The 144179-nt window shown below is 37.3% G+C and overlaps 3 protein-coding genes across 12 annotated transcripts in view; 1 reads left to right on the top strand and 2 right to left on the bottom strand.

Moving 5' to 3' along the window:
- Positions 1 to 27712: 27712 nt before the first annotated feature.
- Positions 27713 to 57659, bottom strand: DYNC2LI1 (dynein cytoplasmic 2 light intermediate chain 1). The gene is made up of 13 exons (XM_083348377.1): positions 57597 to 57659; positions 53579 to 53696; positions 52309 to 52343; positions 51350 to 51419; positions 49587 to 49675; positions 48824 to 49010; positions 46940 to 47008; positions 44291 to 44368; positions 42098 to 42174; positions 41577 to 41647; positions 39585 to 39682; positions 36645 to 36737; positions 27713 to 29292 (listed from the first exon to the last, which is right to left on the bottom strand). Exons 1-13 carry the CDS (start codon positions 57608 to 57610, stop codon positions 29230 to 29232), a joined length of 1062 nt encoding a protein of 353 aa, XP_083204503.1. The 5' UTR covers positions 57611 to 57659; the 3' UTR covers positions 27713 to 29229.
- Positions 57660 to 58898: 1239 nt separating this feature from the next.
- Positions 58899 to 129686, bottom strand: PLEKHH2 (pleckstrin homology, MyTH4 and FERM domain containing H2). Of its 5 annotated transcripts, XM_083348554.1 has the most exons (31): positions 129539 to 129678; positions 128390 to 128516; positions 125427 to 125556; positions 110603 to 110665; positions 104644 to 104793; positions 103967 to 104050; positions 102955 to 103036; positions 101352 to 101534; positions 98879 to 99843; positions 97924 to 97999; positions 94616 to 94710; positions 93350 to 93491; positions 91562 to 91698; positions 89686 to 89796; positions 88555 to 88641; positions 86740 to 86898; positions 84714 to 84794; positions 83343 to 83522; positions 82069 to 82177; positions 79767 to 79879; positions 78400 to 78579; positions 77550 to 77647; positions 74726 to 74903; positions 73526 to 73681; positions 73006 to 73103; positions 71971 to 72112; positions 70354 to 70499; positions 67386 to 67515; positions 65365 to 65451; positions 64028 to 64165; positions 58899 to 63200 (listed from the first exon to the last, which is right to left on the bottom strand). In XM_083348554.1, the coding sequence occupies exons 3-31, from the start codon at positions 125547 to 125549 to the stop codon at positions 63030 to 63032; spliced, it is 4464 nt and encodes a 1487-aa protein (XP_083204680.1). In that variant the 5' UTR covers positions 125550 to 125556; positions 128390 to 128516; positions 129539 to 129678; the 3' UTR covers positions 58899 to 63029. The 5 variants fall into 5 exon arrangements, 4 of the variants coding, with proteins under 4 accessions (XP_083204680.1, XP_083204679.1, XP_083204681.1 ...); XM_083348553.1 differs by lacking the exon at positions 128390 to 128516 and having other exon boundaries at positions 129539 to 129686; XM_083348555.1 differs by lacking the exon at positions 128390 to 128516 and having other exon boundaries at positions 103967 to 104047; positions 129539 to 129686.
- Positions 129687 to 136814: 7128 nt separating this feature from the next.
- Positions 136815 to 144179, top strand: part of THADA (THADA armadillo repeat containing) — a 149234-nt gene continuing 141869 nt past the window's right edge. For 2 of the 6 annotated variants that reach the window (XM_083348552.1, XM_083348547.1), the window contains exons 1-4: positions 136831 to 136875; positions 141987 to 142059; positions 142167 to 142263; positions 142998 to 143092. In XM_083348552.1, the coding sequence (XP_083204678.1) occupies positions 142188 to 142263; positions 142998 to 143092 (171 nt within the window). In that variant the 5' untranslated portion in view covers positions 136831 to 136875; positions 141987 to 142059; positions 142167 to 142187. Of the gene's footprint in view, positions 136876 to 136909; positions 137134 to 138235; positions 138255 to 141986; positions 142060 to 142166; positions 142264 to 142997; positions 143093 to 144179 lie in introns of those variants that run through there. The other 4 variants (XM_083348548.1, XM_083348550.1, XM_083348549.1 and 1 more) reach the window with 4 other exon arrangements.

The raw sequence follows: 144179 nt of genomic DNA, 5'->3' as shown, positions 1-144179 counted from the left end.
TACATCGTGAATGATTGGCAAATCTATTAACTGCGTCAATTCTCACTACACTCTGTTCTGGAAATCTGGGGTGGGGAAGGGTTTCTGCACAGGTTCCTCCCATTTATCCCTTTTTCAGTAAGGCTGTGAGCAGAAAGTTAATGGAATATTTAGGCCTATTTTCCATATTCAGCTCCAGACAAACCTGCTGTCCAAGAATATTTAAGGAAAATATTCCTCAATTTGGTGTCCTCCATCTGGTGATCTATCACGTTCAGCCAACAATGGTGCACACCGTCTTATTAAAATCTAATTCTTGTAATGCTGAGTAATAGAAATTTTTCATGCTATCTATGAAACAAATTACTTGAAATTCAGCTGCACCTTGTTGCAAATTTTGACTTTAGGGGGGGAAAAAATCAGCCTAAATCAGGGGTGTCAAACTTGCAACGTGACATGACGTGTCACAACATATCGCGACTTTTCCCCCATTGCCGGCAATGGGGTGGGCGCAGTTTTGGTGTGATGCATACGGCCCACGGGCTGGCAGTTTGACACTCCTGGCCTAAATAAACAGCTTTTCCTTGTTGTCACAAGCACTCTATGTTCAAATACCAAGCCAAGCTGCCATTTCAAAGTAGCCCCTGCTCAAATGGCTGTATTTAATAGCTCTATGAGAAGAGCATACTTCTTTCTCTCAGTTGCCTATGAAAGCAAGCTCTAGAAAGAGTTAAATGCCTTTTTAAAAATATCTCAATCTTCCATTTAAATGTTGCCTCCTTAATTAATAGTTGTTAACACTCTGTGAACTGTTGTTGTTCGTCTTTGGTTCATGGGGGATTTTTCAAGCCACATGTCAAAGGAAGGCATGCACATTTATTGCTTCTCACCCGCCCTGGAATTTAAAAAAGAACTGCCTCAAATAAGTTATTCTCTCTAGTTTTAGAGAGAAGAATTTCCAAGTTTTTTTCTTTGTTGTATCAGCCAAACAAACTATAAAAAAATTTTTAACACCTACTGAAGACTTTTTTCCTTCCTTCTCTGGCTGATGTATTATGACATTCTCATAAACAAATAGCATCTCCTCTTCTAACAGCAAAAGTCCAAGTCACATGCTGAGATCACTTCTGACTCTTTTAAAAATCTTTGTTGAAGGTACCAAAGATTCCACTTAGGACAACCTAAATCAAAACAAGCAGATATTATGTATATAATTTTAACAATAGGTACTAAAATTTAGCCCAAAACAGGTAGAAATCTTGATCTTAATACCTCATCTTAGAAGTGTTGTGGCACTATAGAATTATTTCACAGGGTGGAACTGATCCAGTTAATGAGACCCTTATAAATGATATGGTTACCACATGATTTATGGCAAAAGCCATTCTTCATTTATTTCCTATTAAGCAAAGAGCAAATTCAGCCTTAGGCTTTCCTCAAATTTAATCAAGTCTGTCGGTCCAAATCTCAGATGACAGTGTTCGTACTCACAATAATATGACATCTCTTGCAAATGACCCTGAAATAATCAGGTATCCCTCACCCACATCTATGGACCCTTTCAGAATTCTTCCCCAATATGGTGCTTTAAAATGTGTGGGATTATAATATCCATCATGTGTTCAGGATATTATGTAAATTGAAGTCCCAACATGTCTATAAAGAACATGTTAGAGAAGACTGGTCTGATTAGTAAACTAAAGATCAAATCATATTGGACTAGAAAATATAAAATCTGACTTACCTTACACTACTTTCTTACATTAAAATAATCTATTTACGTAAATCTGCCAGCATGCTCTAATTTCATATATGTCTGCGTAAATCTAATATTAGATATTTTTTAAGCATTAATTAAAATAAACACTTTCTGGATTGCATATTTTCTATATAAAATTGTAAATAAGTTTCTTAAGCTTATCTTTTTGAATCTCTTTTGGCTATTAATGATTTTTTCTGCTCCTTCCTCTTTTAACTTCTCTTCATATTATGATTCTTCCTTTTACTATAGCCTTTTTCTCTTCAACTGTGCTTGTTCCCTTGGTTATTCTTGTTCTTTCTTTAGACTTCTGTTTTGTGCTTCTCAGATTCTTTTTGGCCTGGTTCCCACTTCATGAAACTGTGGCCATCTCATGGGGCATGAGTTTACTGATATTTTCTGTGGTCAATACCTACATTTGAATGGCTGCTTAAGAACCATCTTATCTGTGAAGGAGACTCTCATTTAAGGGTAATTTCCAGCAGTGGCGTAGCATGGGTTGTCAGCACCCGGGGCAAGGCAAGTAATTTGCGCCCCTTAACCCGTGGATTTTAGCACTCGAGTCTCTTCCACTAGCTCAGGAATTCTGGGAGTTGAAGTCCATGAGTCATAAAAGAGCCAAGGTTGCCTACCCCTGAGTTAGGTTCAAGGCAAAAAAGGGTCTCTGGAGAAGAGGGAAAATGCTAGTTTAAAACTGAAACAAGGCAACTTTAAGGTGCCTCAGCTGTGATTTAGGATGAGACAAAGAGAGGACATGGCGTTGAAAATGGTTAATGGGGCATGTTTGTTCCACTCTTAGTGGATGTCAAGATAAACCCCACGAGAGAATGACCTTACAACAGATGTGAATAGGCTTGGACTACGTTTGTAGATTGAGTTCATACATCACATGGAGCGATGATGGGCTTCATCAAGATTTATGATCCCACAATTGGCTAGTTTTCTCCATCTTGTCCTAAACCCTGGATACCAACCACGGTTTATGGCTTACCATGTGGTGTGGGGTGACCCAACATGTTAGGCAACAAACAATGACTTCCAACTTACAATGCCTCAGCTTCCCAAGGTTATTCCAAAGCCGGAAAAGCCAACCAACCCACCCTGCAGCTTTGCCTGCTTAGGCTGAACCCCAGGAGTTCATACTTGCTGTGGCGCCTGACCTATTTTCTGCCCAGACGCTGCTTATCCAAGCCAAGCCGCCTCCTTCTCTTTGGCACCTTGCCCCAAAGATTCGCCAGACTGGCTGGAAACTCTCGCTGCTGGCGACGTGTGTCGGGGGGGCGTCCCGATCGCCTCCTGCAGGGGGAACCGAGTGGCCACAGAGAGTCAATACGGCAGGAGGAGGAGGAGAAGGAGGAGGAGGAGGAGCAGCAAGCAGCCGCAGGTGCGGCGGCTGCAGTTGTTACCTTTACCTCTGGGAAAGGAGGAGACGGGGGCGGGAGCTGGGTCGGGGGGGCGGGCTTGCAGGTTGAGAGCCAAGCGGAGGAGAGCCACGGCGGGAGAAAGAGAGGGAGGCGAGATGCCGCCAAGCCTCCCCACCCCCACCCGAGAAAGGAGGCGATCCGTAGCCGCGAGAGGACGGGATCCCGCTCTGGCTGGACGCAGCAAATGCGGTTGCTTTCTACGCTCCGCCCACTCGCTCACTCCTCCGACCCTCGGCGAAGCAGAATCGTCCCCCTCCGGCGAGCTTAATGGGCGCCCCCCCAGATGTTGCGCCCGGTGCGGCCGGCCCCCCCTGCACCCCCCACGCTACGCCACTGATTTCCAGAACAGAGTCAGAAATAGCTCTGTGTCCCTGAGGTTGCTTTTTTAGATAGTAGAAACAATTTTACCCAATCTCAGACTTCTCCATTATAGTGAGAAGTACATTCCGAAGATTATCTACAATGTGAACATTAATTTATGCTGAGTTAAATGCCAATCAGTAATGTTTTTATTTTTTTAATAGTTTCATAGCACTGGAAGCCACCACTTAAGCCTGAGTCTCACACCTGGTTCAAAATTATAATCCAAATTCAAGCATCCTGTCCAGATCATTGACCAGCTCAGCTTTCTCTTGATCACATCCAAAGAAGGAGAACAAATTAGTTCCCTGTGTGATTATTCGGACAACAGAAGTTTCTTTCAGCTGGAAATTTTCTGATATTCAGCAGAAATTTGTTATTTTCTGAAGTGGTACAGGACTGAGGGCATAATGCTGTTTACACATTATGTGGTATCCTTAGACACTTGGGTTTAGCCTTCTTTTAAAAGAGCACAGACTATTCTCAAATGTGGGTTTAACACTCTTCTGGAAATCTGCTGCACAGATTTATTTGAACTAAGGAAGAAAAAAGTATCTATAATACCAAATGAGTATATTCATTTCTCATAGTTTGTATTGACAAGTTTTTTTGTATCATCACACTTTTTATTGTTTCTGTTCCTGAGGGAGGGGACACCATTCATCAATTCTTATGCTCTTTATGCTATTTCCTATGTTGTTGGGCATTGCCAGGCATACCATGCATGGAAGAAGCCTCTTCTACACTTTTTGGCTTACTATTTGGAATGATAGGTTTATTATTTTCCATGTCAAACTGTAGATCCCATTGTGACTAATTGTAATCTGAGAGCATATACCGGTCCGGTGTCTGATTATTTTAAGATAAACAGTTCTGCATTTCAATGGTTAGATGGCCTAGAGACATTGATATTTGAACATAGATCTTTTCGACATTTATATTTCATTGGGTTCTACTAATCTAGCTCAAATATTAATTTATATTGCTAGTCCATGTACGTTATGCCATATGCTAAATAAATAAATATTTTCCCTTTGTGGCAATCAATCTAATTAGCTAAAGTATGATTTCAAGAGATTTTTGAGTTTCCCAAAAGCTCTTTTTTTAACTGTAATTTCAAAAGAGTGAAAGAAAGAGAACCATACCATGAGAAACATTGAGAAGAAAAGGGGTGTGGGCAGCTGCTAACCTGCCTGTTAGTTATGTTTGCAATATACTCAGCCGGTATTGTTAAAGATTAACCTGTGTGAGAATTCTGGACATTGTATTTAGGGGCATCTGTGCTATGCGTGTATCAAAAAAGTGAAAACGGTAACCGCCACCCCTTGACTGTACTCTTTTAACATGCACGTAAGTGCTTGTATTGCATGAAAAAGGGTGAGATTTTGCCCAGCTGCAACTGGCATCTTGATCTTTTTCATCTTGACCTTCCTCTGCGGATATCCCAGGATGCAATTCAATGTACAGGAAAGTTTATGAATATTGTTGCATTATTAGTTATATGATAATGAGTCTTAGTTTTACAGATTGACCATGACCACAAATATTGCTGCACATCCCTAATTCTTGACTGATAAAAGAGAATCTATGTATCTTTTGTGCACATCAGGATGGGCAAGGAAATAAAGTATGATCTGACAGATGTTTTTTTTAACTTGACAGCATGCGCACACTTGCTTTCTGCAAGACTTTTCGGCTTTCAAATGCCAAAATAGCTGTTGTAGCCTTGCTCTCCCCCAAATTCTATTGTACGTGTATCTCCTCTTGTCATAACACCACTTCTGAGCACCCATCCTGCTTAGTTCCTTTCGCAGAACATTTAGAGGGTGGAATTTTAAAATATTAAAAACCTTGTTTAAGCAATGTCAAGTCTTGATTCATTTCACAAAAGAAGAACTAAAGGGGGAGATAAAGGAGGCATTTTTACATCTTTCGTCCTCTAAATTCAGAATTTTCCGTGTGGTGTGAGATTTCCCCAATTATCTCTCTTCCTTTCTGTTTGCTCCCCCTTTTTCTAAAAAAAGGAGAAAAAACCCCATCACCTTGCATTCACAACAGAGAGTCAGCCTAGAATTTAATCCTTAAAAATAGAGGGTTTTTTTAAAAAAAAGAAAGAACTGACTTGCCAATATAATCTGGAAACTAGCAAATTAGAAAAGAGATCCTAATCATAACAGAACATTATGCAAAAGAAAAAAAATTCTTTTTTTTAAAAAAAAAGTCTTAAATACAATAAAAAGGAATAATTAAGAATCAGAGAGACCACCATCTAGACAGTTTAATGATGCCACGTGAGACTGAAAATGTCTAGGTCTATCTCTTTTAATTTTCATCTTTTTAAAGAGAAAGTTGGGTAATTTCAAAATTATTGAAATGCTAGTTCACTTTTTAATATCACTTTTTACCTTTATGTTAAATATAATATAACTAAATGTACAGTAAGTAAGTAAGTAAGTCTGTGTCTAGAGGGGGATTCGCTTTCATTCCATAGCAGCCAAGCTTTCTGTGCTGGGAATTTCTAAAGCATATTGGGGTGGGGGTGGGAGGAACAAGGTTGCCAAATTGCTAAAGAGAAAATAACAAGACAAAACTGATGAAGCTGCTTTCTGCACACGTGCACACATGCATATGGAGCAACTCCTAGGAAACTTTCTATCCACTTCCTCTTATTTTTACCTCTTTTTTCCAATCAGGTGGAAATACTGTAAAAAAAAAACAACCTGGGCTGCAGCCTTCCATCCTTTCAGTTGTGTAAACTATGCTTAAGAGCCTTGGGAAATGAAAATTATGCTAGAGCATATCAGCTTCCTGTTTGTTTTTTAGTAGAACAACTGTAAAATAAATTAGAATCTGTTTTAATTGGTTGATGTCAAAGGTGACCTCTAAGGACACATTGGTGCTTTTAAGCATAACATTACTTAATGTAAGTTGTCTATGATTGTACTCTGCTTTCTTGGAAGCCCATAATAAATGAAAATACCGCGGCGGCTGCCATCCCAACTACTGTTCTGTTTCCGATTATCCCTACAGCATTCCAAAACAATTTTTCCTGTTTGCAGGAATAATATCTTCTGAGTAAGCAATGTCCTTTCCATGCCCTGTGTCTCATTACCAATCTAGATGTTCATACATCATCATCACAATATGGACTTTCCTTATGTTTCAAATCCAACTTCTCATGGCTTTGGGGTTGCCCTTTAATAGTGTTTAGAAAATGACAGGCAATGCCAATTGTTTGATTCATTTAATTTTGGCTTAGTGTATTGTGTGTGAACCTAACTTTGCAACTTATAAGCATTAGCTTGGTGTGTTGTTCAAATCCAGCCAGGTGCAATTGCTGCAAAACAGACATGCTATGGCTTGTTTTATGAACCAAGCCTATGTTTATATTGGGATAACACAGTCAAATTAAATTAATGGGATGGGGTCAGATGGGGAGATGATCAGAAATTAGGTTTTACTTATAATGAACTTAAGAAAGTAAATAAAAAGATGAGGACAAAATGTGGACAAAGAACATATAAAACTATACCTTAGTACTGATAACCAACACATAAATGTTGAGGAGTTTGCCACCATGGTGTCTGCATATATCCAAAAGTGCATAGAGGATGTCTGAGGGCGAATGAAAGCATTGTCGTGAGGGCAAATGAAAAACCATGGCTGTCTTATGAGGTCCGCAAGATACTGAATTCATGGAATGTAGTTTTTAAATCTGGTGATATGCTGGCACTTAGAACAGCCAGAGCAAATTTAAAAAGTGCCATAAAAGGTACAAAGCAAGCCCATTGCCAGAAAATTCAGAACTTTTTTCAGGATCCAACAAACACCAGGCAAATGTGGCAAGAAATCCAAGCCATTAAGGACTATAAGGTGACTCCATCGAGATGCAAGGATGACACAGACTTCCTAAACAAGCTGAATACATTCTTTGGAAGAGTTAAGGTATCAAATAGCACTCTTGTTAGAAAAATTGTGCCCCATCCTGAGGAGCAAGTGCTTAGCTTTGATGTCACCTATATCCGGAAAACACTGTGGAAAGTTAACATTTGGAAAGCAGCAGGCCCAGATAACATTCCTGGACGTGTCCTTAGGGAATGCGCAGAAGAGCTGGCTTGTGTTCTCACAGATATTTTCAATCGCTCATTGCAGCAGGCAGTGGTCCCATCGTGTTTTAAGATGGCCATCATCTTGCCAGTGCCAAATAGGTCCACAATTATACACCTAAATGATGACTGTCCGGTTGCACTGACATCCACCATTATGAAATGCTTTGAGAAGCTGATAAAGGACATTATTGTATCTAGCCTCCCGCTAGCATTTGACCCGCTTCAGTTTGCTTACCAACCAAATCGATCTATGGAGGATGCTATTTCTTCCGTTTTCCATTTGAGCTTGAAGCACTTAGAGGAAAGAAATACTCATGTATGTTTGTTGTTTGTCGACTTCAGTTTGGCATTTAACACAATCATTCCACAGCATCTAGTAGATAAACTGGACCTTTTAGGCTTAAACACTCCTTTGTGCAACTGGATTCTTGATTTTCTTACCAACAGGCCCCAATATGTGCAAGTTGGAACAAATACCTCTAATACCATTTTCTTGAGCACAGGTTCTCCTCAAGGCTTCATCCTAAGTCCGCTGCTTTTCACCCTCTTGGCCCATGACTCTTGTGCTAGGTTTGCCACCAACCATATTGTGAAGTTCGCAGATGATACAACAGTAGTGGGCCTTATTCATGATGACAATGAGGGTGCTTACTGCAAGGAGATTGAGGGGTTGGTGAACTGATGTAAGGAGAATAGCCTAGTATTAAATACCAGAAAAACCAAAGAGATCTTTGTTGATTTCAGAAAACGCAGCCACAGCCACACTTCTCTGTGCATTAATGATTCACCTGTAAAAATGGTTACCAGCATCAAATTCCTGGGTGTGCAGTTTACAAGTAGGCTGGCTTGGTCTCTCAACAGCGAGACACTGGTGAAGCGGGCACAGCAGCGCCTATATTTTCTGCGTCGCATGAGAAAAGCACATCTTCCTTTCCCTGTCCTTTCCCACTTTTTACAGGGGGACGATTGAAAGCATCGTCATACAGCATCACAGTCTGGTTTGGAAGCATCACTGCTTCGGACAGGAAGGTGGTGCAGAGAGTGGTGAGGATGGCTGAAAAGATCATCGGCAGTTCCCTCCCCCCCATCCAGGACATAGCACAGAAGTGTTGCTTGAGCAGGGTCCGTAAGATTGTCTGGGACACTACCTATCCTCTTCACAACCTGTTTTCCTTGTTACCTTCTGGCAGGAGGCTCTGTGGTATCCGAAGCAGAACATCCAGATTCAGCCACAGACTTGTTCCACACAGTATAAACCTAGTGAACTCTCAAGCTTCCTTCTTCTGTTATATATTCAAGATGGACAGTGTTTAATATTCATATGTTATGTATATGTAGGGTATAGGTCTATACATATATTGTATATAGTATGTATATGTTTGTTTTCTGAGGTTTCCGCGGGTGTTCGTATGTGGATCTTTGGTTATTCGGGGTTTTTCCCGCATAGAACTAAAGGTGTAGGGGCGACGTTTCGACGGAATCCCATCCGTCATCATCAGGCTGGAGGCTTCTGCTTCCTTCTTCTGGGAGAATGTATATGTTGTATATAGTGTGTTTTAGGTCTGTGTCATGTATATGTTCACTTTGAGAGCAGGCAACTAAATTTCATTTTTGATGTGTGTCGTTGTGCCCATAGTAAAAAATGACAATAAAGGTTATCTTATCTTAGTTTATTTTTCAAAAAATCTATTATGAATGCTTATTATAATTTGCTTTAAGCTTTTAAGAGGAACTGTGCTATTCTACATCCAGATGGTCCTTGTTTTATGCTTACCGGGATGATCTTCTAATAGATTGTACTTGATTTTCTTTTGCAATACCATAATTCAGAAATTTTTATAATCATGCTTGAGAAAAAAAGGAATGTCCTTTAACAGAGAAATATTGTAGAGATTGTTAGCATGCAAAAATGGTAAGTTAATGTTTGTATAATGGAATCAGGAACATTTGATTTTGAAGAGACCTTATACTGTATGTAATTTAGATCAACCCTTTCTTTCCTCAGTGCCGAAATCCACTAAAGCATCACCAAGTCACCATCCAATGTCTGAAAACATTCAGAAATGGTTTCCCCACCAACTAACTCCAGCATGACAAGATTGCTCTTTCCTAAAATGCCTGACATCTTCAGTCCATCAAACAGTTCTTGTTGGGTATCCAAAGTTAGATCCAGAATAACTTGATAACCTTGTTTCTTCTTCTTTCTTCTGAAAACTGCAGCTATCAGCAAAAGAATAATCAACAGTCAACACCCTTCTCTTTTAGGAAACAAACCTATATATTTACAAATCTAAGATCCATGGTGGATCTCATATGTGAGTAGGGTAACATCTGTCACAACCAACTGGAACTCTGTGACTCCAGTACCACACGTGACCACGAGACAACTTGTTGTTGTGTATGCTTTGGGGATATGTAAGTCAAGAACTGAAAATGTGTTCTTTCTTTGATCTTTCTGGTTGTCTACTTAAACCCTGCTCTATACAGTTTTAGTAGCATAGTTTCTCCAATAGATATTTCATATCTTAGCATGAGAAAATTGCTCAGCTTGGATCAGCTTCTTAAATTATATCACTGGTGTTTGATTTCTTCAGTATGTTATACTCTGATATGCAAATAGAACATTTGAAAGTTTATGATTCAGTATATTTATTTTCTCCAGGTATTGCTCTTAAAGCACTCTTGAAAACTTAAACAAACCTTTCATCCATTCCATTTGCTGATGTAATGTACTGATTCCATGGTGCTGATGCAATATATCTGGTTCTTTTTTGGAAATTTCTGAAACTGTTCAGCTACAAAACATTATCCATAATTGCTCAGTGTTAGTTAAAGAAAACTTGCTAAGAACTTATCAATACATCTGTGCAGGTCTAGGTTATAGATTTCTTGGTTGTTTGTTGTGTTCTAGCACTGTGGTTTGTCATGACATGAATAAACAGGAAGAATAAACTTTGGTCATTCTTCCACCAAGTCCTTGATATGGAACGAAAGCAAGCTTTCTGCTTGCTTCTGTCCAACAGCAGCACTCAGCTATTTACGAAGCATCAGTATCTCCCTATAATAGCCCATAATAGCTCTTTTAATTTTTCTATTACTGAAAAATAAAGCAAATAATCCTTTCAAATAAAAGTACAACAAATAATCATTGTCAGGCCCTCTGCTGTATTTGATTTTATTTTGGACATGTATTTGTTAAGATAAAATTTGATGACACAATAACAATTTTCTGAAGTAAATCTAGGTTTGTATGGCTCCAACCATGACCAAATGCAGGAATATGGCTTTCTACAGGTGGTGACTTGCTGCCATCTAGTGGCTGATTCAAATCATAAAAACAATGAATTTAATACAGTATTTATCTTTGTTAAAGGTAGACTCTCTTGACACTTGATAGCTCCATAGATTGTCTTGGCAACAGTATGGAAGTGGCTTGGCTTTCTGTTTTCCCAGAGATTTTTTTCTGACTTCTCTTGTCTAGTGTAGAATTTATGGATGAACCAGGTCCAAACTTGCAGCCTTGTTGAGATCTGCCATGGCTAGCTAGGTGATGTCATCTGCCATTACATTTCTTACCTTGTTACATTTTCAGAAACAGTAATCAGAGTTTTTTAAACATTTTAAAGAGAGTTTTATGGTGAGGATTAGATGACCTTTAATCTGTCAGTGCACAAGTTTGTCTTTTTCAACATCACAGGATACCAGTTGTGAACATACCATATGTTATGATATTACCTGGCATTCATAAGATTGACAGCTGTTTCTCAGAGAGGAATTATATCATCTCCCTGTTTCAAGCAAGAGTTGTGTGGAAAGATGCCCCCACCTCTCCTTGGCCAAGTGGAAGGTTTTTAGGCAGAAGGTAGACATATTGAGGCAGATTAGGATTAGGGAGGAAGAACGCCCTAAGGTCTTCTAATCTCAGGCCAAATTTTACAAAAAAGGAATTTTCCCCTTAACAAAGGTTGCTTCTGGGTCCAGTTCAATGTGTTGGTTATTACCTTTTAAGCTCCATATGGCATGAGTCCTGTATCTGAGGAGCCGTCTCACCCCAATGGAAGTAGCGTGCCCCATTTGCACCAGCAGAAGAGGGCGGCCACTGACCCCATCTGGTAAGGAATTCAGCAGGCAGGGTCAAGGACAAGAACCTTTTCTGCTATGGCCCTGATCCTACCACCAGAGGTGAGAACTGCCCCCACACTTTTGGCCTTCTGGAAGGATATGAAAACGTGGTTCTGCTACTTAGCTCTGGGCCATGAGGGAGGCACACACCTCTGGAGTGGTTGACAGGGTAAGAAGACCTCATCCCTATATCGTCTGTCTCTTGGTTCCTGTTTTTTTCTGTTTTTCTTTTGCATAATTTTAACATTTCAATGTCCATAGTTTTAAATTTTTAACTACTTATTTATTTAATTGATTGTTTATATTCATATATCAAGCTTCTTAACCACCATCTAGACTGCTTATGAAAATGTTGACAAGTACTAGGCCCAAAACAAAACCTTGAGATACTTTATTGCATGATTCTCTCCATGTAGAACAGCGTTGGGACTCAACCAGTTTGCACCAGTTTGGCAGGACCGGTAGCTAATTTTTTGTTGCCCAGGCCCAGGATGGACTTCCGGAAGCGGCATCCATACAGAGAACCGGTTGTTCACATATTTGAATCCCACCACTGCATAGAGGTAACATCAGTTTTGCAATGGTCTGTGGGAATGACCTTGGGAGACAGAAGGAAAAGCCTAGACAACCATATCTCAGCCCACAGAAGCCAAAGGAATGTGAGAAGCATCTCAAGGGGGCTCTCCCTAATTTCCTGGGAAATAAAAATAAAGGAGGGGAGAAGTGCTATCAGACTTGCAAAATTCCATTTCTGTAACTTTACAGCAAATGTAGGGCTAGTACTCATGGTTTGTGCTTCTTGCACAATAAATGTAGGGCTAACACATTTCTAGCATTGTCTGTTCTGTAGAGAAATAATAAAAAAAGGTTAGCCAAAAGGTCAGGTAATTTCTCCCCCCCCCATTTCTTGCTTCTGATTATTATTGTGTACAAGTGTAGAAATGTTACTGTGTATAAATGTAGTCCCTGTATGTTTTATGTAAATTCATTACATCAGAACTGTTTCAAAACAGAAGCAGATAACATCTTAAGGTCTGATCCTGAACATGTATTTTTAAAAATGGTTTGTTCTTCTAAAATAGTATCTGTGATCTGTGATAGTAGAAATATATGCCCCGAATGGAAACCAAGAACAGTTTTTTAAAACGTTACATAACAACATAAGTGATATAGATTATGACGCGATCTCTGTGTTAGGAGACACCAATGCTATTATCGATAATAATTTGGATTACAAGGATAACAAGACCAGGAAAAGGAAAAGAAAAATACTACCAAGATCGTTCTTTAAATTGGCCAAGGACTAAGCATTCAGGACATATGGAGAAAAAGGAACCGTGAGGCAAGACAATTCACATATTACTCAAATAGGCACAGCTCGTGGTCTAGGATCGACATGGCGTGGATGTCAAGGGAAATTAACTCTTAAGTTGAAGATGTGTGTATAGAGACAAGCATCTGGGCAGACCACAAACCTGTGAAATTTAGCTGGAAAGGGTCCAAAAAATCATCTAGATCAGACATGTCAAACACAAGGCCCGGGGGCCGGATCCGGCCCGCGAAGTGGTTTCATGTGGCCCGCGAAGCCGTCCTGGAAACACTGAGGGAATGGCCCCCGCTGCCTTGGCCCTGGCCCAGAGACCCTCCTCCTGCCAGAGACCCTCAGATCTGTCCCACTCCTGCCCAGGCCCCCATAGGCACCCTTGATGCAAACAATGTAGAGCTGGCCATGCCCACCCAGTAGGCCATACGCACTCTAGCCACGCCCATCCAGTAGGCCACGCCCACCCAGGCCATACCCACCCGGCCCCCTGAGGGCAACCACAAAGCTGATGCGGCCCTCAATGAAATTGAGTTTGACACCCCTGATCTAGATGGACAATACCTTGGTGGAGCAGTGGGCTAATGCCTTCTTAAGTAACACCAGCTGCCTGCAATTAGTGCAGGTTCGCATCCCACCAGGCTCAAGGTTGACTCAGCCTTCCATCCTTCCGAGGTAGGTAAAATGAGGACCCAGATTGTTGGGGGCAATAAGCTGACTTTGTAATAATGCCGCTTGGGGGTGTGTGTGAAAGCCCTAATAAGCAGGCATATACATAGAATGAAGGCTACTGCTAAGTTTGTAAGCCGCCCTGAGTCTTCGGAGAAGGGCGGGATATAAATGGAATTAAAATAAAATAAAAAATAAAAAAATACAAAGGTCAATATTAAAAGACGATGACTTCAGACTAAAGATGGAGAGTGAACTGGACTTCTTCTTCAAAGAAAATAAAAAAGAAGATACCTCTGTCCAAAATCTTTGGGACACAGCTAAGGAGGAGTAGCTATAGCATATATGGCGAAAAAGAATAAAGAGAAAAAACAACAGAAAATGTTAGAAGGGGAATACAAAAGATTAGAAACAATACTCCAACAAGAACCACAAAAAAAGAATGTAAAACAACAAATGGACTTAATTAAACACAAACTTAACATCTTAGAAAAAGAAAATTTAGCACAACAGAATTTCTTTGAAAATGCAAATAAACCAGGTCGATGGCTTGCACATAAATTGAAAAAACAAAGAGAAAAGTTGGATTAGTAGATTATGAGATGACAAAGGGAGCATACATTATCAAGAACAGGAGAAAAAAATTATAGCCCAGGAATTCTATGAGAAATTATACAAGGAAGATAACCAGGAAATTGAGGAGAAAGCGGAGGAATGTTTCAAAAAAGCAACACTACCAAAAGTTAAAGATGAAATTAAAAATATCTTGAATGAAGAAATTAGGATGACAGAGGTGATTACAGCCATTAACAAACAAAAATAATAATAAAACATTGGGTCCTAATGGCCTTCCGATAGAAATCTAAGGTACAACAAAATATTTTAGGACAATAAATGTGTTTAACGCAGTCCTGGATGAAGCAAAAATCCCAAAGTCATGGTCAGAGGCGAATATTGTTCTGATCCCAAAAGACAATACGGATCATACATCAATCCAAAACTATAGACCAATATCTTTACTTAACTCTGATTATAAGATATTTACAACAATTATAGCTGAGCGATTAAAAAGGTTTTTAAATGACTTTATACACGTGGATCAGAATGGATTTCTAGCCAAAGGACAAACTAAACATAACATTAGGATAATATTGGATACTTTAGAATACTACGAAATACATAGTGGACAACAAATGGCGTTACTATTTTTAGATGCTCAGAAGGCTTTTGATAATGTTAAGTAGTCATTTATACGACAACTCAGGTATATGGATATGGGTGAAAAATTTATAAATATAATAAGGGCAATATACACTAATCAGGAAGCTATAATAATAATAAATGGGGAAGCAACCAGGAAATTTCAAATACAAAAAGGAACATGACAAGGATGCCCTTTATTTTTTATTTTTTTATTTTATTTTTTATTTTAATTCCATTTATATCCCGCCCTTCTCCGAAGACTCAGGGCGGCTTACAAGCTTAGCAGTAGCCTTCAATCTATGTATATGCCTGCTTATTAGGGCTTTCACACAAACCCCAAGTGGCATTATTACAAAGTCAGCTTATTGCCCCCAACAATCTGGGTCCTCATTTTACCTACCTCAGAAGGATGGAAGGATGAGTCAACCTTGAGCCTGGTGGGATGCGAACCTGCACTAATTGCAGGCAGCTGGTGTTACTTAAGGAGGCATTAGCCCACTGCTCCACCAAGGCTCTTTATCCCCATTACTATTTATTCTGACGCTAGAGGTTCTAACGAGGATAATTAGAAATGAACCGCATATAAAAGGATTGGAAATTAAAAAAGAAATATTTAAACTCCAAGCATTCGCGAATGATTTGGTCTTTATTATGGAGGAACCACAACAATCGGGACCGAAATTGTTGGAAGAACTAGATAAATATGGAGAAGTCACTGGGCTGAAAATAAGGATAAAACTAAAAGGATTGTTAATAATATGACGAATAAACAGAAAGAAAACTTGGCTAGGATTATGAACATACAAATAGTTAAGAAGATAAAATACCTGGGAATTACTATTACGGCCAGATGCACCTCAATCAAAGAAGACAATTACGACAAAATAGTGAAACAAATAAAAAAAGACCTGGAAAGATGGGGAAACTTGAGCCTTTCATTGCTAGGGAGAATTGCTGTCATAAAAATGAATGTACTACCTAAAATTCTATTTCTGTTCCAAAATATTCCTATACAACTAGATCAAATTGTTTTCAGAAACCTGAACAAACTGACACTAAATTTTATATGGCAAGGGCAAAAACCAAGGATTAAAATGAAACTCTTGCAGGATGCTAAAGAAAATGGGGGGGGGGGTTGGACTACCAGACTGGGAAACATATTATCATGCAGCGGCGTTAACCTGGATTAGAGAGGTGATAATCTTAAGGAATAAAAGAGTATTAATTTGCAATTAGGCTGGCACGCATTCCTATGGAATGATAAACAAGGACTATATCAACATTTCCAAAACCATCGAATTAGACAAGTGCTACTCAAAATTTGGAATAAAATTAGAAAACAAAATTATATTAAAGTACCAGTTTGGTTGTCCACCCTGGAGGCGATAGTTTACCCAAATTTGTTCAATTTGGAGAATAGCACTACGTATAAAGATATTATGAATGATGTGGGAGAATTGAAATCGAGAGAGGAACTAGACCAACAAAGGATAAAATTGGAATGGTGGGCTTACTTACAGATGCAAACATGATATGGAAAAGATAAGAAAGAGTGGGGGATAAATATTCAAGAAACTGCATTGGATAAAATCTTATTGGGGGCAGATGAGAAACAAATAAGAAAATTGTATAAATTGTTATTGGGGTATAAAATGATTGAAGAACAAGTCAAAGAAACGATGTTGATATGGGCTAAGAATGTTGGACATGGTATTGATCTTGATGTATGGCAAATACTTTGGGATAGAAATAAAAAGATAACGCTAGCCACAGCTTACAAAGAAAAACTTTATAAGATGTTTTACCGGTGGCATCTCCCTCCAACATGGCTAGCTAAAATATATAAAACAATATCCCCCAATTGCTGGAAATGTTCCCAAGAATTAGGCACCTATTTTCATGTATGGTGGACCTGCAATAAATTGCAAAGGTATTGGCAAAAGATACGGACATGGCTAGAGGAAATATTAGGACAGAGAGTAGAATGTAGACCAGAATTTTTCCTGCTTGGCATAACAAAAGAGAAACATAGCAAAGAAGAGTTATATTTAATAATACATATCATCACAGCACCGCAGTGGCGTAGCGTGGGGGGTGCAGGGGGGGCCGGCCGCACCGGGCGCAACATCTGGGGGGGCGCCCAATGCCGGAGTTTTCTGCAACTCAGACAGCGAGCAAGCTTCGGCTGGGGGGGGAAGGAGTGGGGGGGGCGTGGGGGCTGCCGTAAACTCTGACCGCCACGCTTGCAGAGCAGAAGAGCGCTTTCTCTTCTTTCCCCCCCCCGCCCTGGCTCGCCCCGTCCGGAAGCCCCTTTTGTCTTTTGATTATCTAATTAAAGACGGACGACAACCAAACCAACAAACCCACTCTCTCTCTCTCTCTCTCACCCCCCCCCCTCAGCAAAGGGTTTCCATTATGGAGGAGGAGGAGGAGGAGGAAGGGGTGGGGAGGAAGGGCGGGCGCAGGTCCTTTCATATTTTGCAGCAGTGAATTCTTCCCTCTCGGAGAGTCTCTAATTTTGGCTGGCGGGCTCTTCGGCTTTGAAAACAGCCAGGCAGCCACAGAAAGCAGAGATAATAGTGGCTTTTAGGTCAAAGAGGAGCGAAGAGCGCGCCTCGAGATGGCGCGGCGAAAACGTGCTGTGCTCGGTCTCCCGAAGAGGACCCCCACGGAGTTCAATCGGAGCTTCTTTCTCGTAAGAAGAGGCGTAGGATAGCAGCGTCGAAAAGTGAAACAGGAATTAGTCGTTCGAGAATAAACCTTTGTTAAGGGAAGGGGTGAATTTTTGTTTAATTATTATTATTATTATTATTCCTGCAGAGACCCCACGCGCACTTCACCACCCGGGGAATTTATATTCCAGTTGGAAAAAATGGGGTGGGTGGGTTTGTAAACATCCCCGTAACACGTTCCGACGTGGTTAAGTGAATCCTGATTTATTAAGTAACCCAGATGCCAGGGCTCAGGAAACAAATCCCATTAAGCTCGCCGGGGGGGGGACGATTCTGCTTCACCGAGGGTCGGAGGAGCGAGCGAGTGGGCGGAGCATAGAAAGCAACGGCAGAAAATAGGTCAGGCGCCACAGCAAGTATGAACTCCTGGGGTTCAGCCTAAGCAGGCAAAGCTGCAGGGTGGGTTGGTTGGCTTTTCCGGCTTTGGAATAACCTTGGGAAGCTGAGGCATTGTAAGTTGGAAGTCATTGTTTGTTGCCTAACATGTTGGGTCACCCCACACCACATGCTAAGCCATAAACCGTGGTTGGTATCCAGGGTTTAGGACAAGATGGAGAAAACTAGCCAATTGTGGGATCATAAATCTTGATGAAGCCCATCATCGCTCCATGTGATGTATGCACTCAATCTACAAACGTAGTCCAAGCCTATTCACATCTGTTGTAAGGTCATTCTCTCGTGGGGTTTATCCTGACGTCCACTAAGAGTGGAACAAACATGCCCCATTAACCATTTTCAACGCCATGTCCTCTCTTTGTCTCATCCTAAATCACAGCTGAGGCACCTTAAAGTTGCCTTGTTTCAGTTTTAAACTAGCATTTTCCCTCTTCTCCAGAGACCCTTTTTTGCCTTGAACCTAACTCAGGGGTAGGCAATCTTGGCTCTTTTATGACTCATGGACTTCAACTCCCAGAATTCCTGAGCTAGTGGAAGAGACTCGAGTGCTAAAATCCACGGGTTAGGGGGCGCAAATTACTTGCCTTGCCCCGGGTGCTGACAACCCACGCTACGCCACTGCAGCAGCGAGAATGATGTTCGCCCAGAAATGGAAAGATAGTGAAACACCTGACGAGAGTGAGGTGATAAACAAAATATGGGATTGCGCAGAAATGGACAAGTTAACTTTGGAAATAAAAAATAAAGATCAGTCAGAGTATTATAAAATTTGGAACAAGTTTTACCTATGGTGGGAACAGAAAGGAAGGACTTAATAGAGATATACAAGATGTTGAACTTAAATAATATTAGAATAAAGTGGATGATAAGATTGAATATTGTATAATTGTATATAAATGATATGTAAAATGTATATAACATACAAAAAATGATGTAAGACAAGGTTTGTTAGACCGATTACACCATGTCCAAAGTTTTTAAATATTTTAAATAATAAAATTTGTATTAAAAAATAAAATAAAAAAGTATGTGATCTGAGCAGCAATATATATTTTATTTCTTTTGCTATTGAATTACTGTAATTACCTACAGTTATAAATAATTTATTTTTACTTTATCTCCTTTCATTAATAAAATGGGGTTCTACTTATCTCATGTGAGGCTGGTTTTTGCCCCTTCAGAAAAGGATGGGGAAGAATGGCTGCTTTCCCTAGACCAGGGGTAGGCAACCTAGGCTCTTTTATGACTCGTGGACTTCAACTCCCAGAATTCCTGAGTCAGCATGGCTCAGCTTGGAAACCTTTCCCATTCCCCTCAGCATGGCTGGCTCAGGAATTCTGGGAGCTGAAGTCCATGAGTCATAAAAGAGCCAAGGTTGCCTACCCCTGCCCCAGACATAGACCTCAGCCTTTTAGGGCCAGCAGCTGGAGCTATATAATTTATTGCATTCCTATCTTTATGTTTGCCAAAAAAATCCCTCAGACTGTCCATTCCTTGTGGAGATTAGGGAGTAGGCGGCCAGGCAAAGGTATCTCCTGAAAGAAAAATAAAAGGGGGGGAATCATCTGGGTCGCTGCACAATTAATCTCTACAAGATGAGTTCAAATCACCAGGACCAGATGGTTTGCATCCCACGGTTCTGAAGGAGCTTGGCAGACATGATCTCAAACCACTGAACAAAATATTTCACAGCTCCTGGAGCATGGGGGAAGTGCCAGAGGAATGAAAAAAGGCTGATGTGGTTCCAATTGTCAAAAAAGGAGGGGAAAGTAGAAACATGAAACTACAGACCAAAATTAGTTTAATATTACCTGGGAAAATTCTAGAAAAGATAAGCAGTGGATTTGAGTACCTACATGCTGAACAAACCTTATAGCCTTCTTTGATAAAATGACTAAATTAGTGGATCAAAGAAATGCTGTTATAACGTACTTGGACTTTAGCAGAGCATTTGACAAAATAGTCTACTTCTTGATAAGATGGAACAATGGGATAGACAGTACCATCACCAGATGAATTTGCAATTGGCTGACCAACTGCACTCAGTGTGTAGCCCTCAATAGAACTACTTCTACATCAGTGGTGGGATTCAAATATGTGAACAACTGGTTTTCTGTGTGGATGCCGCTTCTGGAAGTCCATCCTGGGCCTGGACAACAAAAAATTAGCTACTGGTTCTGCCAAACTGGTGCAAACTGGTTGAATCCCACCACTGTTCTACATGGAGAAAAGCATGCAGTAAAGTATCTTAAGGTTTTGTTTTGGGCCTAGTACTCGTCAACTTTTTCATAAACAGTCTAGATGAAATGATAGAAGAGGAGTTCGTCAAATTTGCAGACAATATCAAGCTGGGGGAAATTGCTAAGACTTTGGAAGATGGACTCAAGATTCAGAAAGATCATGACAGAATGGAGGACTGTGGTGAGAAAAGTAAGGTCCTGCACTTAGACAGGAAAAAAACGAAATGCACAAGTATGAGCCAGCAGTGTGCTACAGCTGCCAAAAAAGCCAATGCAGTGCTGGACTGCATCACCAGAAAGATAGCATAAACATCAGAAGTAATAGTATTGATTTATGCTGCACTGGTGATGCCACACCTGCAATACTGCATCCAGTTCTGATTGTCACAGTACTAAAAAATGCTGAGACTCTAGGAAGAGTGCAGAGAAGAGCAACAAATATGATATGGGGTCTGGAGACTAAATTGTTCGATGAAGGATTAAGGGAACTAGGAATATCTACACCAAGGAAAAGAAGAAGTAGGGATGACATATCTGTTTTCCAGTACTTGAGCAGCAGTAATAGAGATGAGGTGGTTGACTTATTCTCAAAAGCACCCGACTGCAGAACAAGAAGCAACAGGTGGCAGCTCATTAAAGAGAGACCTGTCTGGAACTAAGGAGAAATTTCCTGACAGTGAGAACAATTAACTAATGGAGCAGCTTCTCTCCCAGAGTTGTGGGTGTTCCATCGCTGCAGGTTTTCAAGAAAAAAGTGGATATTTGTCTGGCATGATATAAGGACTCCAGCCTTGGCTGGGGATTGGACTAAAAGACCTTCAAGGTCCCTTCCAGCCCTATGATTCTATAGGCAGTTTCACTTTCAAAAGAAAGATTTGGTAAAAGAGCTGATGTTCTTACCAACTCTCTGGTCCATTGAAATAGCCTGGGAATGGAAGGAATACTGACAGTGAATGATTGGCAGATTTGTTACCTGGGGCCCTCTTGGAAATTATGTACTGGATAGAAGTTTATCCTGCCTTTGCTTCTGGAAGTCAAATATCTCAGTGAAGCTGCAGGGGATGGGTTGCATGTCACAAAGACTGGAAAAAAGGGCTTAGCTAAAACATGGCAATGTTGATCAAAAGAGCTCTGATCTGAATCCTGGATGCAGGATAAGACTGGTGCTACTGTCTTGGCATTTCTAGACATATCCTGTAGACACCCCTGATTCGTACAATCAGAGAGATTCCTACAGCAGCTTGGAGCACCATCAGACCACCTGCAACCAGCACTTCAAGAAAGCAATCGTTCTTACTATTTTCTTAAATAATCTGCTTTGAAGGACAAATGATGTAAATTGGGGTGGGGGAGATGTATTCTGCAAAGGGACGGTGCTTGGTGAGAAACTTTACAACAGAATTTGGAGTTGCAGCGCTTTCCAAAGGCTGATTTGGCCAAAAGTTTTTATGAACGTCTTATAAAATATCTATGTAAATATATACACACCTATAGAGCTTAAGCATATTGTTGGGAGGAAGTGCTATTGCTAAAGTTCAGATTGCTTTTTTCATAGGATGTAAAATACAAAATTGCATCCAGACCAGTTCTGCCTCCTGTTATAAACTTCTATTTTTCTGACAAGGGTCTATATTACATCTAGTCCATCTATGAGATAGGAAGGAAAAAGGCACAGGAGCATCCTGTATTTGCTGGCCATCAGTAAAGAAAGCCATTAAGAGCTTATAGCCTATGATTTAGTTTCCATGACAACATGTCACCTGTAATTTATCTAACAATAGATGTGCATTGACAGACTTATCTAGTAGGATTCAAGCCCATTAAACACTTTTAGAATTTCTGAGCAAGATGGGGTTCCCAAATGTCATTTAGTCCAACTCCAAATCTTATAATATTGTTATTAAACTTCATTCATAAGGTAGTTTATCACTGTGCTTAAAAGTACGTTTATTTGGAAGTTAATCTTGTTGAATGTCCTAAGAGTTGTATAGGAATGCAGCATCAGCCAGATAGGTTAGTATAAAATGTGTCACCATATTTCTTAAATGTATAACTTACAATTTACGGTAGCTAAGATATTAGGGGAAGGGACAAGGGGAGGCACATATGTAAGATCTCATCCTGCTGTTTGCAGCTTACTGAATTGTGTAAGAGAAGTACTGTACCTGAACATGGCATTTGTGTGCTGATTTCATTGCAGTCGTATAGTTATTGTCATGGTATCACAGTTTATTATAGATGCCACTGAAGATGTGGCTTTACATGTTGCCAAAGGATTGCCAGAAATCTATGCTCTAAATCTGTGCTAATCTTTCAAACCACAGTTGAATTAGAAATCCACACTGGAACAGGATAGGCAAAACTAGACAATGCATACAAACCATAAACTTTAGGTCAGGGATGTCTATTTTCAGTGGTAATACTGAAGATCCTCTCAGGTGACTGCAGAAAAACATAACTACAGAGAATATCATGAACCAAATCAAGGCTGGAAAATACTTGGTTATACAAGAGCTAATGAAATGGCACGATGGAGCATAGGTTCTTCTTAAATGTATTATAATGTACTGTAGCTGAATCAAGAAAGAATGTTCTTCAGAGATATCATCAATCTGATTTATAAAAACAGTGAAACCCTAATAGGAACAATTAGTTGCTGACAGGGAGCTGCAGTTATGTTGGCAACACTCATCCTCTGGTCTCCAACCATATCTACAGTTTTATGGACATATTTTCTGGGACAGTTATTAACTAATCAGGGGGCATTGCATTCATATCCTAGAAACCCTGAAGAGTTAACTCTAAATGTGTCCCCTTTGAAAGGAAGGATTTTTCATTGAAAATGTAGGCCTTTGAACTAACAGGGCTTACAATATTTACGAGTAAATATGATAAAAGAATCTTGGTCATAGAAGTGCATTGTTGGATAATATTGTAATAGTAATAGCAGTAATAGTAATAAAGTTGGAAGGGACCTTGGAGGTCATCTAGTACAACCCCCTGCTCAGGCAAGAAACCCTATACCATTTCAGAAAAATGGCTGTCCAGTCACTTCTTAAAAACTTCCAGTGTTGGAGCATTCACTGCTTCTGGAGGTAGGTTGTTCCAGATTAATTGTTCTAATTGTCAGGAAATTTCTCCTTAGTTCTAGGTTGTTTCTCTCCTTGATTAGTTTCCATCTGTTGCTTCTTGTCCTGCCTTTGGGCGCTTTGGAGAATAGCTTGACTCCCTCTTCTTTGTGGCAGCCCCTGAGATATTGGAACACTGCTATCATGTCCCCCCTCGCCCTTCTCTTCATTAAACTAGACATACCCAATTCCAGCAACCGTTCCTTGTATGTTTTAGCCTCCAGTCCCCTGATCATCTTTGTTGCTCTTCTCTGCACTCTTTCTAGAGTCTCAACTTCTTTTTTACAACATAGTGACCAAAACTGGATGCAGTATTCCAAGTGTGGCTTTACCAAGGCATTGTAAAGTGGTATTAACACTTCACGTGATCTTGATTCTATCCCTCTGTTAATGCAGCCTAGCACATAGTACCCTATGGAAACATTATTTAATAGATCAGGAGTTTGGGAGTGTACTGGATGTGCTGATTTATACATATAGGTACAAACTTAGAAATTATGTTCAGTGTAGAATCCAGGTGTTAATAAGTAAGGGCAAACAAGGACACTGAATGTCCTTATCTTTGAACTGGAATTAGACTAATAATGTTTAAAATATTAGATGACTTCAAATAGAAGACTATGGATTCTGAGGATGGGAAACTATCCAATCATTTAAATAGTGAGCATCAATAGTTGGGATCAGTTATCATTATGCTGACAAATCCTATGATTATGCTTAATTGTGTAAATCACTTCTCAGATATTATTGATATGAACGTCATTACATGTGTAGGTGACAAGCTAAGGAAGGATTTATCTGAAAATTTATTGTAGTAAATTTATAGCCAAACTGAGGTGTAAATTGTGCCTTCATCACTCCAGAAAACCAAACGATCTGATAATGCTAATATTGCTTATAGTTTAGTAATTTACTGAATGATGGATTCAGTGATGAACTAGTAAGTGTACACTGAAAAATGTCTAAATAGCAAGCTGCTTCATTTTGAAATGTACAAAAATTGTAGATTTCCAGGACTACTCCTCTTCTCCAGTACATAACTGGGCAAGCAGTCTTTACTAAGGGTTGAGATTCAACCATGTAACTAAAGTGAAATTGGACTCTGTATTTGAGGGGGATTTCTGATGTGGAGAGATGCTGTGATTTCAATCACAACAGATATTACAAGATCTGGGGGACTACAGTGACTACCTTTCCAGCACAAATTAAATACTCTGTCCTTTTTTATTAGACTGCCACCTGCTACACATACCTACCACCTACCTCTAGCCAACATTTTTCAATCATACTTTTCATCTGTCACAAGAGGTGCAATCTAACAAGCTTCATTAATTTCAAGAGGAGCTCAACATGCCCTCCCCCACCCGGCAGAAATTTAGCAAAGGCCTCATTGGAGCTCAGCTTGGGTTTGATGGGATTTGAAATTACAGCCTCCCCATTCCCCCCCACTCCAGTTTAGGTTAGGCGTTACGTACAATAGCCCATATCTCTACATAGCATGGGACCCTGCTACTGAATGTAAGAAGCGGCTTTACATCTCAGTGAGATTTCAGGCTGGGTTCAAACTGATAGATGAGAGAAATGGATTGAAACTGGCAGAAGGGAATTTAGGAGAATTATGGAAGTTCTTCACTTACAAAAATAAAAAACACAAGTATAGAGGGGAAAAATATCTGTTCTGGCCATAAGTAGTAACAAAAAGGATGCCCAACTGAATTTTTCCCTTACGTGCTGGAGTGCCTTAGCGGGTTGCATATCACGTAGCATGCACGGATGATGGTGCTGATGTTTCAGCTGTTCTTCCCAAATATGAACCACTACAGAAGAACTTCCATCAATGCCCTCATGGTTATTGGCTCTGGTCTTGTGGATGCCACTAAAACACATATCTTCCCAACAGCATATTCAACATCCAGCACGTCCAGCATGCAGTCAGCAGGCACCCCATTTCACTAGCCCTTAGAGTAGATTTCAAAGAATGGGAAATCAGGAGTTACAAAATATCAGATATTTTTTTAAAAACTTGCCAGATGAAGCTTTTAAAGAGGATACATCTGGAAAAATTGTGATAACCCTCTTTTAATATCCAGACAGAAATGAGTCTTTTTGTAGTATTCCTTCTACTTGAAGCTCACTTAGCTTTTAGTTCTCAGCTGTAAGATGAAGAAATGTTCCAGCATTTGTTGAATTTATGATAGGATCCAATTTTTTAAAAAAATATATACAATACTTTTTTTCTTGTGTATTATAACGTGTGGATTTATTTTTTATTTTATAGAATAGAGCTGGAAGGGACCTTGGAGGTCTTCTAGTCCAGCCCCCTGCTCGAGCAGGAGAACCTATACCATTTCAGACAAGTGACTGTCTACTCTCTTCTTAAAAAACTCCAGCCGGTGAATACCACTCCACTCAGCAATTAACGTTTAGCTGAGAAAGACAAGCCTTATCTATATATAACTTTCTCAGCAGCATGTTAATTGTAAGTCATGAAAGTCACCCAGCTAAAGCAAGCAGGAGCCTATATCACACTGTAGTGCTTTGGAAGATGCTGAAGATGCAAGACATCAGTTGACACTGTGGGGGAGAAGGCAATGGTTAATCAGTCTTGTATTTTACTAAAAAAAAAAAAGCACATGGTTAGACAAGATAAAGTGATGATGTTGTGTTAGGAGATGTGTTCTTCAGGTCAGATAGCACTTAATATGCAAGTGAGGAAGAGCTGAAAATCTTCTGGAGTATTAAACATCTTTATATTGTGGCTAAATTAACCCATTCAGGACATTTAGTTGCTGATGCTGCCAGGCAAGAAGAAACGTAACAAAGGGACCCGTTAGAATAGCAAGATGCAGCATTATAATATTGATGATGAAACTGGCTGGAAAAACAAAACTTTTTTTTCAAAAAGACCACAGAACTCAGAAGATTCCAACCTCAAATGTATTAGAGCAGACATGTCAAACACAAGGCCCGGGGGCCGGATCCGGCCCGCGAAGTGGTTTCATGTGGCCCGCGAAGCCATCCTGGAAACAGTGAGGGAACGGCCCCCACTGCCTTGACCCTGGCCCAGAGACCCTCCTTCTGCCAGAGACCCTCAGATCTGTCCCACTTCTGCCCAGGCCCCCATAGGCACCCTTGATGTGAACGATGTAGAGCTGGCCACGCCTACCCAGTAGGCCATACGCACTCTAGCCACGCCCACCCAGCAGGCCACGCCCACCCAGGCCACACCCACCCGGCCCCCTGAGGGCAACCACAATGCTGATGCGGCCCTCAATGAAATTGAGTTTGACACCCCTGTATTAGAGGATGAAGTTTGATTGGTCGTCTAGTCATTACCAAATCTCAAGGTTATGAGAACTGATGAATATCTCAAGAAATAGTAACAAAAGAAAAATCTGTAAAGATTCTAACTAAACTATGTCAGTCAATCTGGAAAACAACACAGAGATAACAGAGGTCAGTCTACATACAATAGCAAAGAAAGGAGACTTAAGAGACTGCCAATTACATTATACCGTTAAGTTACATACTAGCAAAATAATGTTTAGGATCATTCAATACAGATTAGATCCCTAAATGGAAAGGGAGATGCCAGATATTGAAGCTGGATTTTCAGAATAGGTTGAGAAACAGGAAAGCTTTTTGATGTAGACTGGATATATGTCAAATACTTGTTAACTATTTAGATTACCTTGCTAGGCCCCAAACATGGGGCAAATCTTTATTTCCTGTTTCAGCCTATCTTGAAGGCCATCGAACAGGCAGTAGTCACACCGGACAGCTCATATATTTATGTAAATTACTAACAAAGAATTAAGGGAGACTGAAATGCATTTCAAACTTATTAGTTTTCATCAGTCAGCCATACCCTTCTGAGATTCGAACCTGGGCTGATTGCACATTAGGCAGTTGTTTTTACCTCTTGAGCCACAGGATCTCTCTCGCTTTGTTAGCTTCTGCAAGGGGAGATATGTGTCAAATACTTGTTAACTTCAAGATAGGCTGAAACAGGAAATAAAGATTTGCCCCATGTTTGGGGCCTAGCAAGGTAATCTAAATAGTTAACAAGTATTTGACACATATCTCCCCTTGCAGAAGCTAACAAAGCGAGAGAGATCCTGTGGCTCAAGAGGTAAAAACAACTGCCTAATGTGCAATCAGCCCAGGTTCAAATCTCAGAAGGGTATGGCTGACTGATGAAAACTAATAACTTTGAAATGCATTTCAGTCTCCCTTAAAATAGATTGGTTCCAAGCCAGGAAAGGAATAAGACAAGGCTTTATTAGAATTAATATATTCTGGAAATTACATATTTATTTGATTTTGAAACAAAGTTTAATATTTTTAGATGTACACATACTTTTGAACGACATCCCCCCAAACTGGAAACTGCACCTGGACAATAGAAACAGATTCCCCATGCTCTTATTATTACCCTTATTATTGCTAAGATATTAATTCTTCAATAGTTAGCCCTTGGTTAACAAAGGTAATTGGGATTGGGATCTCTGTTCTAAACAATGTCGTTGTGAGTGCACTCACTTTTAACAACAGTTCCACTGAGGTCGTTAAGCAAATCCTGTGTGGTCCTTAGGTGTGATGTCATGTGATTACTATTTGTGACCTCCTGCTGGCTTTCTCATTGACTTTGCTTGTTGAAAGCTGGGAGGGAAGGTCATAAATAGTTATCATGTGACTGCAAGATGCTGCAACCGTCATAACTGTGAGCTAGTTACCAAGTGCCTGAGTTGTGATCATGCGACCACGGGGATGCTATGATGATCTCAATTTTGAGGACAAGCTGTAAGTCTCTTCCTTCAGCACTGTCATAACTTTGAATGGTAGCTGAACAAATAGTCACTAAACGAGGACTACTTGTATCGAAAAGACACATTTATGTTCTCAGTTAACTAGTGGATCGATGCAATTGATGTTAGTTGTATCTTACAAACCAGTTAGGCATAGACATGAATTATGCATGGACAATTACCTTTTATTGAAATTATTACAATATATATATATTTATATAAATATATATATATGTATTTCTATATGCATGAGAAATCTTTAGATATACAATTTATCTTGACCTGAAAACTTTCTTTAAAATGTGCATACTTTTCAATGGAGTTTAATTGGTTTAAGTTATTAATGTGTGAAAACTTACACATGAATTTTCTTATTTTCAAGAATACTTTTGCTAAGATCAGTAAAATCGGTGCACTCCTCAATTTAAACAAAAACAGTCTGCAAGAAACAGAACTAAATGTGTTAGCACTGTCCAATAGTTTAAAACATAACATTTATTGCATGTGCTGATTTGTGGAAAATTTATGGATGTTTATAGCTCAGCTGGTAAACAACATACCACAGTGTTATACAATTACAGGAATTATTTACTCAAACCTTTACTTCAATGTGGTTAACAGATAATCGATACATACACTAAGTTTGAATATAATGGCTCGCTACGCTAGCCGCCTATAGGACATCAACTTGCTCTTGGATGATCTTTTAGGTACCCTTTCAGTTCTCTAGACAACTGATCTCATGTCACATACATATTTGCATTTATTTCTCAAGCAGTTTTGCAATCGTGTCTCCTTTTAATGACACTACATACATATATATATATATAAAATCATATATATAAAATCCATAAAATCATCACTAACAACAATAAGTACAATATTTTTAATTCATTCATATATTAAACAGCTGTTACAAACCTTACTTGGATCCACTTAAAGGAATGAAATATAGGTTTAAATTGAAAGCTGGATTCAGTCAAGAATCAAATTCTATTTCTTTCCAGGTTTTAGCAGCATTTCTTTTGTACTGTTCTAATTCCTGAAAGGGAAATGAGAGAGTGAAACATTAAATCTCAAGATCTCAACAACTGCATTGCACTTTTCAGCTTGCGAATATTATGAATCCAACTATTCATCTCATCTTACATTCTACTGTACATATTGAATTAGACCCAAGCCTTTCCCTTTGTATCCTACAAGTATCTATATACTACTAAAATTCGAGTTTGTAACCTTCATTGGGCAAACTGGTGCACATCATAGGGCAACAATGATTGAATCAATGTACTGTACTTCAAATGGCTAACTTAAAGAATGCACCCCAAACCCAGGAACCCATGACTCCCACAAGTATTGAACTTGGGCAGTTGTGGCTGCTTCAGGGCTGTTGTGCCACCATGATCACATAACTATCATTTCCAGTGCTCCTTGCTAGCTTCCTACAAGGAAAATCAATGGGGAAGCCAGCAGGAAGTTGGAAGTTGCTCCCAATCTCACTACTTTTTTTTGCCCACCTATGGTCATTCTGTTTCTCTACTTAAGTAAGAAAAATATCTTTGAAAGGATAACCCAACAGATTACGAGTTGTCTAGTACACATAAACTTGTGAGTGTAGCTCTCTGTATATATGACAGGTGCTCAAGGGGACTGGCCTTAGTGGTGGGAAGAGCTTATTCTTAGAAGTGGCACAGGGCAAGGAGTAACAGATGCTTCAGGAATAGTTAAAAATTCCAATATTGTCTATTTAGCTCAAATCATAGATTGGATATCTTCCACATAAAAAATACCCAAACCTGGATTCTTTTATATAGATCTGAAATAAGTTTGAAAAAAGCCACAAAAAGAATGCCTCTAAACAGCGATAACTATAATGATTATCTCCCTCACATAGTTTATTGACCAGTTTAATCACTAACTTCGTGTTTCTGACAAAAGTGATGGCATGTACATATTAAAAATATATCAGAAACCTTTAAAAATTAGTATATCACTATTTTAGTATTTGAAATGCCCGTTATATCACTACATCAATTTTATATGAACTGTTGGATACTGAAAGGATGAATCTTATATCAATAATATAATGAGTGATAATACAATGCAGAACCCAGCACACCCACCTGATATCAATAAAGATGTATTTTAATGTTTTATTAATTTTATTCAACTGTTGTGAGCCACCCAGTATAATTGAGTCATGTGGCATACAGGTTTAATAAATTAAATTAAAATTAAATCAGTGTAATAACAAAATAATACATAAATGTAAGTTTTAAAATAGAAACATAAACAAATGACATAACATATGAAAGATAAGTCTGAACACCTGGAAGAAAAGAAGCCTTGCACTGAAAATATCAGGGAGAACCAATTTGGCATAGTGGTTAAGGTGCTGGACCAGAAAAAAGGAGGTTGTGAGTAATAATAATAATAATAATAATAATAATAATAATAATAATAATAATAATAATAATAATAATAATAAAAAATTTAATTTCTATACCACCCTTCTCCCAAAGGACTCAGGGCGGTGTACAGGGCAATAAATACAATAAAAATACAATGTACAAAAGTTAAGAAAGAATTAAATAATGTAGCCCAATTACAATAAAAAATTAATAAAATTAATATTAAAATACCCCACACCCATCAGACCAGGCTGGCTTGTTCAAATAAGTAAGTTTTTAGGCCTTTCTTAGGTATGAAAGTCTGCTGGTGACTTGGGGCCAATCACTTTTTCACAGCTCAACAAGGTTGCTGTGTTGGGGGAAAAAAGGCAAAACCAAATATTAGAAGAATAAAAAAGTGAAATACAAATCTGTTAATAATAAAGAATAATAATAGTAATAATAATAATAATAATAATAATAATAGTAATAATAATATACTGTAGTGATATATTCATACATTTTAATCATAAACATGATGAAAAAGAAATTCCCAGAATAAGCCATGTTTAAAGACGTTTTCAGGTACATTTTTTACATTAAGCAAACTGTAGTTTTATTTTTTAATTTCATACTGTTTCTGAATGCCATTCCCATGCCAAGATTTGCTAGAAAATTACTGAAGTTTATTACTATAAGAGCACTTATATCAACCACTTGCAGTTTCAAAGAGCCCTTACCTAGGACTTACTGAGGTATGGAAATAGCTTTTTATTTAGTAAGTCAACAGTTAAAAAGTGAATTGATTTTGAATTTTCAAAATGGAAAAATATAAATGCGGACTTGACCATTTGGCATTATAATAAAATGAAAACATTTTTTATAATTATGGGCATTTCATAAATTATGATTTAGTTTGTGACATATCTTTCTGTAATTTTTGCACTATGTTAATTAACTTCTCAAATTGAGTGCATACCTTTTCAGTCCCTTCTTGTTCTCCAGATGCATATTTACTTATCTGATCAGACAAAGTGGAAGGTGACTTGAATACTAACAACTGTGCAAACAACTTGAAAAATATCAACAATTGTGCTAAGTACTAAACAACTGAGCTATAATTGGTTTTTAAAGTAGCTAGAAATTAAATCTAGTGTCATCCATTTCAGGATGTAGCACTAAGATTAGTTTGAATTGTTTTTCAAATGGAAAAGGATTATATTGCAGCTGTGATCTCCGCTAATCAAATAAGTCTTAATTCTGAGTTAACTGATTGTAAACCATTCTGAGTTAGGATTAGGAATGGGGAATTTCATTATTTTAAGTAAAGCTTACCAAAATTTACTTTTTAGTATCACAGTCTGATAATGATATAAATAAACAATATTAATTATTGCACAATACCTCTGAAGTGCATTACATTGACAATATAGGTTTATTCTATCAAATTATTTGTATTAAGAAGATCTGAAGTAAACAAAATCTCAAGACCTGCTGCCCATAACACTGGATCCACTGCAGTTTGCAGACCGCTAACAAATAGTTCCACCGATGACGCCATCTCTACTACACTCCATCTAGCTCTCACTCATTTAGAAAACAAGGAGTCATATGTACGTATGCTGTTCATAGACTTTAGTTCAGCATTCAACACTATTATTCCCCAACACCTGATGGGGAAGCTGGCCCTGTTGGGCCTGAACACCTCCCTCTGTAACTGGATCCTGGACTTTTTGACTGGAAGACCTGTCAGTTCGGATCGCGAATAACATTTCTAACATCATCATACTGAACACTGGGGCCCCTCAGGGCTGTGTGCTCAGTCCCCTGTTGTTCACTCTGCAAGACACACGACTGTGTAGCAATGCACAGTTTGAGCCACATCATTAAGTTCACTGATGACACGACCGTAGTGGGTCTCATCAGCAAGAACGATGAGTCAGTATATAAAGAGGAGGTGGAGAAGCTAATAGACTGCTGCAAAGCCAACAACCTGTCTCTGAATGTAGACAAAACAAAAGAGATGGTTGTTGACTTCAGGAAGACAAAATACGACCGCTCTCCGCTGAACATCGATGGCTCCTTCGTGGAGATCGTAAGGAGCACCAAATTTCTTGGTGTTCATTTGGCGGAGAATCTCACTTGGTCCCTCAACACCTGTTCCATAACAAGGAAGGCCCACCAACGTCTTTACTTTCTGAGGAAACTGAGGAAGGCACAGCTTCCACCACACATCCTCACAATCTTCTACAGAGGGACTATTGAGAGCACCCTGAGCAGTTGCATTACTGCCTGGTTTGGAAACTGCACCGTTTTGGATCGCAAAACCCTACAGCAAATAGTGAGGATGGCAGAGAAGATCATCGGGGTTTCTCTCCCCTCTGTCATGGATATTTACATCACACATTGCATCCGTAAAGCCAGAAACATTGTGGCTGATTACACACACCTCTCATATACACTCTTCACTCTTTTGCCATCTGGAAAGAGGTACAGGAGTATTCGGGCTTGGACATCCAGATTGTGTAAGAGTGTCTTCCTACAAGCCATTAGAATTCTCAACACGAAGAAACTGGAACTATAAATACTTGTATTTGTAGTTTTTAAGTTTTTAGTTTAGAGTTATGTGTAGTTTGTTGTTCTGTTCTTCTTTTGATTCGTGTCGTCTGATGTAGCACCTTGGTCCTGGGGAAACGTTGTTTCATTTCACTGTGTACTGTACTGTGTATTGTTGAAATGACAATAAAGTCTACTACTACTACTACTACTACTACTTAAATCCTGTGATTTTAAGTATCTTCTGATAGCTGAGCCTCTTCACTGTCACTACAAGGTAACTTCATTGAAATTCAATGCCAGTCTTATTATCATCAAGAATTGAAAAAAACATATGTGCTGAATGAAAAAGTTGTAAGAAAGTAGAAAAGTGATATATATGGACATGTGGTGTATTCCAGAATAATGGTAGGCATTTTCCATGGCAGTTGAGCATCAATGCAAAGAAAATTCAAACAGTTTCATTCTAGGAGTTTTTTTCTTTGACTTTGAGAAAGATTTGGTTAGAAATAGAGGTCCCTGGTACTTCTTCCAGTACATGGTCCCTAATGTCAGCAGCAATATGAGAAGTATATAAAACTCTATAGATACACATTCTGAGTCCAAAGAGCAACATGAAATGATATGGAAAAATGCACGAACTAAAATGCTACCATGCATGAATACCTCCAAGAAACAGAATACAAAGCATTGTATTTGACAATATACCTTTAGTATAAATGCTCTTCTCTCTATAAATGCTTTATCTTTAAAAGAATGTATGGAACAAAGGACTACAAAAAGGAGGGAAAAGATTAGCTTTCTGAAGCATTTAATACTTATTCTTAAGATAACAGCCATTTCACTCTCAATTTTCATATAATTATGGGAAATCCTAAAGCATTTAAAAACTGTATGTAGCTAGGGAATAGTTTTCTTACAGATGTATTCAGGGTTATCTGGCAGCTTTTAAAATCAAATGAAATATAAAAATCCCAAAATGTTTTCATAAAAGCCAGTTCAAATGTTACAATAATCTTATAATAACTGAACTTCAGATGGAAATTTTAGGGAAATAACAGCAGATAATTTTCTTTTGACAGAAACTTGTCTATTACCATATTTTTCCTGCAATAACACCAGCAACAAAAGCTGTAGCAACATTCAATGGCATCAATAACGATAACAATCTTTCTAAAAGAAAAGAACACTGCAACTAAGAAACTCCTGGAAAAAGATTAAATCATACTGAAAATTAATGTTACTGCTACCCTATTTTTCCTATTTTGTTAATAAAAGCACCAAATCACATTTTGAATGAATGAGAAGCAAGAATGTATATGACAAGCAATTAAACTGAATGCTCTATTCTAAGTGATAAAATAAATTCAGTAACATATCTGAGCTCTATGAAAGTCATAATCCAGTGGAATGTACACATATTCATACACAAATCAGGATCACAAGTAATGACCTAAATCTGTCGTTCCAAATTTATTTGTCATCTAGTGGAAGTACCCTAGAGTATGTATTTAATTGCAGATCATTTCAGCTCCATAAATAAACATTATATCATTAAGATAATAATTTAGTTCACTACTAATGATGTGATCCCTAAGATGCTTTTATATTAAACTAGGTCTTTAAATATAGTGTGGAAATTCAGAATTCTGAAAGTTGTATAGAAAATATGCAGTTTATTATTTTAAAATATGTTATATGGACCTATTTTTACAAAACTAGCTTTTTCAGGGACTGTTGTAATTATTTTTAATTGTTTTTAACTTTTGTATTTCTTGTTTTAAATTACCCTGTAAACCGCCCTGAGTCCTTCGGGAAAGGGCGGTATATAAATCCAATTAAATTAAATTAAATTAAATTAATGCTAATGTGGTCCAGGATTTAGGAAGTCAAATCAAGGTTAGGAGACTATAATAGTCCCTCTGCAACACTGAATTCAAATCTGACATTCGTTCATACAAATAGATAATCATACATTGTTATTTCATACAAATAAGCAAACACCTTTAAAACAATTGTTCATTGTAGAGGCTCCTTAACAACGTTGAAGAAACATATACTATATACATTGATGAAAACGTCTCAGATTGATAAAGAGAAAATTTAGATCTTGATATGGAGTTCAACAGAAGATGAAAAGCAATTTGTGAGCTGGCTAACTGGCATTACCTTTACTGCTAAAAAAAAGGCTAAATATTTAACAATTCAAGAATTATTATTTTCCAGTTTGGAAACATAATACTTGATAGTTGAAGATAGAAGAAATAAAATTTGTCTTGGTTAGGAAGAGCTACTATAGCAGTTAAAGTGAATATTTTACCAAGACTAAAATTTCTATTTCAAATTATTTTAATCCCTATTGAGAATAAGATACTGAATGAATGGCACAAACAAATAATGGAACGCTATTAAAACACCAAGAAAGAAATTCAAGAATTTGCAAGATTTGCAATTCTAAATGTCAGATTGTACTATCATGCCAGTTACTCAATGTGGATTTCAGAATGGATTGTTCTTATTTATGGTTCTATCACCTTAATGGAAGGGACAGATTTTTCACAGAGATTGTATAGATGTATTTGGGTTAATATATACTGTATATATATATATATATAAGGTAAAGGTAAAGGTTCCCCCGCACATGCGTGCTAGTCGTTTCCGACTCTAGGGGCTGGTGCTCATCTCCGTTTCAAAGCCGAAGAGCCAGCGCTTGTCCGAGGACGTCTCCGTGGTCATGTGGCCGGCATGACTAGACGCCAAAGGCGCACGGAACGCTGTTACCTTCCCACCGTAGTGGTCCCTATTTTTCTACTTGCATTTTTACGTGCTTTCAAACTGCTAGGTTAGCAGAAGCTGGGCCGAGTAACAGGCGCTCACTCTGTTACGCGGCACTCGGGATTCGACCTGCCAAACTGCCGACCATCTGATCGACAAGCTCAGCGTCTTAACCCACGGGTCTTCAAACTTGGCCCTTTTATGACTTGAGGACTTCAACTCCCAGAATTCCTCAGCCAGTGTGCCTGGCTGAGGAATTCTGGGAGTTGAAGTCCACAAGTCATAAAAGGGCCAAGTTTGAAAACCCCTGTATTAAGCTATCCAAGGATAAATGTACCAGATTTCACAGGACCTGTCTCCTTGCTGGTCCTTCAGTTGTGACACTGAAGTTTTCACCGCTCCTTTGGAGAAATGCTAGCTGACTATTCCTCACCCCAGAAGTCCTTATATGCTTTCTTTCTATAGTAACTCAAATTGTTATATGCTATGTTAGGACATTATTATTTACAGGGATTTGGAAAAAATATCTCTTTTGTGATTAAAAGAGGATTTCTGAGCAGGAAAGCTCAACTTCATTGATTTTGGGCATATTTATAGCAGCTGTGAAATACCATATAAATTATCCAGGTTTTATTATAGAAAATATGGCCACAATAATAGCATAACAACATACCTCATTTTTTTGACTTCGCATGGCATCAACTTCATATTCAGCATATTGTGGATCCTGAGCTGGGTCCCTAGCTTCTTTGAAAATGCCTACTTTCTAAAAATATAAAATAAAAAGTACAAAAAGTAATGTTATTTACTTGCTTAACAAGTGTGCCTTGAAATGTCCCTGTAACAAGTATAGAGAAACATTTTCAGCCCAAGTATCCCTAATTATTTGTTGTGGACCTTTTAGTTGAAAGGCTCTTTATTTGATATTATATTATGATTAATTACTGTATAATGTATTATTGTTTTCATTATTATTATATTATTTTATTCTGGGTCTGTACTAACTTAAGTGTAAGTACATAATAAACTACTGTTTGTATATAATAAATGCTATAATCCATACATATATGAATTTAAACAGAATTGCTTTATTGTCACTTTAAATGTACACTAATCAGCATTCATTAAAATGAAATTTCATTGCATTCAGCTCTCAAAGGGTAACCACCCCAATATACATTAAACATGACAAAAACTATGCATATACCCACACACACATATGACAGAGAGAAACAACACAGTTCAGTTCGGTTGTATACATATACATGATGAGAAAAAAGAATCTTGAGAATTTACAAGACAGATGGCACAAGAACAAAGCTGTTACAGAATCTAGTAGTCCTGCTAGAAATATTCTGAAACCTCCTCCCAGAGGGGAGCAACAGAAACAGATCGTGAAGTCAGTGTGTGGGGTCTCTAACAATGCTTCAAGCTCTAAGCTTGTAAGAAGTATCCTGAATAATGCGAAGCGAGTTTCCTATAATCTTCTCAGCTGTCCTTACCACTCTCTGTATGGACCTTCTATTTGAGGCTCTGCTACCACCAAGCCAAACAGTGATGCAGTTTGTTAAAATATCTGCAGCAATGATGGCTCACCATCTCAATAACCTTTTCCAGAAATATTTTAGACTGTACTAATAAAGTAGATTTGCAGCTCAAGGTTGAAATGAGGGGTCCTTAGTGCTTTCTGAACTTGGTTGTATTGTTGTAGACATGATGAAAACTCTTAAATTTCACAACATATGTACAGACTTAACCCTAATTTTAACTGGGAAACTGTGACTATGCTAGACCAAGCCAAGTCGAAAAACACTAGAAAATTCCTAGAAACATAGCACTCTTGACAAATTGGCCATCAATAGAAACATAAAGGTAAAGGTAAAGTTTCCCCCGCACATGCGTGCTAGTCATTTCCGACTCTAGGGGCCGGTGCTCATCTCCGACATAGACATATACAATATCTACATACTGTGCAAAACAATCAACAAGCCAAAAAGGGAATAAAAAGACCAAAACACCTCCTCTCCCAGCAATCAAGACCCAGATGAGCATAGATTAACCCCAAGATTAACATCAGACCAACAATCGAGAAGTAAACAATACCCCAATCAAGGAACTGCCAAACAGCCCAACCAAAGAACTCCAAGATCACTCCCAGCAACGCTAAGAGGGCAAACTACTAGAATATGAACTGAAAGCAAACCCTAGCACTGACGATGTTACTTAGTTTGAGTCTGAAAGGAAACAACCAAGTTCAGAGAGCACCAGGGAGCCCTCATTTGAGACTGTCTTATAATTTCACAGATGTTCCAGTTTAATGAAAAGTTTCTTCCACAGCTGCCTCCTTTAGACAAGGGGAACTACAGCATGATAAGAATCTGGTCTAATAGGACACCCTAATTTTGAGCTTTATTTATTTATTAAACACATTTATATATATTGGAAGTCTCAGGAGCTATTGAAAGGGTGCCCATCCTTATCGAGTCTGGTACTCCAAAGAGGACTACAAATAGGCAAAAGCCATACATTCCAGCTAAGGTCTGGAATCTCCTCATCAATAACTCATAGGTAATAGTTTCAAAGCTCTTGATAGATCTACTACAAGCAAGATGAACAAATAACTTTATTTGCCAAAAAAATTAATCACAGACAGTGGTGAAAAACATTCTCCATATTGTTACAGGTCTAAATTTACACTAATATTGATTGGAAAAAAATCAGACCAAGAGAGATGGATATGAGAGCTTATCAAACATCACCTTCTAAACGTCCTAAAATTAGGAAGCTAGAGACTGACTGATAATTAAAAAGAAATATAAGAATCTAGAGCTTGGTTTCAGAACAATGGTTGTTGCATGGCAACAGATTTCCTAAAGGCAGCATTCATCACTGTCCTGAATAGTAGAACAATTGCCTACCTGGTTGGCTGAAGCAGCTAAAATGGGGCGTGGGGAGGGGGAATCCATAACTCACTTGTGGTGCAACTGAGCCACCTTCTAGCTCTACTAATGAGAGTTGCCTGAAACAACCCAGAGGTGTTGGTGTCCTTGTTGGACAAATCAGAGGTGGAGGGAAGGGGCAGCAGACTCTAATTTGATTATTTTAGCAGCAAAAAATGATAACTTCCTTCACAGCTTTAGATAGTTCTGATTAGGATATCACATAGATTGGTTTATTAGATTGCACAGAATTCAAAGCAGGATGGGCTTTTCGCCATGTCAATAAGTAATAGGTAGAAAAGCAGCTTGATCTCTGCAATATTTCAAGCAAAATGCAAGAAGGCACTCAGTCAACAGTGAAGTTAATACTCCTATAGGAGTATCTGTTTTTTTCCTTTGCAGCTCATTTATATACATGGCAACTTATGATGAAGGCCCTAGGTTGTGATCATCTAGGCAGCACTGACTGCTAGTAGAACATCATCTGAAAGGCTGGGTCTCCATAGGGCTTCTTATGCTCCTCTGTTCTTAATAGGATTCAGTCATATTTTATTGGCCCAAGCTGTGGTGAATGGAACTAATGATTTGGATTAATTAGAGATAACTTAATACATCATTAATAATTAATAATAAAAATCAATAAATTCTAATATAGAAATTAGAAATATCCCTACCTTTGGGGGAAATATCTTTGCAAAAACTTTTTTCCATAAATCCAAAGGTGTTTGTGCATGCAACTTTCCAATGTCACAATCAGCAGCAGGAGGGGGTCCTAACAATTGTTAAAAATATTTGTAATAATATTCACTCAACAGTTTAAAAGAGAAGTAAGCCATCTGCTATCTGTTGCATCTTTCCATCTTCTCTAGATTCCTGTAAGATAGGCTGGGCTTACAGAACGTAACTGATTCAAATCATCCAGTGAACATTCAGATGGCTGAGGCAATTCAGAACACTGAAACTGTTGTACCACTGCTAACATCTGAGCGTAATTTTTACTGAACTCAGTACCGTACTACTGACTAAGATATATGTAGGATCACATTGTAATTTACATAATTAGAATAGTATTGAAGAAAATGTTTGAATCTTTCAAAAATTTTGCAATCTACTTCAATGATATTATACATAAATGCATTCTTTGATGTTTCAGAATCACTTTTATTTTGTCTGTTTCATCCCTGTATTCTCTACATTCTTAAATCTGCATGGGCAATAACTACCGTATTTTCCGGCGTATAAGACGACTGGGCGTATAAGACGACCCCCTACATTTCCTGTTAAATTATAAGGTTTGGGCTATACACGCCGTATAAGACTACTCCTCTTCCAACGCACACCAAATAAAAATTAAAAAACATCAGATTTGATTTTAATATGGTAATTTTAATTCAAATGCTTATGACATGCAGGTACTTAGTAGGAAAACTGTCACTTATAAACATAAGGCTATTTGTCATCAAACATGTAAACATAAAACAGTGCAAGTGGATTAAACTTAATAATAATAATAATAATAAGTTGGAAGGGACCTTGGAGGTCATCTAGTCCAACCCCCTGCTAAGGCAGGAAACCCTATACCATTTCAGACAAATGGCTGTCCAGTCTCTTCTTAAAAACTTCCAGTGTTGGAGCATTCACCACTTCTGGAGGCAGGTTGTTCCACTGGTTAATTGTTCTAACTGTCAGGAAGTTTCTCCTTAGTTCTAGGTTGCTTCTCTCCTTGACTAGTTTCCATCCATTGCTTCTTGTCCTGCTTTCAGGTGCTTTGGAGAATAGCTTGGCTCCCTCTTCTTTGTGGCAGCCCCTGAGATATTGGATCACTGCTATCGTGTCACCCCTCACCCTTCTCTTCATTAAACTACACGTACCCAATTCCAGCAACCCTTTTCCTATTTTCCTAATTCACTTTTTCACTTTTCCTAATTCACTCTAAAGCTTTCCCTGTGCAGAGCCTTAAGTAACCCCAGCTGCCTGCAATTAGTGCAGGTTCTCATCCCACCAGGCTCAAGGTTGAGTCAGCGGTCCATCATTCCGAGGTAGGTAAAATGAGGACTCAGATTGTTGGGAGCAATAAGCTGACTTTGTAATAATGCTGCTTGTGGGGTGTGTGTGTGAAAGCTCTAATAGGCAGGCATATACATAGAATAAAGGCTATTGCTAAGCACATTGATTTGTGCTTTAAATTGTAAGCCGCCCTGAGTCTTCGGAGAAGGGTGGGATATAAATGGGATTTTAAAAAAAGACCGAATGGGAGATCCGCTCCAGGTTTTCCAGCCAGCCCGCCCAGTTCCTGAGTCAAATGTGTCCTTAGAGCTAAGCTGCTGCTCTGGCTATGCATTCCCCACCTGCCTTTCAAGTTGCTCTTGCATTCCCCACCTGCCTACAGCTGCTCTTCAACTTTAGAAGGAAAAAAGCCCAGACCCCAGCCTGTAAAAAATAACAGACTGCAGCTTCTACTCCAATTGGTCCCGTTTTCCCTGCGCAGACTAAATGGAAGATCCGCTCCAGGTTTTCCAGCCAGCCCTGTCCCTAAAGTTTCAGCACCTGGCGTATAAGACGACCCCTGACTTTTGAGAAGATTTTCATGGGTTAAAAAGTAGTCTTATACGCCGGAATCTACGGTATACTATAGTCAACCAAATTTTTAAAAAAAGATTACTAACCTATTTGACTAAGGGAGTCCATTCCTGCTGGAATAAAAAGCGGTTTACTTGGATCCACTGACATGGATTTGCTTTAAAAATACGAACAGAATAAATTAGTCATAAACATTGTCCAAGAGTCTAATTTGCAGCCTATATGAGCAGGACTATGCAATTTTTCATATTCAGTTCCAAAAAGTACTTTGAAGTGTGTGAAGGCATAAATATAACTTCTGTCTGCAGCTCTTTAAAGAAATGGTGGTTTTCCTGGGATTGCACAGTGCTACTTGTTTAACAAATACCCACTTGTTACAAATACTTTGCTCATTTAAAGCAGGAAAATATTCTCTAAACTAAGGTCTTATTTTAAAACATTTTCAACACTTGCAACTTTGCTTATTTCATAAACCTTAATTGGGTGGCCAGTATTTGAAGGCAAGAATCCTTGGATCAAATGGAAGAGTTGCCTTAAAAATCTGTTTACATTTACTTACTGAACATTTTGGACAGGATTGCCATTTGTATAAAATCATGTAACTTACCTTCTCTCAAAACCAAAGGCCAAATGGTTAATAAGTGCACGTGTTTTCAACCACAGAGCTTCTGATTTGCTAGTAAACTGAGAAAAGAACATAACAATCTAAGTTATATTCTTCACAGCAAACATAGTAAAATGCCATTCCCAGCTCATTCAAAACTTGCCCCCTTTTTAACATGAGTGAACATACACTGATTTCTATGACCCGTACATGTACTCCTTGACTTAGAAAAGTTCATTTTCTGACCATTTGAAGTTACAACAGCACTGAAAAAAGTGAGTTATTTTTCACACTTATGACCATTGTAACGTCCACATGGTCATGTGATTTACATTCAGATGCTTGTTAACTGGTTTATACTTACCACATCTGCAGTGTCCTGGGGTCATGTGATCACCTTTTGTGACCTTCTGACAAGCAAATTCAATGGCGAAGCCAGATTCACTTAACAATTGTGTTATTAACTTAACAACTACAGTAATTCACTTAACAAATATGGCAAGAAAAGTCGTAAAATGGGACAAAACTCACTTAACAAATTTCTCAGCAACATAAATTCTGGGCTAAATTGTGGTCGTAAAAATTCTGGGCTAAATTGTGGTCGTAAGTCGAGGTTTACATGTACTTTGATGCAGACAGAGTATTTCTATGATTTTAAGAACTCATTTATTCTTAACACAAATAAGATTTAAAGACTGGTTCATGTCTATCTCCTTTAAAGAGTTAAATATTATCCCCTTTTAAAGATATGTATTGATTTTTAAAATCATTATTATCCTAATGTTAATATTTTAAACTAATATAGCAAATGTGACAGGTTCCCTTAAAACGCACAGAAAATATATGGGAAGAGGATTTGGGATGTCAACTCTATAAATGAGCTTGTACTTCTTTATAGCGTACATTTGCCATCAAATTTATTTTGGTGAGCAATGAAGAATTGATCATAAAATCATTTATGATATTATATTTCTAGATAAGGGGAGTTATTATTTAGAAGTACAGGAAATGTACTTTTGCAATGGCTAAAAAAATAACACGGTGGTAAAATATTTTGAAGAATAATTGCAGCTTGCTTTAATGAAATCTATCTTCCATTTTTAACTATATTTTCCAATATACTTAAACATATGTTCTAATGTCTTCATTTATATAAAATCATTTTGAGTAAACAGCCGAGTATGGAAGAATCCCAATTTGAATCTTTTTAGTAGAAAACTAGGGCATACTATAACCATTTTAAATGAATATATTTATAATTTTTGTACTTCTTAATATTACATAATCATTTATTTACATACAAATACACAATGGTATCAAGTTGCCAAATGTATACAATTGTTGTTTCTTTTTATTTGTTTTTCCTTTTCTACTCTTGCAGTTTATTATTAATATGTGTCTGTTGCAATAGTATCTTTTAAAAGGCCTGGCCTTGAAGGGACCTCTGAAATACACCTAAAGGTGATTATCAGAGAGAAGGTAATCATACTAAGGATTTGCTGGGAGAATATTGGTTCTGAAACATGTCATAAATAAAGTATCTGTGCCAACAGATTTATATACTTCATTGAGATTGGTTGGTCAATTAAATGTCAATTAGATCCATATACAATAATGTAATAACTACAATACAGTAATTTAATTAATTAAATAGTAATTTAGTTCAGAAGCTATCAAGTGTTTACAAACACAAAAAACTAATTGCAACATAAAAATAATGTTTTTTAAAAAAAATACGTTAGAATTTTCTTTATTGAAGAATATTTAAGATAACCATAACCTTTCTACACGTCTAGATTTAGACCTTTACTATCCATACTACCCATTTACACCTACTATCCATTTCATTATCCATAGTGTTACAAACTTATTTTCATATTTCCTTTGGTTGTATTTTATTTTGTAAATAAAATGTGCCAATTTTTTCCATCTGGCAAATAACTGAATTGCTCATTCATGTTCCCTTACGGCATATCTTTTTTAAACCAGGCAGGCTCAATATTAAGTAGCATTCTATACTGTATGTAATTGTATCTGACATTTATAGGACTGTTTTTAAAATATATATTTTGTAAGATGAGATTTACTTTTTGCATTCCTGCTACAACACAAAGTTTATATTTTCAGTGAAACCAATAGACTCAAAAAGGATTTAGGATAAGTTGGATTGTACTTCGGAAATATAATCATACATACCGCTAAAGATGCACCATAATAATGAGCAACAAATCGAAGTGTCTTGTATATTATTTTTTTCATCTCAGAATCAAATTCCTAAAAAAATAAATAATATCCTAGGTATTTTACAGAATATAATAGTGTTACATTACATATTTTAAACTAAGACATAACTATTTAAGTTAGGTCAAATACTACTTTCATCTCAGTATCAACAAAACTATATTATTATCGCAAGTAACCATGGTGGTGTTATTAAATTATCCACATATCTGAAAGCAGAATTATAGAGATGGGTTATTTATATTAAATTTGGTATAATAAGTTGAACATGTTTTTATCTTACTTTTTATTTTTATTGATCCTAAGCATATGCCAATGTATATGGTGAACTTTTCCAGTAAAGGTCAACTGTTCAAACTACTATAGATAAAAAATAGTGCCAGTTTTCAAGCATTAACTAAGACATGATCTAGATATAATTGTTCTAGTCCAATAAGTCTTGATTTATTGGGCTAAGAATAAATATCTGTACATGAAATCAGGAAATTGTAGTTTAATTATGGAGTACAAACCAATATTTGAAACCCAAACAATTGCTTGGTGTATTACAAATAAATTGGAATTATCTAACTTAAAACAACAGGAAAATATGATTTAATAAATCAAGAGCTGTTCTATTACAGTGCAGGTAACCATTGAGTTACAATGGCAATTGGGACAGGGATTCCCATCATGAAGTGAAACAATTGTGAAGTACGATGTCATGTGACCACATTACTTACTGACAGCAATTCAGCCAGTCTCAGTTGTTGTCATAATAAAAGATGTATTATTGTTTGCTAAGTGGGTAGGACTCCCAAGCAAGCAGTATAGGAGTGCTGCAGGAAGGTGGAAGGCCTCATGCAGGCCATGCACAAGTTGGGGGAGGAAATGCTGTGACATGAGCACAGGGAGGCTGGGATGAAGGGCATGGGGTACATGTGAGAGTAGAAAGATGAGGGAAGGAGGACGCAGTTGTGTGCATGTATACAGATGCCAGGGAAGGAAGGTAGGAATTGTGTAAGTAACTAAAAGCTTGGGAAAGAGGGTGTGGGGTGCATGCTATTTGGAAAACAGTGAGCGGCCCTGGGAAGAAGGCCTGGCATGGCCAGTAGCTGCCTCACGTAAGGCCAGGCTGGGCAAGCTTCATTGCAGTGGAAGATGGTAAAGGTCAGGTGGATGTGGCAGAGCCTGCAGAGTGCAGGGTGGTGGGGGTGGCTGGGGCTTTGTGCTGCAATGCTGGGTAGTTTGCTGCGGTGTGAGGCTTAAGGTGCAAAGGATTGCTGTTATATAAAGCAGCCAAAAAGGTAGAGGTGGGGGGGCAGATAGACAGGTGGGGAGATTTGAAGTACCCCTGTGGTTGTGTGGTTGGGCTGCCAAAGCACCTGGATTTTAATTATGTAACTGCAGGGTACTGCAATGGCCATAACTTTGGGGTCCATGTGTAAATACCATTTGTTCTGTGTTGCTGTAACCTTGGTTGCTGAACGAATGGTTATAACTCAGAGACTACCAGTATTAGTTAAGACAGATAAGAATAAAAGAGGGATATTATGGCTTCAAAATGATTGTGCTTTAACTGGGCTTATTTAAATAATTATTCTTTTTTACTATACTTTGGGTATAATTTAAGTTGGTAAGTTATGGATATTTCGCTAATGGACATTTGATCATAATTACACTATTTTTGCTGAAGTTATAATTCTGATCAACTTCAGCTGTCTATCTAATTCAAACTTTTTAATCATATCTCATCAGAGTCTGTTCAGTCTGCTTTTCAAATATGGCTGAGTCATCTTGAAAGAATATGATTTCTAGAGCAAGCTATCAAAGGAACCTGGGTTTGCAATGCAAATCACACAGGTGATTTGGCATTAATATAACAAAGAGTGAAAGCTTTCTAAAATATTCTGAACCCTATCAAATAATGCTTAGAAGTTGTATAACATTTAAGAATGCAAAAGGAATGTGTTTAGTTTTATTTTTTAAATGCATTAAAATAAGATAATGAAAGGACTGTGTTGATGGTAAGCTATATAACTAAAACCCTGAGAGTTTATAATATTAAAAGTTTAAGAAATACACAAATTATAAAGCTTATTCGGGCTTAAAAGATTCCTTTATAAGGGAATTCCTAGAGAACAGGTGTTTGTTACTAATTTATCTCATTATAAGTCTTATCTTATTATTAATGTGTCTCATTTTCCAGGGCTTCTTAAGCTGATCAAGGTGATTCTTCAAAAAAAAAATCATGCTTTCAATAGCTTATTTTATATATCAATGCCAGGACTTTAGAAAGTGAAACTATCGTTCAATTCTGATCAGAAGAACAGATCAGTATTCCAAATTAATTGTTGAGTGATGAAAGTATGTACATTTGCTACAGAAAGAAGAATGCACTAATGATTCAGTCTTTTTAAAATAGATACTGTCGTGTTTGCCAGAAACTTGTTATATATTTAACATTCATTCGAATGGTAACTGTACATATTACATTCCTTAACATCAATAAAGTAAAGTGAAAATAAGTACAAAGAAACATATATAATGAAATTATTTAAAAAAACAAAAAACCAAGCTCACCAAATCGTACATAGCAAAAAAGCTTAAATGAGCATTACTTACATGAAATAGATCGTATTTACTTCCAATTATAACTAGTGGAATTGGAAATGGGTCAATTAGCTCACGATCCTAATAAGAAACAACAGTATTGTATTATCAATGACAAATGTCATCACAATGTTCTCAAAAAGTAAAGTTCCACAGTATATAGAGAGCTGTCATTTCTCAATGTAAGCTTTGAATAAATACAATTTAAGATTGCAAAGCAATTAACCTATAGTGGTCAAATGGGGATGCCAGAATTCACTACGCTATTGCTGTGAAACATGTGAGGGAAGTTACAGGAAGAAATTGAGTAGGTTCTGAGATTGGTGGGAAGGGTTTCTTCTTGTCCAGGACACCTTACTTTTGCACTTATATGTATGATTTTCACAATAGACAAAGTGGAAAGGTGCCGGGCCTCTTCCCAATCCAGAGTGTTGGTGAATTGGAATTAATGTAATAAATAAAGCAAGATATGAAATATATTTGTCCTAAGAACATATATAGTACTGTGATGGATCAGATCTTTGGTACATCTAGTCAAGCACTGTCCTCACAGTGGCCAGCCAGTTGCTCGAGGAAGCCCAATAGTCTCGCAGCAGATCAAGTCATACTTCCATCAAGCTAACAGCCCCTGATCTCCATAACTTCCATGAACTGGCCCATACCTTATTTTTTGAGTCCAGCCAATCTTATAGCCAGTACCACATCTCATGGTAACAAAATTCCAAAGTTCAGGTACTTGTGTAAAAAATATATTTGATTTTGTCTGTCCCGAATCTTCCAAAATTAAGTCTTATTGAGTAATTTCTGGTTCTAGTAAATTGGGAATAGGCATGTAGCTTCTTCTTATCTAATTGATTCAAACCATGTATACTTTGTATACCTCAAAAATATTCCCTCTCATTTGTCTCCCTTCAGCCCTAAAATCCCTAAAAGTCATAATCTTCCCCAAAAGAAAAGTTGCCCTAGTCCCTTCATCATCTTAATTACCCTCTTCTGAATCTTCTATAGTTCCACTACATACTTTTTGAGATACAGCTACCAGGACTATTTCAGATGTGGCTGCACCATTGATTTATATGTGCATTATGACAGACATCTCTTATTTTAAATGCCAGAATCAAAACTGGTTTTTCCCCATCTAGACCCACACATTCTCTAGGCAGTGAAAAAAATACTTTGACAACATTACTTAAATTGGCCTGGGGCAGAGAAGTTCAACTGAGTATCCTCAGTGTCATCAGCATAGTGATGATACTTAATCCCACACTGAGCAATGACCTCATTCTTCATATAGTATATGCAAAATTTCTATACAAGACAAAAGCACCAGGTATTTTTTTCAATGACAGCTTTGGCAATCTATTTTACTTTCTTCAAGGGAGCAAATTACCAACTGAGTGTCAAGGGCTGGTATTAACATCCCTAAAAATTCATATTTAATTAGTTGTCATGTTATCAAAAGATACTGACTTCATGATAGACACTTGAATAAGTGCAAAGTATAGAGTTGTATTGAAGGTTGTTGGAACTCCATTTTTCCCTTAAAACTATACCTTCCTTGAGTTGCCTTGCCAGGTAACAAAAAATGTATAGAAGTTATCACCCTCATTTGAAAAGATTATAAAACCAATATCAAAGTGCTTCTCTAAAATCGCAGCTCCTGATTGTTGTAACATGCCATAACAATAGCATTAGATGTCTAACTCATAAGAAACCTTATCTCCTTTCTGCTCCTACTAAATTTTCATTAAATTGCTATAATTTTCCATTGAACAACTTCTTTTATATCTAATAAATTTTCACTCATGTGTGAAAATATAAAGGAATTGTTTATGATTCTCAAAACAATTAACTTTGTATAGGATTGTGACATATGAATAAAATACTAGTTCTTACAGGATGATCCTTTGGCACATTGTTCCACATTTTCCGCTTAATTTCAGTAGCTATTTTGGAATTGTTTTGTACCAGTTTTGATATAATTCTGTCTACATGCTTTCTAGTGACTTGTAGAAGACTCTCCATGGTTGGCCAGAGTTCATTTGGTTTTGAAAGATCCAAGACAAGAATAACAGCAAATGTTCTATAAAAAGAAAGGTTACTTTTTTAGATATCACCTTAATATTTCATGAATCAAAACATCCCTTCCCAAAGTCTAAGCAGATTATCTAAACATTAAAGGAATAAAATTTCCCTTGAAAATGGCTTAAAATTTATGCTGTTTTATTAGTTGGATTGATAAAACCTGTTACTATGGATTAGTAAATGGCTTGAAAGTATCTGTAGTAGTACTGGCAAAGATAAAAAAAGCAAAGGACAAAAACCATACTACATTTTGAATTACTCCCACAAATAGCTAAAACTAGCATAGTTAGTCAGCTGCATTATAATAAAAATTGACGACTCCTTTGATGATGCTAGAATCTCACAAGCAAGCTCGAAGAGCACCAAGAACCTCTCACTATTTAGACAGGATTGACTACACAACTCTCAATTTCTAACATTGGCAGAAAACTTGACAGCACAAGCTTCATGGAACTAAATCCAAACAACTATCGACAAGAAAAAGTGACTGAGCACTTAAATACAAATGAAGTTGAAATTGAAATACTTTCTGCAAAATGAAATTACTTTGATAATTAAGTCTTTCATTGCTTACCTTATGTTAACTGTCATTACTGGTATAGGGATTAAATCCAACAATGAAGTTCCACCACCTAATTCCCAAAAGTGAGCAATATCTTTAGGCTGAAAATGTAATAGGAAAAAACCCTAACATTGTAATGTCTTGATGCATTACTAGCATTTTCAAATTTTATATAGCTGTGTTTTCAATTATATAATTTCTCAGGTGTCGAAAATCGTAAGACACCAGTAGGATTTTTATATAAAACCTAAGACATTTTTGGCTCTATCCAAATATTCTTCAATTAAACATAAATATACCAAATGTATGATTACTAGATATTGATAGCAAAATACTTTACAAACAAATAACATTACAGATAACCCCATCATTCATGCTGGAGTCAACATATAGAAATTGCTTTATTGCCAAAAAAGACAGAGAATATGTTTCCAGCTAACCTTTAAACTGCCTAAGCTCATCTGGAACCTACTTAACAGAAAACATATTGTTGCTGACATATATAGCATTAGGAAGTAGAGGAAGTGAAGTCAAAAATGTTTTCTTTCTTCATTATGTAGCTAATATGAGGATCAGAGAGCTAAAATATTAGTTCACTACTTCTACGAGAAGACTTTGTTCTTATATTAGTAGACTTTCATCTGATTCCTGAGATGGCTGGATATGTTTCTCACATTATAATAGGTGAAAAGGATGACTCTGGCATTTCTTTCTTTTTCTTTGGGGATTTACTGAAATTGAAAATTGGGCCACTACATATTACGTGATGTTGATGAGAAAGAGAGATGCACTCAGTGTTTGTCAAATAACAAATCTACTTTACAGACTCTAAAAATAAAAGAAGGCAAAACAGAAACAGTAGATTAAGTGAACAACTACTGAAAATGTGACTTACAAATGCAAAAAATACATGAGACAAAAACAAGAAGAAACAAATATGGGCAGATGAATACAAGAACTGTAATATAAAGTGGGAATCAACTATACTTTGTTGAAAGATGATATATACATACACCACAATCTATACAGTGTATTCATAAATTTGTGAGGCAGAAAGAAACAATAAGGCTACTGACTATAAATCTGCACTGAGGCAATACTTTCCAGACATTTATTTTTATTTATTTTATTTTTATTAAATTTATATCCCGCCCTTCTCCGAAGACTCAGGGTGGCTTACAAGCTTAGCAGTAGCCTTCATTCTATGTATATGCCTGCTTGTTAGGGCTTTCACACACACCCCAAGCGGCATTATTACAAAGTCAGCTTATTGCCCCCAACAATCTGGGTCCTCATTTTACCTACCTCGGAAGGATGGAAGGCTGAGTCAACCTTGAGCCTGGTGGAATGCGAACCTGCACTAATTGCAGGCAGCTGGTGTTACTTAAGGAGGCATTAGCCCACTGCTCCACCAAGGCTCTTGGGAATGGGAATCTCATATGATTATATCAGACAATAGCTGCCAGTTTTCACTAGTTTGTTGTCAATTGAAATGTGGTCAAAAAGAAAACCACAAACTTACTTATGAAGACTTATGATGCAAATACATAATACTGTTTCCAAGCACGGCAAAATAATTTACTGAAAATACAAGTCTTTCAAAGCTCATTACAATATTAATATAAAATGGCCAAAGGCTTATACTGGATAGTGCTCATCACTTTTGGGATAGGAGATATAATACACTGCTCACTATACATCATGCTGTAATTTTCAAGCCCTAAAGATTAATACAATGGCATTCACAGAACTGTTTGCCACACCAATGTACTTACTGTATTATGCCCCTTTGCTCTTCTTCCAAAAGTATATTCCAAAGCTAGGGTTGGTTTTGGAATTTCATCCCTAAAGGATTAGGATACCCCACCCACCAAATTTGCAAAGTTACTGACAGGCTAAGAAAAATTATAATATTATTATAATGTTATAAATATTATAAAAACCAGTAGTTTGCAAAAAACTTTCCACTTACATTTCACAGAAGAAAAACTGGCTGGGGAAAACATTTCTAATGACTACATTGGGGTGAAATTATCTATGGAATAATTAAACTAAAACTATTACAATTTCCAGTAGATTATTTCTAATTACTATGAAGTAAGAACAAAGATTTAATAAATCAGTATATAAATTTAAGGAATAATAAAGAGTTAAATATGTATATTTAGGAATGTTTACTCTTTATATTTGGAGTTTCAAAAAGTAGGACATTTGGCAAAATAAATACACAGCAGAAATAGTAAAAAACCTAATAGTACTACTTCACGACCACCAACAATTTAATAATAAAAAAGCAACATTATCACTTAAGATTCTTGCAAGATATATTGATGTCATAAATATATTAGTATTTAAAATGCCACAAAAGCTATTGGCTTTTTTAAAGCACAGACTGATATAACCACTTTGCTGGAAATCAGAAAAGATAAGATCCAAAGCAAGTGGGAAATGGGAATACATTCTGAGTTTTTGACAAACTCTGAGGGACTGCAAAAAAATCATAACACTGAAGTATCACTCCAGTCAAAAATTAGGTGCATGTTAAGTGTAAGTGACAAGTCCTATAATACTTGTGCACAAACATATCTGATCTGATATTAACCATACAGTGCTTTTTATATGGTTTGTTCTAGATGTGTTCTTAGAAAATAATTTATTATATTGTATTCCTATAAAGATATTGTCGATAAATACTTTGAAAATATGAAATACTTTTCAAAGTTTAAACACATACCTGTCAAGGCACCTCAGTATAATACTAGTCTTACCCTAGAAATTAAAAACAAAGAGTATTATTGAAATGTCAGTGATGCATACATATCATTTTACATGCTGTAAAATATTCTTCAAATAATTTCTAAGAAAATATCTGAAAATTATAAACTTAGCAAATTAAATGTTATTTGATTATTGGAAAGTTTGTTTCAACTTTTTATCACAATGTAGCTTCACTGTTATTATTACTATTAATTATTCAAAGTATTAGAAGCAAGCTATCTGTCTACCAATTACATTCATGTGAGAATGTAATTGTATATAGAAGGATAATCAAATAATGTGTTTCTACAGTAAGTGGTTTAAACTGATGAGACGGAAATAAAAAAGAATGCATGTAATATACATAATCTTCAATACATAATTTATTACTTTATGCTATAAGGATTAAACTGTTGGAGAAATCAGTGTATCATGATGTCCTTGTTTTCTATAAAAATAAATTGCTTAGTTTTTAGAGTAACTTTTACTTTTGTAATGCTGATTCCATTCATTCTGGGTATCCTTACTTAAAAAAATAAGCCCACTGAGATTGGTTATACTTATTTTTAGTATGTCAGAATTGTAAATTCTATTAGTTGTTTATAGATTAATATATTTGCTTACTGAGAGATAGCAGTAAGGCAGTAGTTCAAATTTAAATATAAGTTTGTTCACTAGGCCAGCCTTTTCCGACCTGATGTCTACCAAAATTATTCAGACATCTCCCAAAATGTAAAATCTGAAAACTAGGAACTGAATCCCAAAATATGTGCAGATATGGGCTGGATAAAGATACAGGAGGCAATCATTGTCTCTAGAGCAGCGTTTCCCAACCTTAGGAACTTGAAGATGCGTGGACTTCAACTCCCAGAATTCCCCAGCCAGCTGGCTGGGGAATTCTGGGAGTTGAAGTCCACGCATCTTCCTAAGGTTGGGAAACGCTGCTCTAGAGCACACAAGTAAGAAATACATTTAGTACAGATAGTCTTTGTTTTGCAACCACAATTTAGTTGTTAAGCAAATTGATCACTAAGCACAACATCACAATTTTATTTCAGCTTCCCTTTGCTTTTATGGACCTACATAAAGCAAAATGCAAAAATTGGTCACAAGGTTACTTTTTCATCACCATGGGAACTGTAAAAGGTTTCTAAACAAGTCCATTGCTCAAGGAGGACTACTTGTTTTATTATATATTTAAAACACAAAGTATTTTGCTTAAATAAAAGTGGAATATTGATCATTACCCCATTTTTATTTCCTAAAAAGAATAACGATCGTTCACAACATTCCAGAGCGTCTCTGTCATCTTCACTGTTTTCTCTTTTCTCAACTTCTGCTTTAGCAATATCCCATATGGTGTCACTAGTAAAGAAAATAAAATACAAATATCTTCAAACAGAATAATGTCCCAATAATTGCAGTTAATGAAGCCAGTTCTCAGCTAGTAGTTAACCGCCAGGATAGAAACCAGGAGACTATGAATTCTGATCCCACCTTAGGCACGAAGCCAACTGGTGATCCTGGGTCACTCACTCTTTCTCAGCCCTAGGATGAGGGAATGACAAACCACTTCTAAAAAACTTTGCGAAGCAAGTGTCAACACTGATTCAAAGGCACACACACATACAAAAATAATTCAGCTAAGAAGCTTCTTTGGCAACATTTCTTTCTTCACTGAAATTGGGAATACTAATAAATAACAAATATTTGCATATTTTTAAATTAAAAAAATTATCTATATTAATTGGCTATGATAAGAATTACTGGCTGTAAATATGTACTTACATTAAAATCAGAATAGCACTGAGACTCATTAAAAATTATTAAAATGATTGAGAGTAATTTGTGAAACTTGAATTCTAAACTGTACAGACTGGCACTCAATTTTGCTTTTTTCACATTCATACATTTTTCCTTTATTGTAGTTGCAGGAATGTCTCTTTTTTGATGTTGATAGTTGCGAAGTCGTGTCCGACCCATCGCGACCCCATGGACAACATTCCTCCAGGCCTTCCTGTCCTCTACCATCTTCTGGAGTCCATTTAGGCTCACGCCTACTGCTTCAATGACTCCATCCAGCCACCTCATTCTCTGCCGTCCTCTTCTTCTATTGCCCTCAACCTTTCCCAGCATTAGGCTCTTCTCCAGTGAGTCCTTCCTTCTCATTAGGTGGCCAAAGTATTTGAGTTTCAACTTCAGGATCTGACCTTCTAAAGAGCAGTCAGGGTTGATCTCCTCTAAGACTGACCGGTTTGATTGCCTGGCAGTCAAAGGGACTCGCAGGAATCTTCTCCAGCACCATAGTTCAAAGACCTCAATTCTTTGGCGCTCAGCCTTTCTTATGGTCCAACTTTCACAGCCATACATTGCAACTGGGAAGACCATAGCCTTGACTATACACACTTTTGTTGGCAGGGTGATGTCTCTGCTTTTTACTGATCGCTAACTCACAATGGGTTATTGGCTAATTGAAGTTTATAAATGATAAATGACTACATGTTATATTTTTTCCTCAATAAATAACAGAACAAGAAGAATGCAGTTTAGTTTTAGGCCTTGTAAGGAGAACAGATTGTGTTTTGGGTCAGTTTAAAGTTCACAAACAATAACATGGTTGCGTTAAGATGCACACTCTTAAACTAATATTTGTTGAAGCACTTGTTTTTATAACAGCATTCAGTCTTTTGGGGTAGAAGCCTATCAACATGGCACATCTTGAGAATCACTATAAATGAGACTGAATTCAGTAGGATGTCATTCTAAGAAGTATGCACTGGTCTGTACTCCTCCACCATGGTAGTCGTAAAAGTAAACACGCTTTTAATCTTTACTCCTTGTGACCTTATGGATGCAGTGGATATACAAAGTCTACACATTCCTGTTAAAATGCCAGGTTTTTGACAGAAAAAAAGCCCAGACCTGAATCCAATAGAAAGTCTGTGGGGATGACCTGAAGAGGGCTGCGCACAGCAGATGCCCTTGCAATTTGACATATCTAGAGCACTTCTGGAAGGACTCCCAAGGCAAGAAGTGCCATGCCGATAGGCGCCTATCCTGAAAGAATGAATATTGTCCTAAAAACGAGAGCTTCAACGAAGTATTACTTTAATAGTTTGCATGTTAATGCAATCATGTTATTATAAGTTTTTTTTCTCCCTAAATAATTTCACTGTTTTTCAATTGAATTGAACAACCTATGTGTTATATCAACATGGAGAGAGCACTTGCCTATAAAGTTACCAAGAGTCAGACACGACTAAATGGATAAAAACAATAACATATGCTATGTTAAAGGTCGGAATAATGCTGACTTGATTTATCTTGGTCTGGTTTTTTTTTACATGGAAAAACTTAACGGGTGTGTAGACTTTCTATATCTACTGTATGTCCAGATCATTTCTATGGCAACAGCATGGAACTGATTTGCCACTGACTTCTGTGAGGACTTCCCCCACCCCCATCTCATTAGCAGATAAAGGTAGTCCTCAGCCCCATTTTATGACTTTTCTGGCCACTGTTGTTAAGTGAATCACTGCAATTGTTAAGTTAGTTGTTAAGTGAATCTAGCTTTCCCATTGACTTTGCTAGTCAAAACATTGCAAAAGATGATCACATGACCTTGAGACACTGCAACTGTCATAAATATGAGTTCGTTGATCCCATAACCGTGGAGAGGCTGCAATGGTCATAAGGTCATCAGTCACTTTTTTCAGTGCTGTTGTAACTTTGAGTGGTCACTAAATGAACTGTTGTAAGATGAGGACTACCTGTAATTCCTGCTAATAAGATCGTATTTGAGTTTCATTAACTTTCAAGTGCATGTGTGCTTGCCCCAAACTAACCTGACAGACAGCATATCCTCTCCCCACCCCATAAGCATCAAGTTCCCTTCATCCAGTGCACTCGCAGAGGGAGGGTCTTCTCAGGGTGCCGGCGGTAAAAGATTGCCGGCGGATAACTCCCAGGGAGAGGGCCTTTTCTGTGGGTGCCCCTGCCCTCTGGAACCAGCTGCCCGTGGAGCTCAGGACTGCCCCTGACCTCCGTTCATTCCGCCGGGACCTGAAGACTTGGCTCTTTGAGCTCTCTGACCCAGGCTGAGAATTTTAACTGGGGTTTTATTTTCAGGGATAATTTAATCTTTTAATTCTCTTTTAACTTTGTATTTTATATTGATGTGATTTTAAAATGCCCTGTAAACCTCCCTGAGTCCTTCGGGAAAGGGAGGTATATAAATCTAATAAAATCTAAATCTAAATCTAAATAAGCAGGACCTTTCAGCTGTCAAAAGCACAATGGCCACTTGGCTCACAAACCAACCTATGGTGATGACGGCTGCCCTGCGAGGAGGAGCAGATCTAGATCCTTTTCTTCGGTTGTAACTACAGCAGGGGAAAAAAAAAACCTGGATCCGATTACAACAGATGGCCGAACTCGCTTGCTTTCTATTGCGAGTCAGCGCCGGGGCAAGGCTGCACAACCGCCCTGCCCCTGGTCGCTTCCATTTTCACGCTTTGCGCCTCCGACCCTGGGGATCAACTTTAGATTCAAAGGTCGGGATCCCACTCGGTGATCGCGAGCAGCGCCATTGCTCGTTCACTTTTAGGGCGGGAAAAGGACGGAAAAGTTCATTTGCGGCCCCTGCCGCCGCCCCGAGACAGAGTTGGGCGCCGTCAAGACGCCCCTTTTGCCAGCAGCACCCCTTTCCCCTCTGGCGCAGGGACAAACAGCGGCCCAGCGAGCTTCGTTTTCCCTCCAAGAAAGAAGGCGGGCGAAAGTGGCAACTTTTATCCAAAACGGCGGGAATTTTAGGCCTGGGTCTACTCCCTGATAACCAGTGCAACAGCGCCTTAGAGCAGCGTTTTCCAACCTTAGGAACTTGAAGATGCGTGGACTTCAACTCCCAGAATTCCCCAGCCAGCATAGCTGGCTGGGGAATTCTGGGAGTTGAAGTCCACGCATCTTCAAGTTCCTAAGGTTGGAAAACGCTGCCTTAGAATCACACTTGCCCCTGCTTTCTCTCGCTGGGGCAGCGAGGAGGGATGGGAATACGGTCTTTCCAAAATCTGGAGCCGTTCCCGAAACTCCCTCGAAAACTTGAGCCCAGCAAATATCCTAACGCGGAATGCAAAACAGTCCGGGCGATTATTGATATACGGCGCAGGACGCAACAATTCTCCGCCTCACCCGGGAGCAGGAATAGCCCGAGTGACACGACACGGGTCCGCCCTAAGGAAAACCCAACCCAATCGGTCTTCTCTTTACCTGGGCCCGGGCATCTCTTCTCAACTTCATCAAAAAACGGCGGCGAGAATTTTAGGCCTTGCCCTGCTCCCAGATCACCATGGCAACAGCGCCTCGCCTGCGAGCGGAGCCTGATGGGAATTGCAGTTCTTTGGCAAGAGAAATCTTTCTGCTTGCCGCCAGGGAAGCCGCGGAGCTGACTTTTCTGCATTGCCCTCGTCCGAAGTTGTTAAGGTGCTAGAATCTTTAATAGCGCACTGAGGATATTTGTAAAATACCAAAAGTTTGGTCAGCGTAGAATTTAAGAGTCGAATTTATCTTCAATCAGAATCAAGAGCTGGAAGAGCTTGGAGCTCTTCTAGTCCAACCCCCTGCACAAGCAGGAGACCCTGTATCATTTCAGACGAGTGACTGGCCAGTCTCTTCTTAAAAACCTCCAGTGGTGAGGCACCCACAACTTCTGAAGGCAAGCTGTTCCACTGGTTAATTATTCTCCCTGTTAGAAAGTTTCTCCTTAATTCCAGGTTGCTTCTCTCCTTTAGTTTCCATCCGTGCCCTGCCCTCTGGTGCTTTGGAAAGTCGACCCCCCTCCTCTTTGTGGCAACCTCTCAAATACTAGAATACTGCTGGAATAATACAAGAATCTTGCCTGTCCTGCCCTCAAGATTATTCTACTTTACTAAATTTCTGGTCCTCTGAAAGCCAGCCAATCAAGCCCCTCCTAGAAGCTGTTAAGACCTGGTTATTTCTTGCATGTTTTTAAAATTGTGCAGTGCAGCGCTATGCAGTCTATCTGGAAGCAAAGCTTTTGGATTTACTTCCTCAAATGAACAGAATCGATTGCCCGTAAAGCCAATCTGTGAAATGTTTAGGCTGGACAGTATATTGATGAAGGTTCTCAATCATCCAGGTAGAGTTGTCTGGAAGTTGAGTCATGGCAACTGGACTTATTTTATTTTTGGTTCGAAAATTTTTTGCTGCTTTATCCAAGAAGCTACTTGGATAAGCAGCAACACATTTCAATAATAATAAAAAAATCCACTTGCTGGGCAGTATGGTTTAAATGCTTCAAATAAGTTGCGATGACAGCAAGAACAGTTTGACTAAATAATGCTCTAAAGCAGTGCTTCTCAAACTTGACACCTTTAATGGACTTCAGCTCCCACAATTTCCCAATGGGTCGTGGAACTGAAGTCCACATATCTTAAAAATTGTCAAGTTTGAGAAATGCTGCTCTAAAACATGGCGAGCTATCTAATCCTCAATCTACATGACAAAATACAGACTTTTTCCTCATTTATTTTATTTGTTAAAATGGTTTACAGTTATATAAAAATACCTTATAAAACATAACTAGATTAAATAAATAAAAATATTCTAATATAAATTAACATTTTGTTAATTTTAAGAACAATTTGAAATACCAGACCCATTAAAGCATTTCTTGATTAAGTTTATACAAACTGCATATATTTTCAGTATTCATTATATTTGGATGGGGCCCATATTTAACATTTGAAGATAAATGTTATGTATGGCTAGTTGTACCAGTTTATATAGATAGATAGGATGCATCTAGAGCAACACATAGGGACAGATGTACATTCAGATGTGCAATCCAGTTTAACATTACAGCTTCCTACAGTAGTGAATGTTGCACACAGTAAGCTGTTTATGCATGCACATATCTTTTACAGAATCACAGTGATAATAATGGTTGCAAAGATATGTCTCTTTTTAATAAAAAATGCACAATAGATGAAATGTGATTATACATAGCGTCTATAAGAGTATCAGGGTACCACTATTAATTTTACATAGAGATAGCAGCAAATATAGAGCTATGTTGGGCTCTTGCCCAAGTACCTTGAAAATAAATCCAAAGTGGTAGAGTTTTATGCAGCTTTTACTTTCCAGGATGAAAATGGGTCTGCTAATTAAATGAACTTGCTGGTCCCACTTTTACCTTAAAGGCTAAAGACTTCAAAAATAAATTTCTCAAAATTTGTCCTAATTAGCAGCGTAGTATGCCAAAACCCCTACATATACAGACTTGCAGAATTTTATTTATAGATGTGCTAGTTGGTTATGTAACTATATATTGTTTCTTTTAAATCAGTACTTTCTTTTTTAACAAGGGGAGACATTTTGCATAGGTGACAAACTGTGTGAAGTGAGAAATAGTTCTCAGGCTATAATCATTTGTACTATCCTCTAGACCAGGGGTGTCAAACTGCTGGCTCGCAGCCTGGATGTATCATAGCAAAACTACGTCCACCCCACTGCCGGCAATGGCAAAAAAGTCGCAACACGTCACGTGACGTTGCGACTTTGATACCCCTGCTCTAGACAATGAGTGTCCAACCTTTTGGCTTGCTTGGGCCACACTGAGTGAAGAGGAATTGTCTTGGGCTGCATATAAAGTATATAATATAGTTAATAGATATAAATGCATATTATAATGTTCAGTTTTCAATCTGGTGGGGCTGCTTACTATCTCTCCGGGGTCATATGTGGCCCATGGTCCCCTGCTTGGACATGCTTGCTCTAGAGTCAACCATTATTGTGCTGGCGCAATTAAAGAAGAAAAGCTTTATTCAGCTTTTATTCTTTCAGCTTCACTGAGGTTAAGGGTGATACTCGATACTCTAAGACACCAGAAGAGAGGGGATGAAAATGACCAAAGAACATCTATCAATACTTAGGAATTATGATAAATATTTTTCCCCCACTAAAGAACCAGATTGGGGTGTTTTTTTAACCTCTATTTGTTCAGAACAAATGCAAACAAGCAGGACAATACTAGACTGCAGCATGATTGGTGGACCACATCTGGCTGAGATATTCAGTTGCTCTTTTTTCTGAATTTCCTTTCTATTTTAGCGGAAGAAAAAAAAATCAGCATTACTAACTCCCTCCTGAGATAGTAGTGGCTTTTATAATACCCAAGTTGTCTGTACTAGCTTTTAGTACATATTTTATCCTGTCTTATCTATAAAGCTCCTTTCCACAAGCAGGATACTTCCTTCACATCCCAAATAATTCCAGCAAGTAGTTAGACTGCATTGAAAGTATGGAAGTTGTGACTACCTACTGCATACCAGGGTATTATGTCAGGCTTAGCCACTAGGACACATTAAAAAAAAAGTTTAGAGCAACCATGTGATTCTCTGCTCCACTAAATTCTTTAGTAAATCTATTATTCTTTCTGTAAATTTTACCACATATTTTAAAACTGAAGCATGGCAAGTTTTGTTTAAAATTTTGATATATATTTATCACCCAGACACTGCATTCATATATATGAGAATATAAATGGGTAAAATTATTTTAAAAAATAATAAACAATAGTGGTAAATGGTTTTGTAAACTTGTAAAAAATAAACAACAGATCTGTGAATTGCCTCAGGATTCAGTAATTAAATCAGTTCCGGCAGGTTGTACGTTGACTAATAGATCTAACATTCAGCTTTTTGGGTGACTGAAATAGATTGGCAAAGATTTACTAATAGTGAAAACAAAGTAATCGCTCCCTTCCTTACACTACAACTCTTCATCCAATTATCTGCTACACAAATGAAAAATGGAAATGGTAATAATAATAAAGAATTGATTTTTTTTGTATCAGTTATCTTGAATTCAAAGTACAATTTTTTGCAATCAGAAAAAAGAAAAATGGATCCTATGTGTCTTTAAGATTTGCGCATTGCTGATTTAAACTGTTAATAATTGTACATGTAGTCCTGTACTGTTAACTAATATTAAACTACTCAGAGAGAGTTGTCTTTTGTTTAAACAGTATTGCTTATAAATTTAATTAGAATTAATTTATGAGCAACATTGTTTAAACAAAACTAAAACTATTTATACATGCTCATCACTAAATGATATACGGTAACATTATGTTAATTTGCATGCATAACAATTAAATAGTATTTTACAGTACTGACAACAGATATTGTCCCTAAAGCAAAAGCTCTATCCTGAGACTTGCAAGCCAATAAAGGAGAGCAGAAGGAAAAAATGGAAAGCGATCTGTTTGAATGTACCAAAATGAAATAATAAGATTTTTTTGAAGTTTTATCAGGTATTTAAATGCTGAACAGATTTCTCAATAAATAGTTTACAGAAGGTTATGTCTAGATCAATTAAGACTGAAAGCATACATCTTCATGACAGAGCACTCTCACCCTAAATGAGTTATTGTATGCATACTATATTCACATATTATTCCAAGCTGTAATTACTTGTTTTTAGCTTAAAGTGATATGCAAATAAGATCAGCGAATAAACCATTAACTTGTTTTAAAGAAGTAAATTACTGTTTGAAACAACTATTTGCTGTTGGCTTAATCATTATAACGATGAGTCATGGAAGGCTTCCTGCAATCTGGGTTATTCCTAAAATGTTTTCTGCCTTGCCAAATTCTTAACCTAACAACACACATCTAGTAAAAATGCAGTTAAATGAGAAGAAACAAGCTATGACCTGGTTAAAGAATTATTATATTCATTCCAAGAATTCTGTCATATTTAAACAAGAGATGGTTTACTATGATATGTGGATGCAGTCACATTTTTTAAAAGTTCTATGTCTAGAACTGATGCAAGGTGATCAAACCGTTCAGTCCTAGAGGAGATCAACCCTGACTGCTCTTTAGAAGGCCAGATCCTGAAGCTAAAACTCAAATACTTTGGCCACCTAATGAGAAGGAAGGACTCACTGGAGAAGAGCCTAATGCTGGGAAAGATTGAGGGCAATAGAAGAAAGGGATGACAGAGAATGAGGTGGCTGGATGGAGTCACTGAAGCAGTAGGCGTGAGCTTAGATGGACTCCAGAAGATGGTAGAGGACAGGAAGGCCTGGAGAAACATTGTCCATAGGGTCGCGATGGGTCGGACACGACTTTGCAACTAACAACAACAACAACAACAACAATGTCTAGGAGTGATTTAGAGAAAAAAAAGAAAGAATTTAGAACAAAAGGAAAAAAACAGAGGTCTTGTATGAACCTTTGTATTGAAAGATTATTATTATTTCTCCAATGTTTCCTTTATTATTTCTCCAACTTCTGATTATTTTTGTTACCCAATTCACAGTATTTATTCAGAATAATTCTATTTGGATTACCATATACTACACAAATACATATACATATACATATATATTTCTCGCGTACCACAGCTTTCAGCTTGAGTAGGACTATTACTTCTAGGATGCAAAAAACCAGATAGCTGCCAAGGCAGAAAAGATCATTCTTCTATATTTTTACTGTCATCTAGGGGTCATCTGAATTTTTTACAGTTCACATCTGAGAGTCCCAAGCTTGGTAGAAAAATAAACGTGCAACAGATGTTGTTAATTTCTAATTTACAACAGATTGCTCTTTCAAAATAATAACCTAATATAAGTGACATATATTTAGCATCACTATTCATAGATACTTGAACTTTTCATAATAAAGTAGGTCCTTTGGTTGGTCTGTTTTGCAGTAAAAATGAATGACATTCTATATCATTAGATTTTGGATTTCTTGATTGCGGAGCAGAAAATTCATGAACTGTCTTCTTCTGTTGATGAAAATTGTTAATATAGCTGGCAATAAGTAGAGTAATCTCAAGGATCTGAAATAAAATGCATGCAGTTAATAATAATAATACATTGAGGATACCTTTAATAGACCTTTATTGTCTAACTGGACTATACTGAATTGGGGGCAAAAAGTAGTGTGTCTTAAAGTTCCAAGTCAAAGCTTTCTCCAATGCATTAATAATATTGTTGTCAAAGTGTGTCCATCAATCAAAGGATATGAAGGAGAGGATATGGTGCCTTTGTACCAGATGATTAACTAGCTACAGAAATGGCATCAACTCTTCTTTTTGGAAATGCCTTCGCTATTTGAAAAACATGCTTCTAGCATTTTGAAAAAGATAGTTCAATAAAGATCAGGCAACACTGTTATAGGTCAAAAAGATTTTTACAATAAATACTGTGAGGGAGAAGACAACTCAGAATCTGACTGAGGATATTTTTCTAAACATTCTTTACTCTATCTTTTCTCATTTTACTTTATATATTGCTGTCATAATGATTGTAGCCTATCACAAAACACACATTTAATAAAAGGCCAGTCCTAGTCCTTCCTGCATGCTTTTTACAACCCTTCCACTTACCTTTATATTTTGTTTAGGTTTAAGCAAAAGATTAGTTTCAGCCATCTAAATATCTATGAGACCCATCTGGAAATTAGAGACATTCTTGAAGATAAAAATGGTGCCAATGGTTTATTTTGAACCATGCCAATCTTACATGTTAGATGAAAAGCATTTTGAAAAACAAAACTTAAAAGTAAATTAAGCAGGGAGATTTCTATGGGTGTTAGATGTTTACGTTTGTTCTATATATGCAATGTTATTTAAAGCTGGTAAACAATTTTGGTTAATATACTAACCTTTGGTTTGGCAAAAGTAAACAAGAGTTTTTCAGTATGTTTCTCTTCTGTACTCATGTTATTTACCACCAGCATAAAGTCTTCTTGATAACCTCCAAAAGTCACTAGGTTTTTATATAAATATGTCAGTATTAACCGCTTAAAAGTCCAACAGAAATGATGTTCCATGCAAGAGAGGGAAAAGAAATAAAGAGGGAAAATAATTTCTATTTATTTTAATAGACATGGCTTTAAACTCAGGAATTAAACAGCTTCTAGAATGATTATAAGGAAATGTTTCATTTCAGTAATAATCTGTCAGGACTACATTCTAAACATTTTTACTAAAGTGACCAACACAGAATCAATTCAATCAAAATACTCTGTAACATGCTTATTGCATATTATACCTATCACACCTAGACACAGAATACGCTTATAGATAAACCGGCATATAATCACAATCATAATGCTTACTGAAATATGTGTATCAGTGCAGTGGTGGGATTCAAATATGTGAACAACCGGTTCTCTGTCTGGATGCTGCTTCTGGAAGTCCAATCGGCCTGGGCAACAAAAATTTAGCTACCAGTTCTGCCGAATTGGTACGAACTGGCTGAATCCCACCACTGTATCAGTGGATTGGATCCTGAATTAATCATACTTCAGGAATATCCTATGAAAGCAGGGGGGCAATATCTAACTAAATTCAGCCCTTTTGATTTTAATTGATCTATATTAAGTATGGTTAAATCTGGATCCATTCCAATGAGACTTATTTTTTAGAACTGAGCATTTGACATTATGGTCTAAGACATACTTTCTAGAAATAACCTTTTGTAATGGGGTGTGAGAATAACCTTGAAGAATAGGAGGAAGAACCATAGGGAAACAATAGATAAGAACAATCTTAGTCCAAAGACAAAATATAATTTGAGAAAACATCTCAGACTTAACCCTGAGTTCTCTGTAGGGTAAAGGGAGTGAGTGGTCATATTCATACTTGCAAGATATTGTAATACTGTATATATTAGCATTCATACATTAGGGTTCCTTGTCTAGTCTACCTCAAAAGACCGACAACAATATTCTGAACATACTTCCTTTATATTAAAAATTATAATTGCCATATTAGTATTAGTTAAACAGCAACTTTTCAGCAAAATTTTCTAATAGTGAGAAGCTAAATCAATGACAACCAGTTGTACAGGATGCTTTCTTTAGCACACAGTGTGCTGAATTCTGATTCAGCACACTGAGACCAATAGGACTTATAAGTTGGTCTAATAGTGTAAATAACCTTTACAAGTATATACTGTTCATTTATTTATAAAAGTATTAAACTAATTCCTCATTACCATGGAGTTGTATTCAAGAATGTTAATACCATTTTCAGAAACAGCAAGCCATATCAATGTGCTCTCTGGTGTGGATACTGTCAAAAGCTAAAATCAAACGAACAACAACAAAATAAATACACACATGGTACATACTTAGCTGGAGTTACCATATTATATACAACAATGAACTGTTCTACACTTTTAATTAATAACTGAAATAATGCATTATTACATAAATTATTATATGAAGATAAGCAACAAAAGTATATTGGAGTTTCCTCTGGAAACACAAACAATAGTATAGAGATGCTGTGGGTTCCTCTTTACTGGATGTATTCAGGCAGAGAATAGATAATGTCAGGAATGCTCAAATTTGGATTCCTGCCTCAGTAACCTCAATGGCTTATTCCAACTCTGTTCTTATGATAATCAGATTTTCCTGCATTTGGAGTATTCTATTATGCTCAATTAGGTTCTTGACTTTTTATGTTCTAGTCTAATCATAACAATGTATATATATATATAATTTATATAGTGCAGGAGTGCAGGTAAGTGTGATTTAGAAGCAGGCCAGAAATTGGGAGACTGGCTTCCAGTCCCACCTTAGGTACAAAGCTAACTGGGTGATATTCAGCCACTCATTCTCTCTTAGCGCAGGAAGAAATGGCAAACCACTTCTGAAAAACCTTGCTAAGAAAACTGGAGAATTGAGATGATAAGGCAGGATGTAATCAGTTTTGTTTATAGCTATATCACTGGGCTGCATTATAAGATCATGGGGGCAATTGTACTCTACACTGTTAGATTGAATTTTGCAATTACCGTATATACTTGAGTATAAGCCGACTCGAGTATAAGCCGAGACCCCTAATTTTACCCCCCAAAACTGGAAAAAGGTCTTGACTCAAGTATAAGCCGAGGCTGGGATCCGCCGAGTGGCTTTCAGCACTGGAGAAAATGAAAAATCGCTCGAGACCAAACTCGAAGGAATCAGCTGCCGGTGGGAGCGAGGCGATCCGTGCGGTCCCGTGACAGCCAGTCGGGCAAGCAACGCGAAGAGCGGCAGGGCTTTATTTTTGCACCGTGGAGCTCCCCCTCCCCCTCCTCCCAAACTCCCCCTCTCTCCCCCTTCCCCCCACTTCCCAGAGCTGAATACAGGGTATTAACTGGCGGCGGAGGCTTGCAGAACGGCGGATCGAGCCTCTGTCGCCGGCGGCTGGATCCGCGCTCCGCAAGCCTCTGCCGCCGGCGGAGGCTGGATCCGTGCTCCACAAGCCTCTGCCGCTGGCTGGATCCGCGCTCCGCAAGCCTCTGCCGCCGGCGGAGGCTGGATCCGTGCTCCACAAGCCTCTGCCGCCGGCTGGATCCGCGCCCTGCCGCTGGCAGAGGCTTGCGGAGCGCGGATCCAGTGGGGGGGGAAAAGCCCTTTAGCAGGAAAGAAGCAGGCAGGCAGGGCGCGGAGTTCCGGAGACCTGCCGACGTTTGGGGAGGTTTGGGGAGGTTTGGGATCGCGCGCACCTCCCCAAACCTCCCCAAACTTCGGCAGGTCTCCGGACGGCGGTGGCTTGGGAGAGGTGCGCGCGATCCCGGAAGCACCAAAGCCTCGGCCGCGCACAAGTCCTCGGTAAGTTTTTTTTGTTGACTGGAGTATAAGCCGAAGTGGAATTTTTCAGCCCAAAAAGTGGGCTGAAAAATTCGGCTTATACTCAAGTATATACGGTAAATATTTTACCTAGAATAATGATGGACTCACCCTCAATGGAGGTTTTCAAATGTAGATAGCCATTCCTGAATTGATTAAAATGTTGACTTAAATGACTTCTGTAGTTTGAACCAACTTATTATGTGATACTATGATCATGATCCTTACCAGTTGAATATTTCCTGCTCCATTCAATACATTTATAAAAAACCCACACAAGATATTAATTACTAAATGCTTTAATTATTTTTAATGGCAAGGGTAGAAAGTGCAAGAAACAGTGTACAGGCAAAGATAATTTTTTTGGTAAAGAAGGAAGTGAAAATATTTTTCTTACTTTTGCTGCAAATAGCTTGGCACCAAAGAGAGGCCACTTCCGTACCACAGCAAGGTAAATGCGCACACAATCTATAGCAGTATGCCCACGAAGAGCCATCCATTTGGTTGATAATCTCTGGTAAAGCTGTCTTTTAACATGAAGTATCAGGGGGAAAATCCAAAATAAAACATTATGGAATAAAGGAATTATTATTTAACTGTTATGAAATGAAGCACTATACATACATATATATATATATATATATATACACACACATATATATACACATACATATATACATATATACATATATACATATGCATATGCATATGCATATACATATACATACACATACATATACATATATATATATATACACACACACACAGTGCTTTTTTTGGTCATAGAATGCACCGGAACAGAGTTCCAGCATCTTTTTTGACAGATTTTCCAAGTTTTAAAAATAACTTAAAAATTTGATGTTTGGACTTGAATCGCCCTGTCAAGCATAGCAGGTCGGCGGCAAAATCATTAAAATGGTGCATGTGGGCTGCTTGTGTGTCAAGTCTGATGCATGCATACTTCATCCGCGCTGGTTGTGATGGCGCTGCTCAGCTTGTGGCACTGCTCAGCTTGTGATTGGTCATGTGGTAGGGTGCTGAGTGCTTACTGCGGGCGGCGACCGTTATGTTTCATTACACTACTGACGTGTGGGTGTGTGTAAAGTGATTGACTACATGCAAAAGGTAAATAATTTATTTTAAAAAATCATTGGTGAATTGAAAATCTTTTTTTAATTTTTAGTGTAAAAGTGTGACCCCAAATTTAAAAATGAAAAAAATTACTAATTACTTCTCAACCACCGGTCCTGCTAAGAACTGAATATATAATTTTTTAAATAAAAGATTAACAAGATGTGAGTTCCGACACCGTTTTTCTTACAAAAAAAAGCACTGTGTGTGTATGTACACACACACACACACACACACACACACACACAGAGCGCAGTATGAAGTTCTTGAACTCCGGGAAGAATATAAAACAGCTGTTTATTGTTAAAATAGTAAAAACAATAAAAACAACTATTTACAAACCTAAAACAACCTAGCAACAGCACACATACTGGCGCCATATAAGGTCAGTGTGGCCCACCAGCCCAACCAGACACTCCGGACCAAGATGATGTGCCCCAAGGAGCCATTATTAGAGGGGGGAAAATCATCTGTGGTCTATAGGGTACAATGTAAGGACTGCCAATGCAATTACATCAGAGAGACGGCCAAACGGATTAAGACCAGAATCTACGAGGATAGGTTGGCCGTCAAAAGGCAGGAACAGTACTTGCAAATATGGACACACATGGCCAGCAATGGCCACTCATTTGACTTCATAGGGATGGAAGCTATTGCCCAGGACACCTCCAAAGGAGGCTGGCTGCTTAGGGAAGCCTGGTTCTCAGATGCACAGTCAATCAACTGGCACATAGAGCTACCACCAGCTTATTAAGCATTGAAAGCATATGAAGAGCAATCCAAAATGCTGATTTCACTTAGAAGGAGAGGGGCCAAGGAGGATGGCAGCCATGCTACCCATGTGGGGGAAAGGAGGCTGGACACACAACAACTTGTCTAGACCAGGGAAAGGGAACAGGGAGGGATAGGTAGGGGAGGTGGGGATTGTTAAAGATAAAATGTATTTTAAAACTTTTCAATAAAAAAAAATAGGCAGGGCACTGAGTCAACAAGGTTTATAAACAAATTCCCTACCCCCTAGCATTTACCCTGATGATGCTGGCAGTGGACCAGCAACAGCTAGGTTGTTTTATTATTATTTATTATTATTTAGATTTATATACCGCCCTTTCCCGAAGGACTCAGGGCGGTTTACAGGATATTTAAAAGAAAATCAATACAAAAGTTAAAAACAATTAAAAAAGATTATATCATTCCCTGAGAGAAAAATAAAAACCCCAGTTAAAGTTAAAAAAATTCTCAGCCTGGGCCAGAGAGCTCGAAGAGCCAGGTCTTCAGGTCCCGGCGGAATGAACGGAGGTTGGGGGCAGTCCTAAGCTCCGCAGGCAGCTGGTTCCAAAGGGCAGGCGCGCCCACTGAGAAGGCCCTACCCCTGGGTGTTACCCGCCGGCAATCTTTAACCAGCGGCACCCTGAGAAGACCCTCCCTGCGGGAGCGTACTGGACGAAGGGAGCTTGATGCTGGCAGCAGGTGTTCCCTCAGATATCCCAGACCCTCGCCATTTAGGGCTTTATAGGTCATCACCAGCACCTTGAATCTCACCCGAAGGGCAACCGGAAGCCAATGCAGTTCGCGGAGTAGAGGTGTTACATGGGAGTATCGGGAAACCCCCATCACAACTATTTAGGTTTGTAAATAGTTGTTTTTATTGTTTTTACTATTTTAACAATAAACAGCTGTCTTATATTCTTCCCAGAGTTTGAGAACTTCATACTGCTACACAGATATGTCCGGGATTCACATTTTTATAATTATTAAGGAGATATATGTATATGTGTGTGTGTGTGTGTGTGTGTGTATACTTGTATATGATGAGGTAGCATTGTTCTGTAACTTTTTTAATTTTGGATTTAGTTAATGTGATTATGGTATGAGATAATTTCCAGCCTACTGGCAATAGAAATGAAAAAAATCTCTGTATTTTGAGAAAATGGAACAGATAGTCACATATATAGTACTCTTCCAGTTTACAAGGTATGTCATGTTTGGATGCACAGCAGTATTTCTTTAACTATCCTATATTCTGAGATTTCAGGCAACTACTACAATAATTACCATAATAAATATAAAAATGAACCAATGTTAAATATAAAAACAATCATGTACATTTAATTTGTGTGTTAAAATAATTTATCCAACTAGTCTAGTCTCTGTCTAAGAAATAAAAATTACTGCAACATTTAATGGGATCTTTATGTAGTTCTATTTGTAGCTTTTTAAAAAATATAACATACCTTAACTGTTCCTCTGAACAATTATCTCTGTATCTTTTGGGGTAAAATTTCTCTATAACTTGTTTTAAAGTTTGATTAGATTTTGACAGGGAAGTTACTTGACCTGCTGGAGTTGAGAAAGGTCTTTCAAAATCTCCTATTTCCACCTTGTAGATAAGCAACATAAGAAAAAAATAGTGAATGAAAAAGGTGATTACAAAAGCATCTTAGTACCTCAGCATACTTAAGCATCTACAATCTAATGACCATAATGTAATGTGTATGTTCTCAGTAATCTTTTAAATAATCGTAATAAATATAACTCTTGCAAACTCCATGACTTATTTTTAGAAGCTGAAAGTTTTAGATGCAGAAATTATCAGTGCTAGTAGAATTAACTATAAACATTTGGTTTTTGTGGTATGGTGGTGTTTTGTGTGTGAACAGCAGCCATCATTTTCTTCATGCAGAATTAAACTCAGATGAAAGCACTACAGTATTCTTCTGCTCTTGGACTATATAAAACAGAATATTGCTTTCAAACCCAACAAACATTGAATTTGTCATGTGGGTCACTACATGTCGATATACTGCATATCCATAGAGAATCACTGCTGGGCCATTTGTATCATGACCATAAAGTTCAATCACTATCAGCAGTCAAGAGATACTGGTCTGGATATGGACTAAAACACACTTCTGTTCATACCAATGTTCAGTCTGAATCAACTCTACCACTCCAGTTATTTATAAAAGAAAAACTTCCTTTCAAGGCAAATTATGTCTGTTTTTAAGCCATTTCCCTTATTTCAAAAGGCATTCATATATTTCATCATTATTAAATGATACTCAAGTGCATCACAGAAAATTAATTTATGGCATGTTAATTAATGTTTCTGCATTAAAAGTATTCTGTGGAAAATACTTTTTCTTCCTAATCACAGTATTTTGCTATTTGGAAAATGTCATTTTTTTTCTCTTGTTTGCGGAAAACAGCCTAAAGAGTTTAGTGCTCCTCATAGACTACTCAAGCACTCCGTAAAATAATAAAAAAGGAGTTTATTTTCCGTATCAAACTGACCTTCCCATTTCACAACCCTTTTTCTTTTTGTTTGCCTAAGATAAATTTTCTAATGTATACCTCTCATCTTGCTAGAACTGACACATTCCCTAAACATTAAAAACTAAATTAACAAAAAGTATACATAAAGCATATTTTATAAAAAGCAAGTTTTCAATTTTATTCTCTAGAAAGAGAGTAGCACATAAACTATAATAATAAAAAACAAAAAAATATTAAATCATCCTATACATAATGTGGGACTGGACAACCTTTATTATTGGTAGCAAATTTGGAAAATGTTGCTTAGCATTAACATTAAAACCTGTCATTTGGAAAGATATTTAAGGATCAATTCACCAACATCACTGTTTTACTTTCATAGTTTGGCTATTACCAGAAAATAAAATGTTGAATTTCACCAATCTGATGAGGTTTTGGTTCAGATAAAAAAAAAATTATTCCATGCATACAGCCTAACATTTCAGAACATAAGAGTAATTGATTTATCCATGCTTTATATCATAAAAGAAATCTACATAAAAGGCAGACAACTGGAAAATCACAAACATAATTACCTGGGCCAGAAGTGCTGCCAATTCTAGTGCCAGATCTTTATTTACAGGGAAGAATCCATTTATAATTTGATCATTTGTCTGATACATTAACAGTAGCTTTTCTCTTTCTGTCTCTTCCCGGATTTGTACTGAAAAATAGAGCCTGTGAAAGAAAACAGTGATATGTTAAATGCTGATAATCACATAGTATGTGCAGTATGTGCAGGGAATAAATTATAAGGTACTGAAATATATATAGTCAGTTCTAGTAGTACACATTTTAAAGACTACTAAAAAGGAAGTCTGATCATTTTTAAACCAAATTCATGGAAAATTATGCCCTATGTAGAAATATCAAGAGAGATAAATTTTAAGACTACATTGGCACGATGCAATGAAAGAAACATTTGTTAATGTGATATTCACACAGGCTCTAGATAAATGTCACTATTATAAAACTTTTATAGGAAAAGAAAATATAAGGTAGCCATGCAGTGAGAAAATCACAAGAAATAAGGCAAGGAGATAAAAAAGGCAACCAAGACAAAGTTAAGATAATAATCTGAATGTCCATGTTTAGCAGGACACCTCCTTTCTCAGAACACAAGACCAGAAGATTGTAGACAAGAGAACCAGTTTCTCTTTGTTTCTCCTTGGTGCACTACGATCTCTGCCTACAAGTTGCTTTCAATGTGGAAATGACCTTCTCTGATGGAATCCAATTAAGATGGTACCTTTAGTTTCCTCTTTCTGAATTTTTGCACATTCTTATTAGGAGATATGCAAGCTAAGAAAGGAGAATTCTGGTGGATCTTCCTAGATCTTTTGACCTGTTTCTTCCCTTCTAGTTTTTCAAAGAGAAAAAGAGATAAGAGATCAGAAGTATAATGCACTTTCAATGTGCATCCTTTAACATTTTAATAACTACTATATATTGCTGAAAGCCTGATCAAAGGCAGTTAAGCAGTCAAGAATCTTAAAAACTAGCTTCATGCAGAAAACAAGGTATTCTATTCTAAAGTGGTAGAAGATAGATAGAAATTCATTGTTTTATACCTATTTTTGTAAGTAAGCCTAACTGTTCTTGTCCCTTCACATTTTCCTGGATGCTGCTCTTTAGAGGCTTGCTCCCATCTAGAAATAATGTCACAGATCTAGAAGGAAAGCCATGAAGAACATGTTTACTCCATAAGTTGCCCCATATTGTACATTTTGGTTAAAAATTATTTTATTGTGTTGAAAGGATATTTACCTAAACATCTTTTTAGAATAAAGTAAGAACAAGGGGGAATTGTTTTACTGGCCCTTAACAATGTCATGCAGATCAGCTATGACAGAGTATTACACTCATATTAGACTGAAAACACTGAACATTTTTACAGATAGTCTTTTCAAATTATATTTTAATGAACTTTATGAAAACTATGAACAAAATTTAACAGAACAATACAAAAATCTTCATATTTATTAAGCTACTTTATTTTGTTTGCATCAAGAAAAAAATTAAACTATAGTTCCAATCTTAATTTTCTTATCTGTAAATAATATATATTTTATCATTAAAATAGTTGCTCACCTTGATGTTTCCTTGAAGACAATGTTCAATATCCTTGCCGGAAGGATCATCAGTAAATAGAGCAAATCCTGATTGCGCAGGTTTTCTCATTCCTGTATCCTGATTAAGTGTGTTCAAAAATTCTTCAACTGTGGTAGAAGCATCAAACCCAACAACCTGTGCAGGTCACATAAATTTTACATCAATTAATTTTACACCAAAGTGGAATATTAGATTTTAAAGTAACAACTATCATGCTGAAAGTGTGAAAGTAAGATGTAGAGGACTGGCTTCAAGGATGTTCTACCCCGTAAGAAGGACATCTATGGATCCAAATCATACAGAAAATATAAATATAGACCTAAGGAAAATTATACAAAATGTAAAAATAAAAACATGGGTACAGTCAAAGAGACATCTTTTCCAAAATAGCACCAGCTGAGTCCTAGAATTACATTTTCCATATTATTAAGAAGACATGTTTATTCTGATCCAGCATCTAACATACATACATATATACACACATATACATACATCCATTGGTGGGATTCAAATATGTGAACAACTGGTTCTCTATGTGGATGTCACCTCCAGAAGTCCATTCTGGGCCTGGGCAATAACAAATTAGCTACCGGTTCTGCCTAAGTGATGCGAACCAGCTGAATCCCACCACTGCCATAGACAATGCACCAATTAATAATAAGATTTTGAATCCACAGTAACTGAAAGATATATTACAGAGCCTGTGAACACTTTCTTCTTCCTGTAGATATACGCTATATTTGCTCCTTATTGTACTTGCTTGGTTGCAATGGATTTCTCTTGGCTAGATGAAATCACCAGTCCTCTGGAAGCTTCAGAAGAAAAAAATTATGTCTACAACAAGCACCACACATAATCATAATTATGTCTTCTGAAGACCACACTACCCTCCAATGTGACATTCAGAAACCTTCAATACCATAAAACAAATGCACATAACACCAAAGCCAGTATGAATCATTTATTATAAATTGCTGCAAATTGTTTTTCTAATTAAAATTTATATTCATTTTATCTGGTCAAATGAATAAAAATGTGCACACACAAACATGCATTCAGATTGAAAATTATCTGTTTATCAATAAGGAGACAATTAAACCTTGAAATCTTTAAATATCTGTGGCATTTGTAATTTTATCCTCCCATTATAATGGCACATTATTTTATGCTTAATTTTACCTGGTATATGCCATTCATGAAATGTACTGGAATGCTAAAAGGCAAGGAATGATGGTAGGGATTTCTTAGAAGTGTTGAAAGAATTTCCATTCTTGATGGTCTGGCTTCTCTGTCACCATTCTGTTGTGTTCTTTCTACACATCGTTGACAGTAAATTGCATATTTTCCAAATTCAGTCCTGTAAATACAAAACAAGTCTTTATGGCTTCATATTTTAAAACTGATGTCAAATGGTCATGTTAATGTTTAAAACTGTTCACTATGTCATAGTACAGATCTGTCAATTATATACATGAATTTAGATTTGATAAACAGAGTTCCAGACTGGCATAAGGACACCTTCTATAAGTACTTTGCAAATGTGCTGAAGAACTGGGTTGTTGGGTTTTTTTTTCAAGCTTTTAAGTTGTTTGCTTGCTGAAGCAATGAGAACAAATATATCTTTTTAAAAGCCAGATTGAAGTAGGAAAAATGAGAATTGAGATAATTATTACGAATTTAAAAAGTCAGAATAAATTTATTTTTAGAAATGTGTGGTTCAAACTGAAGAATAACAGAAAGGCTACAAGACAGGGCAAAAGGTAGAGCTAAACTGGGAAATCTAATGGTTCATAGCCTTAATCAAAATATGAATGGAATGACTCCATCTTTCTTGTGAACTATGGATTAACCATTTACTGAATGTCTCCTCTCTTTTAACAGAGAATGATGTCAAGAAAAAGGCAGCCAAATTTCATTCTAGTATTTAAATTTTCAAGATATATACAGGGAGTGCAGAATTATTAGGCAAATGAGTATTTTGACCACATCATCCTCTTTATGCATGTTGTCTTACTCCAAGCTGTATAGGCTCGAAAGCCTACTACCAATTAAGCATATTAGGTGATGTGCATCTCTGTAATGAGAAGGGGTGTGGTCTAATGACATCAACACCCTGTATCAGGTGTGCATAATTATTAGGCAACTTCCTTTCCTTTGGCAAAATGGGTCAAAAGAAGGACTTGACAGGCTCAGAAAAGTCAAAAATAGTGAGATATCTTGCAGAGGGATGCAGCACTCTTAAAATTGCAAAGCTTCTGAAGCGTGATCATCGAACAATCAAGCGTTTCATTCAAAATAGTCAACAGGGTCGCAAGAAGCGTGTGGAGAAACCAAGGCGCAAAATAACTGCCCATGAACTGAGAAAAGTCAAGCGTGCAGCTGCCAAGATGCCACTTGCGACCAGTTTGGCCATATTTCAGAGCTGCAACATCACTGGAGTGCCCAAAAGCACAAGGTGTGCAATACTCAGAGACATGGCCAAGGTAAGAAAGGCTGAAAGACGACCACCACTGAACAAGACACACAAGCTGAAACGTCAAGACTGGGCCAAGAAATATCTCAAGACTGATTTTTCTAAGGTTTTATGGACTGATGAAATGAGAGTGAGTCTTGATGGGCCAGATGGATGGGCCCGTGGCTGGATTGGTAAAGGGCAGAGAGCTCCAGTCCGACTCAGACGCCAGCAAGGTGGAGGTGGAGTACTGGTTTGGGCTGGTATCATCAAAGATGAGCTTGTGGGGCCTTTTCGGGTTGAGGATGGAGTCAAGCTCAACTCCCAGTCCTACTGCCAGTTTCTGGAAGACACCTTCTTCAAGCAGTGGTACAGGAAGAAGTCTGCATCCTTCAAGAAAAACATGATTTTCATGCAGGACAATGCTCCATCACACGCGTCCAAGTACTCCACAGCGTGGCTGGCAAGAAAGGGTATAAAAGAAGGAAATCTAATGACATGGCCTCCTTGTTCACCTGATCTGAACCCCATTGAAAACCTGTGGTCCATCATCAAATGTGAGATTTACAAGGAGGGAAAACAGTACACCTCTCTGAACAGTGTCTGGGAGGCTGTGGTTGCTGCTGCACGCAATGTTGATGGTGAACAGATCAAAACACTGACAGAATCCATGGATGGCAGGCTTTTGAGTGTCCTTGCAAAGAAAGGTGGCTATATTGGTCACTGATTTGTTTTTGTTATGTTTTTGAATGTCAGAAATGTATATTTGTGAATGTTGAGATGTTATATTGGTTTCACTGGTAAAAATAAATAATTGAAATGGGTATATATTTGTTTTTGTTAAGTTGCCTAATAATTATGCACAGTAATAGTCACCTGCACACACAGATATCCCCCTAAAATAGCTATAACTAAAAACAAACTAAAAACTACTTCCAAAAATATTCAGCTTTGATATTAATGAGTTTTTTGGGTTCATTGAGAACATGGTTGTTGTTCAATAATAAAATTAATCCTCAAAAATACAACTTGCCTAATAATTCTGCACTCCCTGTATTATTAAATATTTTATACCTTTCCTAATTTCTTTAAACAGAGCTGTGAAATACATATGTGAAATGCAAAACAGTAATTTAAAAGCTGTACCAGCTCAAGGGTATATGGCACCCTTGGGCCACAATGACTGATGGTGCTACCTGCCAATGCAAAGATTTGCATTATTAAAATAGTCTTTGTTTTTGGAAGAGGAGGCAGCATTGGAGGGCCCTTAGCTTCTGTACCTTAGGCCAGTGCCTTCTTAGCCTTAGCCATAACCTGGTCCTGCTTCAACAAGCCTATTAACTTTCCAATTTGGAGCCCAAGTTGGATTTTAAATGTAAAAAAAAGAATGCTGGTGACAGCATTCGAGGTTATTTCACTGAGGTCACAATAATAATTAAATTATTATATGTGATATAATAAGTTTTGTTTCTGTGTTACATTCTATTTCAATATTTCAATAATAAAAAGCAATTTTTAGATTTCAGTGACATTATTCTTCATAAGATATACCTGGAATCTGCATTCTTCTTCAAATGAAGTTTGATGAACCAAAGGAATGGGTGCTGTGGGAGGAAGAGTCCAACGCAGAGTGCTAAAAGCTGCCAGGCCTAATCAAGAAAGAAAAGCAGAATCATTGCCTCAAGTTTTTCCCAGGATCAAATTGTCTTCAAGCAAACCGTATGAAAACACCAAACCACTGAGAATCCAGTTTAAAGACATTAGTTTTGTGTATACTTTTGTAAGATTAGAGCGAAGATAAACAAATCAGACAATAGACAGGAGACTACAATAGGAAGGGAAAAGGGAAAACTCCCATAAAACTCAGATAATGTAAACTCCCAAATCTAGTATTAGAAATATAATACGTATTTGTTTTGTCAGTTGGTTTAACAATCCAAAACTGTTTGTTACATATTATATAATAGTATAATTCATCACAGATTTTCCAGTGTAAGTACACTCTTCAAATGAATATATGTTGAATTAATATAGCCAAGACTCAGTGAAAAGGATTTTTAAATGACAGTGTTGCATTCACACAGTACATTTGTGCTCAGTTCATTTTGCTGTTTCATAGCTTTTCTATACTCTAGCTTAATAATACAGTATATAACAACTGGAAAGGAAAGTGACATTAAGGAATTATCTGGAATGAAATGTTTTTGGAGATGAAACAAGGTTAATTGTTATTTAAGAGAAGTGATAAAATTAAGAGAGTAAAATAGACTATTTTTATCACATTTTATTGCATTTTTTAAGGGTTCTAATAGGGGAGCACCCAGTTTTATTTTAAAAAAAAAACTATACCATCCATCCTCAGCACAGGAGTGACAGATATTTGCTATAATATGCTTAGCACCTGAACTGGTCCTATTTGATTTGGTGGCTGTCGTCTTCTTGTTTGCTTTATCAACTGACAACAGATTTCATTCTGAAGCTCTGGATGTGTGAGACAGACTTGCAATGCACTTTGGGCCAAAGACACATGATAGTCAATAGCAGGAGAATCCACAGCAGCATTGATAAACAACTGGCATGTCTAAAAAAAAAGCGTAACACAGATGAACTTCAGTTGTGCATTTTAAGTTTCAAAGTGCTACATCAACTCTGATTTCATCATACTAAAAACCCAATTACTCAAAACTCTTTGAATAACAAATCCACATCAGCTGTAGATAACGTGTCTATTGGACAGAAACAAACACTGAAAGAAGAAAATCAGTTCCTTGTCTTTTACTGTTATAGTGGCTAGCAGCTAATGTTACCCTTTCTTTTATTCCCACCAGACTCAAAGAATGCTGAGAAATGGTGAGGAAACAAACTCATTTTTACTGGCTCAACTAAGATCAGTTGCTATTTAGCTCCTCGCCTTCTTGGATCATACAATTATCTTATGCAATGTTATCATATTTGTTCATTGAAAATTATATTGTCTATCCTGATTGACAGTGACTAAGGCTTTTCACATTATTATTTCCTAATCTGTTAGTCACAAATATAATAACTGAAATATCCTTTATTAAATATGGATTACTTTTCCTTCATAATAAGGGAGCCAGTATGATATATTGTATAAGTTACATGTAGCCTGTAAGTACTTATTCAAATTAAGTATAATACTTATTCAAAAGTAAAGCTTGGCCTTTAGTAACTATCCTTTCAGTTGAGCGTGACAAATAATTGCCAAAAGAGAATTTCCTTTGTGGGTATGGAACACTCTCAGTTATCAAAAAGTTATCAAAAATTATCTTTAGAAATACAGAAATGATCATTTTTTCATCATTTAAAAGCCACAGTGGAGTTTTTATGGTAGAACTCTGAACCTTTGCTTAAAACAGATCTTCTTTTATGCAGTTGCTGCCATAGTAAATGCATTCTTGACTTTTTTCCAAAAAGATTTGGATTTTTATAATTTAAGCTTCTTCTTTACACATTTATCTTTGATGTGTTACATACTTAATATTTGCAAAACAGACTGCACTGTAACTTCCAATAAGTTAAAATTACCTAGTCTGATATGTTAATTATATGTAAAAATAAAAGGAAATGTTGGAAGCAAGGGTTAATGATTGCTTGTTTATTCCCTCCCTCCCTCCCTCCCTCGGCTTATAAGCCATTCCAGTCACAAGTTACTATGATTAAGTGACTGAATATTTAAACAGGATATTTTAAGGGGAAAATTCTGAAAAAGTTATTATTGAAAAGGAAAAGTTGCATTATGGTTACCTTGAATAATTTTATAGCTTCTGTTTGCAGAGCCTCTGATGGAAGGGTTGTAAGAGGAGAAGTAATTCCATCTTTGCTATGACAAAGAGTGGGATGCCTCCAGATCTGAGAAGCTGGAAATTAAAAAGGGAGCCCAAACAAATTACCACACATACCCATGTGTTACTTAAAAGTCCTAAGTAAAATTTAATAGTATTTAATAGTATAGGTAAAGGTAAAGGTTCCCCCGCACACGCGTGCTAGTCATTTCTAACTCTAGGGGCCAGTGCTCATCTCCGTTTCAAAGCTGAAGAGCCAGCGCTTGTCCGAGGACGTCTCCATGGTCATGTGGCCGGCATGACTAGACGCCAAAGGCGCACGGAACGCTGTTACCTTCCCACCGTAGTGGTCCCTATTTTTCTACTTGTATTTTTACGTGCTTTCGAACTGCTAGGTTGGCAGAAGCTGGGACGAGTAACAGGCGCTCACTCTGTTACGCGGCACTCGGGATTCGACCCGCCAAACTGCCGACCTTCTGATCGACAAGCTCAGTGTCCTAACCCACTGAGCCACCGCGTCCCTATTTAATAGTATAATGACCTAATAAAGTATTCTGGTGCAAAACTTTGCAAAGTCTTAAATTAAATAATGTCATTTTGGTTGATTCTATTGGTAGAGGACAGGAAAGCCTGGAGGAACATTGTCCATAGGGTCGCGATGGGTCGGACACGACTTCGCAACTAACAACAACAACATTGACACAATTTCCTTATAAGGGAAACTGGATTTTCTTCCTCTACATCAATGCTATATATGCTTTAGAGAAGCTGATCTCCTTCAACAGTGCACCAAATTAATTAATACATAAATATATACTGAAATCAAGAAATATCACAAGATTTTAGGGATTCGCCCTGGAATCTTGCAAGAGTTTAGGCAAGATTTTGTGAGACAGAATGATTTGCAATTTCATGGAATAATGACCATATTTAAAAAACTGTAACCACATATATACCAGATCACCAACAGTAACCGGCTATCAATTATGAAGAACTGAATTAAGAAAATAACAAATTACTTGGGATATTATATGATAACATGCTTATGTGTTATACAAGTATGTGCTTAAACTCTAGCATATATGTGTATTTTTATGAAAATACATAGTCCAGCATTATATCAATACAGGCTATTCAGAAGCATACAAAATTAATTTCCATGTTATTTAATCACAACATTGTTTAATACTTTACATGTTATTTCTTGCAAATGAGCACTGCCCACAAAAACATATATACTTACTTCAATTGCAAAGTGGATAAAACTTCAATATGCACTACTTTAAAGTTCCAGGGAGCAATATATCACTTTTACTGAAAATGTTAATATGCTGCTGCTGCACTCCTGTCTAGTAAATATCACAATGCTACTGACAATGTCAAAAGTTTAAAGATTTGATTAGTTAATTGGGCTGCAGATTGTCTACTAAGTCAAACTATGACAGCTAACTTGAAAGGCAGTTTAAATAACCCTAATATGGTTATATGAAAACTAAAAGAAACGTACTGACAGCATTCCATATATATATTTTAAGTATTCATTTAGAAATATTACTCGCACTGCTCCCGCTGTTATTGTAATAAATGATTTATAGAAAAGAATAATGCATTTTTCTCCAATCTGCATGCTTCTGAATAATTAGAGACCATCAATTAAAATTGGTTGAATTCTAGATGTAGCATCTTATGCTGTGTAACTTATTTACAATAACTGAAAAATTAATATACTGTTATAAATACATATTTAGATATATCCAACATTAATTTTAAAGAAAATGGCTGCCACATGCATGGTGGCAGGTAAAGAGAGTAAATGATGAATAAGTAACATGATGCCACAATGCAAGTTCTATTCCTTTTCTGCATGTGCATATAGATAACAATGTGGACCTTGCATCACAATTTGATTCTATGGACTCTGAGATATCATCAGCTGTTGACTAACAGCCATTGATGTTTCCTAAAGCAATAGCTAAGGACAAACATTCCATAGTCAAGTTTGTTGCTTATAAGCCATACTACAGAGGCTTTCAACAGTCTTCTTGTATTTGTGATTTTAAAAAATTTAGCTAATGGGGCTGCACACCCTTTGCAGCTGATTTTAAAAAGTATTTTGGAAACTCATACAAGTACTTCTTTGCTCTTCATTTAATCAGCCTGAAAAAAAATGATTCTGCTGCTTTAAGGAATCCATTCACTCTTAAAGGAGCAGCAATTGTACATCCTGATAACAAGGATTGGTAGCAGAAAAGATATTGGCTTACTGGGTTCTCCTTCAGTATTTAACAGTTTGCAGACAAGCTGTTCAAACTCTGTCCCAACATTTATATTTGTGCTTCCAGCAGCAACGGTGAGATAATAAAGCCAAGTATCCTATGAAATCAAACATAATTTGTTTCACTTAAAACTTTTTTTAAAAAATATGAAAAACTGCTGATCAAAATATTTATACATAACTTTAATTTCAAAAATATATTACAGTTCTACAATTCAATTTAATCAAAGTATAAGTTATGTTTATTTCCACTAAGAACCTCAACTGAGATTATCCAATACAAATTTACACCACAAAATGTAAAATAAAGTACATTTTCTTAGTGTGTAATCAAACTTCTAGTACCTAATCTTTCAGTTTAAATCATTAAATTATATCCTGATTAGTCTTTCAATATACAATTTATATAGGAATAAGCTCAATTAAACTTAATGGAATCTTCTTCTCAACAAATATTCCAGGCAACATTATCATCTGTTAGACAATTTATAGGACAAAGAAATTGGCAACAATGAAGAAAGTATAAAATTGAATGACAGATAAGAAAATATTATTGTATCTCTCACTCCAAATAGCAATTTAATTATTAACACATAAGTGTGTGTATGTGGACAAAATATAAAATGGCAGAAGAAAGGAAACTTTAGATAGAGATATATGCATCAAGTTTGTTGCTGAAAATAAAAACTAAAAAACTAATTCCAGAAAGTCTTAAAAACCTTAAAAACAGATATTCACCACTATTGCAAACTTTTCAATGTACTTTATGACATATTTTAGTCAATTATCTAAATAAAAAAAGTCTGAATGCATTTTAAGATAATTTAGCAAGTTAACATCTCACATAGTCATTCTGTACAAATGTAAAGTAAAACACAGTTAGAAAAAGCTTCTCTTCCTCTGGTCATGTATACCCACTTCCAAGTATAAATTCTGCTTTTACTTTATCCAAAGTAGCTTAGTTATGAATTATACAATCTATCTTCATAAATGATAGTTTGGCTGGCTTCTATCTTTCTGCAACTTTCAACTTCTCCTTGCAGCTCTTTCTAATGAAGGGAAAACACAATGCTCATTGGAAGTAATTCCTGCTATTGTAAATTATTATGTAGAATTATTCTAAATCTGTTAAAGTTCCACTTTATTTATTAGCTTGGTCCAGATACTATTTTACCCCTCAATATACAGGTTTGTAGGTGTTTTTTCTGTGAGTAAGTGATGAAAGCTGGCTGCAAAGTCTTGGGACAATGGAACATTTGCTACCTTCTCATACTTGGATCCTATGAGGAGATATGTGGGTGCTTGTTCCTTAGGATGGATGACAATGGTAAAATGTGTTGATAATAAGCTGCGACCACTGGCTTCATAATCTTCATCTGAATCACAGGATCGATCAACTTCTTCGACTTTAGCTTCTAACAGCTTTATCTGGCCCAAGGGAAACTAGAAGTAAGGGCATTTATATTAGAACAGAGCTGTATTAAAATCTAGTTCATTAATCTTGCTATGATCGAGTTAAACATAATTCTCGCTTCATGACTGAAACTAGACAGACAGATTTTATTCTGCTTATTTTAGTTACAGCGGTGCATAATTAATGGGGTAAGGAAAGGATTAAGAAATGATGAATTCCTCCTTTCAGTGTTTAGCTGGCTAAAGTGATTGCAAAATAGAACTTCACTTACATATATGTGTCCTTTGTGTATGTATGTATTTGTGTGTGTTTGTGTTTGTGTGTGTGTGTGTATTTCCTGCTTATCTACATCGGTTTTCCATTCTCCAGAATTGTAATTCATATGGAAAACCCTCAAGGACAGTGGAGATTCTCCACTGCAGAGACATTCATGTTCTACATGTAAAGGTGACAAGAGATGAACTAGTTTGCTTATCCTGTTCCCTCTTGAACCAGTACCTTCTCCTTGCCTCCTGTTTCTGTTTCAGCCACTTGTTGTTGTTGTTGTTTTGGGGGGGGGGGGAGAACTTACAGTAGATTGAAAATTAAGAACATCTGAATAAATGTCTGGATATATATTCTTACACATATAGACTATGCATTTGGACATGGGAATTTGTTTTAAACACACTTAAATGTAAAATACACACTACATAAAACAAAAGGAAGTCTGAAAAAAACAGGTTAAGATATAAAATCTTAATATACCTTAATATAAAACCTGATATAAAAACATGGCTCACCAAGGTAACTTATAATTCCTTAATGTCAACGCTGCTAACATCGAATGTTATTGCTTGACATGAGATGAAGAAGTAGCTATTTCATATGTTAAACTTGTGTATTGCTTTAAGACTGGTGTATTGTTTTAGTTTAAAATTGGTGGGAGGGAAGAGTAGGAATGCATTTTGAAGGCCATTTGTCTCTCTAAAGAAGATAAGACTTTGGGTTCTTCTAACGGAAGGGAAGCTGATTCTTTAAATTAATTGGAGAATATGCTTAATGACAAAATTAGAAAGGTGGAGAATTGTTCTTAATATATTGTGCAAGGGGCAGAGATTTCAGATTCCAGCTTCCTTCGAGCAATAGGCTAATAAAGGACTTTTAAGGTAAACAATGCCTCAGAGTCACTTGAAAAGCTGATACGTCAGAAGCTTGACACTTAATACATAAAAAAATACCTTATCTTCATGGCTGCGGAAATAATATAAAGTTTTCCCAACCAGCATACACCATACTGTTTTGGAATATCCATGTTTCACCTGCAAATAAAATGAAATATTTTATGCAGAAGGGCAATGAAAGATTCTTTTTTATCCTGTATTTAAAACATTATAGTACTGGGCTACAGTACTGTAACAACAAAGCTACAATTCTTCAGCAAAGTGCTGTATTTTTGAAAATTTTGATGAAGCAATGACCCAAAAACAGGCAGACAATTATATATGAGTTACTTTTATAGCTGAACTTTCCTATATAGTACCTATAAAACTGATATGAAATATAAATAGTTAGCTGCACTTGTACATACAAGAAATAAGCTCCTTAGCCTCATTCTGGATTCTTTTCCTGCCTTGACATGATTCAAATCAGTAGTTTTCAGTTCTGCTTTAGATTAATCTTTAGGCAAAGTTTTTTCCTATCACAATCTGTGGAAACAAATACTGGATTTGGAAGAAACAGGGCAGAAAGAGTATCAATGCAGTTGAACTTCATGGACTAGAGAAATTTTTAAGAGTATAATGGGCAGCCAAATTGATCAGAGAATAAATCAAACTGGAATTTTCATGCATAGTATTAACGACCAGACTTAATGACTATCATTCTGGACACATCATGTGGAGACCCAATTATCTTTATCTTTACCAGTGTTTTGATTAGAACTGTACCCTTAAGAGACCTAAACTGAAGACAGATTATTCTGAAGAAAATCTATCCATGTCATCTCTAAGAATTAACACCAACATGATAGTATTAAATCAATCAATTAATGATTTATAGTCCTGTCGAAACCTAACCAATTTAATTTAATTTAGTTATGGTCATTTAAACATAGATAACCTCATTAATAGAAGCATTACATTAGTTCTTTTCAACAACTATACCTTTTCTAACTTCAGATGAAATGGCAAAAAACTTTTGAATATAGTTGAATAGAAGAAGGAGGATCATGGGAGTTTAGGTTTCATGTTATACTTGGGGAACCTTATAAAAAGGAGATTTTTAGTACAATGCTTTTTGTATATTTCTTTTAAAAAATATACCTTCCTGGTAATATTTTACTTCTATTTTTTGCCAGTCTGCTTGGAACACAAAGACAGATTTCAAGTGCTAGGTTAATCTTAAAACTTTAATCTTAAAACTTTTTCAAAAACTGGCATTTCATTAGCTAACTTTTAAAATGAACTAAAGAGTAATAGCTAACTAAAAAGAGCAATGAATTTTTAATACCAAACCAATGGCTACTTTCCTCCAAAAATAAATAGCATGAGAAGTTTTCTTCATAAAGGCAGAAAAAGAAGCATTACATTTTGTACCCATGCTTGCTGATATTCCAATATCTACCTGATACTATCTGCATTTTAAAAAGGTCCCTGATTAAATGCAAAGACATATTAAATGGTACTTAATTTAGCCTCCAGAATTAACAGGAAAAACCTAAAGTATTCCAAACTTACCCAAGTAGTAATGAAAAACGAAAACTAATCCTCAGCTCTAAGGGAATTATTTATGTATCTGTTTATTTAAAAAAACAATTTTATCATTTTCTGTATCAAAGCAATATTGTGAAACTGGACAGGAAAGTTATTACCACCAGAGCAGCCATATATAGTACTGTAGTTTCTAAATGTTCTATTCATTACATTCAAGAAATATAGGAACTAAAAACCAAAGGACATAAATAAAATTAAATCCTATAAGGCTTTGCTGTCCCTAGCAAAAAATTCCCAAACACACCCAAACCTGCATATTTCTTTAGTGCCCTTCTGCTGCCTTAAGAGTAGTGAAACTTTCATGAGACATAGGTCTATAAAACCCTTTGTTTTTTTGAAAAAAATCCCAATTTTTGGATTACTAATTTACCAATTAATAATCCTGAAACTTAACAGAAATTTAATTTTTTGATGTAATTAATAAAATTAAAATACCCAGTTTTCTAAACAAAAACTCTTGAAATATAAAAATAAAAATAAAGTTGTCTTTTACCTTAGTAAGCAATCCTTTCATTGCTGGTTTAATATCTGGTTGAATAAAAAGTGGGCTTGCAGCTTGTACTTTAAGGACATTTTGTAATACTTTGATCCATTCTTCTAAGATATTTGGGGAATCTGCAGTCATGTAATAAGTTCGTTTTTCTGTAGTCAGCTGAGGAGCAATAGAAACAGAACACTTTGACGGAAGGTAACTGGAACATTTTTACCTGATTGGTACCGATATAAAACATAATAAATATAGTCTGAAATGAAGGTTATTAATGTGTTTGTATCTAAATCTTTGATGGGAATTCAAGGTGGTCTTTATGGGTCTTTCTCAACCATATTTTATCCTCATTAAAAGCATATGACATACAGGTTAGTCCTGGACTTATAACCATTCATTTAATGACAGCTCAAAGTTACAACGGTGCTAAGAAATAATTATAACATGACAGCATCTTTGCAGTCACATAATCATGATTTTGGTGTTTTGTTACCAACATGTATTTGCAACGGTTGCATTGGACCAATGTCATGTTATCGCCCTTTGTGATCTTTCCAGGGAGCTTCCAAAAAACAAAGTTATTTGGGAAGCCAGATTCACTTAATGGCTGCATATTGGATGTGGCAAAAAAAAATAAAAATAGTATAATCAGGTGCAACTCACCTAACAATCACATCACTCAGTGACAGTAGTTCCAATCCCAATTGTAGTCATAAGCTGAGAACTAATTACAATTATGGCTGATGTCAATTGTCCAGGATCCTGCTATAAACTTTGAGATTTTAATTTGGTCTACCTAGTTCTAGTCCTAGTCCAAAATTCTAATCTAGGTAATTGTTAGAAATTTAAAACTATCACAACGATTTATTATGAATGTCTTAATAACTGTTTTACATCATAAATTCATGATTTGTCTTCAAAATTCCCATAGACGCCTAGCCAGGACAGGAACTCATTCAGATACATTTGAAAGTATTAAGGGTCAGATTCAGAGGAAAGGTCTTCGCTGGCTCTTCTTTGAATAAAAAGGGATGGAGGGTAGATTTGGAAAAGGAGGTCAGTCTATTTTCATCCCTTGTGCCAAATGATCAGCAATCTCAAAGATAAACATCTGGAAGAGTGTGAAAGAAGGCGGAAACAGAGTTGCCTATTTTCTCTTTATTCACAACTTCCATTTTAAAATGAAAATGGATTGTGCTTTGTTTCCCACATAAACAGAGAATGTATTTAATAGTTCCAAGGGTGTGTGTGTGTGTGTGTGTGTGTGTATATGTATGTGTGTGTGTGTACGTACAAATTCCCCCAGAATGTACACATACTTTCTGACACACATAGGGAAATTCTCATCTTTGCACAGCAAGTTTTTCCTTCCTAATGTTTAGAAAGGAACAAAGATGTCATTCAAGTCCGAGACCTCATTCAGACACCTTATCTCTTTATCTCGTTTTTTTCTCAGCATGGTTCCTACCTATTAATGATTCCTTTTGTTCGGCCTGAAAAATTGCAGCTGGTGTAGATTTCAACTAAAACAAACTTCATTAAGCAGCACTTCTAATAAAGCGCTATCCATAATTGTGTATCCCAATGGGTTGTTCAGGGAGCACTGCTAATGGGGAAATTTGTTTCAGTCAAATGTTACTTTCCTATAACCACAAATGAAATCTGGAAACTTGCAACTGTCCAGGATGTCTACCAGTATCTATTTCTTCATGAATAGTTTGTAATAAGATCACAGGTCAATTGGAAGAAAAAGGGAAAATTACATCCTGGTATACACATGACTGCTATTCTGCTGTCCCATGAAACACATTAAGGAAATACCTGAACTGTTTGTTTTCCATCACCTCTTACAATACGGCTGGATGCACTTAATTCAATTTGACCTTGGGGTTTTCTTATTACATCACTCTATGGGACAAAAAAATGTGATAAGTGACTCTCATGTGCAGTACCAATGATCATCAACCACATATCAAAGCAAAAAGCTGAAATTCATTTTCAGATGGTTGGACATCATAACCCCTTTTGGACTGATGGATACATTTAGAATTTTTTTATATTTTACATATTTTTGGCATTTAAAAATAATATAGGCTTATAATTATTTATAAGGAATTTCGGGAGGTTTAAACATAATCCCTTTCTTTCCAACCTGCATTTACAACAATCTTCTGAAGTAACTGAGAAGACTGAGAAGTAACTATCTAGTGGCATAGCTCTCATTTTCTCAGAGCATACAATTCCCACAACCACATCAAGGGATATTATTATTACTCCATAATAATTGTCTTGATTCATAACAGTCACTGTCCATTGATTCCTAGGCAGCTTGGATGAATGGAAAATTACAGGGAGGAGAGAAGAATTCCATACTTTATTGAATAATATCAAAAAAAGGAGTAGAGAAGGGGATAACTGATCAAAAAATAAGATGGTGAGGAAGAAAGAAATTGAACTATGATAATCTAAATGTAGCCAGTGAATAAGGTCATCTTTGAGTGCATGAGGATTACAGCCCTGGTTTTTTAAACTTCATCAGAGGGCAGAGTCCAGTGGAAATTATACTGAATTGGATCCAACAGCATTGAGAGTCACTAAACTTTCATATACTATATTAAAACACTGACCAGTAACAAGATTTCTAGAACAGATAGCAAAACTGCTAGATCAGACTTCTGCTACAAATGTTTGGTGCAAGAATTAATTCTATGCAGCTTTCAGAATTGTTAAAAACACTGCCTTGTTTACTACTTGGTTCAAATTAAAATTTATTACATATATTGTCTCATAAACATGGCTGAAGTAAACAAACCCTCAGAGAAAAGAGATTTCAGGTAATCAATTATTATACTTTAGATTTAGTTCAAAAACAAATTGTTGCATAATGATTCAGTAAAGAATACAGAGAAACACAATCTTAATTATCTAATCTTATAATTTGCACTTGCTTACCGGAGATTTATAGTAAAGCAATTCACCCCCTTTGAGTACAAACCATCGTCGTCTCCAAGTCTTAACTTTACCACTCATTTTTAACAAATATCCAGATTTCTCTAGAAGTTCCTATAGTTTAAAAGAAAAGAAAAATTAAATGCTAAAATTATTTGTGGTTAATGTACTATGAATCGATGAACAGTATTTCCAACCATAATTATATTTAAGGTGCTAATAATACAAAATTAGGAAAATTACTCATAGACTCATAACATATATTTTTAACTAAAAACAATTAAGAACAAGAATTAAAAATGCAGCACACCTAATCAATGAAATCTAAAGCAGACCAATTTCTTATGAATATTATTTTCTGTGATCAGAGGAATAACAGTAAAACATCTAGGCTTACATTTTTTTAAGTCTGTAAAGAAGTCCCTCTCTCTTATTTTGTTAAAATACTATAGATCACTGATGATAAAAAATTAAATTAAATTAAAACTTAAAAGGCCTTTCATGAAAACTTAAAGCTGAAAAAAAATTATTTGGGACAACTCAATCTTTCAAATAGCCACAACTCTGTTCATAGATCAAAATCTGATTTATAAAACAGATAGAATTCCTAATAATTTATTTATTTATTTATTTATTTATTTATTTATTTGTTTTTATAAACCGCCCTTCTCCCGAGGGTGTACAGAATAAGGTAGGCATACAGAATGAACAATAGTGAAAACAAACAATAGTAAAATACAAGCTGGGACCCCAATTAGAGCTATCAGGCCAGGCCGGACTGCTGGAACAGGTAAGTTTTTAATAATGGTATGGTTACACAGGCATCTATGCATAGATGCCATAGAATTACTCCCAAATTAATAGATTCAGAGTATTGATCGGGTCAGATGAAGTTTCTAAATTTGTTTCAAAGAAATCCACTGATAGAGCATATTACAGTAATCTATATGCAATATAATTAAGCCATGTATCATAATGTCTCATTTGGACATTATTGACAGAATTGACAGGCTAAATGCTATCCTACCCAATACCCAAATTTGTGTCTTTAAGTTCAGGCAGCATCTCAGCAAGCTGCTTAAATTGCAATCAATTTTCAAAAGAATGTAAATGAATTCAGCACAGGTTAAATCCTTATTCCCTAATCCTTATTTAGGCTGACCAGCAGTACCTTTGTATTGTCAGGATTAAGTTTCAGTTTCCTTGCTCTCATCTACTTCATATCAACATTAGAAAGTGATTTGTAATTGTGCTACTTTGCTGGATATCATTCAGAAAAGAGTTCAGTTGTACGAAACCCTAAAATTTCACAAAACTCTCCCTATGTTTCATATATTGTATATGATTAACAGCATGAGAAAGGAAAAAGAATGTTAAGTTATAACATAAATAAAATGTAATCATGCCATATACAAAATAACCACCACCATCTTCTGAAAGAAGGAACAAAGCCACCATAATGACCATAAAACAATGTTTAACTTTAATTTCAGTGAGGTGATTCAGTTATATCATAGTCAATGGTCTCAAAAACTACTGACAGGACCACTTGAATCAACAGACATATAGCCTCTGTCCAGTTCTTTATACATAGATTCCTATATTGTATATGATTAACAACATGAAAAAGGAAAAGGAATGTTAAGTTATAACATAAGTAAAATGTAACCATGCCATATACAAAATAACCACCACCATCTTCTGAAAGATGGAACAAGATGGGTATCAAAGTAATCCCATAATTTAGGTAAAGTGAGGGGTATTTTGCTTCTATGTTGCCATTAGTGATTCTCCAAAGCTCTGCAGCCAAGCCTTGGTAGCTGTACGGTTCTGATGCTTGAAGCCAGATTGAAATAGAAAGATGCTGGAGCGCACTTACATTTTTTCCATTATCACTAGACGATGAACAGGTTTTAGGCAATTTTTGTTCCGGTTCTGAGTAATCTGTATCAGTTGAATAGGCATCAGGAGGAATGGCATAGTCACCTTCTGAAGTCATTGAAGATAGAGAGACCCCTGAGTGCAAGAGAAATGTATATTAATATGATTAAGAACCCAGTTGATGGGTTTCATGGATAGACAACATTGGATTATGAAATATAAAAGAAATTAGAATTTCAGAATACTCATTCTGGAGGAAAACGTAAGAAGAAACTTAGAATAATACTACACTGATTATGTTTAGTTGAAGATAAGGCAGAAAGCAACTATGACAGAATTTCAAGTTTCTCTTATGCTACCCACAACAATGAAGATCTGTGCTGTGCTTGTTTCTTGACCTTCTGACTTTGAAGGGTTGGTAAAATCCTACCTACGGCCTTAAATGGTGGAGAAGATTCTGCTGCTGCCATATATTTTCCAGGTGCTGCCTGTCCTGGAATCTTACTCCTATCCCAACATGTGTGACATTCCCCTGGGGGATTCTGGGAGTTGTTCCACACATCTTCAAGCTGCCAAGGTTGAATAACACTGGTTTAGAAGTTTCAGTCCTCCTTGGTAAACTGATCCTCCCAAGAGATAAAATTATTTTTTTTTCAAAACAATAAAGCATATGAAGCATATTTTATTTTTAAATGCATTTCAAAGATACATGCAGTGTTCCAGGCAGACCACATACAACATGGGTATCCAACTCGCCATATCACGTGACATGTCGTATTGCAACTCTTTTTGCATTGCCGGCAATGGGGTAGGCGCGGCTTCGGTATGATGAAACCGGCCCATGGGGCGGCAGTTTGACACCCCTGACATACAAGGTTCCAGGCAGACCCTACAGATGGTGTTAGTCTGCTACCAATGATTGTTTTCTCCCTGTGAGATGGAAATTGTTGCAAAGTGACTAACTAAAAGAATATAAATAAAATCAGCAACTTCTTGGCAAACCTAAAGAATCAACTGAAAGAAATACACACTCAATGTTTAAAATTACACAGAAAAATAAAAACATTAGATTGCATAACAGAAAATTAAATTATTAATAACTGATTTTTTAAATTTAAAAGAGATAGATGTTTATTTGATGTCCAAACTTTAATCAGGAGCTGTTCGCTGGAATGTCGGAAGGCTAGAATGTTGACCTTTCTTGTCTTCCTTCTATTCTCTTGGAGTTCTGTCTTTGCCTTTGATTCAGAAGAGAGAGAGGGGCTGGGATATCTCTCTGTGTTTGTGGCAGAGAGAGAATCTCTTCCTTATGAGCGTGTGGTTTCTATAACTGGCAAGCAGCCTTATGAATGTCTAGCATAAGAGGCTACATTCACATCTCTCCTACGAACAGCAGTATTGTGAGTTGGGACGTACTGTTGATCTAAATACCTCGGTATCTTTGTAATAATATTATTTTCTAAAAAAAGGAAATATTATCAAGCACTTCTAATTTTAAAAAAATGAGTCAGCCTGGTGTTGTAAATAAATTTTGAACTGGCACCACGTCCTCACACAGCCATGGAAGCTCACTGGTACTTTGTGCCAGTGACAGTCTCTCAGCCCAACCTAAATCACAAATTGGTATTAGAAATTCATCTTGTAAGGCAGCAATTTAAATGAAATTTTCCTTTTCTCAACCTGTAATGAAAACTATCTGTTTAATGTATGCCATTAATAATAGCACCATTTTAATTTCATCTGTCCTAAAGGTTATAATAGTTGTTTTGTTATAAATTCTGCCTACCTCGTTTCATAGCCCGTGGGCTACCAGGACCACTTCTGCTTCGAGAATCTGATTCAGATGTCCGTGAACTGGATTGGGAACCGTCTTCTTCAGACCCAGAGGAATCATCCAAGAATGGGTTGTTACTGATTTGTGTTGCTTTCTGATAAAATCAACAAGCCATTATTTAAAACTGTTAACTGCAATCGTAAAAAAAATGCAGCATAATAATAATGATATATAGTATTCATATGGGTTTACTTAGACAAGAGATTGCTTAGAGTAGACTACGGTTATATAAATAATTTTTGATCATTAACAGTTTGCTTTTAAAATATTTTTATAGATAGAAGATTAAATTTGCTGCTGTATTAAAAAATTTATCTATTTCATGACTTAGTTATATTTGCTAGATATACAGTAGCCTATATCAGGGTGTCAAACCGCCGCCCCACGTGCCGGTTGCATCATACAGAGGCCGTGCCCACTCAGCTATGGCAATGCAAAAAAAGTTGTGATACGTCATGACACGTCACGTGACGCAGCAAGTTTGACACCCGTGGCCTATACAAATCTACACTGAGAGTTGCATTTTTATTGGTATACAGGAGGTTCCACACTATTAAGGCATGTCCCAGAATAATGTGCTGTATGATATTTAGAACTTGGCTCCTTCTCACCTATGTCCAAAAAGAGACACGGAAAGACATTAACTCCTTGCTATTATTCATGTATTACTAGATAAAGATTTTTTGCATCTAAGTATACTATTGTAGACTGCTATTCAATATCAGTTTCTTTGCATTTGATTCTTTTAGTCAATATTTCTGGCTCTGAATTTTTTTTTACTTCAGGTTTCATATTTTGGCATATTAAATAAAACATGCATTCTGATTGCATGTCAATACACTGTAGCTCCAAGTTAGTGGAATGTAGATAACAGCATGTTGTACCATTGCAAGGTAGTTTTTAGATCAGAGAGAAAAAAATTTAGAGCTAGAAGTTCTTGCAACTGAGATACATCATGTCTGAGCAACAGAAATACATACTGGTTATTATTAAGATATCTACTCTATTACTTTTTCAAAGGAGCAAGAATTACTTTTCCAGGTCGAGAAGGGGAGGGGAAGGAGGAGGGAGGAAGGAAGGAGCATATTCTGAATAAACATAAGCATACAGCCAATCTCACTGTATGCATGTTGTACTTTGATAATAAAGGTTCATTCATTCATAACAAGACACAGTTTTAAAATATTTCTCCAAGCATAATTGTAAATAAATAGTTACCCCTTTAAGAGTGGTATAAACTGGTGTAGTCATGTTCTTATATATTAATGATATGTAGAGTCCTGATGGAGAATATGAAGATGAAGAAGAGGAATCTGAAACCAAGTTTTTTTAAAAAAATAAATTCAAAAAGTACTGAGTATATAGTTTTTTTAGTTTTACAAAAATCAGTTAATTTGTTGAATAGGTAGCCTGGGAAAAAATATATATAAAATTAGTTGTTTAAATAATGTTTTATTTAAAAATACATATTTCTGATAGAAAACTCAAATTCAAAAAGCATTTGTTGTTGTTAGCTGCGAAGTCGTGTCTGACCCATCGCGACCCCATGGACAACGTTCCTCCAGGCCTTCCTGTCCTCTACCATCTTCTGGAGTCCATTTAAGCTCATGCTCAGCCACCTAATTCTCTGTTGTCCCCTTCTTCTCTTGCCCTCAATCTTTCCCAGCATCAGGCTCTTCTCCAGTGAGTCCTTTCTTCTCATTAGGTGGCCAAAGTATTTGAGTTTCAGCTTCAGGATCTGGCCTTCTAAAAAGCAGTCAGGGTTGATCTCCTCTAGGACTGACTGGTTTGGTCGCCTTGCAGTCCAAGGGATTCGCAGGAGTCTTCTCCAGCACCATAGTTCAAAGGCCTCAATTCTTTGGCACTCAGCCTTTCTTATGGTCCAACTTTCACTGCCATACATTGCAACTTGGAAGACCATAGCCTTGACTATACGCACTTTTGTTGACAGGGTGATGTCTCTGCTTTTTAGTGTGCTGTCTAGATTTGCCTTGCTTTCCCCTCCAGCAGCAAGCGTCTTTTAATTTCTTGGCTACAATCCCCATCTGTGGTGATCTTGGAGCCCAGGAAAATAAAATCTGTCACTACCTCCATTTCTTCCCCATCTATTTGCCACAAATTGAGAGGGCCGGATGCCATGATCTTGGTTTTCTTAATGTTAAGTTTCAGCCCAACTTTTGCACTCTCCTTCTTCACCCGCAACAAGAGGCTCTTTAGTTCCTCTTCACTGTCTGCCATTAGAGTGGTATCATCTGCATATCTTAGGTTGTTGATATTTCTCTCGGCAATCTTAATTCCAACTTTTGATTCATCTAGCCCTGCCTTTCTCATGATGTGCTCTGCATATATGTTAAATAGGCAGGGTGACAGTATATAGCCTTGCCGGACTCCTTTCCCAATTTTGAACCAATCAGTGGTTCCGTGTCCAGTTCTCACTGTTGCTTCTTGACCCGCATATAGGTTTCTCAAGAGACAAATAAGATGGTCTGGTACTCCCATCTCTTTAAGAACTTGCTACAGTTTGTTGTGATCCACACAATCAAAGGGTCTAGCATAGTCAATGAAGCAGATGTTTTTCTGGAACTCCCTAGCTTTTTCCATGATCCAGCGTATGTTGGCAATTTGATCTCTAATTCCTCTGCCTCTTCGAAATCCTGCCTGTACTTCTGGTAGTTCTCGATCCACATACTGCTGGAGTCTAGCTTGTAGGATTTTAAGATAACTTTACTAGCATGTGAAATGAGTGCAATGGTGTGATAGTTTGAACATTCTTTGGCACTGCCTTCCTTTGAAATTGGAATGTAAAATGATCTTTTCCAATCCTGTGGCCACTGTTGAGTTTTCCAAATTTGCTGGTAAATTGAGTGTAGCACTTTTACTGCGTCTTTTAAGATTTTGAATAGCTCAGCTGGAATACTGTCACCTCCTATAGCTTTGTTGTTGCTCAGCTTTCCTAAGGCCTATTTCACTTCACATTCTAGGATGTCTGGCTCAAGGTCAGTGACCACCTCATCGTGGTTATCAGGGATGTTAAGCTCATTCTTGCATAGTTCTTCTGTGTAATTTTGCCACCTCTTCTTAATCTCTTCTGCCTCTGTTAGGTCCCTGCCATTTTGGTCCTTTATCATGCCCATTTTTGAATGAAACGTTCCCTTCATCTCTCCAATTTTCTTGAAGAGATCTCTGGTCCTCCCTATTCTATTGTTTTCTTCTATTTCTTTGCACCATTCATTTAAGAAGACATTCTTTTTTCTTCTAGCCATTCTCTGGAATTCTGCATTCAATTGGGCGTATCTTTCTTCTTCTCCCTTGTCTTTCGTTTCCCTCCTTTCCTCAGCTATTTGCAAAGCTTCCTCAGACAGCCATTTTGCTTTCTTGCATTTCTTTTTCTTTGGGATGGTTTTAGTTGCTACCTCTTCTACAATGTTGCGAACATCTGTCCATAGTTCTTCAAGCACTCTGTCTATCAGATCTAATTCCTTAAAACTATGTCACCCCTACTGTATATTCAACAGGGATATGATTTAATTCATACCTGACTGGCCTAGTGCTTTTCCCTACTTTCTTCAGTTTAAGCCTAAACTTTGCAACAAGAAGCTCATGGTCTGAGCCACAGTCAGCTCCTGGTCTTGTTTTTACTGACTGTATAGAGCTTCTCCATCTTTGGCTGCAGAGCACATAGTCAATCTGATTTCTGTGTTGACCGTTTGGTGATGTGCATGTGTAGAGCCGTCTCTTGGGTTGTTGGAAAAGAGTGTTTACTATGACAAAATTCTATCAGCCTGTGCCCTGCTTCATTTTGTACTCCAAGGCCAAACTTGCCTGTTATTCCAGTTATCTTTTGGCTTCCTACTTTAGCATTCCAATCCCCATGATGATAAGGACATCATTTTTTGGTGTTAGTTCTATAAGGTCCTATAGGGCTTCATAGAACCGGTCAATTTCATCTTCTTCAGCAACGGTGGTTGGGGCATACACTTGGACTACTGTGATATTGAATGGTTTGCTCTGGATTCGAACTGAGATCATTCTGTCATTTTGGGGATTGTATCCCAGTATTGCTTTTCCTACTCTTTTATTGACTATGAAGGCTACTCCATTTCTTCTGAGGGATTCTTGCCCGCAGTAGTATCCGTGATGGTCATCTGAATTAAATTCACCCATTCCTGTCCATTTTAGTTCGCTGATTCCTAAGATGTCAATGTTCAGTCTTGTCATCTCTTTTTTGACCACGTCTAGCTTGCCTTGATTCATGGATCTTACATTCCAGGTTCCTATGGATCAAAAAGCATACACACACACAAATGAACTACAGTCAATATTTACTAATGCTGGCTATAATAAATCCATTAAAAAGTAAATTTTCTTTGGGAGTCATGTTTACATGTTCAGGACCGTTGAAATCCCAAAGAGTGTCAAGTAAAGATTTTTTCTTCCCTGATTACGCTAACTGAAAAGGAAATCTTACAATATTCAAAGGGACTTGCGTCAGCAATTCAGTTTAAATAACTATTGTAATAACTTACTTTTATTGAAGGAGTCCATGTTGAAGACCTCAGAAAAGCACAGACCTGATTTGGCTACAGCATAAATTCTGTTTTCCTGAAGAACAAAGAATTGCTATTATATTGTTTCTAGTAACATTAAATTTCTGTTTCTTTTATACTGTAGGCAGTTTGTTTCTCTCTAAGCAGTTTATAGAGTCAGCATATTGCCCCCAACAATCTGGCTCCTCATTTTACCGACCTCAGAAGGATGGAAAATTGAATCAACCTGGAGCTCATGACAGTCAAACTACTAGCAGTCGGCAGAATTAACCTGCAATACTGCATTCTAACCACTGTTAGCTTGTATGTTAAGGACTACCTGAATGTAAAGGATAAAGATTGTCTTTTGTCAAGCTTGCTTCCTGATAATCACATGGACATTCTAAAGAGCAGAGGTCCCCAACCTTTTGGGAACCAGGGACCAGTTACGTGGAGATAGATTTTTCCGCGGACTGGAAGGGGAATGGTTTTGTGTGCTCTGCTTGCATCCTGTGGATGGGGCTTTTCTTGTTTGGGTGGACCAGTTGCTGGAATGCCGTGGTCTGGTACTGGTCCACGGACTGGGGGTTGGGGAACCCTGCTATAGAGGTTTTTTTTAACAATGACACAGAAATGGTGTGCCTTCTTGGATGGTTTTTATAAATCCAAGTGCTGGGATTTCCTGATAATATCCCATTCAAGTATTAACTAGGTTGAACCCAGTTTAGCTTTTTTGAGAACAGCCAAAGTCAAGTAGTTACTGCCATCTACTATCTATAGTTAATTTTAATACAGAAGAATTGCCACTAATCTTTTCAGAACAAACTGTGAGAAAAATTATCTGCTATGGTGGTGACCACATTAAAAAAGAAAAACCCATACTTATAAAACAAAATATCAATGGAATTTGAGTCGTTAAATTAATCTGGAATATTATTATATCTATTTCACTTACCCAAGAGGGGAATCGATGGAGTGGAGGAGTAGGAGGTTTACTGTTAATCATCTTCCCTGAATCGCTCAAATCCAGAGTTTCTATATCTTTCATTTCACAGCAATCATAAGTAAATGATTCCTCATTACAACTGATCTCCATCTTCTCAAAAACTTCTGTGTCATCTCCATCTACCTGATCAATGTCTGTTTCCTGAGGCTTAAAAGGCCGTATCATGCTTATAGCATTCCTGTTTTTGCCAAACAGTTTGTCTGAACACAAGGAAGGCTGGCTAAAATGTTTTTTGGCCAGTGCTGTACTCAGAATAAAAGCACTTGGAGTCCTCAGTTTGGGCGGTGGCAGATTAGATGGAGAATCAAGCAGCTTGCCAGACTGACAACTTGCTGCAAGCATCAATGATGGATGCTTAGGAGCCAAAGATGGGGTCAAAATTGGACTTGGAGTATTTGCTTCACTAGAAGAGGATGAATAATCTAGCCTGTGGGATTGAAATCTCTTATTCAGTTCATCTGAAAAGCTATCATGACTTTTTTTTTCACTGAATGATTTCAAGTTGCTCTTTCCAATTAGATGGTTCTGATTTTTCCATGAAGACTCTTGTTGCCAGGAATATAGTTTATGTACATTTCCCTGACCTTGAAAACTTTCTTCTTCCAACATGGAACTACTGTCATCTGATGCTGTCAAATACATTTCACTCCCTATTCTACTGTACCCTGTGCCTTCTTCAGATGTGTGACTTGAAAATGTAGATACACATCTGGATTTCAATCTTCCTTTGCTTCCTTCTTCATCAGAGCTCCAGTCACTGACTGTAATGCAAGAATTCTTTGATATATTATTATCTATATCTTTCGACTTTGCTGCCATCCTTTGTTCAGGAATGCAAGTATTTTGTTGCAATGGTTTCAGACTTCTATTTCCTTGTATTTGTCCAGCAAGGGATGTTTCCTGAATTTCATTCTCTAGACACCAGGAGACAGTGACAACATTGGACAAAATTGTAACACACATCTACAAATAATAAACATTAAAATCAAAAGATAGTAGAGATATTCCAACTCCTCTTAATTAATTTTCTATGGTAAGAAAAAGGAAAATAGTAGCAGGGAGAGAAACACTGCTGAGCAAAAATCTTATTTTTAAGCATTCTAAGACAGGAGAATTGACAGAGGCAAGCTAAGAAATGGCTACCTATATAAATACAGCAGAACTAAGTAGCAGTAAAGACAGTATAACATAAGAATGCAGGTAAAGACATCAGGTTTAATGCTCCTCTGGGTTAATAGAGACAAATATTCCCCAAACAAGTAAAAATTAGCGCAGAGTGGGAAAGGCCAGAATTTTTCCCCAGATGAGGTATAACATTTTCCTAGTTACTATTTTAAATGAGAAAATGTTCTAAATTCTACTTTGTAGGTAACGTAGTACAATCCACTCTGCTACATTATTTTCTACATGTTAAGATTAGTCCTGCTTTCACATAACACTATAACAACTCAATACTGTTATAGCCATGAAAAACATTTTTGATGAATGATGAAAAGTATTTAATTACTTTATACCTGCCATGGAAGAATATCTTCTATGTTTGAATTAAGAATAAACATTGGAAACATAGTTTATCAGTAACTAGTGATGATGTAATATTTTAAATATTGATTAACCAACTCAATGCTCCTGAACAGGAGTTAAGGACACTGATTGTAACACTGGTTCTATTATTTTAAATGGTTAGGAAATTAGAATCTAGCTCTAGGTCTGCAGCATATGCTTACTGATAATTATACTAGTACAAGGTTGCAAGATATGACATTTTCCCAATGTTGTGGACAACATAATTATTTAGTAGCATTAAATTAACATGAGGCTGTTTTTCCTGTCAACATAAGACTTTTCAGTGTAACTGACACAAATAAGAAAGTCAAATCAGAAGTATTAATAAAGTGTTGGACTAAGGGATTCAGGTTTTAGTCCACCTATGTTCTTTTGTCATAGAGGTTCACTAGTAATCTTGGACTGGTCACTCTTTCTCAGCCCAGCTTACTTCACAAGTTTTTGTTGTGGAGAAAAATAGGTTGGAGTACTGTACATGCTATATTGAACAATCAAATGAATGATAGGCTATTAATTAAATGTTTAAACAACCTAGTTAGCATTCCTGCTTTTAATAAAGTACTGCATATCACTCTTTCCCAAACCAATTCCCTTAGGAACTGACAGATCTGACTCTTTTCCTCCCAGGCATAGGATTTTCAATGGAAAACCCTTAATTTGTAGGATTAATATAGATTCACTCCAGAGAAAAAGAAATTTTACATATTTAAATCCCGAGCATTTAGAATTGTTTGAGGACTGTAATATAAGTAGGGATTATCTTGGAAGCAAGTTAAATTTAAATAAATGGAAATTACTCCTTAGCACACCTTCTTAAGTTTGAATTGCTAGAATAGAGTTCTAGAACTTAAAATACCTAGACTTTTGTGATTTTCGTTAAGATCAACTTGTTTTGAGGCAGAACTGCTTGCATCTTCAGGTTTAGGAACTTGTTGAGGACTTCTTGCTCTGTTTAAGAAGCATCCAAAAGTCAAACTGCTCAGTCGCTGGCCTTCTCCAGGTTTTTGTGACAAAGAAACAGACTTCTTTCCCTGAAGCTCTGTTCAAGTAATAATTTAAATATCAACATTTAATGTGATGCAACAGTAGATTATTTATTTTAAAAGCTGAGAGGCTGAAGTTTTGATATTGCAAGTAGTCCTCAGCTTATGATGGCAATTGAGACCAGAACTGCTAAATCACGAGTATCAAACTTGATTGCATCACGTGACGTATCATGACGTATCACGATGTTTTTTGCCTTTGCGGAGCCAGGGTGGATGTGGCCTGAGCATGACACATCAACCCTGCAGGCTGCCAGTTTGACACCCCTGTACTAAATGATATGGTTATAAAGCTTGATGTCACATGATCATGTCACTTAGTGACAGCAATCCCTGCAGGTCTAATCGCTGTTATTAACTGAATTCCTGAGTTGTTAGGTGAGGCAGCTTTTTGCTTGCTTCGCACAATCAAAGTCAGTTAGGAAGCCAGCAGAAAGTTGCAAGTCCCAGGCCTGTAGGTGAGCAAAGCGATGTGTGGGGGTAAAGAACATGGTGAGGATTAGGGAGGATACACAAGAGTGACAGGGAATACATAAGAGATGCAACAAGAGTTGGGGAGGGCATACAGGAGTGTGGCTTGGGTCAGAGAAATGTGTGAACGTGATGCAAGTCAGGAAGTGTGTACAAAAGTAAGTAGGGCTATTTAAGTGGTGAGCCCAGTGAAGCACAGAGGGGCTGTAGGCAGGTGTGTGGGGGAAGGAGACTTACCTAGCAATTTATTATTTTCCTTGCCAGATTCCCCACTGACTTTCCCCCAAATCAATGAGTAGGCCAGCAGGGAAGGTTACACATGATGATCACGGGATTGTGGGGCACTGCAACCGACTGTAAGTGTAAACTGGTTGTCAAGCATTTTCATCGCAATCACGTGATTGTGGTAACTTTGAATGGTGATTGAACAAACGGTCATGGGTTGAGGACTATCTATATTTATGATATTTCTATTTAATACTATGTACCTTCTTAAGTTTAATATTGGTTTCATAGTGTATTTTACCATAACTTTAGAGAGAAGAGGTAATTCAGAAATAAAGATTGGGTTCACCATAATCTGTAATTTAGAAACCACAATGACTGGGTCACATAATACTTCAATCCAAAAGCAAACAAAATTCAATGGAGTAAACCCAAACACTGTAATTTATTTCAAATGGAAATAAAAAAGCCTTTCAGTTTTTATTATCCCTTCATCTTCCAGCACATTGTAGACCACTAGACCACCCTTTAGCAAAGCCTTTACAAAGTTATAGATGGTTATACTGTGGAGTAATGTTCTACTTGGGAATTTCTAGGCACAACTGTTTTTGTGCATGCTGTAGTACTGGATACAATCTATAATAAAGACATACTCAAAGAGTTAACCCCAAGTTCCTTAATTATGGAACACAGTTGTGTTTTGAGAATTTATACCCCTACCTTGTAATTTAGTCTGCAACAGCTTAATCTCTTCAGTTTGGTTTTGATTGATTGTACGGAGGTTCTGATTCTCTGTTTCTAGCTGAAAACATAGATAAATGCCCCATTCATAAGTACAGTATTAGAAAAGATTGTATCCAAAGGAAAGCTATATTTTCCTTACATCTCATATGGTATTATTTCCAATCTCACATCCATTTTCCTGGCAATAAGTTCACCAACTTGGTTGGGCTTACATTTAAGTAATTTACAAATGATTGCAGTGCTAAGCAGTATATTTAACTCAAATAGTTTTGCTATATCTAGGAGTAATATGAATGAAAGACTATAGAACTTAACCTCAGATCCTATTTCAAAGATCTTCTATTTTAAATAGTTTTTACATATTATGATTATTATTTTTTACAGATAAAAGTTATCAGAATATTTGTGCTCCACAGAAACAAAATAAAATGTATTATGTTTTGTAGACAAAATTAACAGGGAAAAATTATTTGGAAAAATTGAAAGCACAAATAATAGACCTTCGTTATAGGCAACTTTGCATATTTCAAAGCAAGGCATTTTTTCATATAGGAATTCACAGCCTTAGTTTTGTGAACAGGTCCACGAAAACTTTTAAACGGATTATTGACCAGATAACATAGAACTGGCAATTATCCACCAATAGATCCTAATGAACTAATATAATTATTTCATTAAGGCTTTAACTTGCCCTGAGCTTTAATGTATCATTTTATTAGCAAAGGAACTGTGAATTTTAGGGTGAAGAAACCCTCAATGTTACAGCAGTTTGTAAAAGGAAGGGTTATCTTCATATTTTATTTACTTTATACCTAAATCACAAAGCTGAGAATTCTGTTGCTCATATACAATCAAATATGTATAAATCTTGGCTCTGTTGTCTAGGGCTGCTGAGTGTTATTGTTCAGCACATGGGGTGACATTATTTCCATATCACTCTTACACGAGTGATTTAAGTGGTTTAAGAGTTGTTACTTAAGAAACTTACCTCATGAAGCTTGATAGTCACCCATTCCTTAATCTTAGCTGCTTTTTCTTCTATAATTTTAGCTTCTTGTATTCTGATTTCCTTCTGAAACAAGAAGAGGGGCTTTTGTGTAATTTGCACTTTATTCATCTAAAACAGAAGGCGCCATCTTTTTCAGGCCAAGGACCGCACTTAGGCTTTAATTTATTAGAGATTATTTTGCCTCTTTTTGCAAGTAAACACCTTACAGTAAAAGTAATAAAATAGCCATAAAATTCATATAAATTATACACCAAGTTAAAAATCATAAGTAGCATTAATAAAATAAATAAAAAACTGCATTAAAAGCTGTTGCTATTGATGGATTGATCATCATTGAAAGGCCTCTTGAAAAATGCTGTCATCATTATTTTAAATAACTTGCTTAATTATACAATTATGGCTTATCCATTTCAGGAATCTTCATATCTTCCCAGACAACTGGCTATATGGTGTATATAAACAATTTATACTTGTTTCCAAAATTTGCTATATATTAACAGTTATCTTTACAGAATCTATTCTTTTGCTTAAAAAGTGTTTTGCTGACAAAAATCTAGGGATATTATTTTTTATAGGTCCCTTCTTTCCCTCTATATCTCTTGTACACGCTAATATATATATGGATAACTGGGTAAGAAAAATTTTGTTTTCCCAACCTGCTCTACAAGCTGTTGTTCCAGATTCTGGATAGCATCATCTTTCTCTTGAACCAGAATCTCCAGGTCTTGGCATCTCTTATATAAGCGTGTCTCTGACTCACTTGTTTGGACATTAGCAGCTTTCAGCTTCTCCTCCATAATCTGCACCTAGAAATTAAAACACAGCTGTGTACACAAAGTTTGTAAAACTCCAAAATTAAATGCATAATTTGGAATGTTGTAATGTTTTATTCTTCTGAGATTAGTTAAAGCATATATACAGTACATTCCTCAGCCAGTCCTAATCCTAGTTTACCGATATCACTAGCAATTTGCTATTTTGCTCATTTCTTTCATATGTATCAGTTATTCCCAGCTTAACAATTGTTCAACCCTATAATTCAAACAACCAGACTTAATGACAAACAAACTGCAGTAAAGACACTGGCTTGGATCCATAGAGTTCTAAAAAAATCCTCATCTGTCCATCCTCCTGCTTTTGAGTTTGTTATACACCATTTCAAGGATCACTTAGACTTCAAGGACTGTTTTGGGCAGGAAGCTTCACTACAAGAGTGGGAAACCAGGAAAGGTCAGGAAATTCCCAAGGTCAGGAAACCCCTATTTTCAATTTTAAGCTATTTTTTATAGTTTTAAATATGTGTACATCATAAAGGATGTATATTAAATATTGTTTTAATTTTTAGTTATTGCTTTAATACAAGTAATTCAACATTACAACGGCATTGAAAAAGTGGCAAGATCATTTTTCACACTTATGACCGTTGCAGCATCCCCATGGTCATATGATTAAAATTCAGATGTTTGGCAACTGATTCATATTTATAACGGCTGCAGTGTCCCAGGGTCACGTGATCCCCTTCTGATCGACAAGCTCAGCGTCCTAACCTATCGAGCCACCGCGTCCCTTTTAACAGCACATAAACAGCACATAAGGCAACCTTAATCTATAGATAAATTCTACTACAATTTAAAGCATAGCATACTGAAAATATGATTTGAATTAATGCTGTACCTATTTTTTAAAAATGTTCAGCAACCTTTTATTGTTGCTGGTTTGGAGAATTATGAAATTGCATTGATCATTCATCTGGCAAACAGTCCACATTTACAGGAATTAAGTTACTGTGATTTACTTTTTTCGCCAGAAACAGATGTTTACTTTTCATTTCTGGCAAAAAAAATCCTACCCATTACAATGGTTTCATTGTAAAGACCATTGTAATTTGCTTAATGACCACCGCCAAATAATGTTTTTGGTGAAAAAAGTAAAATTTAATTCCTGTAAATGTGGACTGTTTGCCAAGCACCCAAAATGTACGGTAATCACATAATTGGGAAGGGCAGCCATTGACATTTTGAAATGGGATAATAAGTACTTGTTTGGAGTCAACTGCAACTTTGAATTGCTGTTATAAGTCAAGGACTACCTGTATCTATGGCCATAAAGGCATTACAAACCCAAGACATCAAGATATATTGTTACTTCTGGTTTGCGGTCACAGTCCTGATGGACATATGGAGGCGAACCTGGTCTCCAGCATCCAGTTTTAGCCTGCTGGGGGACCCTAGAAAGGGTCAAAAGTCGCCCTGTAAGGGCAACGAGCAAGAAGAGGACCCCCGCTTGATTGTGGAAGGGCGTCAGTCCTTATGCTTGATCAGGGGCAGCTCTTCAAACCAATGGGGAAAAGACCGGCCATAGTAATATGGCTCGTTACTAAGTTGCTGACAGCTGAAGTCAAATTTACTACCAAGCACTTTGAATGCACCGTGGATGAAAGTGGGTGAGATCTTATCTTCTCTTTACCCTAAGTACCTTCTTCCTGTAAAAACATTTTGAAGTATCCTCCCCCTGTGAGGAGAGGGAAAGGAATTTCTATCCCACTCTCTAAGAATAGCTATCAACACTGCTAACAGCGAATGTTCTTGCTTGACAAGAGATGAAGAAGCAGCTATTCCATATGTTAAATTTGTGTATTGCTTTAAGAGATAGGGTTAAGGAGGGAGGAGGAAGATTGTACCTCAAGGCCATATGAAATTAAAGAAGATAAGAACTTGGCGGGTTGTCTAATGGAAGGGAAACTGATTCTTTATATATACATACATACACTGCTCAAAAAATAAAGGGAACACAAGATAAGACATCCTACTATTAAATACAGTACATTGTGTTGTTTAAGTGTTCCCTTTATATATATATATATATATATATATATATATATATATATATATATATATATATATATATATATATATATATATATATATATACATACATATATACATATATACATATATACATATATACATATATACGGATCTTTGGTTATTCGGGTTTTTCCCCGCGTAGAACTAAAGGTGTAGGGGCGACGTTTCAAAGTGTTGGACCAGGGATGAAGTTTGTTCTCCTTTTCTGAGTGAGTTTTTGTGCTCTTCAATGCGTGCACTTATTCTTCTGTTGGTCTGTCCGATGTATGTGGTGGGGCAGGTGGTGCATGGGATTTCGTATACTCCTTGGTTTTCTAAGCCAATTATGTCCTTGGGGTTTCTTAGGATGGTGGATATTTTTCTGTCTGTGTAGAATGCTGTTTTGATTTTGTGTTTTTGGAGGACCTTGCTGATTCTGTCTGTGGTCCCTTTTAAGTATGGGAGGAGGGCTTTGCCATTTTCTTGTTCTCTGAAAATGGCAAAGCCCTCCTCCCAACACTTTGAAGCCACGGGACATGAAATTGATTTTAAAAAAACCAAAACTATCGCCCAAATTGAACATTTTAACAACAGAATAATCATAGAAGCCATTGAGATAGAAAAACGCCCCCAAAGCATAAACAAACGAGATGATACCTCTCGCCTACCAACCATTTGGAAACCCGCCTTGATTGACAGACGAGTCCCAACCACCAAGAATGATAGACCCAAACACATGATAACACTACATGATATCACCACCACACAACCATTCAAAAAGCAAATCTGAACCCACAATGATAACGAGGCACAACCACAAAACAGAAACCTAACTACAGCTGCAACATCAGCCACTTTAAACCCCTCCAAACCACACAATAAGCAAACTGACACCCACTATAAAAACATGGCACCACCACAAACACGAAGCCGAACAAAAGCAGCACAACTCACCAGCTCAGGTCTAAGGCTGGCAGCTGAGACCAGCCCATCCACTCAAAACACAACCCCCACCCAATCAGAACACACCCACCATTGAAAACACACTCCCACCCAATCAGAACACACTTACTCCCCCACCCAATCAGAGCACACCTCCACCCACAGAACACACCCCCTCTGGCAGTTTAAAAAAGAGGAACAAACAGCCACATGCTTCTCCCAGAAGAAGGAAGCAGAAGCCACCAGCCTGATGATGATGGATGGGATTCCGTCGAAACGTCGCCCCTACACCTTTAGTTCTACGCAGGGAAAAACCCGAATAACCAAAGATCCACATATGAACACCCGCGAAAACCTCAGAAAACATATATATATATATATACATCATCCAGATGTCCTAAGCTCTATGGTCTGCCCAAGATACACAAAGAAGGAACCCCACTCAGACCCATAGTCAGCTCCATAGGCTCACCTCTACAAAATCTAGCCAAATTTCTTGCCAAACAACTACAGCCTTATGCAAATTCCATCACCTCGCACGTACAAAACTCATTCCAATTCATAGAGATCATAAGTAAACTAAACTTACAGCCCTGTGACCTACTTGTGAGCTTCGATGTTGTATCCCTCTTCACCCAAGTGCCAATCAAAGAAGCCTTGACAGCTATCCAAAATAAATACAACCCCCCAAAACACATCCTAGATCTGACCAACCACTGCCTATCTAACACATACTTCATCTACAATGGACAAAGATACAAACAAATGGAAGGAGCACCCATGGGATCACCCCTCTCACCTGTCATCGCAAACCTCTACATGGAACACTTTGAAACCCTCGCTCTAGAAAAATCCAACCACAAACCCAAACTCTGGCTCAGATACGTAGATGACACCTTCGTAATCTGGCCACACGGCAAAGAAAAACTGGATGACTTCCTCATACACCTCAATAGCCTACACCCCAAAATACAATTCACCATGGAAACAGAAGCTAACAATCAACTTCCCTTCCTTGATGTCTTAGTCTACAAGAAATTCAACGGCTCCCTAGGACACACTATCTACCATAAAAAAACACACACAAACCGCTATCTGAACGCACTCTCACACCACCACCCAGCACAGATCAACTCCGTAGCCAAGACACTCATCTCCAGAACAAAACATCTAGCTGACGAACAACACCTAAAAACCGAACTACACACTCTCACTAATGTACTAACAGCCAATGGATTCCAAAGAAACACGATTACCAACTTAATCCGAAGAGAGACACCCACAAAAACCCAAGACAGAGAACAAGAAAATGGCAAAGCCCTCCTCCCATACTTAAAAGGGACCACAGACAGAATCAGCAAGGTCCTCCAAAAACACAACATCAAAACAGCATTCTACACAGACAGAAAAATATCCACCATCCTAAGAAACCCCAAGGACATAATTGGGTTAGAAAACCAAGGAGTATACGAAATCCCATGCACCACCTGCCCCACCACATACATCGGACAGACCAACAGAAGAATAAGTGCACGCATTGAAGAGCACAAAAACTCACTCAGAAAGGGAGAACAAACTTCATCCCTGGTCCAACACTTTGAAGCCACGGGACATGAAATTGATTTTAAAAAAACCAAAACTATCGCCAAAATTGAACATTTTAACAACAGAATAATCAGAGAAGCCATTGAGATAGAAAAACGCCCCCACAGCATGAATAAACGAGATGATACCTCTCGTCTACCAGCCATTTGGAAACCCGCCTTGATTGACAGACGAGGCCCAACCACCAAGAATGATACCAGACCCAAACTCATGATAACATCACATGACATCACCACCACACAACCATTCAAAAAGCAAATCCGAACCCACAACGATAAAGACACACAACCACAAAACAGAAACCTAACTACAGCTGCAACATCAGCCACTTTAAACCCCTCCAAACCACACAATAAGCAAACTGACACCCACTATAAAAACATGGCACCACCACAAACACGAAGCCGAACAAAAGCAGCACAACTCACCAGCTCAGTTCTGGAGCTGGCAGCTGAGACCAGCCCATCCACTCAGAACACCCCCCCCACCCAATCAGAACACACCCACCATTCAAAACACACTCCCACCCAATCAGAACACACTTGGTCCCCTACCCAATCAGAGCACACCTCCACAGAACACACCCCCTCTGGCAGTTTAAAAAAGAGGAACTAACAGCCACATGCTTCTCCCAGAAGAAGGAAGCTAAAGCCTGATGATGACGGATGGGACTCCGTCGAAACGTTGCGCCCACACCTTTAGTTCTACGCGGGGAAAAACCCGAAAAACCAAGGATCCATATATATATATATATATATATATATATATATATATATATATATATATATATATACACATACATACATACATATATATATATATATATATACACACACACACACACACATACACACATACATATATATGTATGTATGTATGTATATGTACACTTCTCCCAGAAGAACGAAGCTGAAGCCACCAGCCTGAGGATGACGGATGAGATTTCGTCGAAACGTCGCCCTGATACCTCCAATTCTACGTGGGAAAAAACCCGAATGACCAAAGTTCTACATGTATATGTATATGTATATATATATGTGTGTGTATACTGTTCACTGTTAATATTATCTTTTAAAAAAATTCAACTTTCCTGTGAAACTTTCCTGAAAAAGCAGTTATTGATACTTTCTATCGAAAGATCCATCTATCTACAGTACCCCATACTTCTTACATATAGCTTCAGAACATTGGTACTACATATAATTCCTTATTACAATCATACCTGCTGAAAAGCCTTTTCTGCTTGACGATCTGCATCAGTAACTTGTTTTTCAAGTTGCTGCATCTATATAAAGGAATAACAAATATAAGATGCCATCTTTTGTGACAGTTCCTAATGAAAGCATTAATAATCACGAATAGGTTTTATATGGAGTTGAAGGTGTCCAAGTGGTTAAAATACACTGCCTAAATAATCCTTAAAACAATATTACATAAACTATTTATTACCAATAATTATAGGCAGAGATGGATAAAAATATACATCAAGGACCACACTAGATCACCCAGAGGGTAGTGTTGTGATTCAGGGTCAGCCTGTGGGTTCGGCAGTTGGGTCGGACGACTCAGAGGAGGAGGAGGGGGGTGTTGAAGAGCTTGCTGATGATGGCTTTGAGGCTCCGCAGAGCCCTCAGCCAGGCCCCTCCCACCTGGTCACAACGGAGACCCAGCTGTGTGAGCCTGACAGCGTGGATGAAGATGACCCACAGCTGGCCCTGTTCAAGGACGCCCGACGCAGGAGGCAGTCAATCAGGAGTAAACAGAGGAAGGCAATGGGGCACCTCGGAAGGAGGCAGAGAGAGGCCACACCCTGAACTGTATTTAAGGGGAATGTGTGGGAGGGCTGGTTTGCTGAAGGCAACCGCTTGGATAGTTCCTGTTTCATAGCTCCTGTTTCATGGTTGGTGTCTTGTCTTGCTCTGTTTTATGTTAATAAATTTGGCAGGCTTTATTCCAGCCTCTTGCCGTTTGTAAAGGGGTTGTCCCTGCTTTTGCTGCAGGGCCGGTAGCAGGCTGGTACAGAACAGGTAGAATCCATCTAATTTTCTCTGCGAAGGGGAGGCTCCTGTTAAGGAGCAAGCTTAATTTTTAGGAAAGTCCCCATCTCTCTTTCGTTTATGGAAGCTTTCCAGTGGATTAGACAATTAGTTGGATTCCTTCAAAAAGGCTGAGAGCTAAGCAACATCTGACACTAAAGCTTTCTGTTTAATTTAATAGTAGATGGGGGGGGAGAGAATTCCAGCAGAATTACATTGTGAAAACTTTTTGTCACAGTTCTGCTAAAGATTACTCCTTTGTGTTCCTCCTAGCTCTAGAGAAAAAGTACTGCTGACAATGGAGGTTCTTAATAGCATTTTTGCAAAGAGATAATGTTTGAGGATGTCAGTACTTACTGCACCTAGTATTTGCAGCCTGAAATGCTTCCATATTTTAGTCCTTAGCTCAGACTTTAACAAATATCTTTATTTGGAATCTGGAAGTTGCAGGTCGTCAATGGCACTTATTTTTGATATACACAGAGCATGCATAGGCCTACTGGCATATATACAGTTTTCCTATCGTATCTTCAATAATCTACAATTACTTGAAATGCAAAAGGCATGGGATTCTGGGTACAGTTCAGTCCTGGTGCTGACCAGTTAAGATTTTTATGGTTTGGCTCCTCGTTACGTAAGGGACTATCTCCTCTGGATAGAACTGGAGCATATTCTATAATCTGAGAGGATCCCTTACATTTCCTCCTTCTGAGAGAGAAGAGGCTTAGGTGCTAAAGAAAGCCTTTTTAGCTCCATCGCTTTGTAACAGCTTGCTTGCCTCAAATTCTATATGGCCCACACACTGTCTTATTTTGATAGGCACTCAGAGTTTAGAGCTTTAGAGACAGTCTTTTTATCATTATCTGATGTGAGTTTTAGATTTTGGGATTATTTTAATTGTGGGATTCCATATAGTTTGCAGTTTGATTAAGTGTAAACCTCCTAGAGTCAGGTAATTGAGGTAGCCTCAAATATTGGAAAAATAAATGAATTTAAGACAAACTATCCTAGATCTTATGGGAAAGCATTTTAAGTTCATTCCCAAACACCCAGACATTGGAGTCCCCAAATGTTTGCTATAGTTTACAATTTATTTGGAGAGTTCTGCTGGCCTACCACAATGCCTTAAAGATGGGATTATGTCACCGAGGTTGACACGGCCCATTTTATGGCTGTGCAGATTTTGTTTGTCATTTGTTAAGTTTTTACCTTAGCTGCTGATTACATATGTATTTGTAGAGGCTAAAGGAAGATGACCTTGACAGAGCTATGCAGGCTCTGTTGCTTAGGCAGTCCATGAGATAACATTTCAAAGTAGCTCAGAGAAGTACTAAACTATACGCAGGAAGACAAGGAGGTACAGCACAATCAGACTTGCAAGATTCTTTTACAGCCAACCTCAATAAAAGTACCTTTAGCCTTCCTTTGGAGCTGATTTCCTGATCTGGTCTACCACTGAGGCTGATGGTAATGTTGTTATTGTTCTATGTTGTTGCATTTTAAACTGGGGTAAGCTGCCCAGAGTCATGAATTTGAGATGGGCAGCCAAACAATATAAATGGAAATAAACAGGGCTTTTTTTGTCATAGAACGCTCAGAACGGAGTTCCGGCACCATTTTTGGATGGAACCTTGTAGGGTAGGCAAGGTGGGTTGTATGACATGTGTGAGTTCCGGCACCTTTTTCTTTTACAAAAAAAAGCACTGGAAATAAATAAATGAAAAATCCCAGATAATCTGAAGTGTTCCTCCTTCTTACAATAGAATTTCCATGGACATTCTGCATGATTCAGCTTTCCCAAAGTTTTAATCCCAAATTTTGTTCATTTGTTCACTCCAGTGCCTGTATTTCTGTAAATAAGAATGGGTCATGCAGTTAAACTGCATATTTAAGAGTTTAAAGTGGAGAGATGAAAAATGTCCAAAGCAGGATCCAGCTAAAACATTGAACAAAGGTACATAGTCAGAAAATAGTCCTCAACTAGTTAATAAAAGAAACCTGGGATTAAAGAATGATTGTGTCAAGTAAATATGTTAAGTAGTTTTGCAAGAGCTCAAAGTATGCTTTGCTTAAGTCAGCTTTTTGGCAGGCAGCCTGTACAGAATGTTTTGTGTGAACTAGAAATATACTTGAATACACTCAGATCTGTGTATACCTACTTCTGTAAAAACAATAAAACATATCAAGTGTTCAAACTGTGTCCCCTCCCAAAAACTCTGACAGAAGTTTTATTATGGATAGTTGCCTTGATATAGGAAATGATCAGGCATACCTAAAAATTGTTAAGGATTCTGGGCAGACTTTGAAAAAGTCTGCTGATTCTATTAGAGTAGCTTAATGCCACAGGTGGATGAAAGTCTTTCAAGCTCAAATCTACTTATGTTTTTTATGCTTTATTGCTCTTTAGCTAATGGATCAAATAAAATCATTGCTGGGTATTATTCTTTAAGTCATGTAATTAATTTCCTAAGCAGAGTTATAAACAATATCAAGATTTCCAGTTCTGGCCAACCAACCTTTGAAAAGCTCATTCCATCGGAAACTTGACAGTTATTTTATATTTTATAGTTCTCTGGCTTTAGCCCCTCTCACAAAGTAAAACAATCAAAATATATTGATAGACTGCTAAATAATAACTGCTTGTAATAACCAGAGACAGGTATTAATTGTGCCTCCCTAAATGGAATTGTTTATATATCAGTTAGATCAGAAATACCTGATTTTTAATGGTAATACCAATGTGGAAAGTTGTATATTTTTATTAAGTTGTTTCTTGACCATCTTTTCTCCTTATCTTCCTATGTAATTACCACAGATGTTATGATTTAGGCTTTTTTTATTACTCTGCTTCTAATAATTTCCCAATTACATTTTTATCTTTAATCTTCTCTTGATTTATATTCTTGCTGTGTTTCTTTTTCACCAAACCAGCCACATAATCATCTTCCATTTTAAACAAGATAAACTTTTATTCCTATCATTTTCCATTACTTGTTCTTTTATGTCTATGTTTTTTCAGCTGGAGAGAACACAGACATTTACAATCTAAAACCACTTCAAAACAGACAAGAAAAAAAATTGGATTGTGATCAGCTAACAGTCAAATGGCCAATTCACAAAACTGGCAAACTATATGTGGCACATAAAATTCTACAACATTAAATGTAATGAAGTCATTTTTGTCTGACAGCAGTTCAGAAACATAAAATTGCTTGGATTGATCTGAAAACACAACAGGAAAGGTGTGATACATTTGTAACATACCTGTAGAAGAGGTATATTAGAGGAAATCACCAGCAGCAATTTCTGTTTCCTAATCAACAATGGTAGATACATTTCTTATACAAAATGATTTTAAATCTGCCCTTTAGGTCTGCTGAAGTAAGCACATTACATCTCATTTTGTAAATGCTCTGCTGTTTAGGAAATAGAAGAGACAAAAGACCATTGCCAAGTGTGCTTGGAGGCTTATAAACTGTTCTCTAGTTTCCTTTTCTTTAATTCAAGTTTTATTGGTTTTTCAATATTTACATATACAAGTATTTGTGAAGCAATATGGTGGTTGGGTAGTGAAAAGTAACAAATAACAAGTTGTTTGTAAATAGTTCAGGTTGCATCAATAAAGATTCCCTCTCTGATTCCCTTAGTTTTCAGATAGTCAAAGTGATCAAGTTAGTACATTTCTAGATATGACCTAATCAATTAACAAAGTTTTCAATGTAATTAGACTAATACATATCAAAATCCTGTTTTTAAGTTTTAACGAATTGCAATAAAATACTCTAAAGTGGCCTATAATATACAGAAGAAAGCTTACTTTTGGGGTAACCTACAATTCCCTATTTCAGTAAAGAATAATTCTCTTGTCTACAAAACTTACATTGTTCATTACAAATCATTCTTATGATTTAGTCTAGTTTTCATCTTAACAAATCACTAATTGTTAGAAAAGATTTTTTGTCTTAGCCATTCAACACTTATTAAAATACTATCTTATATTATAAGATTCTAAATTCTATAGTATAATTCAAAGTTTTATTCTAATCCACTGGGATTCTATGAAAACAAATAAAACACTGAGAAGTTATCCTCTTTATTGCCCACTGCACTAAATTAATTATCAGTATTATATTTGAACTGAGCCAATGGGTTATTAGGGTATTTTCATTTAGGACTATGCGATGATTCAGAAATATTTGAAAAATGTGCTTCAGGGCATGTTGGATTGCAGATGTAGTATCTATCTGCACAGTGGCTGTATCTTGTCCAAGGACTACATGTTTTACCCTCTGCAGCTGCCATGGAATCCTGAGAAAAGACGCAGCTGCTTTAAAGAGTTCCAGACAGGAGCTATATTCATGCTTCCACATGCTCCAAAACACCTTTTTGCAATCAATCTGAAGCACTGTGCAACTTTATTTTGTATATTTTTTCTTTGACTGGAAAGCAGTAGAATGTTATAAAATCAGCCAAAATATTTTTGGGCAACAAAATATTTTTTTATACTTCTCTATTGTGATCTATAGCAATCTTGCCAGTTTGTTTTCCTAAGCTTTGCAATAATGTCTCTGATCACAATACAATAATTACAGTAGAAAATACAAAACATATGACTATTATCAATCATTTATGACCCAAAAGCAGTGCTTTTTTTGTAAAAGAAAAAGGTGCCGGAACTCACACGTCATACAACCCACCTTGCCTACCCTACAAGGTTCTATCCAAAAAAGGTGCCGGAACTCCATTCTGAGCGTTCTATGAGAAAAAAAGCCCTGCCCAAAAGTATTGAACTGATAAACTTCCCTGCCAAACCGATGGATGAAAATCCATACAAATCAAGGGCAGTCAAGTGGGCAGTAATTTACAAGGCCTGCAGAGGACTTAAGGTTGAATAAAATTTAAAGAAATGTCCAATGGCATATTTTTATAACATGCCCTTAAACTGAAATAAAATTAGAGACTGGCAGGATGTGACATAAGTGTTGTGCACATACAGACTTGATCGTTAGCAGCTAAAGCAGCAGAATATAAGTCGGTTCAGCTATTTATATTTATGGACAATGCATGTACAGTATTAAAGATGCAAAACAGATTTCCAAAAAGCAGAGGAAAATATGCCAAAGTTCAACTATTCCAGCACACCCCTTAATTATTAAGCAAACATTTTTTCTCTAAATTTAGACACAAGTTCTTTCCTATAGTTAGCAATATAACATAAACATGTCCATCCTCTCACTTTTCTTCCAACCCCTGCCTTACAACAGATGCTTTTCTTCTGCCATTTTGAGTCTTCTCCTTTAAACAACAGAAATATCATTTTAACCCACCACTTTTCCAGTTTTCATGTGGTGAGTAAGTGATATGGTTCTCCTTCAATGCCAAACTGTTCTCAATGAGAAAAGATAATCTGATGCTAACTAAAATAAACTGCAAGAAAAATATGAAGAGTTAGTTTGAGGGAGAAAGAACGCTGAGATGCTGTCTTTCTGAGTGCATCCATATTTGTTATTTAGATTGTAAGTCATCAAAATAAATGTTATTCTAAAACAATTAAATAAAATTACACAAAAAGCAACTGAAAAATAAACTTAACATACCAACCCAGCTGATGCACATTAATATTACTGGCAGTTTAAAAACAAAGTCCATGAAAGTCACCTATGCAAGCTATTTTTGTCCCTGAATACTGTTCTTAAAAGAATTATTTCTAAAGGCCATTCTTTTTGGCTGTTTTTTATAACAACAACAACAACAACGAAGTTGGAAGGGACCTTGGAGGTCATCTAGTCCAACCCCCTACTCAGTCTAGTCCAGGGGTGTCAAACTCAATTTCATTGAGGGCCGCATCAGCATTGCAGTTGCCCTCAGAGGGCCAGATGGGCGTGGCCTACTGGGTGGGCATGGCTAGAGTGCGTATGGCCTACTGGGTGGGCGTGGCCAGCTCTACATCGTTTGAGTGGGACAGATCTGAGGGTCTCTGGCAGGAGGAGGGTCTCTGGGCCAGGGCCAAGGCAGTGGGGGCCGTTCCCTCACTGTTTCCAGGATGGCATCGCGGGCCGCATGAAACCACTTCGCGGGCCGGATCTGGCCCCCGGGCCTTGTGTTTGACATGTCTGGTCTAGTCCAATTCCAGCAACCGTTTCTTATATGTTTTAGCCTCCACTCCCCTAATCATCTTTGTTGCCCTTCTCTGTACTCTTTCTAGAGTTTCAACATCTTTTTTACATCATGGTGACCAAAAATGGATGCAGTATTCCAAGTGTGGCCTTACCAAGTCATTGTAAAGTGGTATTAGTACTTCACGTGATCTTGATTCTATCCCTCAGTTAATGCAGCCTAGCACTGTGTTGGCTTTTTTGGCAGTTGCAGCATACTGCTGGCTCGTATCTAAGTGATTGTCCATTAGGACTCCAAGATCCCTCTCACAGTTACTACTATTGAGCAAGGTACCACCTATACCAGTGGTGGCGAACCTTTTAGAGACCAAATGCTCAAACTGCAACCCAAAACCCACTTATTTATCGCTGGGTGGGTGTGGCTGTGGTGGTTATGGCAGATTGGGTGGGTGTGGCCAAGGTGGGTGTGGTCACCTCAATGTTGCTCATCGGGAGGGACACCTGTGGGGTGTGGGCAGGGTTGGGGGAGCTCCAGGAGGTCTCTGGCAGGTGGGGCGGTAGGCAGGAGACTCATCCTGTGGGATGGGGCGAGGCAGGGTGGGGATGCCATTGCCATGGGGTAGGGTAAGGGCTGGGGCAGCTGCTGCCTGACACCATCGGCCCCCACACACAGAGGCCAGCGAGTGCATGGGGGCCAACAGTGTCCGTCAGTAGCCACAGCCTGCCGGCCCCTCGACAGGCGCACTCTGGGGCTCTGCAGCCCGTCACCAGCAGTTCAAAGAAGCCGCTTCCAAGATGGATGGTCGGCCAACAGCTGAGGAGGTGCTGCAGTGGGTCGTGCCTGGGGAAAGGAGAGCTTGCGAGGCCAGGAGGGATGGGATGGGGGGAGGGAAACCAGCTGTGCCGGGATGCATTTAGCCACATGGGACCTCGGCAAATTAGCAGGCGGCTGGTTGAAGAGGGACAGTTCCCACCTCTGGGGCATGGCGTGGGTGCCCACACAGAGGGCTCTGAGTGCCGCCTCTGGCACCCGTGCCATAGGTTCGCCACCACTGACCTATACTATACCTGTGTATTTGGTTTTTCTTGCCTAAATGTAGAACCTTATTTTTTTCACCATTGAATTTCATTTTGTTAGATAACGCCCAATGTTCAAGTCTGTCCAGACCCTCCTGTATCTTAAGCCTGTCTTCTGGAGTGTTGGCTATTCCTGTCAGCTTGGTATCGTCTTCAAATTTGATGAGTTCCCAATCTATGCCCTCGTCCAAATCGTTGATAAAGATGTTGAAGAGCCTGAGCCCAGGACAGAGCCCTGGGGCACCCCACTACACACTTTCCTCCATGTAGATGCAGTTCCACTGAGGACCAGCCAGTCAGCCAGCTACGAATCCATCTGGTGCTGATGCTGTCTAGCCCACATTTTTCTATCTTATCAAGTAGTAAGTTGTGATTTATTTCATCAAATGCCTTACTGAACTCCAAGTAAATTATATCCACAGCATTCCTCTGGTCCACTAATTTTGCCACTTGGTCAAAGAATGCAATAAGATTTGACTGGCATGCTTTGTTTTTGACAAACCCATATTGGCTTTTAGTAATGACTTTGTCTCTAGGTGTTCACTGATTCGCTGTTTGATTATCTTTTCCAGAATCTTCCCAGGTATTGAGATCAGGCTGATAGGTCTGTAGTTTCCTGGATTTATTTTTTCCCCTTTTTTGAAGATGGGAACTACATCAGCGCTTTTCCAGTCCTCTCGTAGTTCCCCAGTGCTCCAGGATCTTTGAAAAATATAGTTCAGTGGTTCTGATATCACATTTGCCAGTTCCTTGAGAACCTTGGGGTGTAATCCATCTGGTCCTGGTGGTTTGAACTCGTCTAGGCTAGACAGATGCTCACTTATCATTTTCTTGCTTATCTTAACCTGTGTTTCTATTCTGTTTTTTTATGGTACTGTTTTTGATAGGTTGGACTGTTTTTTCCCTTTGTGTAAGGACAGATGCAAAAACCAAGTTAAATAGTTCTGCTTTCTCCCTGTTGCTTGTCACCTTCTTACCACTTTCCCCCACTAATGGACCAATCATTTCCTTAACTTTTTTTTATTTTTACATGTTGAAAGAAGCTTTTTTTGTTATTTTTGACTTTGGTCGGAAGCCTTAGTTATGTACCCCTTTCCACTTTTTATACTTGTCCTTTTTATCTTTCAATTTATCACAGAGTTCTTTATGCAGTCATGCTGGTTTCTTTTGAGAGCTGTTATTTTTCTTCTTTGTTGGTATTGTGCTAGACTGGGCTTTTATTATCTCACTTTTTAAAATTTCCCAAGCTTCTTGAGTTTTTTTCCCCCTTAAGGATTCTCATCCATGGAATTCTTCCCAAGGTCTCTCTAAGTTTATTGAAATTAGCTCTCTTAAAATCCAAGACTCTAGTTTGACTGTGTTCTATTACTTGTGCTTCCAGAATGTTGAATTCCAATATTGTATGATCACTTCCCCCCAAGGTTCCTGTGGCTTCAACACTTCTATCATTTCATCTCTTTTAGTGAGGATTACATCCAACATGGCTAATCCCCTAGTTCCCTTATCTACTTTTTGCAAGACAAGGTTGTCTGCTAGGTTTGTCAGGAATTTGTTTGATCTTCCACTTGGTGCAGAGTTTGTCTCCCAATTGATGTCAGGTTAATTAAAGTCCCCCATTACTATTGTGATGTGCTTCCTATATACCTTAGTTAGCTGACTAGCAAAAAGTTCACCTATTTCCTCTGTTTGGTTGGGTGGCCTATAGTATACAGCTGTGGCAATGTCATTTTTCCCCTTTTACATTGACCCATGCATTCAAGATAGTTTTCACCATTGCTGTCCTTTGTATATAACTTTTTGTTAAGGATTTTGATTAAAATTGTAAAAAACTAAAACAAACTTAAATTTAAAAAAAATTAAGAAAGAATAAAAAGTGCAAGAAAAAATAAAAAGAGAAAAAGAATATTTTATAAAACAGACATGATTTCCCATCTTCATTACAACAAGTATAGACTAATTTAGTAACCTTTCACTGGCTATAAAGTTAGAAAGAGATATCTCTTCCTCCCATATCCCATCAATTATTACAAGCAAATCCATAAAACATCAACTTTTCAATTCTGCTGTCAACAACAATTCTGTAAAAGGCTGCCACAACTTTGAAAATAAATGTCTTATTTTAACCCAGATCCAGTAAATTAATTTTATATTCCTTCCTTTTTACTTCTAACAGTTTTTAAATTTAGGTCATTCAAATGCTGTCACAGGATTTGAGTTCTTTTTAATTTTTCCTTATCCTATTGCTCAGTTTTTCAAGGGTTCAATAAACCTTTTGTAGTTTCAATAAGAATTTTTTTCCAGGTCATTCTTTTGGTTTTTTCTTTGCATTTTACCTTTTAATTTTTAAAATTTCAACCAGTTTCTTTTGTATATCCAATAAACAGTCATTTTCTAACTCATTCTCTTGGTCTGTAATCTGTACTTCTACTTTTGGTACTTTCTCTCTCTTGATAGACAAAATTTGCACATCTGTCATTCCCTCATTGACGTATTTTATCCATAGACGTGGGAATTGACACTGTTGATATTGTAGCTAATTTCTTGCTTCATCTCCCAAAGATATCATTTAATATTTTGAATGTTAGAACATTTTGTGACATTTTGTAAATCTCAGCTAACTGCCACAAAAAGCTGGCCTTATATTTTTTTCCCTTCTATTTAGATTCTAGTTCCTCCAAGTTTCAAAAATCATAAACTTGCTTATATTTATTAAAAGCCAAGATACACAAACTAAGTCTGTTTTCCATGACAAAATGTCAATATTACAAGCTTAACTGAATCCTTAATCCATTTGTAATTTTCTTAGATCAAAATCTTATTTAGATTTTTTCTAAATTTGAATTTACAGTTTTTTAACTTTTAAGCTTTTAATTTTTCTTTTATTCACAGCTGGGGCTAAGCTCATCTGGTGACTTTTCAAACTTGTCCTTCTGAAGGCCTCTGATAATGTTAAATTAGTTAATAGATAATTTCTGAAAGTGATTAGACAGTGAAGCTTGCAAACCAACTGTCATTTAAAAGGCTCCATTGTGGTTATGAGGAAATGGCTAATCCCTTCATTCCTTGGCTCTCAAACCCGCAGAAGACTGCTGTCCTGAAGTCTCCCATCCTTTCTTTATCTGGAGCGGTTCTGAAGAACTGGTTTCCTCACCAGTTCTTGGTCTCTTCTGCAGTCATCAGATCTACTTTTGTGGAGACATCTTTGATTCTCCATGCCTCCCCTGGAAGTCAAATCTCATTCAAATTTGGTTGGAAAATAAATACTGTCTCAATGTCCCTTATATAAATTATACTTTTCTTTATGTTAGAATTTATTAATTGTGCATGATGTGACTAAAATAGATAAAACCAGGGCTTTTTTTCTCATAAAACGCTCAGAATGGAGTTCCGGCACCTTTTTTGGATGGAACCTTGTAGGGTAGGCAAGGAGGGTTGTATGACATGTGTGAGTTCCGGCACCTTTTTCTTTTACAAAAAAAGCACTGGATAAAAGTAAAGAAAATTCTTGTTACAATTTGTTTGTTGTCTGCTTTCAAATTTTGAATGTTCCCACATGGGTTGCTTCTTTACATTTGAACTCTTAAGAATCTTGCATGTTACCTGTTGTAATGCTTAGCCCTGGTAAGAACCTGATACCTCTGGTATTTTGGAGCCAAACTCCCACAGTCCCTTGACTCTAGCCATTCTATATTTGATTAATGAGAGCTGAAAATCCGAAAGCTAGCTAGCTAAACCCAAATCATTATTTACTCCTGTAAATACAACAATATAAAAGACGGTGCTGCCATTTTATTATTCCATGCATTTGATGAATTGTAAAAAAATATTTATTAAAAATGCACAAGTGGTGCATATTTCTATTGTTAAATGCCAAATGTGCTTCAGCTTACACAAAACAATTCTGACATTTCCTTAAGCAGCATATTTTCTTTGTATCTGTAACACTTAGGATGAAACTCAACATTAATAAAATGAAGTGATTAATAAAATGAACTCCATGATCAGTCTGAACAAGTTATAGTAAAACCATTTCTTAAATTCTGCTCTGAATCCCTATTAACATTTCTGCCATTTAAACAGTCACAACGTCTGCTTAGATATTTAAGAAGTCTTTTCCTTTATATTTAAATTTGCAGAGTATGCTCTGATATGACAAAATGAAAAAAATAATCCAGTTGCCACGACCTACTATTAATTCCTATTTCTTTGTCTCTTCCTCTTCCCTGCTCCCACATTTTCAGGGCCACCATGGTGTACTATTAAATACCTCACAGTCAAAACTATGAAGCATAATACATAACTTGCCAAGTGAAAAAAGAGAGAAGAATAGAGTGCTTATGACGTAAGTTTTTACACCTCTCCAGCTTATCAGATGTTTATGATCCAACCCTGACAATTCAGGAAAACATATGTATTAAACTGCTTAATAAGATTCACCTGGAAAGTATAAATATAACTATATGAAGTAGATGAATAAATGGAGAGTATTACCTTTCTTTCAAAGAAAACAAAATTAATCTTCACACTAACAACTAATGCTGGGCAATGTGCAAAAATTACATTGGAAATTATAGATAAAAATAACCAAAAAAGCAACAGAGTACAATCAGAAGAATTTTGTTTTAATGTGTATGCTTGTTTTGAGGAAACTAATTAATGTTTTTTAATGTCTGTTTGCCCTGAATTAAGAAAAAATAATATTCTAAAGCCAACACTGTGTGATTTAGACTTGACTAAATGTAAAATGATTCCCTTAGATGCATTTTACAGCCTTAATCAGATTATTCAGTTTAATGACACGCCAACAAAAGGCTTATTTTCTCAGTATTTTTTTGAAAAAATAAATTTAATCTATGTGTGGGCACATCATGAGTTTTCTTTATCTTGCAATAAATATTTAGAATATTTTTGCACTTATATGGAAACTTTATTACTTTATTAATCTTTTGCTGATTTTCTATGGCCCACTGTTACAGCAGCAATTCTCCCTAATAATCCCATCAAATGGGAATAGTAATAGACCACCACTGTAATTCAAAAGAGTACATACCGTAAAACCCTTTGTATGGAACAGGATATCTTGAATAAATCCTAATGAACAACACACTGTTCATGAATAATTAAACTATTTGAAACTTTTGGTGGTTTCAAAAGAAGCACATTTGTTAGAAATTTACACTGCCCACTTAACTCTGAAGCACCACCCCTACAACTAATTCAATTGATGGCATTATGTACCTCAAGTGAAAAAAATATGGTTGATCCTCTGGTAGTCTCTGTATTGCTTTCATTGGATGATAGAGCTTGTTTTAGCATATGTCCTACCCGCTAAACAAAGGATGCTGTCTCAAGTAATGGATACTCTGCCATCACCAACATTGAATAACATCAACATTCTTTTAGCAAAGTTCTATGTATAAAATATGGAGGTGGTACATCTTTTTCTCCTTTCACACCTAATCATTCAATGCTTAACCTGCAGCTCTCTTACTTACTTCCTTTTTTCTTAATGTATACATTTATTGACAAGAATAACCTTATCTCATTTCTTATTAGAATCTAAAGTTTACACTTAACTTGCAGCAATACATATTTTCCAGGCATTTTTCTCAAGACAGCTATTGCAAATTCGTGCCCTTTTTTTTCTTAAAAAGTAGGTTTAAGGGAAATATAGTGATTATTTGTAAACATATATGTTTTAAGTGTTCCCTGTCAGAGCAGCCAGTTAGATATATATGTAATAATCCAATCCAACTCTAGCTATACTAAAAATGTAGGCATAACCAATTGCGCCAGAATGTGCTCTGCATTTTTATGTGCATCTTCTTAAAAAAGTCTTTTTACACACTGATATTTTCTGTACCTGTTATATGTGTAATTGATGAGCCAAAATTATCATTTGCATATATCCCATCCCCACAATATTCAAATTCCTCAAAAAGGAAAAGTACTGCAGGTACTACAAAAGGGAAATGAATCATCAATCTCTTTGCTTTCAAGTTCACTGATTTACCACCCATATGTCCAGACTCCTTGATTTAATAAACAACACGTGTAACTTGTATAAAATGTGTATCCCAGTTAATATTTGGCTATTCAAAAGGGTGCAAGGGGAGCATGTTCAAACACTATTCTTTAGTGAAGAAAACAATCTATTTCCCTCCCAATGATTATTCCCGAAATAAGGGACATATTTTTATATTGAGGATTACCTTGGATTCCTTTATCTATCCTTATATGTACTGTATGTACAAATATACAGTGGCACATAAATATTGCTGTGGAATGTTATTAACCTCCAAATTTTGAGGGTTGCGTGGTTGCTGATTTTCATGTTGAGGCTAAACAGCCCTTATCTGAGGTTGGCTGGGCAAAACATAACTAAGCAGGGATGAACTATCACAAGAGTTTTGTGAGCATGTGTGGGTATTTCCAGAAGACCTTGGCTGAGTACCTTCTAAGTGATTGTGGCAGCTCATAGCTTTGAAGATCTAGAGAAGCATTTTTGGACATATGCATTTTTCCTACAATAGATAAAAGCATACATACATGTCTAGTGATCACTATTGCCAGATTAAGCTAATTAGTCAAAAGTTATCTATTTAAGCAAATGTAATTAGTCAATAGATATCTATTAAACTGAGCTTAAATGGACTCCAGAAGATGGTAGAGGACAGGAAGGCCTGGAGGAACGTTGTTCATGGGGTCGCGATGGGTCGGACATGACTTTGCAACTAACAACATCTATTAAACAATCTATTAAACCAATCATATGTTGTTGAACTATATAAAATATATTACACTTTCTAAGACTTACCTTCTCTGCAAGAAGTTCTCTAATTTTGCTGGCTTGAAGGCGAAACTTCATTAATTGAGATTCCATAACCATGCATCTTTCCTTCCAGTTTATTATTCTTTCTGGCTCTAGGAAGTCTGCCATATTTAGGCTTAGGGGGGGAAAAGCAAATATTCAACAAGATTTTTGACTGCTAATATACATACATTTACCTATATTATACAAATGAAAAGTATTTTAATTGTCAGATAAGCATGTTTTGATTACTTAAATACTTAGCATAAGATTATATCTTTATGCACACTACAAGGTTATGATGGATGTTTTATTAGGAAAATTGTACATTCATACTAGATCAAGAAAAAATCCCAATTCTGATTGTAAAATGTCAAGTTAACATGAACTCATTTATATTGCAATAATACAGCAATTCATGGATTCATTAATTCATTAATTATACATCATACTGTTTAAATCCAAATCATCTTTCCCTTTTTTTGAATTAAGAAATCTGTTATAGGAACAATTCATAGAACATCTTAGTGACTCATAAGAACTTAAGAAATAAATTAAAGATATAAGGCAGCAATCATGCACACTTAGTGGGTTCCAGACAAATAAAAAGGCTTTATTTAACTAGATATGTATTATGTATTAAAACTTATATTAAATCAAATAATTGACCACAAAAACTTTCTGAAATGATTAAAAATAAAATCTAAACTAATTTTGCTGATATAACTTAAAGATTATCAACTTCTCTCTCTTCTCAATTTTTGTTTTCCTTTTAAATTATTTTTAAAATGTAATATAAATATAAAAATTGTTTAATAACAAAATTATACTCAACCTTCATCTTCTGTGTAGATCACAACTATTGTATTGCTCATATAACTTTCTGATTTCCATTATTGTAAAGAGTTTTTTTAGTTATAATTCCAGAAAATTATTTGCCTTACATTTTTTTCAGAAGGCAAAGGACTACAGAAATTTTGCTGGCACAATATACGCTGTTTACATTTGTGGAATGAATGATCTTATTTATGAGTCAATGATTTCCCGTCTCTTATTTGATTCCTCAAGGGAAAAATAAATGAGTTCATCACTTTGGCTTGCTAGTGCTCTGATTCAGCATTATAAACCTACACACATTTTCCCTCCTGTGCCTTTTTTGTTTCTTTCATTTTAAAGTATAAAGTAACAGCACAATCCCACTGATGCTTATTTAACTTATTTTGAATTCAACTTGTATCTTTATTTAAATGTAAATGGATTTTCTTTCTGTTTGATAGGTAGCTGTTTTTATTTAAAGAAATTATTTCCCATACTTTAACATCATGATATAGGGTCTGTTGAATATATTAACTAATATAAGGCACTTATGAAATAACCAATTCAAAATATCAGTGAAATCAACATTGTCTTTTGAGATAAAAGTTTATATTGTACACCGCAGTGAAAAAAAGTTGTTCTTTTTAAATCGCAAGAAACACCCACAAAGTTCAGGGAGGTTAGGTTTTGCCCAAAATACTTTCCCAATATAATAAAGTAAACAAGCATAAAAAGGGAGAACTTTCTTTTCTCTATAGCCAATTATTTTCCTCTTTTACAGCAAGAAAACACCTCTTTAAAATGATGTGTTAGCTGCAGGTTGTTACATAATATGGTAAACCAAATTCATACAAAACAAACAAAAATATCACATACATTATGGCTTAACGCTCTATATCACCCCAGCCATTATCTCACACATTAATCTGGTTTACAGGTTTAATATGGGAATAATATAGAGGTAGAGGAAAGAACCATTTAAGCTACTTTTAACTGTAGGATGAAACGTAAGATATGCCTATAATAAATCAGTAAAGACAGTATATCCAGAGAAATTTCTGGTGTAAAAAGTATTGGCTATAGTATTTCCTACACCGCAAATAATGTTTACGTATAGTACTATATAGTGTTGAATAAAGTTTGTTTGCCCAGAGTTGCTCTGTGAATGAGATTGATGGTTTCTAAATTTGATAAATAAATAAATAAATAAAATTGTATGGGTTCATACTTGCATTAATTAATGTTGTAAACCATTCTTTATTTTCCAGAATGGATAGTTTCATTCATATATCTTACTAAGCCAATAGCAAACACATGATGTTATGGTTTAGCACTATACTGTACATAAACCCAACGATTATCCATGAGTAGGATGCCAAATAAGCAGCAATAAAATTACTGATTGGTGGCTATTACCTAATTCCATTATTTGTTTATTATTATTTATTTATACTTGGGCACATTTAAACAACACTGCAGTCACCTTTAGAGACATTAGGCCTATGGTATTATAATTGCCTTGTTTCCTCCATCTTCAGAATATATACTGTAATGCATTACTATTTTTTGCAATATTTTTACTGGCAAGATGCATTGCTTTATAAATTTGTATTGAAACCTCCTGATTCTACTACTGTACACTGATTAGAAAGGCCTATTTCAGAGAATGATCCTTCTGGAACATGCTGATCATTTCCTATACTGAGCTTCTTTAAAAATTTCTTGCGGTTCAAGGCTTTTCCACTTATCACAAGGAAAAAGATTACTGACCATATTTCCAACTCAAAAACAATTTAGCATTCTGGGAGCCTGGCCAGAATGAAGAGCAAAAGAATTTCAAAGTGGTTTTCAGGATATGGAACAAGAGTGGGTAGGCCTCAAGGGCAAGGGGCTTTTAAAAAGAGAGAAAAAAGAAAAAAATGCTCCCAGTTATTCACAGCCAGGTATAAAAGCCACACCTTGAGAACTATGGATTCTTAGCCCAGGGATTTATTTTGTGTACCAGTTCTGAATGGAGCTTGTAGTTTCTCAATACATTCTACTCCTTGTTGTATTTCTGTAGAACAATCTATGGCAAGTAGGAAGAATGCAGTATTGTTGATACTATTGTTAAAACAATCTGATGTCAGAAAACTTTTCTGATTTAGCATTACCATTCAATCCAGTTCAGTTCAATTCATGCAATCCAGTTGTTATTGTTGAAGTTATTATTATTTAGCCTCTATCCATGCCTGGTATGTAGATATTCCCATGTATGCCACATTTCCCTTGGCTCTTCTCCTATTTGTAGGATAGTGACAGAAGGAAAAAAAAAACAAAAAACCACTTGCTATTCAAAAAGTATAAAACTCCAGAATAGTACTTTTTCTAACACTGGGTCTAAACCCAAACTTAAGCCTCAAAAGGATTGAGTTCTTGCACTGGGGTGATGAATGATAACACAAAGTGCCTTTTCCTCAGGACAACTAGTCCTCATGCTTTTGGTTCCTGTAATGGGAAAGTGTCATTTCCTAGAACTTAGATCTGAACCCAACACCTCATGGCATCAAATTTAAGACATTGATTTCTCTTTCATTCCATTAGGGACACCTTTTACAGAATTTATAATCATACCAAACATATGTAACTTGACACAGAAATAAGCCATACTGTAGCAGTGTCTTAAAAAGAAAGAAAGACCCTTCTTCTCAGATGCCTGTTAACAAGTTTTGATAAAAAAAAGAGAGAGAGAAAGAAATGTAGGGAGAAAAAGCACTCAGAGAGATCTAATCATCTCCCATCCCTTCAGGTACTCTAGGAATGGTGTAGAACAGGGGTCTTCAAACTTGGCCCTTTTATGACTTGTGGACTTCAACTCCCAGAATTCCTCAGCCAGCATACGCTGGCTGAGGAATTCTGGGAGTTGAAGTCCACAAGTCATAAAAGGGCCAAGTTTGAAGACCCCTGGTGTAGAAGTTAGTTTGTGAGTGACTCAAAGCACGATGTGACCAGCAATATTAACAACTTTGGACATCTTGGGGAGTACAATTGCTTCCCATCCTTGCTCAACTAATTCCTTCCCCCCCCCCATTTTCTTTTTTTTTTGCTGAGCCAAAGAAGGAAAAGGGGAAAGAAGAGGCAGGACTAGGGGAAAAGACGGCTCTTGCTTGCTTTCCCTGCTCTCAGCAGGCTATGGCTCCTGGTCGCGCCGTCTCAGCTCGCTCAGTGTTTTTCCCGCCCCGAGGAGAGAGAAAAAACGAGGGTCATTATCCGTCCCGCAACCCCCCCCCCGTCCTCCCCCGCACCCCGAAGTTAAGGCACACCTGCGGACGTCGTCATGAAGTTTCCGGCTCTTCAATGACTTTTGGTGACGGGCCCGCGCCCCTCTCCCCAAGATCTCAGCGCCTCTCCCGGGCAGCCCGCTCAGCGCTACAGGCAGGCTTCGGCAGCACCATCTCCTCGCTCGGCAGGACAGGGGGCGATGGGGCCGGGCTGAGCGGCAGTTCTCCCGGCCATTCAAACAGCCGCTTAGGCGGGACTTGCAGTCCACTCCGGCCTCTCCGCAGTGAGGGTGGCGTTTAGGCTGCAGGCTCGGTGGGGTGGAGGCATCCATCGCCCAGAGAAGCCAGCAGAGCGAAATCAAGTTGTGGGGCAAGAGTAGCCTTGGGCCCTCCCTGTGTGTTGAAATCGTTAAGAGGCAAAAATTGGATGCCCCTCGCCGAAAAGCACCGTACTAAGCAAAATCAGCTTGCTTAAGCCCATTGCTGTCGACCTACATAGATGTGGATGTCTCAAATTAACCCTAAGGTCCCGTCGGTTTTTGGTCTTAACTTTCCGAAAAAGCAAAAAGCTTTCGAGTTTTCAGCAATCTCAGCTCAGGCATGGGAATTGGAGGAGTGCCAATCGTGGATTGTTTAGCAAGCTGCCAGGGCGGTATACAATTAAATAAGATAACATGCACATAGAACGAGAAAGAACAAATAACGTCGAGCAATAAAAGACACTCCAAACAACTGTAAAACAATTATTTTTAACCATCAAAACCAGTTATTAACAACTGATAGAATTGATAGACTGAAAAGTCTCATTTGCCAGAAACATCCCAACATGTTAAATTGGGGAATGTGCTGTCAGTAAAACACCTCCAATAGAACAGAGTATTTGTAACTTAGGTTTGAGTGGCGGAGTCCCTGATGCTCTCAGAGCTTGGTTGTTTGTTTTGCAGACGTTTCATTACCCAACTAGGTAGCATCATCAGTGCAACTTACAGTATAATAAGCAGAGAATAAACCCTATATTCACTTGAGTAATGAAACATCTGCAAAACACACACACACACACACACACACACACACACACACACAAAGCTCAGAGAATACCAAGGACTCCACAGCTGCTTAACTGCAGGGAAAGTTCTCAGACAAAGGTGGCATGGTTGGACAGACTTGGAAGGTGAGAAAGGGAACTCTGTCCAGGTTCAGAGGCTGATTTTATTTCATCCAAATGTTACTGCTTAGGTAAGGCCTCTTCTGAACAAAAGGGGCTACAGACACTCTTGCCTCTTGGGACACCCCAAGGTACCAGGCCCATTCCTTCCCAGTTTTTCTCAGGAGCAGCTAAGTAGCCAACCCCATCCTCCTCTTCTGTACCCTTTAATTGGCTTTCTGGAGAGAGAGAGAGAGCACTAACTAATTCAATGAAGCAATGAAATACATTAGTGGAGACACTAACTTGGTAGTATAAAACATGTTCCAAGGATTTTAGAGCTGAGCGTGATATTTGTGTGGAAGTGTTTACTCTGAGAAGTCCTAAGCAGGGTTATCTGCAAAAAGCTGAGCTTTTTGGCAAAATGATATGTGCATCATTCTGCACATGCCCAACTGCATCTTTTTCCTTTGATCTTGAGGCACAACCCACTGGGGAATAATTATTTGTTGTTTCACTTCTTTTGGTAAAATGTCATAAATTGTCCCCATCACCTACTAGGATACAACAACCCCCCTCCCACCAAATCCTTCACCTACTTGGCACCTTTTAAAATGCTGCATTTTTTGTACTGGTTCTAATACTGGCTGGTTTTAACATTGTTGATACTCTTATTTAATCTTGGTTTGCTGAATAAGACACCACTAGTTAGATTTACAAAAGGGACGCGGTGGCTCAGTGGGTTAGGACGCTGAGCCTGTCGATCAGATGGTCGGCTGTTTGGCGGGTCGAATCCTGAGTGCCGCGTAACAGAGTGAGCGCCTGTTACTCGTCCCAGCTTCTGCCAACCTAGCGGTTCGAAAGCACGTAAAAATGCAAGTAGAAAAATAGGGACCACTCCGGTGGGAAGGTAACAGCGTTCCGTGCGCCTTTGGCGTCCAGTCATGCCGGCCACATGACCACGGAGATGTCCTCGGACAAGCACTGGCTCTTGGCTTTGAAACGGAGATGAGCACCGGCCCCTAGAGTCGGAAACGACTAGCACGCACGTGCGGGGGAACCTTTACCTTTACCTTTAGTTAGATTTACATATTGCACTAAACCATGAATCACCGTGTTCAGAATAGAGTTCCCCTGCCAACTGGCAGGATTCAAGACATTCCCACTTATATATCTTCTCAGTCAGACTTCCTCAATTTATATCTTTGTGAGAGTTGCTTATTTAGTATGTAGCAAGAGACTTTTACAATCTCTCTCTTTCTCTTTTTTCCTTAAAAGTGTTGTTTTATCTCTTGGAAGACTAGTCTGATTCTCCACAAAGGAAGGGGGGATGGGCTGATTCTGCTAGTTATACATTTTAAGTTTATAAGGTTAGGATGTGACACTACAGCTTTTATTTCATTTATTTCATTTATTCTTATTTTTCTCCTTTTAACGTGAGAAAGTTATATAGCTTGTTAGCACATTCTGGGAAGATAATTGATAATAGACAATTCTGTAAGTAGCTTGTGAATATTGTTATGGGATAGAAAGCATACAGTGTTTATACATAAAAGACTAAAGAATGTTTTGTACTGCCATCTTCTATAATCCAATTGTAAAATCTATATACAATGAACAAATTATCTTCCATTGTAACTTCCACATTGCAAGCATTTTATATGTGCAATAAATAGTGTGAAAGGCTCAAATGGATTGTGCGGATGCCTGAAGATAACAGTTTTAAAATTGAATATACATTTGTAGCTACTGTGATTAAATAGATACCATATGCTTGGTGAATTCAAAAGAGCTTTTAGGGCATTTTTTCCACAAATAACGTTTAATTGTATCTTTTCCTATTTGTGTCATATTGGACAATTGTTCAGGCAGGACAGAAAGCAGAAGAAAAACATGAATACACATGATTCCCAATTATGCCTTTAAACTGCTGCTGCAAACCATTTTAAGCAAATAATTAAATAGTTAAAATATTTTATTTTGCTTTTCATTAGATCAGGGCTTTTCAACCTTTTCACCCATTGTACCACTTTTAGGATATGGCAGCATCTGAGTACCACCAGTCACCTAGCAAGGTATCAAAAACTTGATGAACAAAAAAAAAAGGGGGGGGGGAAGTGATGAGGTACAGGTAGTTCTCAACCTACAACAGTTCGCTTAGTGACTGTTCGAAGTTACAATGGCACTGAAAAAAGTGCCCCCAAGCCACAGCCGAGCAAGACACCTGCCTGCCTGCCTGGCGGCACTCTTCCTCCAGTCTGAGGTTTTCATTGTTGTGAGCATTTTTGTTGAGGATTGGCAGTGGGGGGGTAGGGTGGGGGGTGTTTGGTTTTTATTTCCCCCATTTGCTGGGTGGTTGCAGCAGGTTTTGGTCACTTCACATGACCCTGGGATATGAATCAGTTGCCAAGCATCTGAATGTAAATCCCAAGACCCTGGAGATGCTGCAACATTCCAGCTGATCGGCGCTTCTTCAGTGCTCACCAGACGAGCCAGGATCAGTGCTGAGCTCCAGCTGGAGCCTGGCGCTGATTCTGGCGCTTCCGCTGAGCCCTGACAGCCCTGCAGCTCCAGCCGTCTCTCACTCAGGCTTGTGCGGTGCTGCCACTGGTTCAGCTCATTCCCCCCACTACCACTTTTCTAGGATTGTCGCGTACCACCTGCCAGGTGCCAATGTATCACAGGTGTACCCATACCACTGGTTGAAAAGCCCTGCATTAGATATCCAGGGAAAGAGTTAAAAAGTCAAGATGGCAGCTACTCATGTGATCAAAGCTCTGATTGTTATGTACGTTTATGGTATCTATCATGCAATAAAGTAAGATTGACTGATATATTATTTAAACATAATAGAGGTAAAGGTACAGTACAATTGCTGTTTGTTTTCCTTTATTTAAAAAAGCTATAGAAAGCTACCTTAAAGTGGAAAATTAAAATTCTACAGACTTACAATAAATGACTTTATTGTGTCATTTAATTATTTAGAATAATTTTTGTATCATCCTATCCAAATATTTTGAGGGGTATACAATAAAACATGAGTATAAAAGAACCATTTAACAAATAACCCCTCATAATTAAAACATTAAAACACAAATGAATACACACAGATCAAACACTAATGAAAAATGATCATCCAAAAATTGTAGCTGGATATCACATAACTGTTTCTTTTTAAAAAAAATGTATTTGGTTCCTTCCTGAATATTAGAAGTGATGTACAAATCTATTACTCCTAATCTGCCATTTATTTATACTAAGAATTTATTAATAGAAGGCTTGTTATATATAATGACAAATTGAAATTTATTACACAAATTAATAGAAGAGAGTGGAACAATTGTTCTTGACTTCTCAAAATATGGTATTTTGGGTGACAAAATGCCAAGTAAATAAATGACATCTATACAAAAACTCAAAAGGAATTATCAATTTGGCAGCTTAATTGCTTAATATAGTACTTTGGCGCCACACAGTGGAGAAATCCTGAAATCATAAATTTAATTATCAAAAATATTTATTTCTTGCCAACTTTTTTACAAAGTGTTTTTCCTACTTCGAAAAAGTGAATATACAGCCTCTGAAACATAATAAAATGAATAATCTTACAAAATGAACCTAGTTTTATTTAAATGGTATTATAATGCTCAGAAATCAGAATCACATCATGCTATTTTAGGAGTTGAATTGTAAAACTATCCTGGAAAAATTTATAAACATTTATTAACTTGTCTATGGGTTGTAATAAAACAAGAAATGAAACTTTTGAATGCTTTAAAAGATTGATTTTCCCATACCATTTTTTTAAGTATAAATAACTCAAGGCAGCAAACATACCTAATACTTCTTCCTCCTTCTAATTTCCCCAATGAGTTGGGCTGAAAGAGAGTGACTGATTCAAAGCCATTCAGCTGGCTTTTATGCCTAAAGCAGGTCCAGAATAATACAATAATACAAACTATTACTGAGACATTTGAATAAGGTAATAAGGAAAAGGTAAATAAGAAACAGTTGACATAGGCATTTGAAGACTTGTGTGGCTTGGTTCCATTCCATTTTAATACTTCTTACATCTTAATTAAGCATCACTTCCTTAACCAAGTTGTAAATAAGTTGGCTTAAAATTTATCTTTATTTAATGGCTAAAATGAAAAACAAAATGTATTAAAAGGGAGCCCTAATATCTGTTAAATACAGGAGAACAAAGAAGGTTAAAAGAATCTTATCCACCTTGGACAGAATACCAGAAGTAATTAAAACAAGTCTCTTTGATTTAGACTACTTACAATAGGACTTACAGTATTAAGCAATGAACCATGGTTGATATCTACCGTTCAGATTCATAAACTGCGCTAAGCCAAAATATTTGCTCATTCGTGGCCAAGTATTTTGTGAAACCAGTCATCATACTTCATAAAAAAGTAGTTTATTATTCTCTACAAGCTTCAGTGATGGTACTTTATTCAGTAAAAAGTGACTTGTTCTGATGTGCAATATAGTCAGCAAAAGGCCGTTCCAAACAGGTGAAACAGGATGATGCTCTAACCGGCACCCTTGTGGAATTCAGTGAAACGTAAGGCTGTTTGCTCTTTAAGATCCATTCAAGTTTTTAGGATTTACCTTGCATCAACGACTGACCTATATTAAGTGCAGGATCTGATGAGGTTTGTTACAAACTCAACGCCATCCCAACGAACGGAATTAATATTCTCGATCGCAGCATTAATATTACACCAATATGTTTGTTCTGACTCTGTTCTGGGCCCATTGCTCTTCAATATCTTCATTAACGATTTGGATGAGGGGATAGATGGGGAACTCATCAAATTTGCAGACGACACCAAGCTGGCAGGAATAGCCAATACTCCAGAGGATAGGCTTAAAATACAGGAGGATCTGGACAGTCTAGAACACTGGGCGCTATCTAACAAAATGAAATTCAATGGTGAAAAAAGTAAGGTTCTACATTTAGGCAGGAAAAATCAAATGCACAGGTATAGTATAGGTGGTACCTTGCTCAATAGTAGTAACTGTGAGAGGGATCTCGGAGTCCTAGTAGACAATCACTTGAATATGAGCCAGCAGTGTGCTGCAGCTGCCAAAAAAGCCAACACAGTGCTAGGCTGCATTAACAGAGGGATAGAATCAAGATCAAGTGAAGTACTAATACCACTTTACAATGCTTTGGTAAGGCCACACCTGGAATACTGCATCCAGTTTTGGTCACCACGATTTAAAAAAGATGTCGAGACTCTAGAAAGGGTACAGAGAAGAGCAACAAAGATGATTGGGGGACCGGAGGCTAAAACATACAGGGAACGGTTGCTGGAATTGGGTGTGTGTAGTTTAACAAAGAGAAGAGTGAGGGGTGACATGATAGCAGTCTTCCAATATCTCAGGGGCTGCTACAAAGAAGAGGGAGTCAAGCTATTCTCCAAAGCACCTGAAAGCAGGACAAGCAGGAATGGATGGAAACTAGTCAAGGAGAGAAGCAACCTAGAACTAAGGAGAAACTTCCTGACAGTTAGAACAATTAACCAGTGGAACAACCTGCCTCCAGAAGTGGTGAATGTTCCAACACTGGAGGTTTTTAAGAAGAGACTGGCCAGCCATTTGCCTGAAATGGTATAGGGTTTCCTGCCTGAGCAGGGGGTTGGACTAGATGACCTCCAAGGTCCCTTCCAACTTCTTCTTCTTATTATTATTATTATCATTATCAATAAAGAAGAATATTTGTAGCTCAGGGTTGAAATGAGGGGATCCTTGGTAGTCTCTGAGGTTGGTTGTTTTCTTGTAGATGTTTCAATACCCAAACGAGGTAACATCAATGACTAGCACTAACGACGTGACCTACTGTTGGTCATGAAACTTCTGCAAGAAAATAACCAAGCTCAAGAGAAGATCAAGAACCGCTTGCGGAGTAATAAGCAGGCAACCTCCGACAGCACAAAATCCCACCCCTCCTTCGAATCCCTACCGCGAGAGCCGATCTCTCGCTCTCTTTCCTGATTGGCGGCTGAAGCCGTCAGAGAGCCGTGGAGGCCGGACGAGGAGGAGGAGTTTGCGTGCTCGTACGGCGTGCAACTCTACCCTTTCTCCTGTCTCGAGAAAAAGACGTAGCCGGCTGGGCTGCCCTTTCTTCAGCCGCGCTCGTGCCCCGCCCTTTTCGGCGGAGAGGCGGAGTTTAGCAACCGGCTGTAGAGAGAAGGAGATCGTGGCAAGGCCTCTCCGGAGGGTAAGTGTTGGGAGGGGATGCCGCCTGCCGAACGCGACGTGAGCGAAACGCGCCTCTCCTTTATATCGGTTGTGTGTTCTCAGCAAGTGTTCGCCTGATGCGCTGTGCCCGCACAGTAGCTCATCGCTCTGTAGCACGTGAGGTTCTCGAACTCGGGATCGGTGAAGCGTGCAAACGACGCCTGGCTGAAACGTGTCCCCTGAACGTAGCCTTTGCCTTTGACGGAGTCAAGCGTACGGAGTGCGGCGCTCTTCCACGGTTAGATCTGTAGCGGCGGGACATCTTTGGTATAGTCTGGAATGGATCCAATACACTCTACAACAGGGGTCTTCAAACTTGGCCCTTTTATGACTTGTGGACTTCAACTCCCAGAATTCCTCAGCCAGCAAAGCTGGCTGAGGAATTCTGGGAGTTGAAGTCCACAAGTCATAAAAGGGCCAAGTTTGAAGACCCCTGCTCTACAAAAAAGAAATGCAGGCAGATTTGGAGCCACGAGGCGTAAATGAGCTGTCCTTTTCATGATAGTTTAGCACACAAACCAAAGATAGGCTTGTCATTTTTTTTTTACTGTGAGCACACTGGGCCACATTAAAAATGAAATGTTGTTGCTGCTCTCAAAAGAAAGTATATATCTTACCCATCCACATTGGGGCTGTTTGTTTAATTTCTTTTAACTTTTGTATTGTTGTTTTTATTGTTGTTAGCCGCCCTGAGTCCTTCGGGAGATAGGGTGGCATATAAGTCCCCAATAAATAAATAAATAAAATAAAACATACACATGCTACTCTCTCTCTCTCTCTCTCTCTCTCTCTCTCACACACACACACACACACACACACACACACACACACCACTCCATTTTGAACACATAGCCGAAAGAGGAGACTTGAGAGTTCACAAGATTGATGCTATATGGGGCACAGAAACAACTGAGTTTCTGATAAACTAATAATGAAACAATTGGAAAATTAACTGAACTGCTTAAGTCCAATTTTGTATCTGGCTTTTTGCAAAAGGAAAAAGTGGCCAAGCTTGTCAGAAGCTGTGCCATTTGGGGGGGAGGAGGGGAGAGTAGCAGAAGAGAAATGCAGCTCAAAATAAGCAAACAAGTGTTGAGAGAGCTCCAAGCTGCTTTGAATAAATTCAAATCTGAACTGGATGGATTACATCCCGAGGTGCTCGCTAGACCAATCGATGGGATATGATCTGAAAGCCACTATTGAAAACTTTCAGAATTCCCGAATTACAGGAAAAGTGCATTGAAGAGCTAACTTTGTTCTATTCGCTCAAAGCAAAAAAGTAGAAGCAGGGAACAACAGACTAATCAGCTGTACACCAGTACATAGGAAAATGCTAGGAAAAACAAGCAGCACAATCAGGTATCTGTGAACAGAGCTTATCTACTGTTTGTAATGACAGCTTTTTGACTTTTTAAATATATGATTCTTTCCTGTTTGTTTGCAAAAAAGGTAAGGGGGGGATTTCTTTTTTGAATGCCTTGACTCCCACTTTGATATAATGGGAGGTCAAAATTCCCACAGTGGAGGAATGGTTTTCTTTATTCCTTTCTAAAAGTTGTTGTTTTGTTATTTTTTGTTAATTTTTTTAAATAAAATTATTTTTAAAAGTAATTTGACACTTTAAAAAAAATAGAGAGATCAAAGTAGCTTCAGTAACCCAAGTAAAATGCCAACAGGAAGCTAAATCCAGAATGATTTGGAGGGCAGCTTTCCATTCTACAAATTTAATTTAATTTAATTTATTAATATTTCTATACCGCCCTTCTCCCGAAGGACTCAGGGCGGTGTACAGGGCAAGAATAAAACACAAAGTTACAAAAATTAAAAAGTAATTAAATACATGCCCATAAAAACAATAAATACATTAATAAAACCCCAATAAAATGATAATAAAAAACCCCACCAATCCCCCCTCAGGCCAGGCCAGCTTGTTCGAACAGGTATGTTTTCAGATCGCGGTGAAAGGAGCGAAGATCGGGCGCCGTCCGGAGCTCAACCGGTAACTGGTTCCATAGCTCCGGGGCGCCCACAGAGAAAGATCTCCCCCTGGGAGAGATGAGGGAAGCCAAATTTTACCTGGGAGATACAGCAGAACACTAAAATCAAACTCAGAAAATGTACATACTTCTTATAAAACAAATAAAAAAGATCATTGAACACAAGTGACACATTTAGATAAATTTGGATGTCAGGTGATGAGATTTCCAGGTCAGAATCAATTTTTCTGGTTACTGGAAAAAATGTTGAATTGTCACACAAATGGAACTAGAGAAGATGGCAGAGATTTTCTTTATTATTTTAAAAAATATCCTAGAACAGTCATACAGTATTCCATTAATATTCTCTCTTCCCTCATATTTCTGCTGTACCCGCTGTACCGGTAGTCCTTGACTTATAACTACAATGAGCCATGAATTTATGTTGCTAAGTGAAACATTTGTTAAGTAAGTTTTGCCACATTTTATGATCTTTCTTACCACAGTTATTAAGTGAATCACTGCAGTTTTTATAGTTACTAACTGAATCTGGCTGCTGTTGACTTGTCAGAAGGTCACAAATGATGACCACATGATCCCAGGACACTGCAACCATCATAAACATGAGTCAGTTGACAAGCATTTAAATTTTGATCATGTGACCATCGGGATACTGCAATGGTAGTAAGTGTGAAAAATGATCATAAGTCACTTTTTTCAGTGCCGTTGTGAGTGGTCACTATGTGAACTACTGTAAATCAAGGACTACCTGTATTTGTGTTATTATTTGCAACCAAAATTCTAATTCCACTCTCTTGGTTGGAGACTTTATCATTAGTATAGAAACCATTGGATATTTGTCAGGCTCTTTATCATCTGTCTGAAACTGAATGTATTTTATTTTACCAAACCAAATTCTCACAAAGACTTTGTAGCAAGTTTTATTATGAAGGAAGGGATGGGATTACAGGAATTTACACCTATATCCAGTAACCCCAAAATATGTCAGGGTGGAGTCTTCTAATTTTCATTTTACTGCTTTTTGGTGAACTGGCCAACTGCTAATGTCTTCAGTGATTAAGAGGAACTTGGAGGTGATTGCTTACAAAGTCATTTTTTGAATGGCTACCATTGAAACAGTTATAACTACTTTTCTCAAATGATGGCATGAGATATTTTTAAAGCTTTATAGTCTCTTGACTTGTCATATCCTACTTCCAACATTGGCTTTATTCCATATATTCCTGGAGAGAAGTTGTCAGGTGCTAGTCAACATGGTGCTTTGCTACCTTTTGGTTAAGGTCAGCAGACGTGCTCCATTTTGTTTTAAGTAGTGTTTGTGTCTCTTGTAGAACTCACATGAATTCAAGAACATTTGAATTGGGAGGCTATAACAAGAGAAATCTAATGTTTGCTGTGTTTCAAGCACAATAGCCGCAACAGAAATAATACCTATTTTTTGCATCTCTTTTTTTTTGCATCACAGAGTGAGCGCCTGTTACTCGTCCCAGCTTCTGCCAACCTAGCAGTTCGAAAGCACGTAAAAATGCAAGTAGAAAAATAGGGACCACTACGGTGGGAAGGTAACAGCGTTCCGTGCGCCTTTGGCGTCTAGTCATGCCGGCCACATGACCACGTAGACGTCCTCGGACAAGCGCTGGCTCTTCGGCTTTGAAACGGAGATGAGCACCGGCCCCTAGAGTCGGAAACGACTAGCACCCATGTGCGGGGGAAACTTTACCTTTACCTAATTATATTATTTTTCCATTATTTTTGTAATGTATTTTGTGCATGCATTTGGGGTGTTTTTCAGATAGTACAGGTAGTCCTTGTGTAACGACCACTTGTTCAGCAACTGAAGTTGTGATGGCTTTGAATAAATTGTACTTATGAGTGACAATCAGTTCACATTTAACAGTGTTTGCAGCATCCTGCAATCGTGACCACCATTTGTGACCTTCCCTGTTGGCTTCCCACAAGCAAAGTCATGGGGAAGCCAGCAGGGAAAAGTCATATTCCAGTAAGCCATACACACATTCCCCTGCCCAGCAGCGCCATTCCCAGTGCTGCTATGCCTTGCAGGCTACCGTACTCCCTCCTCTGGCTGACAGCAGCCACCTACTTGCCTGACAGCCTGCTTGTAAACCATGTGGGACTCAATTAATGACGAACAATCTTTGTTTAGTGTTAATTTTTGTTTACAGGCAGCGGGAAGTGCTGGGATTAACTGCTAAGCTATGCAGTCATGTGATGTCTCACTTATAACTATTTCCTTTAGTGATGGAAACTCTCGTCCCAATTATTCCCTTAAATGAGGACTATCTTTATATCAAGTGATAGCCTCTACATCACCAGTGTCAAACTTGATTGTTGACGTATTATGACTTTTTTGCCTTTGTGGAGCCGGGGTGGGCGTGGCCTGCATGTGATTTATCCGGCCTGTGGGCCACCAGTTTAACACCCGTACTCTATATTTATTTATTTATTTATTTATTTATTTATTTATTTATTTATTTATTTATTCATTTATTCATTTATTTATTTTATTAGACTTATATACCGCCCTTTTCCCATAGGACTCAGGGCGGTTCACAAGGTTTTTTAAAAACAACACACAAGTTACAAAAATTAAAAACAATTAAAATGATTACACTAAACCTTGAACTAAAAACCCCAATTACAATTAAAATACAATTAAAACCCCAGTTAATACTCTCAGTCCAGGCCAGAAAGCTTGAAGAGCCAGGTCTTCAGGTCCCGGCGGAATGAGCGAAGGTCATGAAACAGGAAGAAATAGCAACGTAGAAAAAAGGTAGAAATGAAATGCTATGGCATAAATCATAAAACATAACATTTCCAAACTGTACATAAAGAAATAAAACAGGATAACATGTAGGCTTTCATTCTAGGGGAAACTTGTTAATAAGTATTTGTTAAACGTGAAAATTAGGTAATCTGTATTGATTAGTTTTGTTACTGTATTGCTCAGGTGGATTTACTCCCAGGAAAATATTTCAGAAGTAAGATGATGATATCGTCATCTGGAATCTTGGGTTTAAACTTCTGATTTCTGGACCTTTGTGGATTTTGTTTTGATTGAGTTTGTATATTTCAGGTGAAATAGTGGCTAATGAAGTCTGAATGAAAATCTTGCCTAAACCTTTTTCTCCAGAGTATATAGAAATAAGGTAGACAAAGATTTTGCAAAGTATAAATCTGAATTAAAAAGACTTCATTTTAAAATTTTGTATTTAAACCAATGTTCTAATATATCAAATATATTATTCTTTAATAGGTAATTCTTTAATCTACCAAAATGGTTTTAAAGAAGAAGAAAGAAATTCAGGTTGATAGCTTTGTTCTTGAATACCAACAGCTTGAAAGACTTCGCTGTAAGTATAATTAAGTTGCTTAATTTTTCTCTGCAGATATGTTTTAGTGATGCTATAATGATTTTTAAAAAACTAATTTCCCTTGAGGGTACATTTTGAATTAAAGATGAGAATATCAGCCCTTTTATGTCTACATGTCTATATGCTTTTTCTACCCCAATTTGAAAAAAACGTTTTTCCTCAGTGAAAAGCAAATTAGAGAAAATATAAAATGTGTGATGTTAAAAAAAATGTTCTATATTAAAGATGTGCTTGAAATGCCCTTCTAACTTTCTCGTTTTCTGAAGCAGGTTGGTCATTCAGCTTTGAATGAGCTATTTATATTAGTAATGAACAAGTCTCGCTCAATATTGTGTTGCACTTAAGTTCTATTTCTTAAGAGTAACATTTGGGCAATCAATTCTGGTCTATCTGAATTGTGCTGTTTGCAGAGCAGTGATGTCACGGGGGCATACATGCTCAACAATACGTATGCTGTTGTTATTTGGATCACTTATGTCTTTTAAGTGGTTTTCAAGTGCATCCTCAACATTAATAGCGGTGATTAGTTATTTAATTTGTGCTGAATTCTACACTGTTCAGGTGGGTTTATTCTCAAGAAAATGTTCAGGAAAATAAGGTCATGAAAAGGTGTACTGTTTGAATGCAGCCCTGTATAAGGGAGGAGGTAGGAAATAGCTTTTGTCATGGGGACTATTGGACTATTAAAACATTTTTGCTTTCTAAATGTGCAGCTTTTGCAGATGTCGAAGGACAAAACCTGGCTTCTCTATTATTGCAGTGTGCACAGTTGACGGATGGCATTCAGCAAATTAATTTGATCAAACAGGTTTGATTTTAATTATACTAGTAAAAAGAATAATATGGAATTAAGTTAAATGCATGCTATAGAGTCTTATTTACATACAAATAAAAAATGAACACAGTTGTGCACATGAATTTCACTTTGGCCATGTTCTTTATCCTTCCTACAAATGAGAAAATCAAATTGTTATTCCTTAACATTTATTTGATGCTACATTGTGTATTTGTTTAATTTGAGGGCTACATCCAGCATTGCATGACTAGACTTTGCTGATGACTGTCATAGATCATCCTGTTGTTTTTTGATCTCAGTATTGACTTAAGAATCTTCCCAGTCTTTAATCTGGAATGCACATTGGTGGTGCCAGGAAGTGAGAGGAATCTGTTTTTTATTCTTTGTTGGACACCACTGTTGGATCCAATTATTACTCTACAATTTAAAATAGAGTGGTGGATACAAATGTTATTTTTAAAACAGTGAATACTGTTTATAAGTTCATGCTTCTATACTGTTACTATTGCAAGATATATTATCTAACTTAACTATTAAATGTTGTCATCTAGTGGAAACTTTCAAATGTGCTTTTTTCGGAGCTATTTGGAAAGATTATTTGGAATAGTCTCCCATCCAACATTCAAGGGGACCCTTCCCTTTTAGCTTTCTGGAAGGCCATGAAGATCTTGGTTTTTATTCCAAACATGGTCTAGGATGGGTTTGAGTCAAGTAGTTAACAATATAGGAGGTTCTGTTTCCTTGGTGGAGAGGATATGATGTATTGTAATATTATTATTTGCTGTGAACTGCCTAGGATGTGAGATAGACAGCCATATTAGCCCAATAAGTAAGTAAGTGAGTGAGTAGGTAGGTAAGTAAGTAAGTTATTTTGTATACTGGTTAGCAGCTAATTTCATATTAGAGATGTTTAATAGAATTACCTATATGCCTGAAAATGCAAAGCATTTGATTCATGAATTGCAAGAATAAAAGTCAAGAAGGAGCAGTATTTCATCTTTTAAGATGATCCAAATCATTATGTTGTCTGACCTTCCCTAGCCTGGCACTTTCCAAGTGTGTTGGAACTATAGCTTCCATAGTAGTCACTGTTGAAATT

The sequence above is a fragment of the Vipera ursinii genome, assembly GCF_947247035.1.
Source record: "Vipera ursinii genome assembly, chromosome: 1".
NCBI lineage: Eukaryota > Metazoa > Chordata > Lepidosauria > Squamata > Viperidae > Vipera > Vipera ursinii.
The sequence above is the reverse complement of the archived record's forward strand: the minus strand, read 5'-3'. Positions and strand labels throughout refer to the sequence as shown.

What these genes read in the sequence shown, in the direction of transcription:
- DYNC2LI1 (XM_083348377.1), bottom strand. An exon ending in TTTTAGGAAATAAAAATGGG is followed by an intron (nt 52,344 to 53,578) that starts GTAATGATCAAT and finishes TTTAATTTCTAG; the next exon opens with GGTAAGACTAGTATTATACT. An exon ending in GTAATGACAGTTAACATAAG is followed by an intron (nt 49,011 to 49,586) that starts GTAAGCAATGAA and finishes TTCTTTTTATAG; the next exon opens with AACATTTGCTGTTATTCTTG.
- PLEKHH2 (XM_083348553.1), bottom strand. Translation starts at nt 125,549, where the DNA reads ATGGCAGACTTCCTAGAGCCAGAAAGAATAATAAACTGGAAGGAAAGA. An exon ending in CGAAAATCACAAAAGTCTAG is followed by an intron (nt 99,844 to 101,351) that starts GTATTTTAAGTT and finishes CCTGGTGTCTAG; the next exon opens with AGAATGAAATTCAGGAAACA. An exon ending in TCCATCGATTCCCCTCTTGG is followed by an intron (nt 98,000 to 98,878) that starts GTAAGTGAAATA and finishes TTTGTTCTTCAG; the next exon opens with GAAAACAGAATTTATGCTGT.